Below are 141,621 nucleotides of genomic sequence, written 5' to 3' on the forward strand. Positions count from 1 at the left end.
CAACTTATATTCGAAATTCGCCAGCCAATAACTTTGGTGTGTTCAATACAGTCGATATATTGGACTCATCAGTATATCCGGAATCGACCCCTCTATTGTCTGGTCTCGTTTCAGGAACTAACGGATGAAGTGAAAAAAACTGTCTTCAATCAATAAATATATACAGTAGAACCCCGATTATTAGCGAGCGGTGAGGATTATTCACGACAGCGAGTTTCATTGTAAATCTATAGGCCTTCACGAGATTTATCAGTGAGTGGTAGGCTCATGTTTTTTTGTTTGGGTCATGGCTTTCGCATTATCTGATCACTAGTGTACCCGACCTTACAGATGAATAGACCCGGCGAATTTCGTCCCGCCAAAAATAGATTTTTTGATCTGAACACTTTTGAACATTCACGTTTTTTTACTACGCGAACGTCCGTAGGTTCATGCGCAGAACTCTTCATTGATTTATCTTCCACTATTTTCTTTTTACTATAAATTTCCTAGTACTTCTACCGAAACTCGTCATTATGATATAACATTATTTTCAGACCAATTCTCATTCAAGATTATTCAATGACTTGCCTCACAAACAACATGTTTCTCCGTATATGAAAAATATGTTTAATACAGAAAAGTAAATTTCCATCCATATGTTTTATATTCATGATAATCCATTGCTTTCGCTTTACACCAACGTAACACGAATCCTAATTCCGCAAACGTGAAAAATAACAAAGATGTCATTGTAGAACATATGAGAATTGATTTTTTCGAGCGTTTTCTCAAAGTTATTCCAAAATTTCAAAAAAAAATCTCTCCATAACATCGATCTATGGGCAGAGACGATACAACTTATGAAGCCGACTAAAATCTGACTATTCCTTCCTTAGGTTTTATGCTTACCAACACATTTGATGATTCATTTTTATTTATATAGATAGAAGATATGAGAGCGCATTATTCCACATGAAAATCTATTTCCACGTTCGAACAATGTTCAATTTCGTTAACGCAAACATCGAATGAACAACCAACGCTTATCATGATGTAATTGTAAAACATGTGGGAATTCAATTTTCCGAATTTTCAAATTTTAACTCTTCACTTCGTTAATCTATGGGCAGAGACGAATACAACAAAATAAAGCCGGCTCAAATCTGACAATTCCTTCCTAGGGTTTTGCGCTTACCAACACATTTGGCGATCCATTTTTATTTATATAGATTGACGCAATTGAGAAATGTTTTTAAAAACAATAGCCATGTTATAACAATGGGAAAAAATATGGATGGGTTATATCTATGATATAACCGCAAGGTTGACGTGGGACCACCTCAGCATAGCAATCATTTTTTTTGTGTTGATTAAATTTTTCATTGAATGAAGCAATTTCCGAATCCAATTATATATATCTGCTTTGTGAGTAAAAAGATTGTATAATGTCATGTAAGGTCAATTCATGCATTGTGATAGATTATGAGCTTCGTTGCAACTAAATTTAATGACAGACCTTTTACGTTTGGAATGGTGCCTAGGGCAAAATATGTGAACGGAAGAATTATCAAACGATTATTTTATTTTACATTTCCCTCTGAAGTTTGAATCTCTCAAGTGTACGTACTTCTCGAACCGCGAGTTTGGTACTCGGTTTCAATTTCGACATGTATGTCGAACGCATACTGTTTAATCACTAGGCATTATCGCAGCAAATGATTATCAACATTTTGCCTAATCACCAAATGGTGTGCGTAGAAATTCAGTGAGCAGAAGATATGAAGGCATATCCTTCAATGCAATCTTGAATAACCGAACCGAAGCGTTGTGTTCGTACTCGATTTTGTAATCCGTGTTAGAAAAACACTTTTCGGTGTGCAAAAAAAACCTGCGGGTGCAGAAGTACCCCCGGCTTGCATGAATCAACAACCCCACCTCTACTTTTTATACTATAGAGGATTTAAACTTGAAATTTCATTCGCCTCTAGTGTCTGCACGATTTTACCAGGTTCTAAGTTTAGGAGACCGTGTTAAGGAAACATATTCTAGTCTGCACAAAGACAAGAGACAAAAGTACTCGCAGTTTGCATGTATTTGCAAAGGAAGGAAGGTTTTGTATTATAGAGACTTTAAACTTTTTCAGTTCATTCGTCTCTAGCCTTGAGAAAGGCTCTTGGAAAACTTTATTCTACTCCTGCACTACACCTCTACCCTTATTGCCTTGAGGAAGGCACTCGATCTTTCGCCGTCCAGCTCTTCCAGCAACGATGTTGTCCAGTCGGTGTCCACACAAAGAATGTATATGCAAAGCCAATTTTCTCAGACATCTTGGTTTTGAAGTCTGTGTTAGGCAAACACATTTCAGTCGGAACAAAAATGCCCCCGGCTTGCATGTATTTGCAATGCCAATTTCCTCATGCTCCTTGGATTTAAAGTCTGTGATAGGGGAACACAGTTCAGTCGGAACAAAAATACCCCCGACCTGCATGAATTTTCAATGTCAATTTCTCCAACGCTGCTTGGTTTTGACGTCTGTGTTAGGGAACACATTTCGGTGAGAACAAAAGTCCCCATATATTCATGTATTTGCAATGCCGATTTCAACAAGGCTGCTTGGTTTTGATGGATGTGTTGAGGAAACCGTAAATCGGGCCAATCGAAACGAGCCAGTTAGGGCGTTTAGATAATGCTTAACATTTTACAGTTATTCAATTGTTGAAAAATAACATTTTATTAATGGCGATAGAAGCGTAGAAATATTTCCTATCAATTGATGCAAACAACTTTCCGATCCAGCAAGAAATGTTCGAGTTATAAGCATTCGAAATCTTTCATTTTTTCCTGCATGTTCAGTGTTTAGGTTTTCATTTTACCCCCCATATACTCCGGTTAGACGTAGTCCCACGTCAAAAAACTTACACAGCTGAAAATCAATAAAAATGATGTTCCAAAGCCAAGCATTCACACTGCCGCCACTTCCAACGAGCCTTGTGAGATTTTGAGTGTATTTATCACTCATAAAGACTGAACGTGTTAATGTTTAACCCATTTTAGGCCAAGCGTTCGAAAAATCGAACAGCAACTTTGATAATTTTCCATGGTTTTGGTAAACAAACATATGCATCCATTCCATGCCAAACCGATATAGTGCTTCTCGAAATTTCGTGAAAATTGAGTATTTCTTATCGTAAAATATTAGACCTGTATTTTATAATTTTTTCATTACGGCGCCCATCACAATTTTAAGGTGGTCCGAAAAATCAATTTTTTCTCCTTTTTTCCAAAAATGGCTTTTTTTCAAAAATTCATAACTTTTGAACTACTGACCCGATTAAAATTAAAGACAATTAATTGCTCTTTTTTGTAAAAATATTGCACCTTCATAATTATTGATTGTATTTGTGTTTTATAGTTTACATGGCTCCGGAATAGAGGGCGCCATATTTTATATATTTTTCTTGAAAGCTGAGGTTTTTTACAAAATATATCCAAATATCATGTGGTTTTTATCATTTTTCAGATTTTTCAAAGCTAACTCGTTTCCAGTCTTCGTTCAATATTCCTATGCGACTTAATTTGCAATTTTTTCGCATGTCTAATATTACCAATACCAGCTCTTTGTTGTCAATTTGATATTTTTGAGAACGATCATTTTTGGAAAAAAAGGAAAAATGATTTTTTTGGATCATCATTTAACTTTGAAAAAAACATAATAAACGATAAAAATCACATCTCTGATTTTTGGATGTTTCACGTAAAAAAACCCAGCCTTCAAGAAAAAGATTTTGAAAAAAACAGGACGCCCCAATTAGATTTCAAAATCAGGACATCTCCTGGTAATTCAGGACAGATGGTAACCCTATCGAAGTCGCTTGACGTGTATAGTCATTTTTTGTGAATCCCATTAATCCACTAAAAATGGACGGCTTTCCATCGAAAAAACTTCAATCAAAATTCTTGAAATATAATATTTTAATTCATAAATAAAAATAATTTGGAATTTTGTTTTGCCCTTCAATGGTTCAATTTTGTACATTATTAAGTAAAAATTTACCATTGGTTTTATAACCGCAAATTGTTATGCACTATTCCAATAGGTACTTCACAAACTTAACCTTATAAGAAATACGAACGACTCATTGATTCTGGTTGGATCTTATTAACAGACCCTTTTGAATCCTGTTCAGTAATCACTCCTTCCAACAATAACATATCCATACGAGACGCCTCATATAAATTTCTGATACTACGGTATACAAGTACAGTTTTAAGTTGTGTTCTGTCTCCTTTTTATCGCAGGAATAAAATCCCCCTTGAGGTTCGTTCTGTTAGTAATTGTACATGAAAATATCATAAAACCCATATGAGTAATGTGTGGAATCAGATATGTAATCAATCGCAGAATTGAGTGAACACTCCGTGCTGGTTTGTTATTTTTGAGTTTATCGGGATTCAAAAGTAAATAATGGAATGCGACTTATATTCATCATAAAATCGATCATTTTTACTCTCATGTAAAATGAATGTTAACGGATAACAAAAATCAATCCGCTAGTATTTGGCATAGCTAGTATGACGTCAAGTCCAGCACTATCTGCAAACTCCGAGGCGAGATTTTTGGTCACTGTAGACGGAATGCTCTCCCAGATCTCCTTAATCATCATTTTGAGGTCCGATTTTTATTCTTCAGACATTTCTTGATCCCCCACCATAGATGCTCAATAGTGTTTAAGTCCGGTGATTGCGGAGGTGTTCTGAGTTGATTGGGACATTATAGAGCAGGCAACCCGTGCGATGAGATCAGCTTGCTTCGGGTCATCATCCTGTTGAAAGTACTAATCATGAGGAAGACCCAATTTCTGTACGGGAGACTGCAGGTTACGCAATGTTTTTTCTTCTTGTTATCATTTCTTCTCTCACTTGTTATCATTGTACGTGTAACAATATCTATTTCTTTCCTCTTACTCGCCATTTTGATAAAAACTTTTTGAAACATCAATAAAAAAACTTAAACTAATACTGCCCAAGCAGTGGTTGGGTGTTGACATTACACATTGACGAAAAATGTACGCTGATCAATGATGATCTTCTTTACGAGGTTTGTTTGTTTGGAAAAATTTAAGGTGCACACTCTATTTTGCAATGCCTCGAATTAAGTTTTTTTTTCATCTTTTAGGGTTAAATAATTATCCAAAAAAAAATTAGCGGAATTTTATTGCGCGTATAGCTAGTTAAATGTGTGAACTATTAATATGCATAAAAAGAATAAATGTATTAAACATATTTTGTACCAAATAAATGGAAAGTATCGTCAAGTAGCATGTGTACACCCAATTTTGCGATTGACTGTATGTGCCATTTGCATAAATAAACGTTGCTAAAAATAAACAAATGGGACGTATTGAAAAAGATTTTTGCAAAAGTTTTCCTTCATTTTCTCTTCCAAAAGTTCACCAAAGCAGTGAACTTCAGTGGCGCAATCGAAAAGACGACATCCGGCAGTTGATATGTGTTTTGTATGACGGTGTGAACACGATGGTTCGGATAGTCTCGCTCCAAAGTGAGGCTTCTGTTATGAGATGAATAATGCTTGAATGTTTCATGTGATACGTTTGGTTGGCTGGTTTTGGTTTAGTTTGGTTTGGTTGGACTATGTTTGGCGGTCATTGTACGTACCAGGTTTCGAGTTGCCTGTTCTCTCTCTCGCACTCTCTCATGTAGAGGTCTCTTTTGTACATAGCTGTTATGCTTTTTCCCGCTCACTTGAGTTTTACGATATACAAAATACACCCGATACCTCTTAGATAGTGGAATCTACGGACAACGCTTTTCATTTGAGGTTGGATGTTATGATGCGGGTAAAACAGGCAGGAATGGAAGGAAATTATTGCTCGTAGCGAACTGTGGACCAACATAGAGAGTGGGTGGAAAACTATCAAAAGAGCTGAAATGAAATGACGCTGCATGAAAATGCCATTGTCAGCAAAATCATGAAATGAGTTCAAACATTTATTTTTTTTTCTCGCAGCTGCTGTTACATGTGTACATATGGTATCTTTGTTTTGAGTCATTTCAGGCTTTTCATAATACACACGAATCCCCTTCTTCGAGACTTGAGAAGAAAGCTAAGCGTGTTTGTTTCAGTCGTAATTCTTCGAAATGTACTCATATGACAAGTAATGATAAATCAAAACTTGACACCGATTTGGGTGGTATTTCTTTCTCTTTTCAATGCGACATACTATAAAAATTACAGTTTCTGCAGATTTTGATGCAGGAACAGGGTTGCCAACCATTTTTTTTTAAATCAGGAAGAATGAAAAAAATCAAGAAGAAATCAGGATAGCTCATATTGGGTTGTCCGGAAAGTCGATTTTTAGGAAAAGAAAAGGGAGACATACATTTATTCAATTTTATATGCACAGTATTGTTCTACAATTCTCCGCCATCTTTCACGAATCTTAAACTGTTCTATCCTCTCAGAACATGTTTGCTTTCTCGTCGAAAACTGTTTAACGTATTTTTATGTCCATAGAGTAGAAGTGTTTGTCCTTGAGAGAATTTCGCAGGGACCTGAACCTGTGATAATCTGAAAATGCAATATAAATAATTGTGATGGTCCCACCTAATTCCACTACGAAGGTTTGAGCCAGACGAGTTATCTTCAAAACAATTAAACATGAAGATTTTCTTCTGTAGCATCAAGCTGAACTAGTAAACAAGATAATATAAAATTGAAACAAAAAATAGATTTAAAATAAAAATAAAAGTTAATTTAAAAATTTTTTTAGTGTTGCACATTCAGTATTTTTTTCAAATTTTTATCTCGAAGCTTTTGAAGATGGTGTGAAATACACCCATACCTCGCTTTACGGCCTAGATTCGTTCCACGAGACATGGCCGAAGAGCGAAAAGCCGTATAAGGAATCAATTAATTATACAGGTCGGACTCGATTATATGTGATTCGATTATCTACAATTTTGGACTCGATTATATACAGTTTGAAAAAAAAATGAGTGGGTTATATCTATGATATAACCGCAAGGTTGACGTGGAACTACCTTAGCTTACCAATCATTCGTTTGTATTAATTAAATTCTTGATTGAATGAAACAGTTTCCAAATTCAATTGAGTTCAATATATTTGCTCTGTGAGTGAAAAAAAATGAACAAATGCCGTGTAAAGTCAATTCATTTATTGTGATTGATTGTTCTTCGTTACAAGTAAATTTAATGACGGACCTTTTACGTTTGGTATGATGACTAGAACAAAATATATGTACGGAAGAATTATCAAACGTTTGATGAACCAGCCTAAGGCTGAAAATCTATCCAATAAAGACAAAAAAAAATTATCAAACGATTATTTTATTTTACATTTCCCTCTGAAGTTTACATCCCAAAAGTGTACATACTTCTCGAATCTCGAATTTGCTTGAAACTGGGAAGTTCATTCGCTTCTAGTGTCTGCACGATTTTACCAGGTTCCTAAGTTTAGAAGATCATGTTAGGACAGATATATTCCACTCTGCACAAAGGCAAGCGAGGACAAAAGTACTCGCAGTTTGCATTTATTTTCAGAGCCGATTTCCCCAGAAACCTCGGTTTTGAAGTCTGTGTTAGGGAAACACATTTCAATCGGAACAAAAATACCCCCGATTTGTATGAATTCGCAATGCCGATTTCCCCACGCTCCATGGATTTGAAAACTGTGTTAGGGAAACACATTCCAGTCGGAACAAAAATACTTGCCGACTTGCATGAATTTGAAATACCGATTTCTCCAGGCACCTTGGTTTAGAAATCTCTATTAGGGAACACATTTCGGTGGGAACAAAAGCTCCCCCTACTTTCGTGTGTTCTTCTTCTTCTTTTTTAAGAGGGTTTAAACTTTTCAGTTCACTCGCCTCTAGGCTCTTTCGTGTGTTTGCAATGCCGATTTCGCTGCTTGGTTTTAAAGTCTGTGTTAGGGAACATTTTTCGATGAGAACAAAAGTCCCCCTACTTTCATGTATTTGCAATGCCGATTTCCCCAAGGCTGCTTGGTTTTGATGGCTGTGTTAGGGAAACCGTAAATCGGGCCAATCAAAACGATGCAGTTAGGGCGTTTAGATAACGCCTAATATTTTACAGTTATTCAATTGTTTATCTAATGAAAAACAACATTTGTTAGTTGCGATAGATGCGTAGAAATATTCCCTATCAAGTAATGCAAACATCTCTCCTATCCAGTACGAAATGTTCGAGCTATAAGCATTCGAAATCTTTCATTTTTTCCTGCATGTTCTGTTCATTTTACCCTCCATATATTCCGGTTAGACGTAGTCCCACGTCAAAACAGACAGGGCAAGACCCCAAAAATATGTCGTGTTGTCAAAAAGGCATGACTAATTCTTGAAGTTTGTTCTGGATCTTCCTCTTCCTGGATGGCACTAGCGTTCCAGTGGAACTTTTGCCTCTTTAACGTAGCATTACTTGCGTGATTTTTTATTAGCGTCGTCTATAGACGACATCCGCCCGACGAGCTGTGTACGAGTGTCGTCTTTAGACGACATGAAATTCATACTGCTCTTCGATCACACCAGCGCGATGTGCATACTTTTCGGCGCAGTACTCCGTACAGGGGTAGCACTCTGGCGAAGAACACTGCCGTGATGAAAGGGTTAAATTTGTCCAGTTGCGAGCAATACTTGTAGAATGCATTGTTGCTTGGTAGAAGCTCATAATGTAGCTTTCTTTTTACGGCAAAATTTGCGCTCGGAGCTTACCAAGATAATAGTGTTTCCTATTCTGTGGAATATTCCCGACCAGCTTTTTCTCGCTTCCTTACCGAAGGTTCGGTAAACTTATCCTAATGACTGGTGTAAAATATAACTGATAATGCTACCACAGCTCATAATTTACCTGATTTGAAGATCCTGGTAAGCAATCCGTAACATGCTTAGAATAAATTGCTTTTCTGGAATCAACTCCTCTTCCGGGAGTGATTGACATTTTCTACAAAAAAAAAAAAAAATCATCGATGATTACTAACTTTTTTTGAATACTTTAGCAAACTTTCGTTTGCAGCTGATGCTTGTTCTTTTTTTAGCATTTTCACAATTATACATTATTAGTATTGTGATTTGTGACACTATAGTTACGACAATAAAAGTCAAACAGCAATAAGAATCACTTCGATAGCTTTATCACAAATAATGGAATCTTAAACGCAGCGTCTCTACGGCCGAGGACATAGTAAACTGGGTGTGGTGCGATGCGATGCGAAGCGATTAATTGGAGCTCATCGCGTGCTATGACATAGTGACCGCTTTAAATCGCGCGTTTTTCGGTGTTTCATTCCACTCCATTCTATATGTAAACAACCGAGCACAAGGATGCCAGATATGATAATATGTCTTCATTTTATAAACAATTGGATTGTGAGATATTCAAAAAGTAAAAAAAAGTATGTATGCAACATTTTTCTTAAAAAAAACTTCAACCGAACATTTGAATTGAAAGTACAAAAATGAAAAATTTTCTCAGTGAGATTAAGTTATATGATTTATGAAACAAACTAAAATAATAATTTAACAACTCAATTTTTATTTTCGTTCAGTGAGTTCGATTGTTAAGATATTTATGAAAATCGTCTGGCAACCATCACTTGTGTTCACTAGCCGCAAAAAACTCCACAACAAGTTTCGCCGCATTGAAATCCGCATCGCATCGCGTTTATTATGTCAGGTCCGGGAGGTTTGCATTTGATTTCCGCATTCGTGAACAAGGTTATGCGAAGACACCAGACTTTTTCAAATGTCTGAAAATTTTGGATATGTGTATAAGAATAAAAAATATTACATAATTTTATATGGATTTTGAATACAGCCAGGTTTTTTCTTACGCGGAGGACACGTACCTCGTAAAAAACCGCGTTAATTGGAAAATCCGCATAAAAAAACCGCGTTGATTGGAAAATCCGCGTAAAAAATCACGTTATTTGGAAAATCCGCGTAAAAAAAACCATGCCACCTAATGATAGATATCAAATAGGACTATCCATACGTAAAACGGAAGTAAAAAGTTGAGTGTTGCTCGCTTCTGAAGCCCCGTAGTTTCTTCCTGCAATTTCGTTGGTTACTGGTAGCTATAGCTAGTACCACTGTTGGATCGTTCAGAGCTAAGTAGACAGGGAAATCCATTCACGTACCGTTGCCCGTACAAACCCCACCCCGTTGTACCGCCCGGTGAGCTACCCGTTACCCAACACTAAAAATCCACGTTAGAATCGTGATAAGGTGCGGCACTAATTTCCTTCATAAGCGCTAAGCTCCGTTACAAGCACTAATTACCGTAATATGCTCTGAGGGAACATAAAAGAAAAATGTGAGCTGAGGGGAAGATGTGATATTGTGTGGAATAAAATTTGGCATGTGGAAGTTTTAGGGCGATTACATAAAGGGTGTGTCACATCAAATTGCATCACGGAAAAAACGCTGTAGAAATTTAATTTTTAGGAATTATATCTTCAGCTTTCGCTTATAATCAGATAAGAGTGTATAGATCACGTTGGCCATGCTTCACTGTCAATTTATCGTAAATTTGGAAAAATGTCGTCGAACGAAAAAGAGCGTCGTGAATTAATCTTGTACACTCATTTCGAGAATCCGGAGTTGTCACATCGGGACATCGGTAAGATGCTGGAAATCGTCCAATCCACGGTCAGCAGAGTACTAAAACGATACTTCGAGAACCTAACCATCGACCGGAAGTTGAAGAACGGCAAAAATGGATGCTCCGTCAGTGAAAAAGATCACAAGCGCGTAGTTAAGCAGTTTAGACGTGATCTGAGAAGTTCGGTCCGGGATGTCGCCAATAAGCTGAAGTTGTCAAGTTCATTCGTCCAGCGGACCAAGCAGCGGGAGGGCCTGCGTACATACAAGGTTCAGAAGGCTCCTAACCGCGACGAAAGGCAAAACATGGTGGGGAAGACGCGAGCCCGGAAGCTGTACACCGAAATGCTGACGAAGCCGCATTGCCTGGTAATGGACGACGAAACGTCAAAGCGGACTTTCGTCAGCTGCCGGGCCTGTTGTTTTTCTCCGCAGAGGACAAATTCAGCGTTCCGGAGGAGATTCGCTAGCAGAAACTATCCAAGTTTGCCAAAAAGTACATGGTGTGGCAAGCGATCTACTCTTGCGGAAAGCGGAGCGCCCCCTTCGTGATAACCGGCACGGTAAACGGGCAGGTTTACCTTAAGGAGTGCCTACAGAAGCGCTTACTACCACTATTGAAGCAGCATGAGGGCCCGACCATCTTCCGGCCGGATCTCGCTTCGTGCCACTATTCAAAGGACGTGTTGGAGTGGTACGAAGCCAACGGGGTTACCTTCGTGCCAAAGGAAATGAACCCGCCCAACGCGCCGGAAGTTCGCCCAATAGAGAAATATTGGGCGATTATGAAGCAGGCCCTCCGGAAGAACCCAAAAGTTGTCAAATCGGAGGCGGACTTCAAGAGAAAACGGATTTCTGTTAAAAAAAAAACTACAACCTGACGTTGTACAGAACCTTATGGACGGGGTAAAGAGGAAGGTGCGAGCATACGGGCTTGGGCTCGAAGTATGAATAAAAAGAAAATGCCAAAAGTTGTTTAATAGTTTTTATTTTACTGTCTAAAATTTTCAAAAGGATCGATCTACTGGGCGAATTTCTACAGCGTTTTTTCCGTGATGCAATTTGATGTGACACACCCTTTATTATCCGGTTTCCGCCGGACCGGTTAGAATCCCAAATGGCAAATTTCGACCGTACCAACCTCTTCACGGCGTCGTGATGCAGCCGTCCACTGCGACTGCAATGTCCGGTGACTGGACAAGCATTATACGCGATAACAGTAGTATTGTGTCGACGTCTGGTACAGACACCGGTTTGGGAAAGTAAATCATTCTCTATGAGAATATCAGACCTTAAGACAGTTAAATTGATCAAACTTTTAATGAAAATTTTTACTTTATAGTATGTGATCACTTAAAACTCGTAATACTGATTCTTACTTAACCATTTTTGTATAATTTTCTTGATATTGTCACTAAAACTCATCATTGTAATATGAAATTATTATCAAACACAATTCTTGTTCAGGGGGTTTTCATCACTTGCAAAAGAACGTGTAACACTATTGCATTAAGAACATATTTTATAAGAAAATGTTAATTTTCATTCATAATTTTTATTTTTAAATATGTGTTAACTGCACCCGAAAATCAATTATCACTATCATTTCCCAAAAGCGGAGCACGAACCTCCACGCGAATTGACAGTTGTTTTCATGTCTGTTAGTATTAGTACAATTCAGGCAATTTTTCGCCCCATATATTAGTATGTGTGTGCCATTTGACGTTTGTTTGTTGATTTTGAAATCAAACAGAATTTGCAAGGGGTATGGACACTGAATTTTTTATTTCGCTTCTTTGTTTAGCTGCAGTGAAAAATTTCAGTGATGAAAGTTTCTGCTCAAAGCGAAGCAATGATCACAGGCACACGAGGTCGTCATGGAGTGTTTTGCCATGGATTGTGTTCAACGGTGTGTAGTGTCTTCAGACAAATTAATCGAGCTATTAAATTACCTTCTGTTTTTGTTTAGCTCACAGCAGCTATGAGTTCTTAAATTATCTTCCGTTTTTGTATTGTTCACAGATTCGCTACTGAACAAGTTCGATGATGTCAAACAAATCTCCAACTGGTTCTTCAAAGGGCATATTTTGAGCGACTTTATCGAGATTTTATGAGGAGGTCAGTCTTTGTTTATTTGAGCACATCAAAAAAAGCTCTCCTAATATTCTTATTGGGTATTTCAGACAGTTTGACCTGATTCGAGACGCGATCGACGAAGAGGTGGTCGAGGCTCGGCTTGAGGAACTCTAGCCCAAAATGTCCGATCTGTGATCGGTGATCGAGATGCCCGACACCGAAGCATCGGTTCTGTCATAACAAAATCACCCAAATCTCAAATTAAAAATCTCAAATTAAAATATCTGAGTCAGGCATTCTTTGCTCAAGATCCGCGTATAAATAGCTGTGCGTTGATTTGCTATGCGCTCGAGAAGCTACCGCTGCCCCAGAAGTAGGTGCTCGACGAATTGCGGCATATGCTGAGCCCGTTTCTGGACGAGGATCTGCGGATGCAGCAATGGGATAGCATTTGAAGGAATCATTATGTTATTTTTAGGAAGGAATTATGATGTTATTTTAATCGTACAGATTTCTACTGTAATGGTGAAATAAAAAACACTCTAGAATGAATGGAAGGGCATATATTATCTCAAAATTCCAAGATAATCACAAGAAATGAACACATTACACATATAAATAAATAGTGCCGCTAGCTTCTTACGGAATGTTATTATTTTGACGTAGGACTACGTCTAACCGTAAGATATAGGGGGTGAAATGGGAATCTAGGCACTGAACAAGGAGGAAAAAATGCAAGATTTGGAACGCTTATAACTCGAGCATTTCTCAATAGATCGCAAAAGTTTTTGCATCAATTGATAGGAAATATATCTACGCATCTATCATAACGAATAACATTTCATTTTTCTTGAGATAAATAATTTAATAATTGTGAAATATCAAGCATTGCCAAAATGCACTATGTGCCCATTTTTGATTGGTCCATTTTGTGCTCCTCAAATCGTACCGACCAAAACGGGCAACCAGAGCAGCAGCGAAACAGAATGAAGCACGATTGGAAAGGAAAAAGAAAAAAATGAACGAAACATTGGTCGCAGTCTCACACATGCGTAACTCTCGAGCCAGCCAGTCAGCTTAAAAATCCCCGCTCCGCTGCCGTAACGATCATTCTCATTCAAATCGTACTCCACATCGGTTCGCATCACAACACATCAACAAACCAACCCAAGCAGCCATGTCTGGACATGGTGAAGGAGGAAAAGTGAAGGGAAAGGCAAAATCCCGCTCGAACCGTGTTGATCTGGAGTTCCCCGCAAGGGTAGCTAGGCCGAGCGCGTTAGTACCAGGGCACCAGTCCACCTAGCCGGCGTTATATAGTTTCGGCCGCCGAAGTGATCGAGTTAGCTGGCAAAGCTGCTCGCGACGATAAACCCGCATTCGGAACAGAACACATTCGGTTCGGTGGACCTCAAGACAACAGGCAGCAAACGCAATCGCAAAACGGCATCAGGTAGCAGAAGAAAAAAGTTTGTTCTTTATACAAACTGCTTTGGTGGCAAATCCAGAACAAGGCGGCATCGAGAGCGTTCGAAATGGTTTTTTTCAAAACCACGAGTACAAAGTTTACTAAATTGGAACCTTTCCATAAAACAAGGCGCTTTTCAGGGCCATTAAACCTTCCAAAAAAGAGTTTAGGAAATACAGTTCAATTCTGTTCTAAAACATTATCCAAAATAATAATAAAACACAAATTGATTTTTTCATAATTTGTTTGCCAGGATCTGATGAGTTGTGAATTTGGCAGTTGTTCTGAGCTTATTGATAGTTGGGGACTTTCCTGATTATTCAATTTAGTTCGACATTTAGCTAATTGGACGGACATGTAATGCGACTTATTTAGTTGGACATTTTTGTAAACATAGAGATCCAAATTATGACCCCACATTGAAAGTCGACACTGTACCACTGTCATCGCAAATGTTCAATTACAGGTTAAAATTACCTCCAATCCGATACTGAGTGGTGGTAATGCGACGTGCCATTGAATGTAATTTACTGTAAAATATGTCACAAGCTGGATGGGAAGAAATTTTCCAACTGTGAAAGCTGTGGCGAGTGGCAAACGCAATCGCTAAACAGAAAGGTTTAGCCGAACAAAATGGGGATATCGAGTGATAACAAAACAATAAACTCTTTAGATTGAAGATAATTTTGTGATCCTGAAAAGGACCCTTTTTAGCCTGCATGTAAATCCAACGAGCGAACAAATCGTAATGAATGTATTTTTTTGCCATCGCTGCCTTTTAACGCTCATTCGATCGTCTCGTTGGACTCGCCCCTTTGACTGAGTCTGCCGATTTGTCTCTATCCTGTGAGCGTGTACCGCTAAAGTACAAAACGCGCGGATCCGCTGAAAAATATCTCATTCTATTTCAAACCGTAAATCAGTGTGGTTGTATGGCATCGTTTCACATCACATTGCATTAACGGATTGGTGCCGGAGCACCAGTATACCTAATAGCAGTTATAGAATTTCGGCCGCCGGAGTGCTCGAGTTGGCTTGCAAAGCTGCTCACGACAATAAGAAAACCCGCCTACAGAACAGAGCACATTCGGTTCGGAGGCAACAACTAGTTTCAGCGAGTGGCAAACGTAATCGCAAAACGGCAGCAGGTAGATGAAGGAAAAAGTTTGTTTATACAGACTGCTTTGGTGGCAAAACCAGCCACCGTAAAACACCGCGCTTTTCAGGGCCATTTTTTATTCACAATACCAATGCATTCTAAAGTGACATAATATGATATATAAAATGAACTGATTTATTTTGTTTATGCTTGTTTTTGAACTAATTGGTGGTTGAGGTCTTTTAAATTGATCATTCAGTTTTCACAAACCCATGCATGGTTCCCGAATTAAAAGTGGCTTCAAATTACAACACATTGTATGCATGATGGCATTCACGAATTTTCATGGTAGCAAGAACTGCTTTCTTTGGTTAATAACTGATGTTGAAAATTGACTGAGGTTACATCTGCATTGTATAGAAGTTATGTTTCTGCTGTCAAGAAGTTATGGAGCAACATGATGAGCTATGTATTTCCTGCTGCTCTGTTCTTATTTTAAAGGACTTTAATCCGAAGGTCATCCGTCCCTGTATTCACTGTTGGTTTTTCAGAACGCTTATAGCTCGTCTATTTCTCGATAGATCGTAGAGTTCGTCTCCAAAACTTCAGTTCTTTTTCATTTTTATTTATTTTGTATGCGGAGACTACAAATCTTACAATTCATTCGTCTCCGAAGCCACAGTTTAAGGTACGGTAATGTGCTCAATAGTGAAATATATGATAGTGAATAAGCTGAGGACCACTATGCATTCCCTATCATAGCCATCATTTTGATTGTACGATATGTGCATACGCCAAAAGATGACCGGCGTTGAACATTTAAAAAGTACAAAGCCTTCAGAAAAATATCAAGAAGCAACTATAAGATAGTGAGAAAAAATTGAGAAAGTTTGTAAAAAAAACGCAAAAACACAACATCAAAAGTTCTTTTCAGAACCTTCAACATGTTCATAAAGAACATTAAACTAATCCATTTTTCAGTTATATAGGTAGGTATTCACGTAGGAGAAGAAAATAAAGCAATATATTTAAAATATATATTTAGCAAAAGCTGTCTCCCCTTTGTATAGTCCTACGTCACTCCGGTTATGTCCCCGACATTACCCACTCGTCTTTTTTTCGGCCTTAAAATTGTACACTTGTTTCTGAGACTGTTGAACCAATATGTGGCAACAGAACGTGTGAAAAAATCATGCTATTTGTGTATGTTTAGAAACCAAATAACTGAGTGTATGAATGACTACACCGCAGCTGGACTAAATTTAGTTATTCTAAAGTGGGGGAAGTATTTACGATAGGTGCTGCAAGAACACCGTTATGATCCAGGATGCGCTAATGCCCGTGAGGGCTGCTCTTACTTTGACCATGCTCCTGACGTGCCACACAATATGAAAACGCTCGTGGTTGCCGCAGCAGCTGTAGTTTTAAAATTTTCGGTCTGCAATCAGCTGCATGTAGCCGGAATATTTGCAGCAATGTGTACCTGTCAATCCACTATATAAATAAATGCATGCATATCTATGTGAGAGATGTACAGTTTTGTGTAGTGTATTTGTATGTAAGAGATGTACGGTTTTGTGTAGCGCGAGGTCTCTTTCACATTGTTTTCCGGTTTTCCGTCCAAACCCAGCGGCGTTTTTTGAAACCGGTCCGGCAGAAACCGGATAATGTGTAATCGGCCTTAGGGTGTAATAAATGTTTCTATGGTGGTTAGTCACTCCACCCCCTTTTCAAAGGGGGGGCTGCCATACAAATGAAACACAAATTTCTACATTACTCGAGAATTAATCAAGTAAGTGAAACCAAATTAGGCATATTGAGGTTTCAGGGTGCAATAAATGTTTCTGAGGTGGTAAGACTCTCCACCCTCCTCTCTAAGGGGGGGCTGCCATACAAATGAAACACAAATTTCTGCATTACTCGAGAATCATTCAATCAAATGGAACCAAGTTAGGCATATTGGGGTTTTAGGATGCAGTAAATGTTTCTATGGTGGTAAGGCTCTCCACTCTCCTCTCTAAGGGGGGGGGGCTGCCATACAAATGAAACACACTTGGGATATGAGGATTTTTGGGTATGAGAAATGTTTCTATAATGGTATGACACCCCTCCCTCCTTTGGAATGGAAAGGGTGTCCCATAAAAATATTACACATATTTCAACCAAAAATATCCCAGCCAAGCATGACAATTGAAAATTTTTGGAAAACTGAACGAAAAAGGGAAAATTCGGAAAACTAAATTCCCATATGTTCTACAATTACATAGTGACAAGTGCTGTTATTCCATTTGATGTTTGCGCTAGCGAAATTGATCTTTATTCGAAACTGGAAATGGATTTTAATGTGATGAAACGCACTCCTATATCTTCTTCTATCTATACCAAGCAAACCATTTGTCATGACAATTGTCATGCGAAATTGCGAAAACAGAATAGAAACTGAGAGAGGTTGGCGTCGACATCATGCCACATACCGTATGTTTCTATTCTGTTTTCGCATTTACGCATGACAATTGTCATGACAAATGGTTTGCTTGATCTATACCAAAAAAAGCATCACCAGATGTGTTGATAAGAGCAGAACTCGAGGAAGGAATTGTCCGATTTAAGGCTATCTTTATTCTATCATATTTTCTGTATTAAACATTTATTCCATGTAACGGAGAAACATGTTATTTACAAGTGGTTGAAAAATCTTGAACGAGAATTGTGTCTGAAAATAATCTGATATTATAATGAAGAGTTTTGTTAGAAATACTAGGAATTTTACAGTAAAAAGTAAATTCAACGGAGAGGAATAGAAGATCAATCAATGAACAGTTCTACGATTGGACCCATGAACTTGCTCATAGTAAGAGAACGTGAATGTTTGAAGGTATTGATAACAAAAAACACATTTTTGGCGGGACGAAGTTTGCCGGGTTAGCTAGTATAGAATAAATTTTCATATCGTAATAGCGGAACATGTTCTATTCGCAAATTGAGAAAAGTATTGAACAAAAACTGTTTCTGATAATGATTTTCTATTACGACGTGTTTGTGGAAATATCGGAAAATGTATTAACAGAGTTTACCAAATTGATAAATTAATCTGATAAAGTACTAAGTTTCAAGCTTCGGTAAATGTCGACACTGCACCTTCGAAAACTCGAATCGCTTCGAGAAGAAAATGAAGGAAAGAAAGAGTAAATTTTCCGTGTGATGTTGAAATACCGTTTCATTTCAAGTTGTTCTTACAGATTGTCCGAAATATGATTCCGAACTCACAGCATGGTTAATTATAGATACCGGTTTTTTTTACTGCTACAATTCTTACAACTCGTTTAAAGTTTAGTTCAGCTCATGTAACAAACGGCATTCCAAGGGCCATTTTTTGACGTAGGACTACGTCTTTCATTTCTATACCGGGGTGTAAAATCAAAGTTTCGAAAACGAAAGCGTTACGCCGGAGACCGAGATTTTGAGCGTTAATAGCTCCTAAACAACTGAACGAAATGGTACGATAAACACTTCATTCGAAGGATAAAATGTCTACGCGTTATATACTTGTTACTTTTTGATCCAAAAACTTGTTTCAATAGTCTTAAAATTGCTTTCAAAATAGGCTATTGAAATCACCAATCGGTATTTAAGCGAGCGGCGCTCGGAAATCCACTCAGTTCTAATTGAACAGTGATTGGAGCATGTTGTCGCTGTTGCGGTGAAGCTCTTTATTTATCATGAAAGCGCGGATGAACGGTGTCACCAAGAGCCTGTTTGTGCACCCTAGGCCAGAAGGGAATCTATCAGGAGGAGAGTGATGCCACAAACGGTTCCCTGGGAAGACATCGTTACACACACATACACGCGCGGCTATTAACAGGTGGTTATCGAGTTGGAATTAACCACTGGTGGGCTTCCAGTATCGAGGAAAATGTGGAAATATCTACTCGTTACTGAAAATAATCTGCCAGTTCCTCTGGGAATTTTCAAAATATATTCATGTGAAAGAGTTTAATTGAATGTTTTCTATCCATGTAACACTGTGACCAAATATGTTTCAATCAAGTGCTATTAACAGGTGGTTATCGAGTTGGCATTAACCACTGGTGGGCTTCCAGTATCGAGGAAAATGTGGAAATATCTAATCGTTACTGAAAATAATCTGCCAGTTCCTTTGGGAATTTTCAAAATATATTCATGTTAAAGAGTTTATTTGAATGTTTTCTTTCCATGTAACACTGTGATCAAATACATTTGGTTTTGTGGTTTTTCAATCAATCGCAATTAACAGGATAGCTTCAGAAGATTATTCTTCCCCATCAGTAGGATATTTCCGTATCCAATATTGTATGCGCCCGCAATCGATTATTGCTCAGTCGCCGAAAGTTCCGAGCTCAGAGAGTTCATTCCCCTCTAGTTTGCCTTCCAAATTGCCATCGTAAACCACACCTTCTCTCGATTCAATCACACACAAAGCATACTTAAGCGATATTCTGGTGGTGAGACACATTCATTTTTCGTGAGAACATCGACAAGACAACATCGTTGCCTAACGTGCTGGAGGAGGTGGACGGCGAAGGATCGACACATACACGCGCAGAACTCTTTCCGTTAGGATGCCATTCAGCATCGAGAAAGTTCCGGAAAGATCTAATCATTGCTGGAAAATAATCTGCCAGTTCCTTTGGGAATTTTCAAAATATATTCATGTGAAAGAGTTTAATTGAATGTTTTCTATCCATGTAACACTGTGACCAAATATGTTTCAATCAAGTGCTATTAACAGGTGGTTATCGAGTTGGCATTAACCACTGGTGGGCTTCCAGTATCGAGGAAAATGTGGAAATATCTAATCGTTACTGAAAATAATCTGCCAGTTCCTTTGGGAATTTTCAAAATATATTCATGTTAAAGAGTTTATTTGAATGTTTTCTTTCCATGTAACACTGTGATCAAATACATTTGGGTTTGTGATTTGTCAATCAAGTACAGTTAGCATGTTAGCTTCTGAAGATTATTCTTCAGAACAAGGTTTTTCGTATCCTATATTGGATGCATAAAACCTTGTGCCTCCAACGTAACGCTTTCGTTTTCGAAGTCTCCCAAATATTCATTCATTCATTCATTCAGAATGGATTTAGATTCAACTTCAAACAAATGATCTCTAAATCAACGATAGTCCTACGTCACCCTTGCGATTATACCATAGATATAACCCACTTCCTGTTTTTGATGATTTTTAATTGAATGATTTAAATTTACGAATTTAAGTAAAAACAAATGTACACTTGTCGCTCCTCTAACTACTTCTCTCCCTTCATCCCATCCTCCAGTAGTCAAATACAAGCGATGGAATAAGGTTAACTTAAGTAAAAACAAATGTAGAGTAGGGCGGGGCTAGTTGGTCATAGGGGTAAGTTGGTTAGTGACGATCTCTTGAAATCTACCGATTTATGGATAAAAAAGAGCGAATTGCTGATGCAATAAAATAAGCAAGTTGGAAAAACTTTTTATTAAGTAGATTAAAAAATACGAACATGGTGCCGATTTACCAAAAATCATTCGCTTTGCGCATTATCAAATTTGTTCTAAAATCGATTCTAAGGTAAAACAAAGGTTCATTGTATGTATTAGTTTTAAATGTTAATGAAATCGTAAAAATGTCCCCAATAATCAAAGCCCTGCGTCAAGCTTCCGTCCATGTCTCTAGGCACAAACCATTCTATTTTTTTCTCATTCTGTTCTATCTTTGGAACGGCCAATCAGGAAACCTCCCTCAAATTTACCCCCGGCCTTGAGAAAGGCCACTTGTAAAGCTTCGGAGAAATTTGCCGTCTGGTCGCTAGCCGGTGAGTTATGAATCGTGAATCATGGAGGTGACATCTATGGAGCGAAACATGGTAAAATGTGCATGCGGTAGTTTCCGTAAGCGTCTATCAACAGTCTTGAGAATTGTAAAATAATTCATTCAAAAAAATCACCTCCCTTCTCGATATGTTACGAAAGAAAATAAACCACAAAACACAAACACAAACCACAAACGCATATATCGCTGACTTGTATAAATTTTCTAAAACATGTCGTTTACTGCACAAATTCGTCACGCAACCTGTAGACAATACGCGCCCAATTCCCCATACTGGCTGATCCAATTTGTGAACCTCAAGTTTTACCGTCTAAAGGAGCAGCTAAGTATTGTTTGAATATATCCATACCATTACGAAAACAATAATAATCAACCAACGTGTATCTTTCTAACCAAGGGAATTAATTTAGATGCAACTTCAAACAAATGATTACTGAGCCAAACGTAACTTTGCGGTTATATCACAGATATAGGGTCTGATCACGAACGTCACTTCACGGTGAAAACGAAATGAAGTGCATACAAATTGCATACGAATCATTTCGTTTTCACCGTGATGTGACGTTCATGATCAGGCCCATAACCCACCTCTTTAGGAGGCTAATCACCTGCAATTCTTTGACCAATTCGAACCTTTTTGAATTGTTTGAATATTTCTATATTGAAAGGAGTCTGAGAAATTATGCGTTGAATAAACCTAAAGTGCGAGCCACCCATAGGCTATTATCTACATAGGAGATTGTGGTCCTAAACTGATTCCAAGAATGATGCTATCTATCAGAAGTAGGAGGGATTGTGGTCCTAAACCGATTCCAAGAATGATGCTATCTATCAGAAGTGTCGAAGGAAAGGTGTCAGAACGCTGACAACTTGATCATTTCTTGCTTCCTTCACTTCAAAGTTTAGGCGTAATTTATGAATTTAGTGTTTCAAAAAATAATAAAATAAAGTAGAATGTGTGTACGAGAAATTATAAACCTACATTATTCAGTGTATTGTTATTTTTGTTATTTTGTAATGTAATGTAATGTTACTTTAACGGGTGAGCTAGGGTTGGATACTCTTGAGCGAAGACGGAAACATCAACAATGTACGCTCGTCGCCAAGATACTCAACGATGAAATTGACTCACCCGTGCTGCTTTCCCGCATCAATATGCTTGCGCCATCCAGAGTTCTTCGCTCAACAAGCCTTTTACAGCCCGCGACACACCGTTCTAGTTTTGGTCATAATGAACCCGTAACGGAAATGATTCGTGCTTTCTCGATAGTAGAAGATCTGTTCGAGTTTGGAGAGTCATCTACCAGATTTCGTAAAAAGATTGGACGCATTCATGTTTTTTAATGTTTTGTTTTGTTTTTAATGTTTGTATTTTAAAATTTGTTTTTTATGTTTATATTCATTAAGACATTTGTCAGATGAACAAAGAAATAAATAATAAATAATAAATAAACTACTTTCCAATATCAAGATTTGATAACTTCAATACTAAAGTAATAGTTGAGCAGTGTTGTTTTGGTATTGAATATGCTCATTTTAGTATTGCAATAGAATTGTTTTACCCAAATATAACCGATAATTCACAGATGTATATTGTATCAAGGCCCTATATTGTGCATTTGTTCGATTTATTCTTGAATATGCTTGTGAAATTTGCTCACCATATTACCAAAATAGTGCGTATTCAGTCGATACATCGAAAATCCGGGCTTCATTTTTCATTGGGATCTCGAAGGAATGTTGCCAAGGCCCTTTTTGTGTCTGATATAATTTAATCGAACATCGATTGCCCCGAATTTCTCTACTTAATAACATTCAACACTAGTTGTCGAAATTTGTGTACCCGAAACTATTTGACCCATTCCATGATGTTATGCACCAGAGAACCAAATTTCAAATCTAGTTTTAGGAGAAAATTGAAAACGTTATTTGAATAAGCACTAGTTATATCATAATTTTTTCGTAACAAATTCAATTTTTATGCACCAACCTTTAAGAGAGGCGAGTTTAAAAAACTAAATAATTATATTTAAAATATTACTGTTTTCACTATTTTTGTGTTTCTTGAGATATCTCTGCACATGCTTAATCAAACTTTAATGTCTATATACCATCGAATGGGTGATTAAATGCTTGCTTGAAGAGCCGTGGGTAGACCTACGTTTCATTTTAATTTTTAAGAAACAATCAAAGGCTTGTTTCAAACAAGTATTTTGAAGCGTTGTCACGTCACACAAATAGACAATTTTTTTAGTTTATTAGATGAACATAGGTTCAAACATTTTTATACTTGGGTCTGATCTTTCTCCTGTTGAACATTAATGATTAATTTAATTAATTACAGTTCCGTTTCAAAACATACAAATGATCTTTCTCCTTTGTTTTATCAACAATATATGAACTTAGATTCAATAATATAAGTTATAATCTTTTTTTTTTTGCGGTTTGCTGATGATAGTATTGAAGGCTAAAAAAATATGGAAAACCTATACAACATGGGCTTACCAGCGGAAGTCAAATATCGTATTCCGATGCCATTTTGGAATCGAGGATGGTGACTTCCGATTCTTTAAAAACGGATATGAAAGATCGGGAATGGCATGAAATTCCACAATACGATCGTGAATGGTAATGTTGGTATATATCCATGAGTGCGCGAAGAGGAATAAAAAAAGAATAATATTTGATAGTAAAAGATAGGATTCAAGTGAGAGGGAAATAATGAGTGAAAAGAACTTAGCCTTAGAGCGACGTGTGTGGAGTTATACAAAGAAAGTGCATATACCAATGCACACGCAAACATCAACGATCACAGATCAACTATCAAAGTCAAAGTCATCTTCAACACGCAAACATAAACGCCCTTGCACAAGTATGTGCGCGGATGCAGTTTATCAAAAGTTTCTGATAGCAAAATCAAATGCGTTCCCCCTGTAGTGAGCGCCCCTCGATGAACTAGGATTGTGCTAGCCATTAATGGAATGTACCAGAGTGAACGTGTTAAACAATCACGATTTGAAAACTAGAGGTCGGTTTATAACCACCCCCACTTTTGCCAAATAAAGACATACCGTGTATTACAGGTAACAGGTACATTCAATTTATATAGCCTATTTTGATGAACATACCATAAACAATTAAAATTGCCTTGTTTCGCAATGTTTCACAATCTAAAAAAACATAGAACTCATTTTGCACACAGGTCGAATATGTTTCATCTCTGTTTTTGAAGGAATGAAAACGTAAAATGCTGCTAAAACGCTAGAATGCAGAGAGCCAGAAAAAAGTCAACAGATTATCAAACTGTCAGCGTTATAACATCTTTCATTTGACACTATTGAAAATTCAGTAAGTTCAGAGATATCTCAGAGGAAAGTTAGAAGTATTCAGAGTAATAAAAAACATAAAAATAGTATGTCGCTTGCTAAAATACGGTGAAATTCTTATTAAATACAACTTATAGATTGTGTGATGTGACAACGCTTCTTGGAGACTGTTTATTCGCACAGAGCGCGTTGTCACATCACAAATTGCATGCCGTCAAAATGCATGTTCTCGCGAGTTTTTTGAAAAACTGAGTATATAGGAATCTACGTTCATCTTTCATTGGCAAATCATAGAACAAAGTTTATTTCTATGTTTTGGAACGGAACTAAAAATACAACATTAATGTTCAGAAGTCGGAACCCGCAAAAAGACAGGTGCTATCACGTCACAGAAGTATTGCACTGGCAATAAGCGAATTCAACTGCAAAATATTCTCCAACTGAAGATTCTTGTAGGAAATAATCTCAATTTCACTAAAAAATCATCATAAAATCATAAATATAAATATGTTCATGTTTGTAAAATAAAAAAATAAAAAATGAAATGGTTCATTAAACCATTTTATGAACTACATATAAATACTACACGACTACTACAATATTTTTGGAAAATCAAAGCCAATCTCCTTGAAACAAAACAGGATCCAGTTTTCTTTCAGTTTTTTAAGAGCATGCTTCCAGTTTTTTGTAAAATATTATTTGCAACCCTGAATGTGCGTTAGAGGTGTGAAACAATTAGAGCCCCGCACACTACAGACTTTTTTTCAGTCAAAAGTTTTGTCGGATCAGCCTACTGGTGCAAAAACCGACCCAACTGAATCGGTGTAATGTGCGCACATGCATACCTCCTCGTACTGATTAAGAAGCCGACCGAACTATCGGTCGACATTTCAGTCTGCAGTCTGCGGGAGCTCTTAGACAGACTTTTTTTGGCACATCCGATGATACAGGATATGAGTTGTGCATCAGTTTGTTGAACTTTTCTTGAGTCGAATTTTATGTCTTGAACTGACTCTAATTTAGAAAGTACGCTACTTAGAATAATTATGCTACTCATTTGGAAGATAAGAAAATGTTGCGTAGAATGCAGTTGTAAAATTTAAATTAATGGAACCAAGTAACTTTTAGAGGTAAAGATTAAACTTATTTTTTTGTGTTTTTATAAATGCATAATAAACATGATTGTTTTTATCAACCAAATTGAAGTTGTCCAACCATTCTACAATTCTATCCTTGACACTACACTGTTATCCTTCTTTTTATCTTGCAAAAATTTAAATGATTCACAATATAATTTATGCACAATTTTCACAATTATTGTCCAATAAAGTTATACAAAATCGAATGAAATTGATGGTAAGCGATAGCTAATAAATTGAGCTATCATTTGATGCCGAAACCTTACCATATGGTAGCTTTCCAAAGCCATGAAAAATTATCAAAGTTGCTGTTCGATTTTTCGAACGCTTGGCCTGAAATGGGTTAAACATTTCTTCATGTTTTTGAGGAATCAATAAAATTTCTATTAAATTAATTAATGAATTTATTAATTGATTAAACTGTTCGTATTTGCTAAGTGATGTTTTGATAAGAATTTTAGCGAAGGAAAACCAAAGAGCAATACAAATAATTTTTCGGGCAAGTTTAGTAAAAAAATCAGTGAGTCGTGAGTTTTCTGATGTATACATCGATTTTGCATTCCGCCGGATTTACATTCCGTTCGAAACCATTATTTCGTTCGAGATATAATTTTGCATTTCATATTTTTTGCCCATTTAATGTTCGAAGAGAAGCAGATTGAACGAAATGCAAAAAAAAAAACAACTTGAACGGAATACAGAAAGGAATTTTATCAAGTCGATCGAAATACAGAATAGGGGTGGTAATTTTTCCCCGCGCGCATTTTGAAAGCCATTTAGACATTCAATGAAAAATGGTCAATAAGTAGTTGGAAAATTTAAAAAAATATACATTGAAAATATTTCGAATACGCTATTGGTACCCTCTGAAAATTCCCTGAACTATTGCGAAAAAGGTTTCGCATTGCGCTGATGACTTAAAGTGAAGCGAATGTGTAAATGGATCGACAGTTCCTGTGTCCATTCGTACTCCGGAGTGGGCAAAAAACTACACTTGACAAAAAAAATAAAGGAGCAAAATGCGACATCGAGAATTTTGAATGATTTTTGAAACGCTATAACTATGTTATAAAAAATGCATTCGTCAAAGCAACAACTGGACCTTGCATAGAATAGTTTCAAGTTTGCAGTGGGCAGATTTGACCATCGATTTGCGGTGCGTTCATTATTTCATGAAATATTAATGATTCAGAATTGAAGGATAAACGGATCAATTGATAGAGAATAGAAAATAGTTCTACTGAAACATTCGATGAATCAAATGAAAGCGAAATAATCAGGTTGATTGGATTGTTATTGTTAATATATTTTTAAAATTTATAGAAACTTTGGAAGCAAACGTTTTATCTTGTAATGCCTTTTGTCTACAACGCATATACACAACTAACTAAAATATGTACGGACGATATACATAAACCAGAAATTTGTAGTTTGAAAGTGCTGATTTTTTTTCGTCATGTCATGATTTATATCGAAAGTACAGGCGTTTCGAAATCGCTTAGAAATTTCGACCCTTTACTCCTCAAATCTTTATCAAATGAAGATCTTTAGATATCAGTGCGTGGTCTCTATTCCATCTTTTCTTTTCTTGAAATTCTTTTCAATGATAAGTGTTGTTGCTACTGCCAACCCCTCAGGAAGCTTCAAGATTTTCAGATGGAATAAGGACAATTCTGAAGTAAAGCTGTGAGCCTAAATCAACTTTCTAGTATTGAATACGTATTCTATGTGGTAGCAACACATTTTTTTGCAAGTATTTAGAAAATCATGAACTAAAATTATATCCGATAATGATTTTAAATCCATCTAATTTTATTCGATTGTCGTTGCTCAAGATCAATCTTTGGAATTGTGTGATGTAGATTCGGGTGCGGATTGTTCAACTGTACATTGCGCGTTTCCGTGTTGGCATACTAGATAGCCAAAGCGTGGCAGGGTACAGCTAGTAAAATTTAAAAAAAAAATTTCAAAATTTAATTTAATCGCAATCCAGTTATTTCCTCAATTATTCTAATTAATTAAGCAAAAATGTCCACGTGGACAACAGGGGTATGGGGATGAAAATGTCCACGCTTGTCCACGGAGGGGGGGGGGGGGGTGTAAAATCGTGCTTTTTCTGTCCACGTGGTATGTTGACAGCCCCTTAGTACTTAGTTGAAATTTCTATGCCAAACAACACGCCTTGAATGCATTCTGAGTGGCAAGCTCTAGAATACGTGTGCAAGTCGTATTCTAGAGCTTGCCACTGCGGATTGTGCCATGAACAAAAAGGCGAAGAAGATGCCGGAAAGAAGCCCGAACCTATCGATTCGAACTGAGGCTCAGAAAAAAAGGAATATCGCCAGGATTCGTCCAGAAGTCAATGAAACGTTCGGGATTGAAGCCATATAAAGCCAATAGAGCTTCCAAACGCAACGATAAACAAAATCACGTGCTCGAAAACTGTGTGTCCGCGATTTTTTAACAAAGCTTTGATGTGTTGCAATGAACGATGGAACACACGTTCTGGAAGATTTTCAACAACTTCAAGTACTAGCTTTTCATATTTCAAGGAAAGACAGATTGGCCGAAATCCCTAAAAAATATACACCCCTATTCTATATTTCAATCGATTCTAAATAGTTCGAACGACTTGCTAAAATTAAAATTCTGTATTCCGTTCGAGTTGTTTTTGCATTTCGTTCGTTCTGCTTCTCTTTCAACATTAAATGGGCAAAACGTTCGGAATAGGGAGTGCAAAATTATAACTCGAACGAATTATCACTTTCGAACGAAATGGAAATCCGTCGGAATACAGAATAGGGCTGATATTGTTTGGTAAACAATATACACGTCTGGCAGGAAAAGTCAATCTTCCATCACCAAAGGCTAGAACACTGTTCACCAGGAAGAGTGCCTGCAAAAACGGTTGCGGCTTTCCATCAAAAGCCACGATAATAATCCTTTGTTTTGATCTGGTCAGGTAGAGATGGAGTGCAATAAAGCCATAAGGTCCATGTTGTACCAAAACTTGCCAATTTATCGAGTTACACCCAACTGAAAGCTATTGGGCCATGAAGAAGCGGGTTCTTTCTGAAAATATAGTTCGGCGTCTGCATTTTACTTTAATTACACTCAGAACTCACACCAATTGGAAGGACATTTTTAAAAATTCTCCATTCAATTCAATGTTGAAATTTCCAAAAACTAATATTTTAGATACTTTATGGCCTTTACATTGTACGGGATCGATTCAGGACCACTGTTCCCTATACTGTTTATCAGCATAGAATTCGTGACAGTTAACCCAGTTAAACCCATTTACTTGTACATCGTTACTCGGTTACGCAATTTACGATGGCCTTGTAGTTTTTAAGTCATGTAATGATTTTGAGCTATGTAATGGAATAAGCATTCTCTCGAATAAACACATAATGCACATAATCATGTTTCAGTTGTTTTAGAAAAAAAACAGCTGCAAACTCGGAATGCATGCAATGCTGCCTCGAACTTATTCGAAAATAAAACAATCATGACAGAACTGCTTCAAGACATTTGAAGCTGTCGAAAAGTTTGCACATCTCTGTTGCAGATGCAAGATTCGCTGCTCGTAAAAACTTATGCTCTTTCAGCTGGAACTGGGCTCGCAAGATTCTCAGTTCCTTTCTTTATTTTGTTGCCGCTGTGATTGAATCCCCATCTAACTGGTCGACCTTGCTATATTAACGCGTGAGACCAGATTTATGGAAAAAAATAGATATCTGTCCAAGAACACATTTTGTACTGTTTCCAAATATTCGATTAAGAATTTTTTAGCATTCTTTTTGTTAATACCACACCACAGAGAACATCGACAGTCCAACAAATTTTTCATTTTGGGCACTAATATTCGCTCTGTCACGGTTGTACATTTATTGCATCTATCATATTCAATGTATGTTGCTGTGGGAAAGGTAGATGATCTCCTCGTGACTCCATACATGGTAAATCCGTTACATCACAGTTGTGCGTTTTTTTTTTGTATCTGATCTTTGTCTACGCTCGGATCTACACAAATATGACGAGGTCGGATCGTTGATTAGTTTGCATTGAGTTTGTTCTCCCTATTGTGATTAACTCGTTGAATTGTGGTTTTGCGATTGTTTCACATAAGCATTGTATAAGTTTCTCATCACGCTTTGTAAATTGGTCCTTAGAAAAAAAAATCTATTAGTCATGTTTAAAATTGCAATGTCCAAATAATCTATTTTTCAATTAGATTTTATAATGCAATAGATAAGATCGGAACATCAAATCAGACCACCTAACAGCTTTCGCAAGTGGGATTGCATTGCAACTGTCCTATATGAGTAGAATCCGCTAATGAATAGCTTCGGAAAGTTGGCGAAGGACGATAGAGTATTTTCTTCATAATTCGTCTTCCAGTTTGTACTTTCGGATCAAACTAAATTTTGCCGATTTTCCTGTTTTTTTCATATCGGGTGACTTCTCAAGATAAACATTCGAAAACTTCTTAACCCACCAAAATAAAGGACGATATCGGAATAGAACTGCAAGTTCTATCAAAGTTCTTTCAATCTTGTAACGTTATTTGAAAATGTTTCATCTATAAGACTGATTTGAAATTGTACTACTTGATGGAAAAAAAATCCAAAATGAAATGTTGATCATTGGGTGTACAAACAACTTTTTAGGGCCTCAAAAATGGTTTAACCTTTTGCGGTCGTATTAACTTTGGGTGTCGTACTGGTCGAAATTATTTTTCCTTGAAAAAGCAGTGATACATGCAAGATTATGACAAATCAATTTTTTTTAATTTTTTTTGTGAACTTTATATATATATATATATATATATATATATATATATATATATATATATATATATATATATATATATATAAATATACATATATATATATATATATATATATATATATATATATATATATATATATATATATATATATATATATATATAAATATATATCAAAAAAAAAAGCTGTCAAAAAAGTCCTGCGGTATTTCCGCGAGGTGTCGTTGTAAGCGTGTAGTTCTAGTTGTATTCATTGTATCGAGTCATACTATAGCTTGTTGGAAAGGTATTTTTGCGCGTATATATAATATAGTCCTTGACAGTGTTTTGTTTGGTTAAGTCGTTCGTGAGTTATAGTGTCGCAAATATGGAGCAAAATAAAGAGAAAATCCGACATATTTTACAGTACTACTATGACAAAGGCAAAAATGCATCTCAAGCTGTCAATAAAATTTGTGCAGTTTATGGACCCGGTACAGTTTCCATTTCCACCGCACAACGATGGTTTCAACGTTTTCGTTCTGGTGTAGAGGTCGTCGAAGATGCGCCACGCTCCGGAAGGCCTGTCGTCGAAAATTGCGACAAAATCGCTGAATTAGCCGAGAAAGACCGGCATAGTAGCAACCGTAGCATCGGCCAAGAGCTGGGGATAAGTCATCAAACCGTTATTAACCATTCGAAGAAGCTTGGATTCACAAAGAAGCTCGATGTATGGGTGCCACACACGTTGACGCAAAAAAACATCTTCGACCGTATCGACCCATGTGAATCGCTGCTGAATCGCAACAAAATCGACCCGTTTCTGAAGCGGATGGTGACTGGCGATGAAAAGTGGGTCACTTACGACAACGTGAAGCGCAAACGACCGTGGTCGAAGCCCGCTGAAGCGGCTCAGACGGTGGCCAAGCCCTCATTAACGGCCAGGAAGGTTCTGCTGTGTGTTTGGTGGGATTGTCAAGGAATAATCTATTATGAGCTGCTTCCCTATGGCCAAACGCTCAATTCGGACCTGTACTGCCAACAACTGGACCGCTTGAAGGTAGCACTCATGAAGAAGAGGCCATCTTTGATAAACAGAGGCCGCATTGTCTTCCATCAGGACAACGCCAGGCCACACACTTCTTTGGTGACGCGCCAGAAGCTCTGGGAGCTCGGATGGGATGTTCTTTTGCATTCGCCGTATAGTCCGGACCTTGCACCAAGTGACTACCACCCGTTTTTGTCCATGGCGAACGAGCTAGGTAGTCAGAAGTTAGCCACAAAAGAGGCCTGTTGAAATTGGCTATCCGAGTTTTTTTGCCAATAAGGAAGCGAGCTTCTATAACAGGGGTATTATGAAGTTGGCATCTCGTTGGGAACAAGTCATCGAACAAAACGGCGCATATTTGACTTAAAACAGATGATTGTAACTAATTTTATGAACAAATGAAAATTTAAAAAAAATACCGCAGGACTTATATATATATATATATATATATATATATATATATATATATATATATATATATAAATATAGATATATATATATATATATATATATATATATATATATATATTCAGTGACTCAAATCCGTAATCGTAATCCACCATGCAGATCTCTTTTCCCTTTTGAAAGTCGAAAACAAGCTTTCTGAACATTCTATTTAGACAAAATTATAGTGTCATATGAGAGTTAATAGAGTTTGCTATCTGTTTTCAGAAAAATGGTTGTTATTAAAAATGGCGAATGTATGTGCTAATGTATGTGAGGCTGAGCGTTATCCTGGTGGAAAACAACACCATTCTTATTGATCATTTCTGGCCGCTTCTGGTCAATCGCCTGCTTCAAACGGTCAAGCTGCTCACAGTAGAGAACCGAGTTGAGGGTCTGGCCATAGTTGAGCAGCTCATAGTGGATGATTCCCTTCCAATCCCACCAAACATACAGCAAAACCTTCCTGGCCGTCAATCCGGGCTTTGCGATGGTTTGGGCCGGCTTACCGCGCTTCGACCACAACTTTTTTCGCTTTAGGTTGTCGTACGTGATCCACTTTTCATCATCAGTCACCATCTTCTTCAAAAATGGGTCGAGTTCGTTCCGTTTCAGCAGTGCATCGCAGACGTTGATTCGGTCTAAAAGATTTTTTTGCGTCAACTCGTGTGGCACCCATACATCCAGCTTTTTTTGGAATCCAATCTTCTGCAAATGGTTTTAATGGGTTTTATAGTCTATACCCAGTTTCTGGCCAATCGAGCGAGTGCTCACATGCTGGTCTACTTGGATGATTTCAACGATTTCATCGGTTTCCACGACGATTGGCCTACCAGTACGGGCTACAGCCACTACACCAGAACGAAATCGATCAAACCAACGCTGTGCTGAGCGAATCGTTACAGAATCCGGTCCATAAACTACACGAATTTTTTCGGCCGCCTTCGTTGCAGTTTTACCTCGCAGGTAGTAAAAACGTAAAATATGGCGAATTTCTTGCTTGGTGGACTCCATCTTTGACGCGCTATAACATGAGACTGAAAAGGACAATCACAACACTGTCAAAACGACACTTCTTTCTTCTTCTTTAATGGCACTAACGTTCCTAGAGGAACTTCGCCGTCTCAACGTAGTATTACTTACGTCATTTTTATTAGTACTTAGTTGAGATTTCTATGCCGAATGACACGCCTTGCAATGCATTCTGAGTGGCAAGCTCTAGAATACGCGTGATCACAGTGCAAGTCGGAGGAAAATTTCTTTGACGAAAAATTCCCCCAACCAGAACGGGAATCGAACCCGAACACCCGGCATGTTAGTTATGACGCTAACCACTCGGCCACGGGAGCACGACACTTGTAGCACAGATTGTCGTCTTTGAATAGCCTTATAGTATGATCCGATGCGATAAGTACAACTCAAGATATGTTTAAGTGTTGCCATATATTGACAATATACGACATTTCTTTTTCCCCAACCCAATATAAAATAAACAAAATGGGCTCTAAGACACTTACGAGTGTCTTATTCTTTTGAGTTCTGTCCTGTCGCACAAACCATTTGTACGACATTCCTACAATTCCATTGCGCTCCAATGTTTGTAACAATAAGGGCCTAGAAATTGTTTCGAAAGCGCGTTTAAGATCAAAAAATACCGCAAATATAGTCTCTTTCGCTTCGATATTCTCGTTCCATTTTACTAACACCAGATTCAGAGCGGTTTCACAAGAGTGTCCCTCTCGATATCCCGACTGTTCCGGTATTAGCAAATTGTTGTTATCTACAAAATTCATCAGCTGGACTTTCACAACAAGTTCTAACATTTTTTATGTGCAAGGCGGTACTGTTCGGCTTTATCTGTCCCATCAACTTTGGTGATCGGAATCACAATGGATTCCTTCCAAACCGTTGGCACGTGCCCAGTTCGTAGAGATTCATTCATTAGGTTAGGTAGATCGTGTCCAATGACATGAAAGCAATCTTGCATCACTTTTGCGTTGACATTATCGATACCAGCCGATTTTTGCAATGAAAAACAAATATCTCTTACCTCAGCAAAAGTGATGGGTGAAAAACAATCTAGTCTACAATTGATATTAATCGGCTGTATTATTTCGTCAGGTTCACTACCTGACGTCAATACTTTGGCTGATCAGCAGAACACTATTGACGAAATAACTGTTGAATTTATCGGCAATAGTTTGGTCCGATTGCTCTCCTGCCCCTTCGAAAACTATGGATCGCGGTACACTATTTTTAGAATTTAATATTTTTTCAATAATTTCCATAGTTCTTTGCTATTACTTTGATGTTCATCAATTTTCCTCTGTATATATTACCTTCTAGTCTTTTTCAAGGCCTGTGAATATATATTTCGCGCGAAGGTGTACCTACTCCAATCATTTTCTAAATAAACTTTCTGTACTTTTTATCTCTTTTGCGTTTGAGACGCAGCAGATCAAAAGAGTGCCAGCTGTTCGAATTTTTGAATTCAATGTATTTTTCAACCACTAATTTATTGGTGCACTCTTTCAGGAATATCAGTCAGAACAGCTGCTTTATCATTCAGATGTCCCGTCATTGCTGCAAAATCCAGTCTTGTCGAAACAAGCTGAGACATTGCTCCTTTCGAATATCTATTCCAGTTTTTAATTTTTATTCTATTTCCATCACGGTCATCCTGTCCATTCTCAATGTAAACAAAAATTGTCTCATGATCAGTTACTTTGAATTTGGCCTCAGTAAAAGAATGGACAGTAGCAAAATTTGAATACACGTGATCTATTAGAGTTCTACTATATTTAGATATTCTAGTAGCTTCGTTAACAGATTGTTTTAAATTAAAGTAATTTGATAATAGTTTCAATCGATTCGAATTTTGCACATTAAGCCAGTCAATGTTAAAGTCACCAGCAATTACATTTAACTTACCGCAATCAACAAAGCTTTCCCAACAGTTTTCTAAAATTTCTAGATAGCTCTGATCACTAGAACTGATGGAATTATATAAAATTCCATAATTTCCAATCTGCATGCCTCTTTCAACTGAAATAGTCAAGAATCAATTATTTTCAACAACTTCGTTTAACCGAATGTTCAATTCAATTGTTTTTTTTTTTTGCATAAATTGCAACACCTCCAGAGCTAGGTGCGGACTGAATCAAAACGGCTGTCAAAAAAGATCAAATTGAAATGTCAAAAGAGATCCAACGATCAGGAGTGTTATTTTTCTTATAATAATCATATAGTGTTGATTGAACAGGTATTGTTGTCAAGGGCAAAAATAATTAAAATTATAAAATAAACGAACTACATTTTTCCGTCAATTGTTTAATTAACCATTGCATCTCTGAAAGAGCATCTCAGCCTTTCACTGAGCAACGCATTTTTAATGTCCCCTTTCTTTGACATAACGTTTTCCCGAACGAATTAAAAACAAACGAAGTCAGAGTCACGTAAATGTTTACACCTGCGATTTGAAAATATTCGATAAAAAGTGGAAGGAAAAGATGCCACATGATTTAAAAAAAAGTCTGTAAAAACATGTGAATGTCTGTAAAAAATGTGGAGAAGTCTGTAAAAGTGTGCAAATCTATATAAATGTCTTTTAACGTTAATTTTCACATATTCATTAACACTTTGTACATCGCGATGTACATAAGATTGTATTTTGTATATATATACAGCCATTCCAAGCCAAACCAATATAGTGGTTCTCAGATCTTCGTCAAAAGTGGTCATTTTGTTCTTTATCGCAAAACATTAGACTAGTATTTTTTTATTTTTTCATTAGGGTGCCCATTTCTATTTTAGGGTGATCCAAAAAATCAATTTCTTTCCACTTTTTCCCAAAATGAATTTTTTCAAAAATTTATAACTTTCGAACCACTTAACCGATTTAGATGATCGACATATCAAATTGAAGCCAATGAGCTTAAATTGAAAAATATTGAACTTGCAGAGAAAATGGATCCTATTTTCGTAATTATTGATTGTAGTCGTTTTTTAATGTTTTAATGGCTTTGGACTAGGGGGCGCTATATTTTTTAATATTTTTTCGTGAAAGCTGAGAATTTTTTACATGAAATATCTCGATATCAGAGATGTAATTTTTTTCGTTTTTGAAATATGATTTTTCAAAACTAATCGATGGTTCGAAAAACATTTTTTCCTACTACAAAAAGTCATAACTTTTGAACTATTGGACCGATTCATATCATCGACATATAAAATTGAAGCTAACGAGTTATTTTTCTTTGAAAAAATATTATTTTTGCGAAAAAATCCAATTTTTGTTTTTGTAATTATTGAGTTAGTTTTTCATAGTTTTCTCGGTTAAAGATAGGAGCGCTATATTTTTTTATATTTTTTATGGAAAGCTGAGGATTATTTACCTAACATATCTCGTTTTTAAATTATAATTTTGTAAATTTAACATGTTTTAAGTCTTCGTTCAATATTCCTATGTGACTAAACTAGACCTATGCGACTAGAATCCAATCTTCTCGCAAGTGTGATATTTTTTCAAATTTTTCCTATTGGCTTCAATTTAATATATCGATCATCTAAATCGGTTCAGTAATTCCAATGTTATGATTTTTTGCAGAAAGTTATATTTGGACAAAGGGGGAAAAATTATTTTGACGTAGGACTACGTCTAACCGGAAGATATAGGGGGTGAAATGGAAATCTAGGCACTGAACAAGTAGGAAAAAATGCAAGATTTGGAACGCTTATAACTCGAGCATTTCTCAATAGATCGCAAAAGTTTTTGCATCAATTGATAGGAAATATATCTACGCATCTATCATAACGAATAACATTTCATTTTTCTTGAGATAAATAATTGAATAATTGTGAAATATCAAGCATTGTCAAAATGCACTATGTGCCCATTTTTGATTGGTCCATTTTGTGCTCCTCAAATCGTACCGACCAAAACGGGCAACCAGAGCAGCAGCGAAACAGAATGAAGCACGATTGGAAAGGAAAAAGAAAGAAATTAACGAAACATTGGTCGCAGTCTCACACATGCGTAATTCTCGAGCCAGCCAGTCAGCTTAAAAATCCCCGCTCCGCTGCCGTAACGATCATTCTCATTCAAACCGTACACCACATCGGTTCGCATCACAACACATCAACAAACCAACCCAAGCAGGCTTGCAAAGCTGCTCACGACAATCAGAAAACCCGAACAGAGCAACTTCGGTTCGGCGCTCATCAAGGCAACAATTAGTTTCAGTGAGTGGCAAAGTGTTTCTCCGGCACGTCGCATTAAATGTAATTTACTGAACAACATGTCACAAGCTGGATGGGAAGAAATTTTTCAACTGTGAAAGCTTTGGCGAGTGGCAAACGCAATAGCTAAACAGGAAGGTTTAACCGAACAAGATGGGAATATCGAGTGATAACAAAAACACAACACCAAAGGTTCTTTTCAGAACCATCAACATGTTCATAAAGAGTAAACAGTAAACTAATCCATTTTTCAGGTAGATAGGTAGGTATTCACGTAGGAGAAGAAAATAAAACAATATATTTAAAATATATATTTAACAAAAGCTGTCCCCTTTGTATAGTCCTACGTCACTCCGGTTATGTCCCCGACATTACCCACCCGTCTTTTGACGTAGGATTACGTCTTTCGGGAACATATTGGGGTACAAATTGAAAAACGAATATCGATCGCATCGTGAAAAATGTCCAATTTCAAACGCTTTTTTTTTTTATTTTTCACCTTGAATAAAATAATTGATATCATATAATTAACTATCGAACAATTGAAAAATCTCAACCCCTATCCAAACGGTACTGATTGGTTGAAATTGACGTCATTTCTTTTTCGCCTGCTTCGCTTCTTTCGTTCCCCGATAAGTCAAATGTTTGCATGGAGAGCGAGTGAGGGGCGCCTATTTCTCACATACCAACTGATATAAAAGGACGGTAGCATTTTTGGATTTCTCATTCTCGTTCAACGCTCAGATCGGCAAACATCTGGGATTCTAGTGTGCAGTGCTCTACAAATCAACCAACACCATACGGTGCGGCAAAGGAGAGGAAGCCATCGGCAACCAACGATGGATGCGATGCGGCAAAGGGAGCAAAGAAGAGGAAGCAGCGGAGAGCATCAAATTAAATCTAGTGTGCATTGCTGGTGCGCTCCTCTTCACATCAACAATTGGATGCGGCAAAGGAGGCAGAGGAGCGAAGTGCATGGTATCACACTCGCTATCCGTCGTTTAGCTCGTCGTGGTGATGCCAATCAAACCCTCGCAAATCGACGCACAGAAGCCGATGGCGCCAAAGTCAAGGAAAACATCAGCGAATCCGTAAAAGCTACCGCTCCCAAAACTGAACTGCTACATCCGACTGAAACGCAGCAGATTCCGTACAACCCATTAAACCATTCCAGTCCTTCTCAGGACTATTAATTTGTTTTGAAACAAAAGAGTTTATTTTACTGTTTTCCACTTACCACAAAAACTATATAAAACCGATCAAAAATACTGTTTATTTTTATTTTGATTTTTGATTGTTCAAAACAATTATATAAATTTGTATATACATTGCCTGATGTTTCTACCAAAACACATCATTCAAACACATTTTTTTTCATGCGCAATTTTCATATAAGATTTTTTTTATACTCAATTTCCATATATTCATATAATTTTTTTTCCCCACATGCAAAAATGATTTTTCATGTACATAAAAGCGTAGCGTAGCATAAAACAGTCACCGCTATGGATGTCGTATACGCCTTGAAACGCCAAGAACGCCCTCTGTAGCGTCTCTTAGTGTTTCGGCAACGTCGACTACTCCCCGGTTAGAAAATAAATTATCGAGTCGCAGCGCAGCGTTGCGTTAAATACTGAAGAAATTGCTGAAGAATCACACAGGGGCGTGGCTTGTGACAGAAAACTTCGCTTCTCTTTCTTATTTCCTTTGGATGGATCATACGAATAGGGGTATAAGCAGTTTGCATCGCGAACTGATAAAACTCCAGGAAGAGCATCCTGAACAGGACTACAACGGTTTGCTTAAAAAGGTCAGCATTAAAATGCTCAACACGGTGGAAATGTCTGCCCAGGAAGCTGCATGGTATTTGCTTCGCCAACCAATGTCGGAAGCTAGCCGTAAGGTAATGTGTTATCTTCATGTAAATTTCTCATAGTTACTAATTTTAACAATCAATATTTGTCATAATTTCACAATAGGTGGAATTTATTCCGACAATGTGGCCGCATCAGCGCATCAAATCCAGGAAACGGATAAAACAAATGGACGAAGAAGGGCTAGAGAATGATTCCACTGATGTTTGGACTCTCAATATTATTCAACGATATGAATCGCGTGAAGGGATGGACGAGGTATGCTTGGTGGACTTTGCTGCCCATTATACAGAGGAAAGGGGCAGAAAGAACTCATATAAGATGCGAAGAATTCCCCGTGTGCTGCGATGGTGCTCATACAGTATGGCGGAACTAGTTGAATATAAACGAGAAATGGTGTTACTTTTTCTGCCATTCAGGAATGAAGTCTGTGATATTCTGGATCGCAACAAATTCCTTGCTCTGTATGAAGACAACGAGACGACTATTCTCGCCAAGCGTAAACATTATGACTGCGAGATCAACCTGGATCAGGTCGTGGAGGAATACCTTCGCCTGTCTACTGCAAATGAAGAGCAGCAGGAGGTTGCTAGCAGTAAGCGCGATGAGTTCGCCAGTACGATCGTAATGGAGCCAAACAACGACGACATTCACAACTTGCCCACTGGACCCTTAGCGGCAGTTGTAAAGCAGCGCTCCCACCTCATGTCAAAGCAGGACTATTGTGCCATGGTGCGTGCTACTAATCCAGAGCAAAGGGATTTGATTTTACAACTAATCCACTCTCTATACAATTTTGATGGAGATGAGAAGCCCATGCAGATCTTCACTGGACCTGCTGGATGTGGAAAAACATTCACACTCCGCATCCTGATGGAGACTGTCAATCGCTTCAGCCAAACACAAAACAGCCAGAACAACGCATATGTTGCATGTGCGTCAACTGGTAAAGCGGCCGTCGCCATTGGTGGAACTACGGTCCATTCAGCTTTCCGTATCACGATGTCCAGGAGAAACTGCACGAAGCTGTGTCCCGAAACATTGCAGCTGTACCGTAGCGCTTTTTCCAAAATTCACGTTGTCACCGACGACGAAGTAAGCATGATTGGTGCTTATGTGCTGAACACTATCCACGTTCGCCTCCAGGAAATAACGGGAAATTTTGACGAACCGTTCGGCGGTATACAGATCGTGTTCTGCGGTGATCTTAGGCAGTTACCTCCAGTTAACGCGCGACCAGTGTATAAACCTCGTGCCAATTCGATGCACGGTGCAGTGTTGTGGCAATCACTTTCCTTCTTCCCGTTGATCAGAGTGATGCGACAAGCAAATGCACAGTTCTCCTCTATACTAACAAAGATTGGGAATGGGGAACCACTCACTCTAGAGGAAACTGAGCTTATCGAAAGCAGGTTCCGAACAGCTGAATGGTGTAAGCAAAACGTTCCTGGTGCAGTGCGTCTCTTCCATCGAAACGCTGATGTTGAACGGTACAACTCAGAAGCGTTGGTAGACCGAGACACAGTAGACTGTGTGGCTGACGATATTTATTCCGGATACAGGAACGCTACTCAACTTGCTAGTGCACGCTCCAAGGTAAACAAGATGAGTGTCGTGGAGACTGGCGGTCTGCCATATCTACTACGTCTTGCAGTTGGAGCACCGTTTATGATCACCACCAATGTCGACGTTGAAGATGGCATCGTGAACGGCGCAATCGGTGAGCTGAAGTATTTGGAGCACAATGAAGATGACCCACAACAGTCCATTGTCAAGCTTTGGATGGAATTCGAGAATGACTCCATTGGGAAGACCCTTCGAATAAAATCGAGACCAGCTGTTTACGCTAAACCTGGCATACTTCAACCTGAATGGACTCCGATCAGCAAGCAGACAGCAAATGTCACTCTAAGCTCTAACGTCAAATGCAAACGAATCCAATTTCCTGTGGTGAGTGCAAGTGCCCTTACCGTACACAAGTCTCAAGGTGGCACATTTTCGGAGATTGTGTACGAGTACGAAAAGGGACAAGAACAACAGTTAGTGTATGTTGGGCTATCCAGGGTAACAGCACTTGAGGGACTCTACCTAACCAATGCCAAAGGATTGTTCAAATTTCACCACGCGAAGGGAACCACGTCACCAAGGATCCAGGAACTACGGACGGAGCTTCAACGTTTGTCCAATCACCGGTTGCGTACCATCGGACAAGAGATCATCGAAATGATAGAGACCCGCAGCTCTGCGTGCAAGATGATGAGTATAAATGTGCAAAGTCTCCATGCGCACTCATCAGACGTCTCCTCCGATCATGTCATAACCCGGGTGGACTTGCTGGCGTTGAGTGAAACGTGGCTGAACGATGATGCATCAGTTGAAATATCAGGGTTCACGTGCATCAATAAATCGAAGCGAGCTAGTGCAAGAGCTGGTGGCGTTGCGATTTACAAAAATAATGTTGGGTTTGTTAACGCTATTCCGCATACCATCGATAAGCTTAACGAAAGTTATGATGCCCTACTTCAAGTAGCCGATGAACATGGCGACGTTTGTGCTGTTGAAATCACCATTAATAACACCAGTACGCTGCTTTTTTGTGTGTACATTTCACCAGGTATAATATTCGAGACATCATAACCTAAAAATAAAAATAACTATATTGCTCTTCTCAGGTACCACCGTTAAACAGAAAAAATACATCATGACGCGTCACCTGATGATGTATTCAAAATCAACCCCTCGTTGTCTCCGGGGATTTCAACATTGATGTATCGAAGCAGGAGAATGTCGAATTTATCGATTTCATGTTGAAATACCTGCATTTGACTTTAGCGTCTGATCCCTCCCTCGCAACTACCAACGGAGGTTCTTGCATCGATCTGACGTTCACCAGGAATGTGCGAGCGGAATGTAAGAGATATTGCTCATACTTCTCATACCACAGACCTATTCTAACAGTACTGGAAACATAAAGTTGTGGTATGTTTTACAACTTACACAAAGAAATTACTATTTATTCATTCATTCTCCGTATATATTTTCATCATCTCATACATACAGAACGCAGGAGCTCGTTCAGGTCAACAGAGGGCGGATTCCAACATATTACATTCCACTTCTATCGTGATACGCATCATCCAAGGACTAATCACTGGTGGAGTGAACAAACAATACCTAACAATCAAACAAAACGGCTCTTTTCAGAGCCACCAAATCATTATCAAAGAGTTTAACAATATAGTTTCTCAAACGTATCCAAAATCAGCATGTGGCAGATAGCCTAACGTAATCCTACGTCAACTATGCGGTCGTGTCTCAGACACAACCCTCCTGTGACTTTTTTTTAAATCATATCTAAAAAACGAAAAAATAGCATCTCTGATATCGGGATATGCTATGTAAAAAATCCCAGCTCTCAAGAAAAAATATAAAAATATATAGCGCCCTCTAGTCCAAAGTCATAAAATAAAAAACGACTACAATCAATAATTACTAAAATATAATTATTTTTTTCGCAAGTTAAATATTTTTTAATAAAAGGCTAGGTCTTTAGTTTCAATTTTATATGTCAATTATCTAAATCGGTTCAGTGATTCAAAAGTTATTAATTTTCATTTGTCATTTTTGGGAAAAAGTGGAAAAAAATGATTTTTCGGACCACCCTAAAATGGAAATGGGCACCCTACTGAAAAAATAAAAAATACGGGTCTAATGTTTTGCGATAAAAAACAAAATTACCACTTTCGACGAGAATCTGAGAACCACTATATCGGTTTTGCATGGAATGGCTGTATATATACCCGGCAAACGTTGTTCGGTCATAAACAAATTTTTTAGTGAATATGTTAATTGTAAAATAAAAAATAACTTATGTGTTGAAAGTGTGTTTAAATGTTTCAACGATCTACACATACATATGCGTTGTTAATTTTAATAAAAATCAGTATTTCTTCGTTGATATGTTGGACGTCCACCAAGGCTTGCGGTCTTGTCGTTGGTGAAAGTTATAAGAAAATGCAGTGTATATTTTCCATCCGCCATGAAAGGCTATACAAGCTTTAGATCACCACACGGCCATGAACCATGTCTGTGGTAACAATATCGAATAGTAACCTATATTTCGTCATAAACAGACCCGGAAGCAAATGTAAGTTGTTGAAAATAGAATAAAAATTGTTATTCGATGTTGTTTAAATACTTAGAAGACATAGTCCTGACCCTAACTTAACTATTTTTCTATAAATCTACTTGAATTTCAGCAAAACAATCTTATCCAGAACAGAAAATAATTATCAGAGACAATTTTCGTTCAAGATTTTTCCCTACATGCAGAGGAAGCAATTTTTCATTAATTGTGGATAATCGTATCCTCTCTTTCGTCTGCAATGATGTCAGGGCAAAAGTACTTATGTGTATGAGTTCCAAACTTCATACACACCAGATGGGCCAACCAGAAAGTCTGCCGGGCCGCAGGTTGAGTATCGCTGGTCTAACGTCATGTGTATTGATATAAACTAAATATAATAACTTTTCTGTATTTAGTTGAAATGTAAATACATAGTAGTTATAAGATAGGTTTAAGAATTGAGTGTGATGAGTGTGAGTGAGAGTGTGAGTGTGAACATTGTCAACGTATCCTTATATCCCATCCTATTCCTGATAAAAATAGGTCACCCTTCTAAACTCGAATCTACCGCGAGTAATCGGTTTTCTACCTTATTAACAATAGAATTAAGGAAAATTGTTCATAGATATATCGATATAGTTAATATGTTTAGTTAAGAATTCAGCTCCTTTAAACTTATGTAACTGAGTAACTAACTAAAACTTTCTGTATTAAAACTATGAAAAAATGTCATATGGTAAGTCAAATGTCTTTGATGTGATGAATAGAGCCTCTTATTTTTCAAAACTTGTGAGCATGCATGAATTTGCTTGAAAATGAAGTGATTTGAGTCCGCACCACTTAGCTCCAGAGTGTTTAGAGTGCGACAAGCCAGAAGCAACTTTATAACCAGGAATATTGTTGTTGAGAACAGCTCCAGATCCTGAAAATAAAAATATAAAATAATTAAATACGAAAAATAAATCAAACACAAATAACTCACGAATAGTACTTACCTTTATTTACTTACCTTTTATAAAACGCAACCATCACAGAAAACGCAAACGTCACATAAAAACATAGAACGGAAACGACTATTGTCATAAATAACATTGAACAATCACCACAAAAGTCAGACCAATAAAAACCGTCATCGAGTGAAGTGCACAGTTGAAATCGTCTTTCTTTTATAATCCGAAGTGGATAAAAATTCCGTGTAGCGATTGAGACGGTCGATGTATTCAAAGTGTCGGAAAGCGACCTTTTCTGTCCCGAGTCCACCAGACATCAAATATTCTCCCGTAACAACTGTATTGATCATATGATTCTTCATCAATTATGTGATTTTCAGAAAGAAAAACTGTCTGAGGACGCATGTTTTCTACAAGATATCGCTTTTCTTTAGTTTGTAGGAAGCCCAGCAATATTCAGATAAATTATTGCTAACTTCTTCTCACATAAATTTTTTCTAAATTGCTATTTGGCTATTTGGTTTGGAAAAAGTTACTTTTTTTCTTATCCAACAGTCTCCGATAACCAGACACTGTGTGCTATAAGCCGGATGATTTGTATCCAAATTCAACTTCCGTTCCTTGTTAAACTTGATACAATTTATGCATTTCAATTCATTTGATGAGTACTCAGATGTTTAATGTTTTTCATCTGATTAACAAGCTGACCAGTCCAGAATTTGAAGCCCTTATTCGTCAAACCATGGCATGACTTTCCATTGAATTAATGCCAAATTACCCAATTAACACATTGTTTTTGATGTAAAAACAGCAGTAAATGATTCTGAAGTACTTCTTTGCACTTATGGCTGTTCATTCGTTTTGATGATAAACTACCTAAACCTGGCCTTTTTGAGAAATTTCTCCCTAAACCATAAAAATCTCATTTCCAAAGCTGCGAATCCAAAAACTAATGTGGAAGCTAATGTCATGGGTTTCACTATTTCAGGAGAGCTTCTCTCATAAAAAGAAATCCAACTTCAATAGAATTTCTTCGTACTGGAAGGACTTAATGAACGTGTCATGTAATTTTTCTACTCGTAACTTTGCAGTAACTTGCATGGTTTATTGAATAGGGGCTCCAGATTCTGGACTGGTCAGATTGTTTGCCAAATCAAAACCCTGTCAAGAAGTCATGAGAAGTGATCGTACGAATAGTAGATGCAGCTTACAAGCAGTATGAGTGATTTGAAGAACTTAAACAAGCAGTATCCTCTGTGCAGAACGAGAAACACATTACAACATGGCGTAGCTTGGTCAAAACCACCCCGAATGGGTTATTTGAAATGATTGAGAATTAAAAATGACCTACGAATAAGAAACTTATTGTAATTCATGTGAAATTGACGTTAGTTTTGTAAGGAAGTGAGAATTTTTCCATCTGGTTCCATAGTTATGAAACACTGGAATTTCTGTTTTTTCAATGTTTCGCGCAACAATAAAATTCAAATGGCCAGACTTTCAAATGAAGATAGTTGTTATATCCTACACTATATACTTCAATTCAACCGACTTCTTACGTATCTCTGGAAACTCAGATAAAATGAGTGGTTCTATAGTTGTAAAACACAGTGTAGGTGCAGTAAACTCACGGACAAATTTAGATTTCGATAACTGTTTGAACATTTACGAATGGTTTCAAGCGGAGCGCAAGTCTCACTTAATTCGAGGCTACCGACAACTTCAGTAGAAAAGAAAAAATAGGGGAAGGCGACGAAGAAAATGTTAAATAAAAAGTCACAGGAGGGTTGTGTCCGAGACACGACCGCATAGTTGACGTAGGATTCCGTTAGGCTATCTATTGATTTTGGATATGTTTGAAGAATTTCATCGTTAAACTCTTCGATGATGATTTGGTGACCCTGAAAAGGTTGTTGGGTATTGTTTGTTCACTCCACCAGTATTTACCGAGTGATGATGACAGAAAGAAGGTAAACAGTCGTTGGATGGTGCGAATCAGATAAAAGATACCGAAGTGGAACAAGATATGATGAAAACCGCCCTCTGTGATCCTAGACGAGATGCCTCCTGCGTTATGTATGGATGAAATAAAGAAAAAAAGCTCACCAATGTAATATAAAATAATTACCAATACCGAACACAATTATCATTTTTTCTCATCAGTATGGTACTTTAATATTGAGAAAACATACTTGAAATGGAAAAGGAAATTTTCTTTTATAATTTATACTTTCTAAGTGTTTATTCAACTCCATGCGAATTTTAATTGGACTAACAACACCTTATACTTTATGTAGAACATATGGGAGATCACCGTTCTAATATTTCCAATTTTTCTCGCCGTATAAACTTTCCTTGGGTGAAAATGAACACAACAAAACAGACAGCTTAAACCAAACGACCCGTTCTCAAGCCGGAACACACCTTGGTTTTTATTTTGGAAATTTAAATAAATCGTTTCATATCTCAAGTCATTTTTAACAACTGCAACCATATACAATTTTACACTTACACTTGTGCTAAATTTTTCACAATGCATGATCGGTCATTGATATGAAATTTCACGAAGCAACCAACATTAAAGTTCCAAATTTAAATTTTATTAGGTAGAATTAGTCGTACCACTCACCTTACTTGCAACATAAAAATGCCCCCTACTTGCATATATTTGAAATGCCGAATTCCTCCAGGTAGCTTGGTTTTGATGTCTATGTTAGGGAATACAATTCGGTATGAACAAAAGCTCCCCTACTTTCATGTATTTGCAATGCTGATTTCCCACATGCAGCTTAGTTTTGATGTCTCTGTTACGGAACACATTTCGGTAGGAACAAAAGTTCCCCCTACTTTCATGTATTTGCAATGCCAAATTCCCCCAGGCAGGTTGGTTTAGATGTCTCTGTTAGGGAATACTTTTCGGTAGGAACCAAATCTTCCCCTACTTTCATATATTTGCAATGCCGACTTCCCTCAGGTAGCTTGGTTTTGATGTATCTGTTAGGGACCCGCCGCATGTGTCGTCAATTTCGACCAATCAGAAGTGGGTATTTCCGTTAGGATAGGGGCTGAGATTTTTCAATTTTTCGATAGTTAGTTTCATGACATATAATATTTTCTTCAATATACAAAATTGTTATAGAGTGCCGAAATCGATTGACGCAAAAGTTTCATCAATACATCTTGAAATGACTGAGCAATAGGCATTTGAAATTGGACAATTTTCACGATTTGCTCGATTTTCAATTTTCAATTTGTCAAAAAAAACACAACTGATACCATATACAATTGTACACTTACCCTTGTGCTAAATTTTTCACAATACCATACAATTTTTCACAAATTTAAATATTTGCTAGAATTAAGTGCGATTCACATACAACATCCACGTCACGTTCACGTTCCGTCCCGTCACGTTGCGTCAATTATTCTTCCAAGCAGTTCTTATGCAAACATTCACATACACCGGCAAATGCAACTTCGACTGGTGTATGTGAATGCTTCAATAGGAATTACATGGATGAATAATTGACGCAACGTGACGTGATGGAACGTGAACGTGACGTGGATGTTGTATGTGAATCACGCTTTAATCGTATAACTCACCTTACTTGCAATATAAAAATGGTCCCGATTTTCATATATTTGCAATGCCGATTTCCCCCAGGCAGCTTGATTTTGATGTCTCTGTTAGGCAATATATTTCGGTAGGAACAAAAGACCCCCCTAGTTTCATGTATTTGCAATGCCGACATCCCCCAGGGAACATGGTTTAGATGTCTCTGTTAGGGAATACATTTCGGTAGGAACAAAAGATCCCCCTACTTTCATGTATTTGCAATACCGATTTCCCCCAGGCAGCATGGTTTTGATGTCTCCGTTAGGGAACACATTTCTGTGGGAGCAAAGACTCCCCTACTTTCATGTATTTGCAATGACGATATCCCCCAGGCAGCTTGGTTTTGATGTCTCTGTTAGGGAATACATTTCGGTAGGAACAAAAGTTCCCCCTACTTTCATGTATTAGCCGTATGTGTCGTCAATTTCGACCAATCGGAAGTGAGTATTTCCGTTTGGATATGGGTTGAGATTTTTCAATTGTTCGATAGTTAGTTTCATGACATATATTATTTTCTTCAATATAAAACTTTCATCAATCCATCATTAAATGACTGAGCAATAAGCGTTTGAAATTGGACAATTTTCACGATGTGCTCGATTTTAGATTTTCAATTTGTACCCCAATATGTTCCCGAAAGACGTAATCCTACGTCAAAAAAATACATAAGCGAAGGCAAGGGCGCACTGAACGACCCAGATGTAAGCGTATGTGTGTGTGTGTGTATATCGTGTCGAATTCCGTAGAGATCGTGGGCGAAACGGGCTATTCGATTAGATAAGCTTTTCGCCAGGGTTATAACAATTGCATTCCAACACGAACGATACATACTCAAGTGTTTTCGTTTTGTTTTCCACCCGTTTTCATAGGTTGTATGTGAATGTTGTTTATTTATACGTTTCTTTGTGAGTGTATATAGATTGGCAATGTTCCATTAGGAAAATAAATGGAAATATAGAAATAACATGACGGTAAAACTCTGTGATAGTCTCGCACGCGGGCCCCCAATAATATGTAAGAGTTAGTATTAAATGGCTTCCCTCAATCACTCTCGTCGTGTTGGCTTTCGCGTTGTGACTAGCTGATGCGGACGAGTGAAAATGAGTGTGAGTATGTATGGCCGGAAAGTCTGGAGACGGTTTTCGAGGGTCGCGGGTGAGACATTCGCACAGCGGGCGAGGGAATGAGAAGTGGGAGATTATTTTGTTGTAAAATAATTATTTATGACGACTGGTCGGCGCTCCAGCCATATTGTTTATGGACAGCTTTTACCGAATTTAATAAATGTTCAGTTATGGTCAAAATGAATAATTGCACATAATTTACACTCAAAATAATTCATGTTATTAATGTTTGTCTTGAAAACTTTTACGTTTCAATTAAACTTTCTTTCTCAACTCAACTCACTTTTCCAGAGAAACGTCTAGAAGTTTTTTGGTCGTTTTGCATTTTGGACATTTTAGATGTATTTTGAGTAACAAGGTCAAAGATAAAGTTTATTGATTTATCAAATAGAAATGATACCAAAACTATTACACCGCAGAAGTAAGCAATTATAAAAATAGGAAGGTTGAAACTGAATATCTTTTGTAAACCTATTGTATGATCTTTGAATTACATTAGTATTTTTTAAATTAGAACGTACGCTTGGTCGATATGAAAATTCGCGGTCGATATAGAATTTTACCCAAAAAAAACCTCAATGTGAGGTGATTATTCGTTTCTAAAAGACATTGCTTTGTAAACATTTATTTTACATCATAATTGACACTAATACGACCAAAAGAAATTCTCATCTCCATCTTTGGGGTTTCCATATCAGGTAAATACAGTAGAACCCCGATTATCCGCGGAATAGTCGGGCTAGGTCACCGCGGATTACGAAAATCGCGGATAACGCAATAAAGGGCTAAAAATTAGGTGCAGACACAAAAAAGATATTTAAGCATGAAAACTATGTTCCATCAATACAGAAATCATAAAAATATCCATCTGCAAGGTCTTTTACACCAGTGATAAGATAATGTGGAAGACATGACCAAAACAGAAGAACAAGACCCTACCGCTCACTGGCAAATTCCAGGCAGTTCTATAGAATTACAAGTGAACTCGCTTTCGCTTTCGAAGAGGCCGCGGTGCGGATTATCCGCTCCCGGATAATCGAGGTTCTACTGTACTGTGTCTTGAGTTTTAGTTGATATATCTAAAAACACATGTACATGAGCAAGTAGGAAGATTATTTTAACGAAAGAAATCCTCCGAGCCGAACCGGAATATTTGCGCTACGGTATTTGTTTTCTCGGTCAATGAAGTTTACATTTTTATGACAACATCATGATTTATTTTTTTAAATAAAACCTTTTTGGCTTTTTGTTTACGGTTTACTTACAACAGGGTTTGAATGGGAATAATTATTTGAAATTCGACAATATTCCAAATGTAGTTAGAAGAATATTTTGTCTATCATAATCTTCTTAACATTAGCGTCTTATTTCTTGCTTGCATTCTACAGTACTATATCTTACAATCAAGCATATGAATTATCAGGTCGAATACTCAAACTGTATACATTTTTTAAAGCCTAATGAACATGACGTCTGGATTGCTCACGTGAAATTGATAAAATAAGAGAAACGTGTGATTATCAAATATTCATATTCGAAATGCACAACATCACTGCAAATTACGTCTCCTTCCATCCACTCCTGCGGACACAGCCTGCGCCAAGAGCGGAAAGGCCCCATTTCGGTATCCTCACTCCTCCGGTATCCTCCTCACAAAATCGATCGGCTTCTCTTACAGACCAGCAGAATCGAACAGGAATGGTTCCATGTTCTTCATTCGTTGGTTCCATGCTCTCCTCCGTGGAACCATTGATCTGGAGCTCTCATCTACCTCCAAGATCCACTGGCACGGAAACAAGGACTAGAACCTAAAAAAATTAAAAATACAAACAACAAAGTCGGTTCGAACTCCACAGCCATGAGGAAAACCGTCGAGGAGCTAATGAGGACCAAGAAACGCAAACCACACCTTCAGATACTCTGACGAGACACTTGCGTTAGAGAGAGTCGGGCTTCGGTCTCAAAATTTATTACCGTCTCTCGAACACGTGTAATACATTCTCAGCAGAGGCGGCTGCCGCGTATATCGCTGCGACACACCAATCAAACCACCTATTGCCGTTTTAACAGCCAACGTTGTCGCCGGCACTGGTATCGAAGAGGCCGAACCACCATCAGACACTTTGGTATCCCCGGTAATAAATAGGCTACCAAAATGCTGAAAATTAAGTGAGATAAAGAATGGCACACAACCGGACGAGGCAACTCACGTGAGCGTTTCCAAATCTGAAGATCCTAAGAATCACCAAGCCAAACAAGTGGTCTCTAGATTGTGTTCGCATATAACATGGGCAGAGGTGAATTTAAGAAGCAGTGTTTTTTAATATATATAGAAGTGAGGAACGCTTTACCAGCCTTATCTGGGAAGGGTTAACCCAGACGTCGAGTGGGGCTCTCACCCACTAAAACCAAGCCCTCTACTCGTTGCTTATTTCCCCCTTGGACCACATCTAGGCCGACTACTTCTGTGGGCGGCTGTGCTCATGCACTTCGTGAGCCTTCCTTTTCCTTTTTCATTTTTTTCTATACTCTTGGTCACAATTCGTTGTTCTTCACTGCGCTTATGTCCATTGCGCAGGCATCCAGTTACCCGTCGAGACGTGAGCCGATTAGGTAGTGCCCTCCATCATGACGCGAATTTCGTCACAGCTACTCTCATGAGGTATGCACCGGTTTGATGTCATCGTCCTAGACGCTCGCTCCGTCGAAACGACCCTCACAGTGATCAGCCCTCCAGTCCACGATCAGACGTTGCCAGCACGCATTTTATTGTTAAGAGGCAGTGTGACATATTCCGTCACTATCAAAGTGTTAAATACGTACTTATTGACTGCCTACGATAATCCGAGAGTTCCATGCAGAGCAGAGCAGTTGTATGGATGGATCGATCTTCGCCGTGGATCGATCTCCTTCGCTGATGATTGTTGCGTGGACGTAGTTATTCTACAACAACACAAAGATGGTGGATTGAGGGCCCGGAGTTTTGAACGGCGTTTGGGGTTCATCGCCCACTAAATCCAATCCCCTACTCCCGTGTAGTCTAAAACCCCTGGAAACAATCGATGGGACTACTTCAGAGGGCAGCGGTACTCATGCATTTCATCAGTTTCCAATTCTGAATATTTAGCACTGTTTATACCCTTTTTATTTACTCTACGTATCTATGTTTATTCAACACACCGCTTACATGGATGGAGACAAGTGTTCGTTCACTCATCGAGGCGTCTACCGATTAGGAATTACCCTCCAACTTGACGCGCAACCCGCCACAGCCACCATCGCGGGATTTCTCATCTGTCGAGACATTCACCGACTAGGAAGCGTCCTCCAACTTGACGCGCCCCTCGTCACAGTCACACTCCCAACGAGGCGCCGATTGGGCAGTGCCCTCCTAAATGAGACGCACTCCGTCATAGCTGCTCTCGTGGAGTTCCAGTGTGAAGGTATGTTCCGATTAGATTAGAAAATTCCCTCCTTGACGATTGATTTAACTTGACGCTCGCTCCGTCACAACGACGCTCGCAGTGATCCACATTCCACAGCCGTCGTTGTCAGTATGCTGGTCGGTCCTCAACTTCCGCTGTAGTTCAGACATGTTTTGTATGATTACACTGTTCTCAGCATTCCACAGGTCATCGTCACGACCCATTTCCTCCGCAATGTTCCCAGCGTGAAGGGCAGGCAGCCGCTCGAGTATTGCGGTGAACCTGGGAGAGACAAAAATTACTCCGCTGTTTCTTACACTTTTTCGCATTCCGGACAAATAGACATCCTTGGGTGTACAACTTGGTTTAGATTTAGTCTGAAGCAACCGTGGCCAAACAGAAATTCATCTCTCCATGCATCCTATTCACCCAGTCCGATGGTGTCGGTATGAGCCTGTGAGTCCACCTATCGTTCTGTGCCGTATGCACTCACGACTCACATCGTCATGAACCGGTTACGCTATCGATTACTCTCCAATTGTGATTTCCGCCTGTTACACTGTATTGCCGTTAATGACCATCAGCATATCTCTTTACATCCAGCATCTGATCATGTATATCGAATCAGTCATGAGCATTTCAACCCGCCAAAATGACTCCTGTCGCCAGGATCATTCGTGAATTCGATGATCCCCATACCTCTAGGCAGATCCAGCATTAGTACACCATCGTACATGCCGTTCCAAAGTGTTGGACCAAGGATAAGGAGCCTTGTGGAACTCCTGCCGTAATTGTAAACTGCGTACGACCCGTGTTTCTCACCTAGATCAGTACGCTATTCTTAAAGTAGACTGGGAAACTCATCATGTGAAGCGCAAAAAGGTCACCCAGTCTACAATATTGAACGAGTTCTTAAAGTTAATCGTTATCACTGCACTGCGCTGTTTTCTCGGCTCTTTTGACCATAGTGCGAATGGCATCTACCGTAGATCTCCTTTTTCGAGATTCAAATTGTTTTTCAGAACCTGCCCATGAGCTCCTTCCGTGCATTTCGTCAGTCTGTTGAGGATGAAGTTTCCCAAGCGTGTTCAGCAGGCATATTGATACATACGATGCTGAATCATCCGGCGTCTCCCCTGGTTTGGGTAACAGTACTAATTTTTGTACCTTTCTTCGACCTGAATAGTACTCTAGAAACTTCTACATTGCTGTCCTGAATATATCAGGGAATGCCAGAACCGCCGCTTTTAGAGCTACATTAGGGGTTCCATTTGGGTCAGGTACAATCTTCTTTTGACGTGGGACTACGTCTAACCGGAATATATGGAGGGTAAAATGGAAACCTAAACACAGAACATGCAGGAAAAAATGAAAGATTTCGAATGCTTATAGCTCGAACATTTCGTACTGGATAGGAGATATGTTTGCATCACTTGATAGGGAATATTTCTACGCATCTATCGCAACTAACAAAATGTTGTTTTTCATTAGATAAACAATTGAATAACTGTAAAATATTAGGCGTTATCTAAACGCCCTAACTGCATCGTTTTGATTGGCCCGATTTACGGTTTCCCTAACACAGCCATCAAAACCAAGCAGCCTTGGGGAAATCGGCATTGCAAATACATGAAAGTAGGGGGACTTTTGACGTGGGACTACGTCTAACCGGAGTATATGGGGGGTAAAATGAAAACCTAAACACAGAACATGCAGGAAATAATGAAAGATTCCAAATGCTTATAACTCGAACATTTCTTACTGTTTCGGAAAGATGTAAAATGTTGAGCGTTATCTAAACGCCCAAACTACCTCGTTTTGATTGGCCCGATGTACGGTTTCCCCAACACAGCCATCGTAACCAAGCAGCCTTGGGGAAATCGGCATTGCAAATACATGAAAGTGTGGGGTATTTTTGTTCCGACTAAAATGTGTTTCCCTAACACAGACTTTAATTCGAAGGAGCGTGGGGAAATTGTCATTGTAAATACATGTAAGTCGGGGGTATTTTTGTTCCGACTGAAATGCGTTTCCCCAACACAGACTTCAAATCCATGGAGCGTGGGGAAATTGGCAATGCAAATTAAAACAAGTCGGGGGCATTTTTGTTTCGACTTTCCCCAACACAGACACAGAACCAAGGTGTCTGGGGAAATCGGTTTTGCAAATAAATGCAAACTGCGAGTACTTTTGTACTCGGCTTGCATTTGTGCATGCTAGAATGTTTCCTGAACACGGTATAAGTTGAAGTTGTGGATTCATGCAAGCCGGGGATACTTCTGCACCCGCATGTTTTTTTTGCACTCCGAAAAGTGTTTTCCTAACACGGATTACAAAAACGGGTACGAACACAACGCTTTGGCTCGGTTATTCAAGATTGCATTGAAGGATATGCCTTCATATCTTCTACTCACTGAGTTTCTGGCACTGAGTACCTGAATTTCATCAAATCAAACAAATTCGCGGTTCGAGAAGTACGTACACTTGAGAGATGCAAACTTCAGAGGGAGATGTAAAATAAAATATTCGTTCGATAATTCTTCCGTTCGCATATTTTGTCCTAGGCATCATACCAAACGTAAAAGGACTTGTAACGAAGAACATAATCTATCACAATGCATGAATTGACCTTACATGGAATTTATCTCTTTACTCACAAAGCAAACATACTGAATTTGATTGAATTCGGAAGTTGTTTTATTCAATCAAAAATTCAATCAATACAAACAAATGATTGCTAAGCCAAGCTAGTCCCACGTCAACTTTGCGGTTATATCATAGATATAACCCACCCATTTTTTGTTCTCATCGAAAAATGTTCCCTAACACAGACTTTAAAACCAAGCAGCGAAATCGGCATTGCAAACACACGAAAGAGCCTAGAGGCGAGTGAACTGAAAAGTTTAAACCCTCTTAAAGCCAAAAAGAAGAAGAAGAACACACGAAAGTAGGGGGAGCTTTTGTTCCCACCGAAATGTGTTCCCTAATAGAGATTTCTAAACCAAGGTGCCTGGAGAAATCGGTATTTCAAATTCCTGCAAGTCGGGGGTATTTTTGTTCCGACTGGAATGTGTTTCCCTAACACAGACTTCAAATCCATGAAGCGTGGGGAAATCGGCATTGCGAATTCATACAAATCGGGGGTATTTTTGTTCCGATTGAAATGTGTTTCCCTAACACAGAGTTCAAAACCGAGGTTTCTGGGGAAATCGGCTCTGCAAATAAATGCAAACTGCGAGTACTTTTGTCCTCGCTTGCCTTTGTGCAGAGTGGAATATGTCTGTCCTAACATGATCTTCTAAACTCAGGAACCTGGGAAAATCGTGCAGACACTAGAAGCGAATGAACTTCCCAGTTTCAAGCAAATTCGAGATTCGAGAAGTATGTACACTTTTGGGATGTAAACTTCAGAGGGAAATGTAAAATAAAATAATCGTTTGATATTTTTTTTTTGTCTTTATTGGATAGTTTTTCAGCCTTAGGCTGGTTCATCAAACGTTTGATAATTTCGCCGTGCATATATGTTGTTCTAGTCATCATACCAAACGTAAAAGGTCCGTCATTAAATTTACTTGTAACGAAGAACAATCAATCACAATAAATGAATTGACTTTACACGGCATTTGTTCATTTTTTTCACTCACAGAGCAAATATATTGAACTCAATTGAATTTGGAAACTGTTTCATTCAATCAAGAATTTAATCAATACAAACGAATGATTGCTAAGCTAAGGTAGTTCCACGTCAACCTTGCGGTTATATCATAGATATAACCCACTCATTTTTTTTACGACAGCACCTGGCACAAATAGAGTCCCTAAGCACAACTACACTTATTTTCCACAATTACACCCATGCTTAGGGCCACTAAGCATTATTCTTGAAAGAGACTATATTGTAAAAACAAATAAGGAAAAATTGTTCTTCATAAGGCCAGAAATTTTCTATTTCTGTTGAATGAAAAAAACTATGGGTTATACCTATGATGTAACCGAAAGGTTGACGTAGGACTGCCGTTGGCATAGTAATCGTTTGTGTTTTTTTCAATTAGCAATAATCGCACCTCAGATGTTCCTCATTGGGTACGATATCGCTGCTGCGCAGAGCTATCTTTTGTATGTATTGATTAAATTATTTATTAAACTAGTGAATGAATGAAACAATTTACAAATTCAATTGCAAACAAATTCCTGTTTAGATCAATTCATGTATTATGGTAGTGGTTATCGTAGCAAATAGGTATCAACATTTTGCCTTGTATCAACACGGTATGCGTAGAACTTGTTCCCGCTTTTGTAGACCGTGTTAGCAAAACGAATTCCGGAGTGTAAAAATCCATGGGAGTACAAAAGTACTGCCAAGATCTGCAATGCCGATTTTCCCAACGTATTGGTTTTGGAATCTGCGTTGGGAAAACACCTTCCGGTTTGCAAAAATGCAAGCGAGTACAAAAGTACTCGCAGCTTGCATCTCGTTTGCAATGCCAATTTCACACGCTCTATGGTTTTGAAATCCGTGTTAGGGATATATTCCGATTAGCAGAAACGCAAACGAATAAAAAGTACCCACAACTTGCATCAATTTTGCAATGCCAGTTCCCCCAGGTTCCATGGTTTTGAAGTCTGTGTTATGGAAACATTCCGATTTGCAAAAACGCAAACGAGTACGCTGATTGCATCTAATTTGCAATGCCAGTTTCCCCAGGCTCCATGGTCGTTACGCAATCATAACTGAGTGGATTTCCGAGCGACACTCGCTTCTATACCGATTGGTGTGATTTCAATAGCCTATTTTGAAAGCAATTTTAAGGCTATTGAAACAAGTTTTTGAATCAAAAAGTAACAAACATAGAACGCGTAGACATTTTATCTTTCGAATGAAGTGTATATCATACCATTTCGTTCAGTTGTTTTGGAGCTATTAACGCTCGTAATCTCGTTCTCCGGCGTAACGCTTTCGTTTCCGAAACTTTGAACTTACACCCCAGTATAGAAATGAAAGACGTAGTCCTACATCAAAAGCTTTCGACCTGAATTGGAATGGAAGTCGAAACTTTCACCACGATATGGGTCTGGCAATATATACATATTAATAGTATGAATTAAAAATTAATCGCAACTTTTATTAATGTATTGGTGAAATGTTATGTAAAAGTGATTTTGTTTAGTCATCAAATACATACAGGCAGTTTCACTAGATTTAATACCTGTGATATTCGTTTTCCTAATTACCGGTAACATCAAGTTACACTCGTCAATAAACTTAGAAGAATTGCTGCCAAAAAGAGAGTATTGAATGTTTTCTCGTCTCCATTTTGTTCATAGGTGGTGTAATATGTGAGTCATAGAAAATGTCATAAACTGTAAAAAATATTACACTCTTCCTTGAGATAATTCTCAAGAAAGCTCAAGTAATTTTTGAATATTTTGAGTAAGAATAAATGCAATAGTAATAAAAATCATTGAAACTTATATTTTAATATCGAAATGTTTATTGAAAACTGAATAAAATGAAACCCTTCAACATAAAAGCTAGCCACAACTAGGGACCAGATGTCGAATTTCCTGTTGGAACCCTATGTTTAAGTGACACGCTTTTTTCTTTGGAAGGCCTCGAAAAATAATCTCAACTCAAGCGGTGAAACCCGAAATCCCACAGCGAGCGCGAGACAACGACAACGACAACCAAAAACACCTATAAGAAAAAGCAAAAGATTGTATGAATAATTTATGAGATATGTAGCTTAATCAAAGTGTAGTCTCCCAACCAGCTCGGGGAGCCTGTCTCTCAATCACTTTTTTCGGATGGCATGACGACGACGACGACGACGAAGACGGCGGCGCGCTCTCTTGGTCTTTGTCTCGCCAACGGTTGCTTTGATGATTGCGTAGCATTTTTTTTTCTTCCATTGCTCAACGGAGCGAGCTTGCTGATTGGTTCGGGTGCATGTACATTCACAGCAATATGCACACATACATATGTAAGTAAGCAAGCAAGTGCAAGCGAACGGGAGAAGTCTCGCTCTCTTGCATGGCAACAGCAGGCTGTGGCTGTGGCGAAGCGAAAGCAAAAACCAAAGAAAAATGAGGGCGCTTTAGAGTAGTAACTAGGTTTATGTGTGTGCATAAATTTCAGGACCCTCGGAATTGTGGGAGACTATTCCGTACAAACGTCGGCTGCTCTGGGGGTTTCGGTGCGCCAGGCTCGTGTTGGTCGTTCATACAAAATATTGGAGTGTAAGAGTATAGAGCCAAGCAAGACGTGCTGTGTTCCACGCGATTATTTTTCTCAGTTCCAGGAAGGAAAAAAAAGCACCGAGAATCCGTCGCATATCCGCTTCCTTCGAATTGTCTGGGGATCCGAGTGTGACGCGCGCGCCATAATTGCGTTTATTTTCGACGAGAACTGGAATAACAGTCTTGAGTCTCATACTACAATATATACAAATGAATTTTGCGTATTTAATTATCGTAAAGTACGCGTGAGTGTAAATAAGGTATCTCATTAGAAGAGGGAGACTATCGTCGAGGTGCTTATTCAGTGTAGTGCAAAAGAAGCAATCGAAATTTACCCAAATTGTTGGATACAGAAAAAAAGATGTGCGATTAAATGTGGATGGTTCATGCAATGGTGAAAATTTCTTGACAAATGGAGAAGTTTTTACTGATGAAAATTTTTGAAAGCTGGAAAAAGAAATCAACATGTATTGGTTGATATGAAGATTATACGGTGCGTGTGTGCGTGTATGTGAGATCAGGGATTACGAAGGAAGAAATGAAGCAAAGAAATATATGTGGATAATTTTTTTTTCTCCGAACATCACTATAATCCAGAGTGAAGAGTTACAAAGAAAGTCTTCCTAGTTTGTATTTTAGTGGAAAGGGAAAGGTGTAGAAGTCAAAATGTCATTGCAATTGGCAACGGTGAAGCAGGAGCGGCACGATGAGGCCGAAATCAACGAATTGGCCGCAAAGATGATGGAAGTGCACAAGCAGCAGACGGCTAAGGCTGCCCTACAACAGCAGCAAGTGGCCAGGCCGGGAGCTGCTCAGGTTCCTGGCATTAATGGCAATGGAGCGGCCGGTCAAACAAATATTTTGAATTATCTGACACGTAAACCCGGCCAAGCCGTTCCACAGTCAATTGGTGCTACAACAATTGCCCCGGTCGGAAGTGGCGTCGGCGCTGGAAGTACACAAACTAATGGAAATGCTGGGAAGACGGACGATGCGAATGGGGAGAAAAAAGCTTGCGATGAAGAAAGTCAAAAAGGACATTTCGGCTGGGAAACATTTCCCGGCAAAATTCACATTCCTTATATATTCCGCCAATCGGAACGATATTGCGCTGTGCGTATGGTGGAGATGAAGTTGCTCAATAAATACCTTAACTATCTGCATCAGGACATCTACAGTTGTACGTGTGTTCGGTCCTACTATATTACCGAAGCGGAGAGCAAACTGTTCAACGAAATCAATACCAAACATTGCGATTTCCAATTTGGGAGGGAAATGTTTACCTTGAAAGATCTGGTGGTGCGGCTTTCGGATGCTTACAAATTCTACCAGTTCCTGGACGTTTGTTACAAAAAGCTACTGATGGGATGTAGCACTCCCAACGATAAGTGCGGTTTCATCCGCATCAACAAAGAATCTGTAGTTCCTTACACCGTCAGGGACAACCAAAAAATGGTGCCGCTGTTTTATTTTGAGGGTGAGACTGATAATCTTAAGTTGAAGGCTGATTACTTGTCGGGATGGGATTTGTCCTATCTTAAGTTTTGCTGTAAAGTGCAAGGTATTCGGAACGAGCTGTTTGCCAGTGACTCCGTAGCGGTAATAAGTTTAACAGACATCAAAGGCTATTTTCCACCGGGGACGGAATTTGAGGATTACTGGCCCAGCAAGGTAGTCGATTCACAGTTGCTGTCTGGTCCAAAATCGAACAACACGGTCCATTGGACGCGACAGCCGGCTCAGCCTCCACCCAAGCAACCCGCCAACATGATAAACACAATGGTTAAGCAACAGCCCCAGGTGCGGAAACCCGCCAATAACATGTACCAAGCGCTTCAGCAGCAGCAGCAAAATTTACAGAAAAATAATGCCCAAATGCCCAATATCTCGGCAGCAGTACAGGTAATTTTGTGCTCTGTAATCTTTTGCCCTGGATTGCTTTTAATAACGTTTGCATTTTTATGATCTTCAGGCTCTCACGAACAACTGGAACCTATCGAATCATGCCAATTTGTTGTCGGCTGCACAACAGGAACAGTTACTAAGGCTAACGCAGGCTCAACAGGTACGTTCCCCAGAAAGGATTATCCACGACCAAACTGCAAAACATTAATAGTCTAAAAAAATGTCATTTGGAAAACTATGACATTGATTTTTATATCTAATTGTAATAAATTCTGAGTAAAAATTTCATTTAATTGTTTACGCTACATCAATTAGATCTCCTTTGATGGCATGCAAATACATCTTACGGTCCTTCCGTTGACCGAAACATCTCAGGAAATCTTCGTTGGTGACGTTTTTTTTTGAACAACAGCTTGAATGTCTCCTGTATTTCCAAAATGGTGTTGTTTTAGTACCCTAGTAGGATTTGGAGAAGGAAAAGCTACATTAATAAGAAAACTCGAGAAACCACGACTAGACTGGACTGCTTCTATAGAAGCCCCATCATAGGCAGCCATGTTTTTGATCCCAGCATCTCGAAACAGATTAGCTGAAGGCATTTTGATTGGATCCGAACCCGTGTTGAATCCTACTGACAACTGTGTCAGTTGAGATGTAGGCATTTTTATAGTTTTTGAACCCTGTGTCATCATTCGAGCACATAGAGAGAGATAGGCCACAGCACGGCTCTATTCTATAGATGTTAGACTGTTAGACAATTGATCGGTGTTAAGCGAGACCGGACCATGTGACATTTTTATGATTTCGAGAAAAACGAACACGAAGTTCAGTGTTCTGCAATTTACGAAGCATTCAATTTCTTGATAATTGTAAAAAAAAATCATGCCCAACACATGTTATTTGGCTTTCTATACGTACATGGTCCACTTTGACTGAGCCAATGAAGCACTTTTTAAGACTTGGTTCACTATGACTGAACAATTTCGAAATATTTTTCAATCAATCAACGGTTGTGAGCAGAGATGCCAACCTTCTTGATTTTTCAGGATTTCCCAGACTTTTTGGCACGCTCCCTGATATCCTGACAAACACTCAATTTTCTCTGATTTTTATAAAATGATCCTGATTTTTCCTAATTTTTTTACTTTTTGCTAAATCAGAAAAAAATCTCAATAAACATACTGGAAGTTTTGCCGGTTGTTTATGAGAACTGTCATAATAGTCTACATTAAAAAGCCTAATAAAAAGCTTTCCGGTCCGCGCTTATATAATGCTTACTCTTTCTTTCGATTATAGTCTATCTGTTCGAATTTTCGAAGGTACAGTGTCGACATTTTTTAAATTTTGAAGTTAACGTGAAAGAAATATAATCTATAATTCTCATATACTTTTGAAGTATTTCGTTTTTGTGAGGAAGTGTATTCAACAGAACCCAATCCTGAACCATGCCATTGTGACCACAGTCTGTTAATGTTATATACACTAACGTAAATCTAGAATTATCAGCCTGAATCAAACTTGGATAATGAAACCTTTATAGTTCTTAAAGCGATTTTACTGTGTGCTATAGACGGTACTTTAAAAAATAAATTATTGTAGTAAAATAAGGACTCTTAGTAACCGAATGGTTACGCATCCGCTTACTGAGCGAACGATCGTTCATTCATTTCGTCATTCATTGATTTTGAAGATTGGGAATTAAACTGGGAACTGGGATTGACTAGAAGCGAATGAACATTCAACCTTAAAGCCTCTCTAATTGACATACAATAATAGTGGTTCAATTTAGTTGCAATTTACTCAAAATTACCAAAAATAAATATTGTTTGAGTAAAACACATCACGGGTACACAAAAAAAACCTTGGGACAAATAGGAATAAATCGATCGCTAACTGACATTATAATGAACATAAGCTAAAAACAGCAATTGAACCGATTATAGTAAACCTTGCAAAAGCAACGGAGATGTGAGACGAGGGGGCAAGAAAAACGAAGTAACAAAGGATAAGAAGAATACAAATGAGTTAGTTTCTTATGCTTGAAAGGCATAGAATTTTAGTCATCTATATATAGAAAAATGGATTTCTGTCTGTGTGTCAGTCTGTCTGCTCCTTATGAACTTGGAAATTACTGAATCGATCGGTGTGAATATTTGTATGTAGGGGTTTTTAGTCAAACGTTCAATTTCACAGGTTTTGCTCTTTGTTAGCACATTGAGTCCCGATTTTTTATTGCTACGCTTTTCATTCAGCTCACATGCAGAGTATTTGCACAATATTACTATCGGTTCGCTGCCCCGAGCATTATTTATTGTATAAAAAGAAAATAGTCAGAAATTAAACAAGAATGTAGTCACATATCGTAAGAAAAAATCAAAAGGAGAACAAATTTTTGTATATTTGGCAGTCCCTAAGGATCGACACGGGGCTCAACGTGTTAATATGTGGCTACACCAAGTGATGTAGGTGATGTAGTTGGAGGAATCGTGTTTGGTTATTAGGAAACTATGGGTGAGGTTTGTGTCAATCATAATTGACGGGTCAACATCATTTTTTAATCAAGAAAACAACGCGGTTGCGCGTCGCAGTTATACGATATCTGACCCGGAGTCCGGAGTAAACTATATGTCCAGTGAAACTAAAATAAAAAATTTTTTTTTCAAAGTGGATTTTCAAGTGGGAGCAGCACTTCAAAAATTAATGCTTTATTTTGCAAAAATGGTTACAAATTTAACATTCAAAGTATTGCCCATCGCTAGTCACAACTTTTTACCATCTTTCTGGCAATTTACAGATCCCTTTGTGGAAATAATCGGCTGGTTTGTCGGCTAACCACGAATCGATCCAATTTTTGACTTCATCAAAATTGGAAAAGTGCTGGTCAACCAGGCCATGTTGCATCGATCGAAAAAGGTAGTACTTGGAAGGTGCAATATCTGGAAAATACGGCGGGAGGGTTAGGACCTCCCATTTCAGCGTTTCCAAGTATGTTTTGACCGGTTTCGCGACATGCGGCCGAGCATTGTCGTGCTGCAAAATAACTTCATCGTGTGTTTGCTTGTATTGTAGCCGTTTTTCCTTCAATGCACGACTCAAACGCATCAATTGTCGTCGGTAGAGGTCCCCCATAATGGTTTCATTCGGTTTTAGCAGCTCATAGTACACCACACCCAGCTGGTCCCACCAAATAGACAACACAACCGTGAATATTCCACGCGGCCGTCGATGTCGGGGTATCCATACGTTGCCCGACGTTTAGGATTGTCGTAATGGACCTACTTTTCATCGCCAGTAACGATTCGATGCAAAAAACCCTTTCTTTTATGCCGTTGGAGCAGTTGTCCAGTTGTCGGATATGGTTTGCTGAGCTACTCCAAGTGTATCTGCAAGTTCTTGTTGCATTTGTGACGGATCTTGATCGAGTAAAGCCTCCAATTCTCCATCTTTAAATTTTTTGGCGGTCCGGCGGTCCGACTTCCACCAAAATGCGATGACTTTCCGCAGCTTTTTTTCTTGATATTGAAGTAATGAAGTAACACTCCCCGCAAAAACACTCTCGACGGCGCCAGTGGTTGTGTGGTTAGCGTAACAGCCTCACAATCCGATCGGCCTGGGTTCAATCCCAGCTGGCGTCGTTGGGATTTTCTGAGGCGAAAAATCTCTGGTTACGTCTTCCTTCGGAGGGGAAGTAAAAGAAGTTGGCCCGGCTTATGAGTTGTTGAGTCTGATAGGTAGGAACAGGTGGAGTCGCCTCCCTGATGTCGGTGATTGGCACTGAAGTGGCGGAAATAGGCCGACGAAAAATAAGCGAAGATAAAAAAAATAAAAAATAAAAACACTCTCGTTGGTACGAAATTCGACATATTCGAAGTGACAAAAAACTATGTTGTTTACGCTTCAACTTTTTCACATATACTGAAAAAACGCGCAATGACAGTAGCTTTCCAACGAATGCCTGGATATTTGATTCACTGGAATAATAATCAAGTTACGCCAACTATTGTAAAACCGAAGAAACTTACCGGTACACCTAATACAATAAATATGTTTGGCAGCAGGCACTGACACTGATATTGTGTAAATGATATTGATTCGGGTTGAATGGAAAGCGTTGCAACGAAAGCTCGGGGCTCAACGTGTTAAGGTAAACAGTATTTTTTTTTATATGAGACAGATATTTTCTAACATTAGGAAGATGAATAAAAAATTTGATTCTTTTTTATACTAAAAAAACAATAAATATATGTATATAAAACAATCAAATTTATTTATTCCATTATATACAAAAAAACTGGAAACTGTATAAATCGAGTACGCTCCATGCCAGTGCATATTAATTCATTTTCAATGTATAGATGGTTGCTATGTTGCGGTAAAGTTGGTACCAGAAAACTTTTATTTCAAACGTCAAAGACGTGATTTCTAAAGTAGAGACCAGAGCGTATTGTGACCCACGCAAAAAAAAACTAGGTTTATGAGTACGACACGCAATCCAGACATCGAGAGAAGGCGTTTCTCGCTATATTCTTGAATTACAAAATGGTGGGCCGTATATACCGGGACCTTTACAAAAAGGGTCGATTTATGGTCAAAAAACATTTTCTATAACTGTATTTTTATTTAATTACATTTTGCTTACAAAATACTATATTCTTACATTCTGAGTGCTTAGCATTTGCATTTGCTTCTCATCTTTATTACTACTGAATTGGAAATTATTAGGCTATATGAACTTTTACAAAAAAGAACTTCTAATGTGAAACAGTTCATTGCAAAGTTGCAATATTGATTGGATTTTAATTTTTAACACTATTCTACCTACTTAAAACTCATAACTAATACTTAAGCCAATGATATATTCAAAAAATGTACGAATTATGCTGTTCGGTATGCCACCGAAGCGCAACAGAAAAAAGGAAGAAAACATGAACATGTATGTTCGCCCAATGACGGGTATAAAAAGCCGCATCGACAGCTAAGAGAGTTTCAGTTTCATTCCAACCATTGTATAAGTAACATCGAAGAAATAAAGAAAACCTATCCGAACAGTGTGTATCTATTTAGACCAAGTGTGTAGATCCACATAAGAACCCCACCCGTGGTAATTCTGTGTGGACACCTACATGCAACCTAAGGTCTATTGAAACCAAATTCCAAAGTTACAGTCCACTGGTCCAACTATCCTGCGTCCGATTCAGGATAGAACATATGGTCCAAACGAACCGGATTTGGAGAACCAGTATACCAGAAACCTGATACGAGATTTCCGAGATACCTGTGTTTCGAAGAAGAAGTGCCGAAATTTTTTGTTTTGCTGTGGTTACTACGCGTTGTTGCGTGTTTAGACGCGATCATTCGAATTGTCGCGTGGGTTGTTTTTATAAAATGCGTGTCGTTGTGTGCGCAAACGCGTTGTAACAAGTTTGTTCGAGTACATTCGAAAACGCTTTTGCGCGAGTTGATTCCGTTTGTTGTGTAAATCGGACAAAACGTAAAAACCATTCGCGAGGTGATAGTGCGCGGAAACACATAAAGAAAAATGCCGCTTGATAGATCGCCGCCTCCGGGAAAACAAACCCCTCCAGATGAACAGCAACCAGTCCCAACAGATCCTCAGCGTGGCTCTTCTGAAAATAGCGAATCATTTCACGGGTTCCAGGACTGGGAAGTCGAATTGGATACAACAACCGTCAAAGAATTGACAGGAATTTTTCGTCAACGAGCCCAGGTGCAAAATAAAGTAATGCGAATCCGCAATACACTCCAGTCCCAGCAGCAACTCAGTTTGGCACAATTGAATGTGATGTAGAAAAATTTATCCGCGACCTATGCTGAGTTTAGTACGTTCCATAGCAAAGCGATGCCACTCATTCCGAATGAAGCGATTGATCAGCAAGAGGAAGTGTATGCTGAATTTGAAGAACTTCACAATTACGTTTCCACAACTGTAGAAGAGTTAATTCTGACAATGAACAACACCGTCCCCCAAACCAAATCAGCACCGCAAGTTATTGTGCAACAGAAGCCTTTGAAGGCGCCGATCCCGACATTTGATGGCAGTTACTCCAACTGGCCAAAATTTAAAGCGGTGTTCCAAGACCTAATGACGAACTCTGGCGATTCAGAAGCTTTGAAGCTGTATCATCTCGATAAAGCCCTTGTCGGTGACGCAGCAGGAGTTTTGGATGCCAGAATATTGAGCGAGGGAAACTATCAGCAAGCTTGGAATGTATTATCTGAGCGATTCGAAAACAAACGGGTGATAGTCGAGTCTCACCTCCACGGATTACTGTCACTCAAGCCTGTGCGTCTTGAATCCCACAAAGAATTACGTGCACTTCTGAATGAGGTCAGCCATCATGTAGAAAGTTTACGCTTCTTGGATCAGGATATTACCGGTGTTTCTGAACACTTCATTGTATATTTGATTAACATCGCCCTCGATAAGTCCACACGATAGGCTTGGGAATCGACGCAGCGGAAAGGAGAGCTCCCAAAGTATGAGCATACCATAAATTTTCTGAAATCGAGATGTCAAATACTAGAAAGCTGCGAGAGTGCATTCCAGCGTCAAGTGCCAGTTGTACCTAAGGCGAAGCAGTTTTCATCACCTCCAAAGTACCCATTGCAGAAATGTCATGCGGCTTCCACCAGCCCATCTGAAAACGTGTGCGAAATTTGCAGCGGTGCACATCGTAACTTCCAGTGTACAGCTCTGAACAACCTCACTGCAGTCCAGAAGAATAATATGATTTGAACGGCTGGATTGTGCTTCAATTGCCTGCGGAAGGGACATCGTTCCAAGGACTGTCCTTCTGATAAAACTTGTTGTAAATGTCAGCGACGACATCATACTTTGCTACATGAAGTAGAAGTATCTTATGCGCGGCCGAATGTAACACCTAATGTCTCTGTTCCCATCAAAGCAGAAATTGAGCAGCCATTGCGAATTCCTCAGATGTACAATCCAATGACTGCAAAACAAAATAGCTCAGTCTTACAAGATTTTTCGATTTCCACACCATGTTCCTGTTACGTTGGGGAACCAACCAAAACCGTACTACTACTTACTGCGGTGGTGCATGCTCTTGACCAGAACAACCGACCTCATCCATGCCGAGTACTATTGGATAGCGGCTCTCAGGTGAATTTTGTGACAGAGGAAATGGCCAATCGACTTGGAGTACCGAAGAAACGTGCGAATGTTCCAATCACCGGCATCAATGCTCTGCGATCCTTAGCTCGTGAGAAGATCAACATTAGTTTTCGATCCCGTGTATCTAGCTTTCATGCGAACCTCGATTGTTTAGTCACAACACAAGTCACTGGAACTATCCCTACATCGAAACTGGATATTGGCTCGTGGAATATCCCAACTGGTCTGATACTAGCAGATCCCCAGTTCCACACGCCTGCAAAGATCGATATGCTAATAGGAGCAGAAATATTCTTTGACATCTTCAAACCAAGTCAGCTTCTTCTAGAGGATGGCCTTCCTCATTTGCGCGACACCTACCTTGGATGGATCGTATCTGGAGTTATTCACGAACCGTACTCTCCAACAGTAAACCTCCAACACTCCAATATAGCTTCAATTGAAGAAGTTGAAACCATGATGCAACAATTCTGGAAAATTGAAGAAGTGTCAGATGTTCCCAAATTTTCTGCCGACGAATTGGCTTGCGAGGCGCATTTCCTGTCCACGTATAAGCGAGACCCAAACGGACGATTCATTGTAAAACTACCTCTAAAGAAGAATGTTGACAAGATGAATGATTGTCGAGCCCTGGCACTGAAGCGATTCCTGATGTTGGAAAAGAAGTTGGTGCGCAACCCTGAGTTACAGATGCAGTATATTCAGTTCATCCGAGAGTATGAGACTCTTGGTCACTGTCACGAAATTAACGAAGCCAATGACCTGCCTAATCAACGCAATTTTTACATGCCGCATCATGCTGTTCTGCGGCCCTCGAGTTCCAGCACAAAATGTCGTGTAGTCTTCGATGCCAGTGCGAAGCCCACTCCTGATAGTTTATCATTAAACGATGTTCTCCACGTCGGGCCTGTAGTACAAAGCGAATTATTCTCCATTGTACTAAGATTCCGGAAACACCAAATTGCAATATCGGCGGACATAGCAAAAATGTACCGCCAGGTATCAATGGCAGCTGAAGATCAGAACTACCAACGAATATTCTGGAGAGAACATCCGGCACATCCGCTGCGAATACTGGAATTGAAAACCGTAACGTATGGAACAGCTTCCGCCCCTTACCAGGCCACACGATGTTTAGTGCAGCTGGCAGAAGAAGAAGGACGTGATTTCCCCGTTGCCGCGTGCATAGTAAAGGAGGATATATATGTGGATGACATACTCACTGGAGCTGAAAGTGTGACTGATGCTATCAAAGTTTATCGTCAATTAAGGCAGCTTCTTGGTCGAGGCGGTTTTCCCATACATAAGTGGTGTTCGAATTCGAAAGAGCTACTGGAACACATACCGCCGCAAGAGTGTGAGAAACAAATACCAATGGATTATTGTGAAGCAAACCAGGTAATCAAAATTTTGGAATTGCTGTGGGATTACCACGAAGATGCCCTTTATATCGCCAATCAACCTAAGCAACCAACGATACAACAACAAATAATTACAAAGAGGATTATCTATGCTGAAGTGGCTAAGTTTTACGATCCACTTGGTTTGTTCTCGCCGGTAATAGTTCTGGCAAAATTACTTGTGCAACAAATTTGGAGAACTAAGGCAGGATGGGACGAGTCAGTTGACACCGAACTGACCCAGAAGTGGAATCTATTACTGTGTTCGTTGTCACAACTCAACCGAATAAAGGTTCCGAGATGTGTGACTTTTAACAATGCAATTGCCTTCGAGTTACATGGATTTGCCGACGCCTCAACTGTAGCCTACGGAGCATGTATTTATCTACGAAGCATATTCAACGACGGAACAGCCAAATTTCGAATGTTATGCAGCAAGTCCAAACTTGCTCCCTTACACGACCTTTCCATACCCAGAAAAGAGCTTTGTGCAGCTCTATTACTTACGCGACTTCTCCAGAAGGTGATACCAGCCCTTGGAATAACGTTCCAGGACATAGTTTTATGGAGTGATAGCACGATTGTTTTAGCATGGATAAAGAAACCTCTAAACCTACTTCAATTGTTCGTACGGAATCGTATCGCCGTCATCCAAGAACATACGAGTGAGTACCGATGGCATTATATTCGTTCTCAGCAGAATCCTGACGACCTTACATCACGTGGTCTGCTACCAGAACTTCTGGAAGAAAACATGCTTTGGTGGGACGGCCCCGAATTCCTCACAAAGTCACAATACAAAACAGAAAATGTTGAAGATGTTCCCAATGATATGTTACCAGAAATGAAATCCGCTATAGCTACAGCAGCCGTGAGTAGTCCTCATTTCGCATTTTTGTATAAATTCAGCAGCTTCCGTAAAATACAAAGAATAATGGGATACATCCTGCGGTTTGTTGCGAACTGCAAAAAGATTGCGTCTGAACGAGAACGATCCCACTTGACGATTCGTGAGCTGTATCAATCATCAGAAGCTGTCATCCGCATAATACAACTAACTCACTTAGGAGACGAAATTGAACGAGTTATTGCTAATGAGCCCTGCAGAAGAATCGGTAATCTCCGGCCGATGTACAGTAACGGTTTACTGCGAGTTGGTGGTCGCCTTAGTCATTCCAAATTGCCGTTCAACAATCGACACCAAATAATTTTACCTGACAAAGACCCTATAGTTCGACTGATGATTCAAGAAATGCACATCGAATTGCTTCATATCGGACAGACTGGCCTGATGAACGCAATGCGTCAGCGATATTGGTTGTTAAATGCCCGATCTACTATTCGACAAGTCACTCGATGTTGTGTTAAATGTTTCCGTACGAATCCATCTAAGACGACGCAGCTAATGGGAAGTTTGCCGCCAGCAAGAGTTGTACCATCGCCTCCATTCGCAGTGACTGGAGTAGACTATGCTGGTCCATGTTGGATCAAGCATGGAACTACTAAAGCCATTCATTTGGAAGCTGTCTCCGACCTAAGCACCGATGCCTTTTTGGCATCCCTTAAATGTTTTGTGAGCCGAAGAGGATTGGTTCAACAACTACATTCGGACAACGGGACCAATTTTCGCGGTGCCCAGCATGAATTACATGAGTTCCGGAATCAACAAGCAGTTCAACGTATTCAGCAGTACTGCCAGACTAAAGAAATCGAATGGCACTTCATTCCACCAGATGCCCCAGAGTTTGGAGGGTTATGGGAAGCAGCAGTAAATCCGCTAAAACCCACTTGCAGCGTATTGTTGGACCTGTGAAGCTAACCTACGAAGAATTTGTAACAGTCCTGACTGAGATTGAAGCAGTGTTGAACTCTCGCCCACTTTATAGTATTTCGAACGATCCTGCCGATCCGCTAGTTATTACACCTGCTCATTATTTGATTGGACGTCCTCTCATCGCTCCAGCCGAACCATCGCTTGAAGATATCAAGGCAAACCGCTTGGATCGTTGGCAACATCTTAGGCTAATGCGCGAGCACTTCTGGCGTGCTTGGAACCAGGACTATCTCAACACGCTGCAACCGCGGAAGAAAAATTTACAGGTGATGCCCAACGTTCGTGAAGGTATGATTGTTCTTCTACACAACCGGACCCAGCCCCCTCTCCACTGGAAATTGGGTCGAATCTCCGCAGTGTATCCAGGAAGTGACGGTCTGATCCGAGCAGTTGATGTATCCGTGGATGGTTCGATTTTCCGGAGACCTATCAACAAAATTTCAATTCTGCCTATCGAAGACAACCATTCTATTCGAAGTACATCTCATCCAAGCAGATCGTAAGTCGGTACGATCGGGGGGAGTATGTTCGGTATGCCACCGAAGCGCAACAGAAAAAAGGAAGAAAACATGAACATGTATGTTCGCCCAATGACGGGTATAAAAAGCCGCATCGACAGCTAAGAGAGTTTCAGTTTCATTCCAGCCATTGTATAAGTAACATCGAAGAAATAAAGAAAACCTATCCGAACAGTGTGTATCTATTTAGACCAAGTGTGTAGATCCACATAAGAACCCCACCCGTGGTAATTCTGTGTGGACACCTACATGCAACCTAAGGTCTATTGAAACCAAATTCCAAAGTTACAGTCCACTGGTCCAACTATCCTGCGTCCGATTCAGGATAGAACAAATGCCATGTTCCGAGAATGAGAATCTCTCTTCATACCTTTGACAAACCTTGTCTGTATGGTATCCAGGCATCTCTCTCCAGGGGTACGACTAAAACGTCAAATCCCTCATATTGCCAGTGTACCCAATATTGCTGCGGTTTACTGACATTTTGGTTCAATCAATTACTGTTGTTTACAACTCGGTCCGGTTATATAGTTGAATAGTGGCTAACTTTAAACTCCATGTTAAATGTGACACCTCCATGTGAAACCGAAATATGAAAATCGCTCATGCAGTTAGAATAAAGCAGCGCATTTTTCGATTTCAATCCTCGTAAATGATATGTTGATAAACAAATGACGCCATATTGATTTTGATTTTGGGTAGCCTATATTCAATTGATGTCTAACCCCTGTCTCTCTCGTGCATCTCCGTTGCTCTTCTCTAGGGTGGCAGATTTAGAATAATCTTCAGGTTTTCTTTTGGATTTTGCGCTGGAGCCTCAGCTTGTGTATCCGGGCACAGCCTTCCGAACAGGAACCGAGTATACGACCAATGAACTCATAGATTATGCCAATTGTATTTTGAATTTTCTAAAAAGATTTTCGGAAACGCGTTTCTGTAAAAAAGGTACAGCATATTGTGAAATTGTTTTACTTGCGCTTCCAACCGTGATATGTCTAAGGCAATAGAAGCCTGCTATACAAATTCGAAGTGGGACATAATAACACACTTTTCTTGTTCACGTATTAATTTTGTTTTTTCCCTTTTTTCTCTATTTCAGGCGGCCCAAGCGCAGGCACAAATCCGAAGCATGCAAAACATGCACCCAATGCAATACAACTCTTACATGAACCCGTCGATGTCGATGTCGTCGCGGTCATCTCAGAATCAGGCAGTTCCTCCACCGCTCGTTCGTTCCAACCAGTCGCAGGCCGCCCATATGTAAGTAGCTCCAAACTATCTACAATTTCGCTTTCCCCCCTTTTCCCTCTCTCTACATTTTTTTGTTCACGAAACTGCTCTAGCTAGCTGCTCTCTTCTGTGTTTTGGTGGTGTTGTCTTGCTCTGTTTTTTTTTTCTTTTTCTGGTTTGGTGTTTCATATTTTGTTTGTTGGTTAGATTAGTTCATATATTCGTAACGTACATAGAGGAACCATTCGGTGCTGCACTCGCTCTCGCTGTTGCCATTACTCGGAATATAGGAGACTACCAAAGCGATCCACTGTTTCGCGCTTTTCGCGCTGACACGCGAGGTGTTTGCCTGTCTGGGCAGATGGTAAAACAACGCGAATTTTTGGGTTAAGATTAGACCATTGTTTTTTTTATGAATTAGCGGGGATCGATGGATATACAAAAAATAAGATTGTTAACACAAGATAAATCACTTTTTTTCAAAATTTAATTAATGTTGACCCATAATCAGTGGCGTCGAGTAAAGCTTCCGCAGCCGGGCGGAAGAGTTGGTTTTCACCACCTTAATTCCTAGTATGTTGTGTCCATTTTGCGTGTATTAAACTACTCCCCCACATCTCAAGTCTATCAAAACCCTTTTTTTCAAATGATTACATGTAATTCCTTCAATTTAGCGTTTCTTCAAAACAGTTTTTTTTATTGTGACCCAAACGCAACTTAGAAGAAAGGCGCTATATCGGTTATTTCAAGAGATAGAAAAAAACTTAGTTCTACAAAGATGTTTTAAATAACTGGGACTACAATATTGTCGAACTATGTTTAACTCTATCTATAAAGATAAAAAAGTTAGATTTATTATTTCATCGACAATTATGGTCACCCTATTTTTGATAACATGAAAATGAGCGCGCTATTATGTGTATTAACTTTGTCGAAGACAGTTTTTGTCTAGAGAATAACTGTCGAGCTCTAAATGATAATTTCCACTTAAATGCATCTTCTGGACCATTGTGCAGTGTTGCCACACGTACATTTTGGATTTATCTGGAATGATAGACATTTTTTTGTTATTTTTGGTACAGATTCTATACGGTACAGGGTACAGATTTTCGTCAAAAAGTACAGATCGGTACAGATTTTTTCCACGCGTGAAATGTATTACATTTGAACAAAGCAACATTAAGGTACAAGACGACTTTTACGCCGCAGTATCGGTTGGTGCTGCTGATATAAAATCCTTTACAATTATTGATCAGTTTCATAAGAACGGAATACCTTACAAGGATCGTCTGAATGGATTCGCGTTGTCGCACATCATCAAACACTTGAATGACTTGCAAATGTGAATGTAATATTTGTAGTAAATTCATTGCTAATAAAATAGTTTTTTTTCTACAACGAATATTTTCGATGGTACAGATTTTTGGAAAGAAAAGTACAGGTGAGAAAGATTTTGTACCTCTCTGGTACAGATTAAAATGTGGCAACACTGTCTCTGACATCAAATTCCCGATAACTTCTTGTGCTTGAAAAACAATACGAATAGAAATGCAATCTCATACTAGGGAAAAATTAAGAGTGTTACGATCAAAATTTGGCCACAGCAGTATGCGTGTAAATTATTTTTCTTTTCGAAGTTCAATTAATATAAAATACATAAAAAAATGTTCAGCTAAAATACTATTCTTGCCTAGTTTAAGTTTTTTGGATCTTGTTCATCTTTCATTATTAGAAAAAAGGTTGAAAATCGAACATTTTTTTAGTGAGGAGGTAAAGTAGTCACCTGTGGGGGCAAAGTGGTCACTCGCAAATATCACGATAGAAGAGATATATTTAAGCGTGTTTTCTTTGCCAAATTTGTTTAAATCATTATTGAAATAGTAGGTACATGTTAGAAATGAACTGGGTCTATTCACCTAGAATCGTAATTGAAACTTTCTTACACGTACAAAAACGTAGTAGGAAACACATAAGATTTTTTTTTTAAATGAGGCTTGGTTTTGGTTGAGGAGGCATATTTTTCCTGGGTCAAAACCACAAAAGGGACCCCTTTAGGAGCAGAAGGTGATAAGGTATATCAGTTTTTGAAAATAGAACATCGTCAGCAGTAATGCTCCACTGACCACTTTGCCCCCCAAACAACGAAATGCGAAATATGCGAGATAATCGCTGAAATTGAACAAAATATCTGTTCACCTCTCCTAGAATATGTGAAGAGTCGTCCAAACTGTTGATTTGTCGCAAATATCAAAACGGTGTCAATAGTCAATAGTTATACTACCAAACAAGCCGGTGACCACTTTACCCCTACTACCCCTACTTTTATAATTTGCTGCAGGTAGAATTTTTAACGACCAAGTAATTTTGGCTCTCTTATGCCCATCATGTCATGTGTACAACCCAGATTGATGTTAGTTGAAATACAAGGATATAAAAGAATACAAAAGATAGATTCGTACCATGATCCAGCTGTCATTGTGACCAAGGGGTTGCTAAGATGGCTGCCTTCTTGTAGACAGCATAGAAAATCATGAGCATAGAAATCATAACCTAAAATGAAACATAAAGTGCTTCGTGCGACCCTGCTGCAGTATTTTATTCGCAAATCGCAAAATAAAGCTTCCGGAGTGATATCCAAACATCCAAAAACTATACAACGCAATCATTGGCTACAGACTATCGCAAATGCTGAACATATTTGCGTCAATATTGATTCTAAACAATAAACAATGAGTGAGCCCCACGCGAGCCCTAGCTTTATGCTGCCTACACTCAATAGGGTGCTTGCAGCGTGCATGTGTATTAGTCATATGATGGGCAGGCAAAAGTGATCACTGCATAAGATTTATATGGATCGACAAGACTGAGCTTTGTTTGATTATTCAAAAAGTTGCACAGGTACAGTGCAAACTGTACATTGCGATTGTATAGTCGGATTAGGTGAATATGTTCCCATGTAGGCTTTGTGCTTTTTGCCTTGGGATGCAGGTCTCGTGAAGAAGTAGACTATAATGACATTCGTGTGCAGATATCTTTAATCGGTGGTTAGTTCCGCCACAAAAGCGGTTGATTATGTTGAAATTAAGGACACATTCTGCCAGAAAGATCAACCAATCTCCAGTTATGATTTCCGGGTACCTGAATGCTCTGCGGAGAAGTGAAATATGTTTATAAGAAAATTGATCGGAAACGAAGAAAATCCATCAAATAGATAATTCATGGAAAACACAAGGGAGTATTCGAACATGAGCTCAAACCTTTGTGACTTTAATAGTGCTCCCGAGACCGAGTGGTTAGCGTCACGCATTATCATGCCGGGGGTTCGGGTTCGATTCCCGTTCTGATCGAGGGAATTTTTCGTCAAAGAAATTTTCTCCGACTTGCACTGTGGCCATGCGTATTCTTGCCACGTAGCTTGCCACTAAGAATGCATTCAAGGCGTGTTATTTGACATAGAAATCTCAACTCAGTACTAATAAAAATGACGCAAGTAATACTACGTTGAGACGGCGAAGTTCCTCTAGGAACGTTAGAGCCATTTAAGGAGAAGACGACTTTAATGTAGGTCCGAACATGTTGATAATCCTTTCCTGCTTGGAACATTTAGATATCGGAATCGCAAAACCAATTGTATTTCGGGATTGGTTGAAGGTACAAAAAATGTTTTCATATCAGAATGCAAATAAACTGCGTTTTTTTTTTCTTCGGAAACCCTCATCAAAGTTTGGACTCTTTGTTGGTCAACCTCAGCTGCTGCATTCCCCGATCTCAACATGTCTGTAGCATCCCGAGTCCCTTTGGCATCCTCGTCAATTTCCGATTGACAATTGCCCAATAATTTTCGATCAGGCGGAATTGGGAGGATTGCCGTCTTTTTCGGTTTAATGGACCCCATTGTTACGGTACCACTGAAGTACCTCTCGACAGTAGTGGCAGCTAATCTGGCCAAAACTTCACGGGAATTTTGTGAGCCTTGATAAACGGAAGGAGACGTTTCTGCAGACACTCTTCCCTATATATTTTCGACAATGCAAATTCCTTGCCAAATCAAGAACTTCCTGGCAGTTTTAACAGCGAAATCAAACTTAAATTTGCCGGGGACATCTTCTCTGGCAATGGCCTTATAGAATTGCAGACCCGGGAGCTGTCCAAAACCACTTTCTCCAACCTTCGTACTTCATCTAAACCTTGTCGTACAACTTTCAAGGGTGTCTTTTGGCCACCAGATATTGCTTCAACGTCCTGTTTGCTTGCTTGTGGGCATGGACATTACGATAATCTTCTCGCATACAGAATTTTTGCGATGTCGTAACCAGAGAGTCTCGAATTTTCCTTAATTGTTCTTAATATCTTCACCTCAGCTTCCGATCGTGACTTCCACTACAATAGTTGTATATACACGGTCGATTTAGCCACATTCATCGATTTCACGTTTTTGGTACCTGACCACGTCGGATTTCAAATGTGGGTGTCCAAAATCATCTTTCTTCACTCGGCTTCCTTCCTGCACAACTTTTTCAAAACAAAATGGATCAACGTGAATTTGTTACCGTCGAAAGATACAAGTTTTTCGAACAATTTGCTGTCAGGCGTTTTCAAATATGCCTACTTCGATAAAATACACAGTGATTCCGGTTTTTAAATGTTTCAAGCTTTATTTAGTGGATGTATATTATTGTACCATGAAAATATTGTTTTGCTTCTGTGTCCTATCGTTCTTCTATTTACTTTGCTAGTAGGATGAATTAATTGAAATTAACATAAAATTTTTTTCGCTGATTGCTCACTGATCGAACGAATCGTGACAGATTTGGAAAACTGGAATTGGAAGACTGCGAGGAGTGTTAAACATTGATTAACTCTTTTCGCAACCTTTCGTGTACTTTCCTTTTATATTCCCAGCAAATCATCGATATCCACAAGGATGATGCTGCGCACGGAGCTATTTGTTGTAGTTCGAGCAGAACTACTGCAAACTGGGAAATCTCCCAGAGTGTTGCCATAGTAACCAACCTGATATCGATTTTCTTTTCGAGATCTCGAGGGTTGATATTATTTCCCATTTTCCCGGCTATCATCTGCTGCTATCTGTGTACCGACCGATGCGAGCGTGTATACTTACCTTCTCGGAATGTATAACATCAGACGGTTGGGTCCGAGCGTGACTCACCCAAATGTGTGTTTGCTAATCGTGGAACGCGCTTCTGTTGTTGGTTCGTGCAAATTACATGCACCATCGTTACACGTTTTGGTGGTTGGGAAAGGTTTAGCCTCCATCCAGTTTGTTATCTATATTTGAATTGTGTGTAAAGGATACATTTTATAATTAGAACAATGATACGTAACATCGAATCGTTTTAACAAAAGATAATTTTTGTTAATCATATGGGCATTTTTTCCTTGAGTACGCGTAATGATTATTCGATGCGGTTGAATGTGCACTTTCAATAACAGGATAGTGTGGGAGACGTCGAATACCATTTATCTTAGCTCAGATTCCGGTGACGTCAGATATCTGAGTGTGCTGAAAATAACACTATAATTCAAAAGTAAATTTTCTTCTAGTCTCTTCGATTCGCATTAGGGAATAAACCTTGTCTTCTTTTTTCCATTAAATTTTTGTGCTAAAATATTGAGGTGTTATCATCATTAACACACAAATATTCACTTGCGAACAAGCTGAGCATATATAATGTTTGTGTTAATCATCAGTAATCGGCCTCCAGAGGGGAGTTTCTATGAATCATCGCAAGCGTTAGGTAGTAAATACTTCTGAGAAGAGTAATGAGTAAACGAGGACTATGTACTGTCGATTGTATGATATTTCATTTGTCTGAATTTCCTTTCAAGTAAATTCGATTTTGTTTTGTTTTGTAGTGTAGCATTTGATTATTTCATGTTGTTTGTGATATAATTATAGTTGTTCCTGGTGTTGGCTGTAGAATCGCTTTTATTCATAAAACACTAACCACACATACAAATGTACTAACAAAGGAATTAATCATGTTGACTTCTGTTGTAAAAAAATAGAGAAACTGGCACAAGCAACCACTCATCGACAAACTGTAAAAAATACTTTCACTTGGATTTACGTCGCGTTTCCCTAAACAAAATAAAAAAAAATAAAATCATAAATATGTTTGCAATTTACATGCTGTAGTCAACAGAAACCGGTTCCTCCCTGAGCTTATCATCTTCCCTCATCCAGCGGTTCTCGGCGAACGAACGAAATCAACCAATAATCATACTTCGGTCTTAACAACTCGTGTCTGCGTCTAATGTCTAATCTTAAGGAATAGCGCGCAACAATTTTAAGAGAGCTAAGTTGATCATCCCCTAGCGTTAACGATTTTCTCTTCTAAATAAGAACTACTCTGATCACTTGCTAAAACCGATAAACGCATTATAATGTTTCTAGGTCAAGTGGTTCATCGTCAGTACGCTCCAACAACAGTAGTATCAACCCGATTCCTTACCTCAATCCTGAATTGTCCATATTCGCTACCTCCCGCAGCCCCAATGGTACCGTTAATATGTCGCACCTGAATCAGTTACAAATTAACCAACTCACGGCTAAAAACAGCAACATCACAATTACTCCAGCTAATAATACCTCAACTAGCACTAGTAGCGGGGCAAAGACACCTTCCTCCTACCCTAAAAGCAGCCCGGTTTCTATAACCGCTGTGCCAGTATCATCACCATCACGAGCATCCCCGAAAGGTGCGCAAGCAAGACAGCCGCCACCGGCACTGATTCCGGTCAGTCCGAACAGTCAGTATCATATGCCAGCTTCCGCCAACAGTCAGTTGCTGAGCCAAGTTGAGCTATTACGAGACAAGTTGCTGCTGAGTAACGCCACTAGTTTGGCAGCGGTTGCGGCAGCCTACGGTGCCATTGTTCCTAATCCTGCATCCTTCCCCATGTCCTCTTCTTCTGTTCCTCTTTCTGACCCTGTAGCGAATAAAACTAGTGTAGACAATACCAGATATAAGAGCGTAATTACCTCACGAGCAGCAATGGATGTAATCGATCTATCTTCCCCTCCAAGGTCAAACATGGCAGGAGCGGCGGCCGCAGCAGCACTTTCTCAACAGCAGCAGCAGCAGCAGCAACAGCAACAGCAGAAACGTTCGAACGCCGCTGCCGCTATGACCAACGGTCGTTCGAATACCACAATCACATCCACTAGCAATTATCGCTCGACGACAGCTGCCGCGGCGGCTGCCCTTCAGCAACAGCTGCAGCAGCAACAAGCCGCTGTGGTGGCCGCCCAACAGCAGGCCGCAGCCATGGGTGACGGAGGAACCCGGCATGGTAACGTGATCATGCTGCCGGAAATGACCATGGGCGGCACACCGTACAAACCGTACGAAGTTGTTAAAAAACCTATCGAGAACAAAACCATTTACTGCATCAACAAGACACCGTACAGGAACACCGACTATCTGATGACGATACAGGACTTGAAGGATGTCTTCTTTCCGTACATTAGTCTAGAAGTGTGTCGGAGGGTGCTGAACGCGTTGGACATCAATGTGTTTATTGGCAATAGGTGAGTGTTTGTCTTTTTTATATTTTGAGCACCTAATCCGCGAGATACGACTGAGTATCACGTAACATATCGTTATAGAAACCATATCCAAAATTCGTGTTAAACCTTACACGAAACCATTCAGTTCAATTTGCAATGGAATTGTGCATTTGATAATATTCTGTTAGTAGCGGACCCGGTTAATTTCGTACAGTCACACATAATTTCATAATTGAATGTTATGGAACTCACTCCGTTGTTTCGATCCCATCGTAGTACTTCTCTTCTTCTAGTACTGTAGTGGTAGCTTGTCAAATCAGACCAAAACTTTACAGGTCTATTAGGAACTTTAATGTACGGAGGAATACGTTTTTTCAGGCACTATTGCTCGTACATTTTGGAATCCACAGTCTTTTTTGTTACGAAAACCTAGGTGTTGTCCGCAGCTGCAAATATCTGGCCAGATCATTAGCTTCATCAAAATTGTAACGGAATAATTTCAATACTTAAAAAAATAGTCTACATTTTAATATAAAAACATTTTTTGTACCCTGAACCAATCCCGAGATGCAACTATGTGGTTCAAGCTTTATGTTGCTTTTTCTGATACTGTCGTCATATTTCAGTTTGCTTTAAATTGATCTTTGTTGTCGATAGTGTTCAGTATTAACGGTTTCGCAAGATTTGAGTAGCTCATAGTAGTTCAAATTTATCAGATCCCACCAAGTAAAAGAACTCTCTTCTGTCCATAACGATTTGGTCGTGCGACCGATGTTGACCCAGGACTTATCCAAGACCTCGATGCTTAGAATTCTCAAAATAAATCCACTAATCATCGCCATTCACAGTACGATGGAGAAATGATTTCTTTTTGTACCTGACTAGCAGTATGTGATTTTTCTATTTTCCTTCTGTCTCTCGTTCAGCTCAATTTTCGGTCTTCTGGATCATTCCCATGTCTTTCAAACACGTGGAAATGGCTTCTTGAGTCATATTCGGTTGATCCGCGATTTGTTGTTACGTTTGATTGCCATCATCGTCCATAAATTCTTACAGTCGATAGTCCACAGTCCATAAACTAATTCAGAGGTTTTCCACACTCTTCGTTTCTCACGTTAAATTTTTTGAATCATTCAAACGGCTGCGATTTTTCAGAAGCCATATGTTTCGACAAGCATTCATTGCGATTCTGCCGCAGTTTTCTTTAAATCATAGCCTTTTGACTTCTGACAAAACTGTAGAATTGACCAATCAGTAGCTGGTCCGAGTTTGACAGTTATTTGGTCGGAAATCGATCTCTGTCTGTCTGGTCTAGTCTCGACTCAGGTTCCTCCTAGACAAACGGTTACTGGAAAGTATCTCAGAGTTTTGAAACAGTTGATGGCCAGAATCTGTCGAATTCGGCCCAAATATCACAATACAGAAAGTTGGACTCTTCTACACGATAACACGGCGAATCACAGGTCACGTATTATGCGTATTTTTTTGGCTCGAAATTGCGACTGTCTTAAATTATTCACTGTATTCATATACACATTTATTCACATTTGGCACCCTATGACTTACAAGGGCGGTCCGATAAGTACTTAGTCTCATGCCCGATGGTGTCAGTATCGCAAGAGAGATTTTCATGTATTCTCGTCAACGGCTACTGTCAAAATTTTAGCCGAATCGAATTTACTTTTGTTTTGTTTTGACCGTTTGTGGAAGCGGGCGTGTCCGCGGGTTTTAGAAGAATGGGAAAAATTGGAAACTCCGCCGTCGCCACGGCCAAATTGGTCGAATTGCACTACGAAGTGCTGCCCCATCCACCGTATTCTCCAGATTTGGCCCCGGACGACTTTTTTGTTTTCAAACTTGAAACAGTCACTCGCCGGGCTGAAATTTGAGTTGAATGAGGAGGTCATCGCCGCCACGGAGGTCTACTTTGCAGACCTCGAAAAAAGCTCCCGCTTTTGAATCGCTAATCAATCGGATATAAATAGTGTATCGAAGCTCTGAATTATGCAATCAACAAGAATTAAAATAACTTGTTCAGAAGGTAATCCCCACTACTAGAGTTGCCACATATACAGAATTTTCTGTATTTTACAGATTTTTCGCCAAATTTAAGATACAGAATCTGTATATACAGAATTAAAGATTTTCAGCAAAGATATAGAATTTACAGATTTTTTTTTAAATTCAATTTTAAATATTGAATTTATTACAGGGCATACATACCTTGATTTATAGAAATATTGAACGTAACGCAACGAGATGGCTTTCGTTGGAGGCCGTTGTTAAGCGAAATCTTGAACGATTTGAAGAGCTTGAAGTATTCTTTTCGTTCCAAGTTAAGTATAATCATAATCAATCCGCCAATAGTATATTGACTCATTGAAACGATCCTATGACTAAACCGATTATGCTTTTCCTAAACTTTGTTCTACTGCTTCTCAATTACGTCAATTGCACTTTTCAATCAGAATATAAATATAACTTGGATTACTTATGTTTGGAGATGATTACCTTGATGTGAAAGATTTCGAAGACTTTCTGAAGAAGCCTGAAAAAGGATTGCAGATAGGGAGCTGACCTTCAAATCGTTTTGTCGTTACTTCTATATTGAACTCGTGAAACAAATTTTGAAGCAATTTGATTTCAGCGATCCGGTCATCGGAACTGCGGCCTTGATAAACCCTCAAAATTCCTTCATTCTAAGTAAGGATTTTTTTATCAGTGTAATTATTTTTTAAATTGAATTTGAAGTCAATCGATTTTGAAGTTCTAACATGTTTGTCAAACATTACATTCCAATCAGAGTTATGATTAAAAAAAACAGGAAGTGGGTTATATCTATGGTATAACCGCAAGGGTGACGTAGGACTATCGTTGATTTAGAGATCATTTGTTTGAAGTTGAATCTAAATCCATCCTGAATGAATGAATAAATAAATATTTGGGTGACTTCAAAAACGAGAGTGTTACGTTGGAGACTCAAGGTTTTATGCTTCCAATATTGGATACAAAAAACCTTGTTCTGAAGAATAATCTTCAGAAGCTTTCCTGCTAACTGCACTTGATTGACAAATCACAAAACCAAATGTATGTGGTCGCAGTATTATATGGATAGAAAACCTTAAACTAAACTCGCTTGAATGTAATTTTCAATTCCAAGGGGAACTGGCAGATTATTTTTCAGCAATGATCATTTCTTTCAAGGTTTCCTCTCGATAACCAGCAAACGAAAAGAGTTGCGCGCGTGTATGTGTGTGTGTGGCGGCTGCTTCTATGTCTTCCCGAGGAACCGTATTTCGATGCTGATACTCTCTTGGTCACGAGAGTATCAGCATCGGCTTTTCTGCGCTCCCTCACAGTTAAAACAAACTGATTGCATTTCAGGTCAGGTCAGGCCAGGTAATGAATCCCTCGATCCCTCGCCGTTCAGCTCGTTCAGTAACGATGTTGTCTTGTCGATGTCCTCAGGCGTCGTGCACAAATTACGTAACGCTAAAAATCCGAATTTTGAACCACCTCTCCCCCCCCCCTTCGTAACGCAATTTCCTATCTCTAATAAACAGAAAGTAACGCAACATCTAACCCCTCCCCCCTTATCACGTTACGTAATTTGTGCACGACGCCTCACGAAAAATGAATGGGTTTCACCACCAGAATATCATTTCAGTATGCTTTTCGTGCGTGATTGAATCGAGAGAAGGTGTGGTTTACGATGGCAATTTGGAAGGCAAACTAGAGGAGAATGAACTCTCTGAGTATGAAAATTTCGGCGACTGAGCAATAATCGATTGAAAATTATATAATTTTCGCGATACGAAACATTTTCCGTTTTTCATGTTATGCATCCAATATTGGATACGAAAATATCCTACTGATGGGAAAGAATAATCTTCAGAAGCTTTCCAGCTAATTACACTTGATTGAAAAATTACGAAATCAAATGTAGCTGGTCGCTGTTTTCGCCATATAATTAGAAAACATTAAAATAAACTCTTTCGCATGGATGTATTCTTCAATTCCCAGGGAACTGGCAGATTATTTTTCAGCAACGATTAGATCTTTCCGGAATTTTCTCGATGCTGTATGGCATCCAAACGAAAATTCTCGTTTCAGTTTGGCCTGCAAAAAACTTTTCTAAACTCTAATCCATCAAATTTGGAGCCCTGAAAAGGGCCGATGATTATATGCTAAGCTAATATAGCACCCTCTCCTTGGATTCGATGAGCCAGCTGAATGTCCTTAGGCATGATGTGACGCGTTTTGCGTGGATAGCACACAAATTTGTATCTTCGAATAAGCCCCCTGCAGCGTCATAACCGCGGAACTTTGGAAGCGCAAGTCGGTTTTGAAGTCCTGAGCAATTCCACGATCCAAAAGCTGCAAAGGTAGCTTGCGGATCAGTAATTCGGTCGACTTCCGATAGCGATGAATTTCACGCAAAGTTCCCGATCGATAGCGATGTGGCTTCTTCACCTATCCTGCGGCTGGTGCGCTTATCCGAGCTGCTTTCGTGTGCCTTACCACTGAAAGACTAACTAGCTATCTGCTTGGTCCCAAACAAACGAGTCGTCACGGTGCGAGAGTAGAGTAAGAAATGAACGAAAGCAAAGGAAGCGTCATTTTATAAACCATAAAAGTATAGAATCTAAACCCTACCCTTATTATATTCGTTGCTTACCCTGAGAGAGAAACGAATAACATCGAAGTAAGTATACAGTAATGTATTTGAATCCGGACACTTTGCGTTACATTTAATACCATACCGCAGCCACAACATTTTCTGCATGTTGAATTAATGCGATTGATAAGTAACTATCAAGAAACTATCAGTAACTATATTAGCAACTATTAATCGCATAAATTCAACATGAAAAAAATGTTATGGCTGTGGTATGATATTGAATGTAATGCAAAGTGTCCGGATTCAAAAGCATTACTGTAAAAAACAGTTTTTTTTTTTTTATTTAAATCGTTTATTTTTACAGGCTCAGTTACATAGGTTTAGAGGAGCCGAACTCCTTACTGTATTGTTACTAGTATATATATACATTTTTCCTTAATTCTAATGTTAATAATATAGGAAACCGATTACTCGCGGTCAACTCGAGTTTAGAAGGGTGACATATTTTCTTCAGGAAAAGGAGGGGATATGAGGATATGTTGACATTGATCACACTCACACTCTCAATCACACTCATCACACTCAATTCTTAAACCTATCTTATATCTAATATGTATTTACATTTCATCTTATTCTTAAGAAGGGATCCGATCTCTCACAAAGGAAAAGGAAAAGGAAAAACTAAGGGTATAAGGACAATCACACACGAAGATCGATAGCTTTAAGGAATACATATATTTGGGACATGTAATCAAGGTCTAACCGAGCCAACACGTCTCTCACCGGCACATTGGGCTGCCTTCCTCGGGCCCGAAGGGTGACTACTAAATTCGATCTGGCGACAAGATACAGCTCGCACGACCAAACAACGTGCTCGATGTCGTGGTAACCTTGGCCACAAACACAAAGATTGTTGTCGGCAAGATTAATACGAAAGAGTAGCGCATCTAACGAACAGTGATTGGACATGAGTCGGGAGAAGGTGCGAATAAAGTCCCGGCTCAAGTCCAGACTTTTGAACCATGGTTTGAGGCTAACCTTAGGGATAATCGAGTGGAGCCACCGGCCCAATTCATCTTCGTTCCATTTGCGTTGCCAGTTAACTATGGTATTTTTGCGGACTAAAGAATAAAATTCATTGAAGGCGATTTGACGCTGATAAATATCGCCTTCAATTGCACCTACCTTTGCTAATGAGTCAGCCCTCTCATTACCCAGAATTGAGCAATGTGAAGGGACCCAGACAAAGGTAATGACATAACAGCGTCTGGATAAAGCACTCAAAATTTCTCGTATTCTCTCAAGGAAGTACGGCGAGTGCTTTTCCGGCCTCACTGAACGGATAGCTTCGACAGAGCTAAGACTATCCGTTACAATGTAATAGTGTTCAACAGGTCGTGAGGCGACGCTGTCCAGCGCCCAGTGTATCGCTGCCAATTCAGCAATATACACTGAGCAAGGATTCTGAAGACTGTGTGAGGTGCTAAAAAATTCGTTGAACACTCCAAATCCTGTGGACTCATTCATAGAGGACCCATCAGTAAAGTACATATTATCACAATTGATATCCCCATACTTTGCATCGAAGATCGTTGGAACGATCCTCGATCGAAGATAATCTGATGTTCCATGGATATCCTGCTTCATGAACAGATCAAAATGCACAGAGGAATTGATGTAGTCAGGAAAACAAACACGGTTGGGAATATACGAAGAAGGATCAACCTGCATGGAGACGAATTCATGATATGAGCTCATGAATCCAGAATGAAAATTTAGCTCGATCAGCTGCTCAAAATTTCCGATCACCAATGGGTTCATAACCTTACACCGGATGAGGAACCGAAGAGATAATAAATTGAAGCGATCTTTTAGTGGGAGTAGGCCTGCCAAAACCTCGAGACTCATGGTATGCGTTGAGGGCATACATCCCAACGCGATACGGAGACAAAGATACTGAATTCGCTCGAGTTTAATGAGGTGTGTTTTGGCAGCTGATTGAAAACAGAAACTGCCATACTCCATCACTGAGAGAATAGTTGTTCGATACAACATTATAAGATCTTCGGGATGGGCTCCCCACCAGGTGCCGGTAATTGTACGGAGAAAGTTTATTCTTTGTTGACATTTTTTACTCAGATACCTAATATGGGCCCCCCAAGTACATTTAGAGTCGAACCAGACACCAAGATACTTGAATGACATAGCATGAGTGATCGGTTTACCCAAAAGTTGAAGCTTTGGTTTTGCTGGTTTATGCTTCCTAGAAAAAACCACCATCTCTGTTTTCTCCGTGGAGAATTCGATCCCTAGCCCAATGGCCCAGGTTGAAAAATTGTTCAAAGTATCTTGTAAGGATTCTTGCAGGTCGGATTCGTTTGATCCTACGACAGACACCACTCCATCATCTGCAAGTTGTCTTAGGCTGCAATTTTGTGTAAGGCAATTGTCAATGTCGCTTACGTAGAAGTTGTACAAAAGGGGGCTTAAACATGAGCCCTGGGGGAGTCCCATGTAAGAGACCCGACTTACTGCCGAATCTCCGTGAGAAAAGTTCAAATGTTTCTCACAAAGCAAGTTATATAACATATTATTCAATAGAGGCGGCAGACCCCGAGATTGTAATTTGTCTGACAAAACCTCTATTGAAACAGAATCAAAGGCCCCCTTTATGTCCAAGAATACTGAAGCCATTTGTTTTTTTTCGGCGTAAGCCAGTTGAATTTCTGAAGAAAGCAACGCAAGACAATCATTCGTCCCCTTGCCCCTGCGGAACCCATATTGTGTATCTGAGAGTAGGCCATTCGTTTCAACCCATCGATCAAGGCGAAACAAGATAATTTTCTCCAACAATTTCCGTATACAAGACAGCATTGCTATTGGGCGGTACGAATTGAAGTCGGACGCGGGTTTTCCGGGTTTTTGAATAGCTATAACTCGTACTTGTCTCCAATCATCTGGAACAATATTATGCTCCAGAAACCGATTGAATAAGTTCAACAAGCGATGTTTCGCCACATCAGGGAGATTTTTCAGCAAGTTGAACTTAATTCTATCCGATCCCGGAGCAGAATTGTTACATGAAAGGAGAGCAAGAGAGAATTCTACCATCGAAAACTCGGAATCAAGATCGCACCTATCTTGTGGTATATCTCGAATAATTCTTTGCACTGGAGCGGAATCGGGACAAACCTTTCGTGCAAAATTAAAAATCCATCGATGTGAATATTCCTCGCTTTCATTGGATGAAGAGCGATTTCTCATGTTTCGAGCCACTTTCCATAATTTTTTCATTGACGTTTCTCGTGACAAACCTCCTACGAAATTTCGCCAATAAGCACGTTTTTTCCCTTTGATCAAGTTTTTAAATTGATTTTCAAGGTCCAAATACTTCTGAAAATTTTCAGGGGTTCCACGTTTCCGAAAAGCTTTAAATGCATTCGATTTATCTCCATAAAGCTTGGAACACTGGCCATCCCACCATGGATTGGGAGGCCTTCGATGAATAGTGGAACCTGGGATGGGTTTCGTTTGAGCGCGAACCGCGCTGTCATATATCAAACGAGAAATGAAGTTATACTCCTCCAATGGAGGCAAACCATCTCTGGAATTGATGGCTAGAGCAATCGCGTCCGCATATTTTTTCCAGTCAATGTGTCTTGTGAGGTCGTATGCCATGTTTATTGATTCAGAAGAATTCAACCCATTGGTGATAGAAATTTTGATTGGCAAGTGGTCACTACCGTTGGGATCCTGGATTACATTCCACTTGCAATCTAACGATAGTGAATTCGAGCAAAGCGAGAGGTCAAGAGCACTTGGTTTAGCAGGAGGTTTAGGTACACGTGTTGTTTCCCCAATGTTCAAAACGGTCATATTGAAGCTGTTACAAAGGTCATATATCAACGATGAACGATTGTCGTCGTACTGTTCCCCCCAGGCAGTTCCGTGAGAGTTGAAGTCTCCCAAGATTAATCGTGGCTCAGGAAGGAGTGAGCACATGTCAACAAGTTGCTTGCGGCTAACCGCAGCTCTCGGAGGCCAATACAAGCTGACTATACAGAGGTCTTTGCCTCTGATGTTTGCATGACAAGCAACAGCTTCGATCCCTCCAATAGGTGGAAGGTCAATTCTAAAAAATGAGTGACACTTATTGATCCCCAATAGTACCCCTCCGTATCTGTCATCACGGTCCAAGCGTATTATATTAAAATCGTGGAAAGAAAGATCATTTTGAGAAGAGAGCCAGGTTTCGGATAGAGCAAAAACATCACAATTGAGTTTATGAATTAGAAATTTGAATGTATCCAATTTAGGGATAAGACTACGACAATTCCACTGTAAAACAGTGATATCTCCGACCTCTCTATTTAAATTAGACATCAAGAGAGATAATCATTGCAAGGAGGGGCCATGTTTGCATCAATTGCTGCAAAATTGTCTTTAGTACTGGAAGCATTGCGGTGACAATGGTTCTGATGGAGTCGGAAACATTAAAACACGTGAAGATTTGATCCACAAGGTCAGACAACTTTATAAATCCCGATTGGGAAGTTGAACTTGACGGAAAAACAGGGACAGTTGGGGTTTTTGATGTCCCCTCGAGTGCTGGGTCGTTCGAAGGTGAACTATTACCACGGAGGCCAGGAGGGACCTGATTTTGCTTATCCGCTGCACTCGATTTTTTGGGCAAGCTAACAGGGGGTATCACCGGAGGGACTTGTCCTTGAACTTTGGGAGTGGTCACATTTTTGCGCCGGGGATTCCCTTGAGAAATAAACGGCGTGCCCCCGTTAGCTGTATCCGCTTCCATTTCGTCAACTGGCAACGTAGCGAAGACATTGTGTGTATTGATTGGTTGTTGTTCTTGAGCCAGTGGAGAAGCGCCCTTCAAAATTTCTGCGAAAGTGCGTTTAGAGCGTTCCCTCAAAGAGCGCTTCTGTTTCTCCCAGCGAGCCTTGTATGTTTCACAAGCTGAGAGCACGTGTGGGGATCCCCCGCAATATGGACACTTATGCTCAGTCGCACTGCAGGATTTCCCCTCATGTTGTTCTCCGCAAGTGGCACATCGTTCTTTATTGGCACAATAAGCAGCCGTGTGACCAACTGACTGGCACTTTAGACAAGTCATTGGCTTTGGAATAAAAAGTCGCACGGCTAACCTCAATTTATCTACCATCACGTAGTCAGGGAGAGCTGAACCAGCGAAGGTGACTCGAAACGAGTTGGACGGCGTAAATTTCTTTTCTTCTCCTTCATGGGAGACTGTTCCGAGCTGGCGGCAACCCAAGATTTTAACAGTCGTCGAGGGCAGTTTTTTAAAACGGCCGGTACCTTCACTCGTAATGTATTCGCACGTCAAGCCCGTTTCGGTTATCACACCCTCAATTTCGACTATGTGAGAGGGTATGTAGACCCGATACTCAATTGAAAAATGCTGATCGACAACAATCTTGTTTGCGTCTTTTCGATCATTCACGACAACTCGCAATTTGTTTGGTCTAACCTTCGAAATTTCCGAAACGGAGGTATACCTTGCCAGATCTTTCGCGATCTGCATGACTCTCAACGCCTTTCCATTTGGCTTAGGCCTGAAGAAAACAACCCAGGGACCAGTTCCGGGCGCATCTTCTGGATAGACCTTTACACGGGGAGTGGGAATAACAGGGGGGGAAGGCGAGGACGGGGATTGAGAGTGGGAAGGCGAAGGTTGAGAAGGAGCGGGAAGAACAGAGGGAGAAGACGAGGTTGAAGGTAGAGTGGGATCGTTAAGGGCAGATGGGAGATTTGCTAGTTTTTTGGAGGGAGGCTTGGTAGGGTTAGCTGACTCGTCCCCAGAAGAAGTATCTTCCGTATTTGGAACACGTTTGAGTGACTTTTTTTTATCCGTTAGGAGAGAACTAGAGTCAGAGACCTCCATATCCGAAGGTCCCCCACTCTCTGCCATTTTAAATTTTCACTTATATTCTAAGTATTTTTTTAAACAATATTTCACAATAAAATAATTCACAAAAACAAACAAAAAAAAACTTAAAATTATTAAATATTTTCTCTCAGTATATTCAATCTTATTCACCTATGAACGCACTCCAGTGCAGATGAACGGGAGCGTGCTGAAAGCTCGTTGGTGGTGGGAATGTGCCTACGACACCACTACACACAGTCGTCGGTGAAAGCTTACCCGCACTGTCACTGTTGGCACGATGACTCGGCGAAATCTCCAATGTCGGCGAAGCAGCGACAAAACAAAAACCAATGCTTGGCTTTCCGAGGATGAAAGCCTTTATCCACTTGCAGGCAGGGCACTTCACTCACTATCCAGATAGTGAAATGAACTCTTCAGCGGCAAAAAAACAACAATCACGCGGTAACCGATAACGGAACTTGGACGCGACTTTCCTTCGTCTGGTTACTTCGGGCAATCGGCGAAGAATGTAAAAAACAGTTAACTCGACTGAAATTTTTTCGGTTCGGCCTGCAAAAACGAAATTAAGAGCCCCCGCCGACTGCAGACTGACTTGTCGACCGATAGTTCGGTCGGCTTCTTAATCAGTACGGAGAAAAAAAAGTCTGTAGTGTACAGCATAATGCATAGACGTAATTATGAGCTTCCCCATCTCACATTCCAATAAGATTAATGGGTTTCCAAGTGGGCGCGCTACATACGGATACGAATGATTTCAATAACCTGTTTTCGAAGCTATCATTAAGCTATTGAAACAATTTTTCGACTCAAAAAATAGCAATCATATAACTCTTGGACATTTTATCTTTTGTATGGAATGATTATCATACTGTTCCGTTGATCCGAAGCAGAATGAATCACGCTTAAAGATAGAATGGATTTTTTCTTGGAATTTAGTCAGCAGAAATAATGCCCTTTCCCAACAATTAAAAACGACAAACGGTAAACAGTTTCATCAAAGTGATTTCTTCGATATGGGGATATATTCACTACATCATGTCATATATTTCATATTTTTCATTATGAAATCCATATCCATGGCACCTATCGGTATCGAATTACCATCGACACCACGATTTTCGCTAAATGCTCCTTTCAGTTCGGCCTGTAAAAAACTTTTCTGAACTCTAATCCATCAAATTTGGAGCCCTGAAAAGGGCTGTTGATTATATGCTAAGCTAATATAGCACGCTCTCCTCGGATACGATGGGCCAGCTGGATGTCCTTGGGCATGATGTGACGCGTTTTGCATGGATAGCTCACAAATTGGTATCTTCTAATAAGCCTCCTGCAGCGTCATAACCGCGGAACTTTGGAAGCGCAAGTCGGTTTTGAAGTCCTGAGCAATTCCACGAACCAAATGCTGCAAAGGTAGCTTGCGGATCAGCAATTCGGTCGACTTCTGATAGCGACGAATTTCATGCGAAGTTCCCGGTCGATAGCGATGTGGCTTCTTCACGCTTCCTGCGGCCGATGCGCTTATCCGAGCTGCTTTCGTGGTGCCTTACCACCGAAAGACTAACGAGCTGTCTGCGAAAGACTAACGAGCTCGAGTCCTCACGGTGCGAGAGTAGAGTAAGAAATGAACGAAAGCAAAGGAAGCGTCATTTTATAAACCATAAAAGTATAGAATCTAAATCTAAGTCGTTGATCGCACTTGATTGAAAAAATCCAAAACGAAATGTATTTGGTCGAAGCATTATATGAGTAGAAAACAAATAATCGCTCGAAAATGACTTGATTTTAAGACTATTGAAACAAGTTTTTGGATGAAAAAGTAACAAGTATATGACGCGTAGACATTTTATCTTTCAAATGAAGTGTTTATCATACCATTTAGTTCAGTTGTTTAAGAGCTATTAACGCTCAAAATCTCGGTCTCCAGCGTAACGCTTTCGTTCTCGAAACTTTGGTTTTACACCCCGGTATAAAAAAGAAAGACGTAGTCCTACGTCAAAAATATTCTGGATTAGAGATGCATAAAACGGTTCATTTTCGTGATCCACTCTGAGCCATGATTTCAATCAAACTAATCGGCTCATTTGGGCTCTTCTTAAGAGATATTTTTCATGGATATGTAGATGGGTTCTTTGCAGTCTAATTGGTTACGTGTCCGCTACTAAGCGAACGATCAATAGTTCATAACTCATGGCCCACAATTGACCATCTTGTGTGTTACTCTAGCTATCACGTCCACACAATAATCATCATGTGACGGTAATCCCAGTCCCTTACCGCTCACATTGCGGTCTGCTGCATCGGTAATTGGTACTATGGATAACACAACGATGGAAGCCTCATATCAACAGTCCCGCTGTGTATGGTCCAACTGTGAACATTCGAACAATATGCATATTCTTATGCCGAAAAAAGGCGACATTGTGTAATTTACAACATATGTATCGTTAAGAGAGAAATATTATTACGCCTAAACGGCCACTGTGTAATGTGCAACAAAATTATCGTAAGATAAAAATGTACACAAATAAATTCGACTCTGTTACAGCTAAACTGCTAAATGAGCCTAAAAAAATAAAACAGATGGGATAAAAAAAACGATATGTAAAAAATTGGCAGATGTAGGAAATATAGCTCAAAACAATAAGAACGATAAATATGTGACTTTATACTATGTTTTTCGATATAGTTTTATCACAATATGCGCTGCCAATTTTGGTTTATATGCATAAGTTTTTATCTGTTGAAAGTCGGATCCATCTTCCGCAGCTGACCGGTCCTTTTGACGAAAAAGTCCGTTCACATGACATCAAAGATATTCCGGTGTCGTAGCATTTTTACGACCATTCCGTTGACAGTTTTTCTTTCCTCAAGCCAAAGCAAGAGTGTAGCTTGATCATCGCTTCTGGACTATCGAACATGTCAAGTTTTCAATCTGAATCCAATCAAACTGAAGCCCAATACATATGTGTGAAGATTTTGAGCGCATACTCAGTAGCAAACCAGTCTATTAGGCTTCACAAGAGCCAAAGCATCCTCAACAGTCTCTTTATTGAGCAGCAATCGATCCAACATATAAAACGTAGATTTCCACCGAGTTTGTACGCTGGTAGCGATGAAAATTACAAACATCCCTTATCGTGAGACCCATTTCACTTGAGATTATTTTTATGCATTAAATGTTGCAGACATTTCAAAAGCCTAAACCGAAGTTGAATAAACACAAGCCAAATGAAAAATCGGAGAGCAACGTGTCGGAATCGGTTATTTTTGGAAAACCAGTGCGTAATTGTTCTATGTTCTTATGACTTGATGTGGCTGCCGTTTGACTCAAACGAATAAGGTTGGTTCCTTTTCATAGGAATGAATTGAGCGAATAATGCGACCATTATAAATCACTACGTTTCTCGATCTGTACATCTATTTTAAGACTTTCCCCACAATTGATTACCGTTGTGATATTTAACATTACATTTATTGTAATATAATCGTTCGAAAAGTTTTTGCGTTTTATGCTGCGAAGTTAGGAGACTGTGGAAACAAACTAGCAGTTGGACACCCCATTCTCGTCATTATACGATTCAATCTTATCCTTCTGTATATCTGTATTTGTTGGTGTAAGCACGTCTCTTAGGAGATGAAACCCCACAGAATTTTGCTAATACTTTTGAAACTATTTGGACTATTCATTCTTGAGTTCGGATTCAGGTTATTGTAAAGTCCAATTGAATTTTCTGATAGAAATAAGTCGTTTTCTAATATACACTTTTCGCATTCTTTTCTCATTTTAGCCTCCAATATCAAGCGTTGCTAGAAGCCGGCCGCGCCAACGTAGACAAAATGCCCCTGGTGCAGGTAGTGGACGTAATGCAGTTTATGCCCCAGCTGCAGTACATGATGCGAGGGCAGGTTGGCCAGGAAGCACCGGCGAACAAGCGCGCACGCATCAGCTAGGAATTGGGGTGGGGGGTACAGCAACAGTGCCCTCAGAGCACAATTGTTTCAGACCTGATAACGAGCAGTAACAACAACATCACCAGCAGCAACATCCATTCGGGCGGAAGCAGCGTAAGTGCATCTTGGAGCCTGACACCAACGTCACCTTCTTCCGTTGGTAAAAAATCATCGTCATCCACTCCTGGCGCCATCAGTAGTTCAATTGCGACAACCGCTATCGTCAGTAGTAGCAGTAGTAGTGGATTTTCTTCCCCTACCAATCCTTTGAATTCCGATAAAAAGACCCTTTCGTCTTGTCGCTATCAGCAGGAAAAGATGGATTATTATCAAGACGCTTCTAGTCGAATGCTGGCTCAGGCCTCATCTTCGGCCTACTCATTTCAAGAATCTGCGCTTGCTGCAGCCGCAGCTGCCGCCGCAGCTCAACAGCAACAACAACAGCAGGTGCAGCAGGCAGCTGTGGTCGCGCAACAAGCAGCGGCGGCCGCTGCAGCTGCTCAACAGTTGACAGCGGCTAGCAATGCGGCGATTTTCTCATCACACTTTGCTCCAGGCTCGTATGCAACCGGTCCGATGCAGGTCGGATCGTACGATAGTTCCGCTGCTACTGCTGCTCGATCATGTGCTCTGCCGTCACCAACCATCTACCCGCCAACCCCCCCACCCTCGGCGCCCTGGATACATCCCTGGTACAGTGGCGATACCTTTTAGTCAGTAGTCACTAGCAGTATTGAAAACATCGTTTTTAATCTTTACCAAATTCCCCTCAGAAACTGTTGAAATAAACTCAGAGTTCCAAGAATAATAATTATACTTCATGATGTCAAATGTCAAAAAAGTGAGAAATCTTGAAAACGATTCTCATGAAAATTTGTATTATTCGATAATTTCCGCACAAACTCCGTAGAAAAAACAAATCAATCAAAGACTTGAAAAGATCATAACTGTATTAACCCCATGGTAACATGCTTAGCGTTATCCGGAACCGTACGAAACATAAAATTCATACAATTAGAGCGCTTTCGAATATCATTTCCAAACTATTTGACATCATCCCCCATAATATGTAATCGTAGAAATGTCGGACGAATTTCCCCTTGCTGAATGTAAATGTCTCCTTATTCGTCTTCATCTTCTACCGTTTTTAGCAAGAACTTATTCACACACACACACTCACTCACACATCATTAATTGAGATATGGAAAACTAAAGTTACTACTATTTGTATTTTAAACGTATAATTCTAAACAGAAAAAACTACTCAATCGTATAAGCATAAATGGTAAGCATAGGGAAAATAAGGACAGCGAATCCTTAGAAAATAATTCTCGCAGGAAGCGGAAGAGGAATATCTGAATATAGGAGCGCAAATTCGGCGGAACTGAATAGACTTGAGAATAAAAATCTCTTTGGTTATAAAGAAGAAAGCTTAATATGTTTAGGCGAAATCAATTGGTAGAGAAAACAAAACGAAGACAGTTTGAAAGCAATTTTTAGCCTTTTCGTTGTAACTGGAGAGTGAACAAAATTCAATTCAATGCTAGCGATTTCCTAACACGGGAACCTAATTTGTAGTCACAAATATTCCATTCGGGAGAATATGTTCTTAAGTAAATAAAACTATGAATTATGTTAACACTGATGAACTATTTGAAAAGCCGAGCGTAAAGAACCAACAAACAATTATAAAACATCGCACAGATGGACAGTCCCAGATAGGTTGTAAGAGTGATAGACAAGGAGTTAATTTACGTTGTTATATTGAAAGAAAAAATAGCATTCTAACAGTGTTTTAGTTTTTTTGAGCAGAGATGAGAAATAAATTATATGTTTTATTTATTTTTACCATTAATGATGCGACGCAAGTGTATACCCGTTGAAAAAAGCAAACTTGTTTATATTAAATATGTCAGACTATCAACCAAACGGAAAAATAAAGAATGATACGCTATCAGTGCACCGTCACTCTTCTGGCAGAAGCATTTCGTGAATCAAATAGAAAAATGTGTTTTATTGTTCGGTATAGCTTCCTCCGGAGTAATTACCCGTTCTGGTCAGTAATTCATATCAAACAGCGAACTTGTGTTTTGTTAGTGCGGTGTATCTATTTTCCGAAAAAAGGCAAATGATCAAATGATTTTCATAAGTGGTACTTTTGTTTGTTCTCTTCCAACTTACAATTTATCGAACAATCATCGTAAAAATATTTTTCATCCGAACATTAAACAACTTCACTTTCAACATGAAAATGAAGTTGTTTAATGCTCTGATGAAAAATATTTTTACGATGATTGTTTGATAAATTCTAAGTTGAAAGAGAACAAACAAAAGCACGTGTTATCATAGATAGCTTCATTGATCTTCAAAACATTCTCCTTGGAGATTCATACGCTGAACGTGAACGTGAAGAAAACATATAGGAAGTTGTGTCCAAGGCGCGATCGCATTGTTGACGTAGAACTACGCTGTAGTTTAATTCAAGTCGCTTGTTTATAACTGCGAATATTATTTTATAATGCTACGAAATTTTAGAAAAATAGCCATTCTACCAGTTTGGTCGCCCTTAAATATTTTTTTTCTTGTAGAATCATTTGACGATTATTGATGATTCATGCTTGTCCTCTCAGAACAATACATGCTCGAGATAAGCGCAGTTATCATCCTTTGTGGAGAAAGTTTTGCTACTGGCAAGCGGAACCAAATCACATACAACATTCCAGAACAAAATTTACTTTCCTGGTGACTAAATAAACGAAATAAACTCTTCCTGTTAATCTCAACAACCTCCAAAAAAAGTAGCACTGCTTCGTTATGATCAAGGTTAGTGCAAATGCAATCCTAGTTGAAGGGAGTTTTGCAACTGGCACGCGAACCCAAATAAATTTATAACTTATTGAATAACTTGGTATTCCCAAATAATTTTTGGTGCACAACCTCAACACCCGCTTTACCATAGCGTCAGTTCAATGCAAGGCTGAATATTTGCCTCAGCAGAGATTCATTACTAATACCCTAGCGCAAATATTTCCCTCCCGCTATCTCCCCTTCTTGTCACCAGGTTCGGATCGAAATGTTCACCCGCAACAGCGCAATACGTTAAAACGCACGCACAAACACACACAAAATTATCCATATATCGATGGCTTGAAGCAATTAAATATGCACACACTTATCTCCGTTTTGCGCTCTTCTCAACAGAAGCCCTTTTTGTTAATATTGCCGGTCTAGATCAGCTTAGCTGTCATCCTTTATGGAGAGAGCTTTGCTACCGTCATGCGAAACCAAATCACAGACAAAATTCCAGAACACTTATTTTCTTGGTGAGCCGACGATAGCCTAGTTTGATGATTCCCCACACAATTGTGTAGCTCAGAACCTTAATCGATGGCGTCAGTTTGATGCAATTATTGCAATGCTAGAGGCATCAGGGAGTCAGTAATTTGATCGCGTCCACAGCTCAATCCGAAACTAAGGGTGGGTTTAGACTAGTGATATATTCATGTGAAGAAATATGATGAGATTTTAGAAATCACATCAACCGTTTACACTAGCGTGAACTTCTATAATGAATATATTCATATTTTCAGTGAATTTATTCACCTGAAGTAGAACTGCATCCAACTTTAGTGATTTCTCACCAGTGAGAAATTTACAAGCGTTTACATATGCTGAATTTATTCAAGTTATATATACCTCGAATAAGTGTATCATATTTATTCTCACCCGTTTACACCTATTTTCACGTGAATAAATCCATCTATAGCTATAGATCTCCCTAATGTAAACCCGCCATAAGACACGTGAGACTTTAAACTTCTTCAGTTCAATCCTCTCTAACCTTCAAAAAGGCCCTTGGAAAACTTCACTTTTTCCTCGTATTACTCCTCCACTCCTCACCGTCCAGCTCGCCCAGCAACGATGTTGTTCCGTCGGTGTCCTCACGAAGACTGAAAATTTGCCTCAGCGAAATCCACTGTTTGTACTCTAGGCAAATATTCCCCTTCGTTCTTCTTCTTTTCCTTTGTTCACGGAGACTTTAAATCTAACGATTCATTCGTCTCCGATTTTCTTTCGAAGACGGGTGAGAAGCCGTGTTTCCTTACTGTTGTTTCTGTCATTCCATGGAAGAGTGTTGTTTTTAATTTTTTGAAGAAAAGTTGATCTGCTGTTTCTCCAGACTATGTCCCAACTTTGGCGGATCTGTTGCTTTATCCAAAGTTTCGCATCAGAGCGAGGAATGGGTATATTGGGGGGTTCTTGGGTTCTGCCCCTACCGGCTAATTTGTCGGCGGCAGTGTTTCCAGGAATTCCGGTATGACCGGGAACCCAGCAGAAGGTCATATTTTTGTCAGAAGCAGCTTCTTCTATTGCAATGATCCATGGGTGAAGGTTTTTACCTTTTTGAAGAGCCTGGAGACAGCTCGCGGAATCAGAAAATACAACAGTAGGAAGAGAATCATGTGTGCACTCTTGGGTAGCGATTAGAAGCGAAAAAGCTTCTGCGCTAAAAATTGTGCATTGAGGAGGAAGCGAGAAGCTACCAGTGTATTGGTTATAAAAAAATCCACAACCGACACTGTCAGTGCTTAAAGCACCATCAGTGTAAACTTGATGTTCAAACTGGAATTTTGTTTATACGAGGTGATTGAAACATGCCTTTACTTTTGATTGGAGATCTCCTGCACGAACTTCCTCGAGTAAATCAAGGTTGACGTTCGGCGGTTTTACATTCCAATTCCTTTCCATAACCGTCGAATGTACACATACATCGGGAAGATCCTGATTGGTGTGTTCTTTGAATCGGTCCTTCGCCCGAGATATTAATGGGACATCATGGTCGCGGTCGGGAATTGAAAGGTAACGGATAGCTCTATCGGTTACAATCTTCGAAACGAGCCGATCGAATGGTAGCTGCCCACTTTCCGCCATAACAGCGAGAGTGGGACTTGTAACAAAGGCACCGATGGCTATCTTTATTGCCCTATCATATACCGGTTCGATCGTTTTAAGCGGGTTTTCACCACCTCTGCTGAAGATGCTTACTCCATAGATAATTTTTGGAATTAAACAAGCGTTTACTATCCTTAAAAGAGATTTCCTATGTCCGGAAGCTAGGTTTCCAGAAATTGCCTTCAATAAATTTAATCTGTTTCGTGCTTCTTTTTTGATCGCCTGAGCATGTGGCATGAAACTAAGTTTCTTGTCAAAGGTTACTCCGAGTATTTTAAGAGTTTTGACTGAGGGGATTTGGGCTTCGAAAATTCTGGGGTTGGAAATTTTGAAGTGAGCTTTTGGACTACATATATGAAGAACTTTAGATTTTTTTGGAGATATTTCGAAACCAAGATTTTGGGCCCAGTCTAGAACGGAATCAATTGCTCTCTGAAGTCTTTTCCTTGTTGCTGATGCAGCGACGCTAACTGAAACTAACACAATGTCATCTGCATAAACAAGGATTTTTACATTATCAGGAATTTTTGCAAAAAGGGATTGCATAATGACCAAGAAGAGGGTTGGTGATATAACTGAGCCCTGGGGAATTCCGTTTTCTTGGATTTTTAGTGAAGATTTTGTGTTGTTGACTATGGTTCTAAAGGTTCTATTTTCTAGGAAACTTTTAATATAAAAACCTAGTCTTCCACGGATCCCCCAGTCAAAGAGACACTTCAATAATGGGTACCTCCATGCTCTATCAAATGCCTTGCTAAGATCAAGTGAGGCCACATCTGCGTGGTGATCTTTCGATAACGTCATGTACAATAGCCTCTAATTCTTCGAGGTGATCTACTGTGCATTTTCCCGCACGAAAAGCAAACTGTCTTGGATCTAGTAGCTTATTAGACTCGAAGAAGGTCTTTAAGCGTCGATTAACTATCCTTTCTAGAACTTTTCTGACACAACTCAAAAGAGTTATAGGTCGGAAATTGTCTAGAAGATGTTGGTTTTTGTCTGGTTTCGGAAGTGAAACTATCAGACCTTCTTTCCAGCGATTGGGAATATTCCCGCTGGACCATACCTTATCGTAAAGTTTCAATAAGACTTTTTTTCCAAGGTAGGTCAGATTTCTCAACAAAGGATAGCTAATCTCGTCTGGTCCTGCAGAGCTTTCTTTCGCTCTACCAAGTGCCCATTCAAAATCGATGATGGAAAAATCCCTGTTGTAATCAAACTCGGAATCGGAGTTGAAGTCAACGAGTTCATTTTCACATTCGGCTTTTCTGGTTTGGAAAAGACTTTTGTAGTTATGGTTGGACGAGGCTTTGGCAAAATGTTCTCCAAAAGCTTCTGCTATTGTTTCACGGTCAATAGTATATTGAGAGATTGTATTGATTTCTTCTCTTTTTGCCGTTTAGCCTTACAATTTTGCTCCATAACTCTTTTGATGACGTTTGAGGGTTGATGTCTTCGACAAACTTGGGCCAATTGTCCTGTTTGGCTCTGAAAATGGCAGACCTAGCTTCGCTTCGCGCCTTCTGGAATTCCTTCAACAGAATAGGCTTGAGCACACTGTTTGAGTTGGTGTTCCTCAATTTTCTTAACGCCTTTCTTCTGCATTTAATAGCAGTTCCGACCTCGGGGGTCCACCAAGAGACGCACTTTTTTCCAGGATTTCCACTGGTTCTTGGTATGTGCAATAAAGCGATTTCAAGGATGGTCTGAGAAAAGCTTTCTGCAGACCAATCCTGTCTGGCTAAGAGGCGGTTTTCAGTATCTAACTGGTAACTAGTCCAATCTGCGAATTCAAATTTCCACCTTGGCCTAGTGGGTACTTCCGAAGAAGACTTACCAAGGGAAATCATAATGGGGAATGTAGAGTCCTCCTCGGGAAATAGCCAGCTAGTATTTCAAACACGTTAACTGAAACACACCGTTTATTTGCGACCGCTCACACCAACAGTTTATTAACTTCTGCCCTCTGACAACTTCTTCTATCTTCTCGTTCCCTACTCGTCATCGTTTCCCTAATTCCATGCATCTCACTGATTCTCTTCCTTGATCTTCTCGCCGGTCATGTACGGTTGCCAAACTAACATTCATGAACTCTACATCCCTTCTCTGCTCTATCAAATAAACAACAAACAATAGTTTCGAACTATGATCTATACCGTGCCGGCAATTTGTTATCACGCTTGGGACGTTTCGGGAGACTAGGTTTCTGGATGCCATCCTGCGATCTCTTGCTGGCTGTCATGCCCTTTTTTGATGATACCTCAGACGAATTATTCAGGTGTTTGGCTGCAGAAATAGAATCGCTGTTTGCATTTGATGTTCCCTTCTATAGTGGATTAAAATGGTCACCTGTCTCTGTGGAACTAAGAAGAAAATGTTTTGAAGTCGATTGCTGACATAACCTTGAGAGAATGTCTGAGATGTTGGTAGATCCCGGGAAGTATTTCACTCCAAAGTCGTACGGCTGGAGACACAATGCCCATCCTTCGGCCATTGAACAAACGCGCTTGCCTTGTTGATGTTTCCCTCCAAAAATGTATTCCAAAAATTCCTGAAGTTTCGAATAGCTGATATCTTCATCCGATGGACTTATTCCTGTTGCACTCACTTCAAATCCTAAGATCTCAAGCTCAGGTACTCCAATCAGATAGTTGCCTTTGTTTAGTGTCGCATTATTCTTTTTCAAAACTGCTTTAGTGCGTCCTGCTACCACCACATCATCGATATATACTATGACACCTTCAATTCCAGCTAACATCTCTGACATCACTGGCTGGAACATCTCTGGCGCACAATTGATGCCAAACATCAATCGTTTGAATCTCATAAGCCCTCTGCTTGTCATGAAAGTGGTGATTCCACGAGACTCATGGTGCAGCTCAATGTGGTGGAATGCAGACGTAATGTCAAGCTTCGAAAAGATTGTTGAACCTCGCAACTTATTCAGGAAGGAATCGATCATCGGAAGCGGATAGTGTTCACGCTCTATTGCTTCATTCGGATACTTCATGTTGATGCACAATCTAATATCATCCTTTCCTTTTGGTATCCATTCTGGAGGCACCACAACTGGCTCGATCACATCGTTGTGCAACATTTCCAATGTTTTTCTGTCCACCTTTTCTTCCATCGCTACAGGAATCATCAAGTACGCAATTTTCCTCGGAGGTATACGTTTTTTTTATAAATCCGATTATTTTTACAGGCTCAGTTACATAAGTTTAATGGAGCCAAACTCTTACATATATTTCAACTAGCATATATCAACATGTTGTTTCCTTAATTCTATGGTTAATGAAATAGGAAACCGATTACTCGCGGTCGACTCGAGTTTAGAAGGATGACACATTTTCATTAGGAAAAGGATGGGATGTAAGGAGATGTGTGTTTACACTCGCACTCACATTCACATTCACATTCTCATTTACACTGACACTTCACACTCAATTCTTAAAACTATCCTTACATCTAATATGTATTTACAATTTAACTTATTCTAATGTTAGTAGGAAGGGAAGCGATAGCTCGCGAAGGACGAAAAGGAGGGGAAAAGGATGTATGAACAATCACACTCGAAGATCGATAGCTTTAAGGAAAACATATATTTGGGACATGGACTGCTTTCCTCCAGCCCGAAGGGAGTTTTCTAAATTCGATCTGGCGATAAGATACAACTCGCACGACCAAACAACGTGTTCGATGTCGTGGTAACCATGGCCACAACCGCAGAGATTGCTGTCGGCAAGACTAAAACGAAAAAGCAGCGCGTCTAACGAACAGTGATTGGACATGAGTCGGGAGAAGGTGCGAATAAAGTCCCGACTCAAGTCCAGACTTTTGAACCACGGATTGAGGCTAACCTTAGGGATAATTGAGTGGAGCCACCGGCCCAATTCATCTTCGTTCCATTTGCGTTGCCAGTTAACAATGGTATTTTTACGAACTAAAGAATAAAATTCATTGAAGGCGATTTGACGCTGATAAATTTCGCCTTCAATTGCACCTACCTTTGCTAATGAGTCAGCCCTCTCATTACCCGGAATTGAGCAATGTGAAGGGACCCAGACAAAGGTAATGACATAACAGCGTCTGGATAAAGCACTCAAAATTTGTCGTATTCTCTCAAGGAAGTACGGCGAGTGCTTTTCCGGCCTCACTGAACGGATAGCTTCGACAGAGCTCAGACTATCCGTTACAATGTAATAGTGTTCAACAGGTCGTGAGGCGACGCTGTCCAGCTGCCAATTCAGCAATGTACACTGAGCAAGGATACTGAAGACTGTGTGAGGTGCTAAAAAATTTGTTGAACACTCCAAATCCTGTGGACTCATTCATAGAGGACCCATCAGTAAAGTACATATTATCACAATTGACACGCCCATACTTTGCTTCGAAAATCGTAGGAACGATCTCCGATCGATGATAATCTGGAATTCCATGGATATCCTGCTTCATGGACAGATCAAAATGCACAGAGGAATTGATGTAGTCAGGAAAACAAACACGGTTGGGAATATACGAAGAAGGATCAACCTGCATGGAGACGAATTCATGATATGAGCTCATGAATCCAGAATGAAAATTTAGCTCGATCAGCTGCTCAAAATTTCCGATCACCAATGGGTTCATAACCTTACACCGGATGAGGAACCGAAGAGATAATAAATTGAAGCGATCTTTTAGTGGGAGTACGCCTGCCAAAACCTCGAGACTCATGGTATGCGTTGAGGGCATACATCCCAACGCAATACGGAGACAAAGATACTGAATTCACTCGAGTTTAATGAGGTGTGTTTTGGCAGCTTATTGAAAACAGAAACTGCCATACTCAATCACTGAGAGAATAGTTGTTCGATACAACATTACAAGATCTTCGGGATGGGCTCCCCACCAGGTGCCGGTAATTGTACGGAGAAAGTTTATTCTTTGTTGACATTTTTTACTCAGATACCTAATATGGGCCCCCCAAGTACATTTGGAGTCGAACCAGACCCTAAGATACTTGAATGACATAGCATGAGTGATCGGTTTACCCAAAAGTTGAAGCTTTGGTTTTGCTGGTCTATGCTTCCTAGAAAAAACCACCATCTCTGTTTTCTCCGTGGAGAATTCGATCCCTAGACCAGTGGCCCAGGCTGAAAAATTGTTCAAAGTATCTTGTAAGGGTCCTTGCAGGTCGGATTCGTTTGATCCAACAACAGACACCACTCCATCATCTGCAAGTTGTCTTAGGCTGCAATTTTGTGTAAGGCAATTGTCGATGTCGCTTACATAGAAGTTGTACAAAAGGGGGCTTAAACATGAGCCCTGGGGGAGTCCCATGTAGGAGACCCGACTTACTATCGAATCCCCGTGAGAAAAATTCAAATGTTTCTCACAAAGCAAGTTATATAACATATTATTCAATAGAGGCGGCAGACCCCGAGAGTGTAATTTGTCTGACAGGACCTCTATTGAAACTGAATCAAAGGCCTCCTTTATGTCCAAGAATACTGAAGCCATTTGTTTTTTTTCGGCGTAAGCCATTTGAATTTCTGAAGAAAGCAACGCAAGACAATCATTCGTCCCCTTGCCCCTGCGGAACCCATATTGTGTATCTGAGAGTAGGCCATTCGTTTCAACCCATCGATCAAGGCGAAACAAGATCATTTTCTCCAACAATTTCCGTATACAAGACAGCATTGCTATAGGGCGGTACGAATTGAAGTCGGACGCGGGTTTTCCGGGTTTTTGAATAGCTATAACTCGTACTTGTCTCCAATCATCTGGAACAATATTATGTTACAGAAACCGATTGAATAAATTCAACAAGCGATGTTTCGCCACATCAGGGAGGTTTTTCAACAAGTTGAACTTAATTCGATCCGATCCCGGAGCAGAATTGTTACATGAAAGGGGAGCAAGAGAGAATTCTACCATCGAAAAATCAGAATCAAGATCGCACCTATCTTGTGGTATATCTCGAACAATTTTTTGCACGGGAGCGGAATCGGGACAAACCATTCGTGCAAAATTAAAAATCCATCGATGTGAATATTCTTCGCTTTCATTCGTTGAAGAGCGATTTCTCATGTTTCGAGCCACTTTCCATAATTTTTTCATTGACGTTTCTCGTGACAAACCTCCCACGAAATTTCGCCAATAAGCACGTTTTTTCCCTTTGATCAAATTTTTGAACTGATTCTCAAGGGCTAAATACGTTTGAAAATTTTCAGGAGTTCCACGTTTCCGAAAAGCTTTAAATGCATTCGATTTTTCTATATAAAGCTTGGAACATTGGCTATCCCACCATAGATTGGGAGGTCTTCGGGAAATGGTGGAACCTGGAATGGGTTTCGTTTGAGCGCGAACCGCGCTGTCATAGATCAAACGAGAAAGGAAGTTATACTCCTCCAATGGAGGTAAACCATCTATGGAATTGATGGCTAGAGCAATCGCGTCCGCATACTTTTTCCAGTCAATGTGTCTTGTGAGGTCATATGCTATGTTTATAGATTCAGAAGAATTCAACCCATTGGTGATAGAAATTTTGATTGGCAAGTGGTCACTACCGTTGGGATCCTGGATTACATTCCACTTGCAATCTAACGATAGTGAATTCGAGCAAAGCGAGAGGTCAAGAGCACTTGGGTTAGCAGGAGGTTTAGGTACACGTGTTGTTCAAAACGGTCATATTGAAGCTGTTACAAAGGTCATATATCATCGATGAACGATTGTCGTCGTACTGTTCCCCCCAGGCAGTTCCGTGAGAGTTGAAGTCTTCCAAGATCAATCGTGGCTCAGGAAGGAGTGAGCACATGTCAACAAGTTGCTTGCGGCTAACCGCAGCTCTCGGAGGCCAATACAAGCTGACAATACAGAGGTCTTTGCCTCTGATGTTTGCATGACAAGCAACAGCTTCAATCCCTCCAATAGGTGGAAGGTCAATTCGAAAAAATGAGTGGCACTTATTGATCCCCGATAGCACCCCTCCGTATCTGTCATCACGGTCCAAGCGTATAATATTGAAATCATGGAAAGAGAGATCATCTCGCGAAGAAAGCCAAGTTTCGGACAGAGCAAAAACATCACAATTGAACTTATGAATTAAAAATTTGAATGTATCCAATTTAGGGATAAGACTACGACAATTCCACTGTAAAACAGTGATATCTCTGACCTCTCTATTTAAATTAGACATCAAGAGAGATAATCATTGCAAGGAGGGGCCATGTTCGCATCAATTTTTGCAAAATTGTCTTTAATACTGGAAGCATTGAAATGACAATGGTTCTTATGGAGTCGGAAACGTTAAAACACTTGAAGATTTGATCCAAAAGGTCAGACAACTTTATAAATCCCGATTGGGAAGTTGAGCTGGACGGAAAAATAGGGACATTTGGGGTTTTTGATGTCCCCTCGAGTGCTGGGTCGTTCGAAGGTGAACTATTCCCACGGAAGCCAGGAGGAACCTGATTTTGCTTGTCCGCTGCACTCGCTTTTATAGGCAAGCTAACAGGGGATATCACCGGAGGGACTTGTGATTGAATTTTGGGAGTGGTCACATTTTTGCGCCGGGGATTCCCTTGGGAAATAAACGGTGTGCCCCCGTGAGCTGTGTCCGCTTCCATTTCGTCAACTGGCAACGTGGAAAAGATATTGTGTGAGGAGATTGGATGTTGTTGTTGTTGGGCCTGTGGAGAAGCGCCCTTTAAAATTTCCGCAAAAGTGCGTTTCGAGTGTTCCTTCAAAGAGCGCTTCTGTTTCTCCCAGCGACTCTTGTAAGTTTCACAAGCTGAGAGCTCATGTGGGGTCCCCCCGCAATATGGACACTTATGCTCAGTCGCACTGCAGGATTTGCCCACATGTTGCTCTCCGCAAGTGGCACAGCGCTCCTTGTTGGCGCAGTAGTCTGCTGTGTGACCAACTGACTTGCATTTGTTGCAAGTCATGGGCTTTGGCACGAAGAGACGCAGCGGAAGCCTCAATTTGTCCACCATAACGTAGTCAGGGAGGGCGGAACCAGCAAAAGTTACTCGAAACGAGTCGGACGGCGTGAATTTTGTTTTTCCCTTTTCCTGGGACACTTTTCCTAATTGATGGCAGTCCAAAATTTTAACTTTCGTCAAAGGGAGCTTTTTAAATCTGCCATCTCCCTCTTTTATTAATGCGCTCGTCAGACCCGTTTCTGTAATCACCCCCGAAATTTCTACGTTATGGCAGGGCACATAGACGCGATATTCTAGTACGAACCTATTGTCGACAACAATCTCTTTAGCTTGCTTCCGATCAGCCACGACAACACGCAGTTTGTTCGGTCGAACCTTTCTAATTTCGACCACGGAGGAATAATTTTTTGTCAGATCTTTCATGATCTGAATGACGTTGAGCGATTTCCCGTTGGGTTTTGGCCGGAGGAAAACAACCCATGGTCAAGATCCAGATGCATCTTCTGGATAGACCTTGACACACGGAGAGGGGACAACTGAGGGGGAGGACGAGGTCGATTGTTGAGCGGGAGCGGGAACAGTTGGGCTGGGAGGCAAGTTCGGGAGATAATCGGAAGCGGGAGCGGGAGATTGAGGGGGCGAAGTGGAAAAGTTTGCCAATTTTCTTGAAGGGGGCTTGTTGAGGTTGATTAACTCTTCCTCTGAAAAGACATCGTCTGCGGGGGGAACGCGTTTAAGCGACTTCGCAGTAGTTAGTTAGGAGGAAACATCTGATTCAATGTCCATATCAAGAGGATCGCACTCTGCCATTATGGCAGATATACTTTTATACTTTTTTTTGATAAATCCTTAACCTAATATATATCTATATATATATATATATGGTGACCGGAATAAATCGCCACAGTAAACAACTGCAACAGAAACAACCGCTTAGAAAAAGTGTAGTAGGCTAGAAATATTTGGCGCGGGAAAAACATCATGTGCCTCACATTTCTATTATAAATTTATTCTCTTGTTCTCGTTTTTCGAAATTTATTCTGAGGACAATGTAATGGGGACGAAGTCCCCATTTGGCGAGGATAAGGAATCGAGGCGGCCCATGCCGCCAAGATGACGCAATCCGAGTCCACCGCCGACCCGCCGTCGGAAGCGGCGGTGTCTCGCACGCAAACCTGGGATCCACTGATTGCCCGGTTAGTTTGAAACATAGGATACGATCCTTTAGCAATGTCCGACCGAGCTCTAGCGAGCGTCGGACGGTATACGTCTGCCCGGGGCGTTACGTTTGCCTGGGGCGATACGTTTGCCCGGTTAATTCTTGTTTTGAAATACAATACCGCGCCACAATATTTATAGCCTACTACACATTTTATAAGCGGTGGTTTCTGTTGCAGTCGTTTTCTGTGGCGATTTATTCCGGGAACCATATATATATATATAAATGGAGTGATGTCTGTCTGTCTGTCTGATTCTTATAGACTCGGAAACTACTGAACCGATCGACATGAAAATTGGTATGTAGGGGTTTTTGGGGCCGGGGAAGGTTTTCGTGGTATTTTGAGACCCCTCCTCTCTAAGGGGGGGGGGCTGCCATACAAATGAAACACAAATTTCTGCATTACTCGAGAATTAATCAAGCAAATGAAACCAAATTTGGCATGTGGAGGTTTGAGGATGCAATAAATGTTTCTATGGTGATAAGATACTCCTTCCCCCTCTCTTAGAGGGGGCTGCCATACAAATGAAACACAATTTTTTGCATTACTCGGAAATTAATCAATCAAACGAAACCAAAGTTGGCATGTGAAAGTTTTAGGGTGCAATAAATGTTTCTATGATGGTTAGACAGTCCTTCCCCCACTCAAAGGGGGGGCTGCCATACAAATGAAACACAAATTTCTGCATTACTCGAGAATTAATCAAGCAAATGAAACCAAATTTGGCATGTGGAGGTTTTAGGATGCAATAAATGTTTCTATGGTGATAAGATACTCCTTCCCCCTCTCTTAGAGGGGGCTGCCATACAAATGAAACACAATTTTTTGCATTACTCGGAAATTAATCAATCAAACGAAACCAAAGTTGGCATGTGAAAGTTTTAGGGTGCAATAAATGTTTCTATGATGGTTAGACAGTCCTTCCCCCACTCAAAGGGGGGGGGGGGGGGGGGGGCTGCCATACAAATGAAACACAAATTTCTGCAATACTCGAGAATTAATCAAGCAAATGAAACCAAATTTGGCATGTGGAGGTTTTAGGATGCAATAAATGTTTCTATGGTGATAAGATACTCCTTCCCCCTCTCTTAGAGGGGGCTGCCATACAAATGAAACACAATTTTTTGCATTACTCGGAAATTAATCAATCAAACGAAACCAAAGTTGGCATGTGAAAGTTTTAGGGTGCAATAAATGTTTCTATGATGGTTAGACAGTCCTTCCCCCACTCAAAGGGGGGGGGGGCTGCCATACAAATGAAACACAAATTTCTGCATTACTCGAGAATTAATCAAGCAAATGAAACCAAATTTGGCATGTGGATGTTTTAGGATGCAATAAATGTTTCTATGGTGATAAGATACTCCTTCCCCCTCTCTTAGAGGGGGCTGCCGTACAAATGAAACACAAATTTTTGCATTACCCGAGAATTAATCAAGCAAATTAATCCAAATTAGGCATATGGAAACTTTAGGGTGCAATGAATGTTTCTATGGTGGTTAGATACCCCTCCCCCCTCTCTTAGGGGTGGCTGCCATACAAATGAAACACAAATTTCTGCATTACTCGAGAATTAATCAAGTAAATGAAACCAAATTAGACATATGGAGGTTTCAGGGTGCAACAAATAATTCTATGGTGGTTAGACACTCCACCCCCCTCTCTAAGGGGGGGCTGCCATACAAATGAAACACAAATTTCTGCATTACTCGATAATTAATCAAGCAAATAAAACCAAATTTAGCATGTAACGTAACGAAGAAACATGTTATTTGCAAGTGGTTGAAATATCTTGAACGAGAATTGTGTCTGAAAATAATCTGATATTATAATGTCGAGTTTTGCTAGAAGTACTAGGAATGTTACAGTAAAAGGTAATTTTAAAGGGTAGATTAGAGGTTCTGCGATTGGGCGGGACGAAGTTTGCCGAGTTAGCTAGTATATATATATATATATATATATAAATATATATATATATATATATATATTTATATATATATATATATATATATATATATATATATATATATATATATATATATATATATATATATATATATATATATATATATATATATATATATATATATATATATATATATATATATATATATATATATATATATATATATATATATACTAAAATACTTGAAGCGCACGGTGCGGATAATTTGTAATGGTGCTCCAATCGTACCACGTGATGATCGCTTGGCACAACAGCAATGATGTATCGCACCACAATACGATGACGATGAAACGGCACACGCTCACAGCGCCCGCAGTGGAGGACTTCTCCCTCCCGCTGGTTGTGATTACTTACCACTTCACTCTTGCAATAAAGGAAACCCCGTTAGGGCGAAACAATCACTTCAGCGAAACCGATAACGGTATTGTTCCAACATAATAACGGACACGAACAACTTTGCGTCCGGCGACTTCGAACTGCGCGAGCTGACTGAGGTATACGTTTAGCAATAGACAATTCAGCTTCAACGTTCGGAAACTTCGGAAAAATTTCCTTCTTAACTTCGATGTTCTGTACTTCAAGGCCTACCTTCAAGACCTTAAGATCCTCCGTTGTTCTTTTGCTTAAGAGTGATTTTTGAGAACCTTCGAAGAAAATAATTCTGCATATTTTTTTTAGGCTTTGATTCATTGAGCGAAATCCACGTCTCGAAAATCGCAAGAACACGTAATGAGTCTTGACTTGCATATGCAAGAAATTTGCGATCACATTTAAACCTTTTCTTGAAAAGTGTTGCATTGGTATCCAGAAATTCATTCCAGACCTGCTCGGTGACAGTATTGATCGCTGCGCCAGAATCTATAAGAAATCTTATTGGATGTTGATCAATTTTGCATATGATCGTTCCGTCGTTTCCACCATTTATCTAGAGACATAAAAATAAAAATTGCAAAAGAACCTCAATACATAGATGATCTAAATTTTAATTTTATTTTTTTCTATTTATTTATTTTTATTCTATTAGCTCTCCGTAGAAAGGCTATAATCTTTCAAGAAAGTTCAACATGTTAAGGTGGCCGTACACTGTTTGCCCGGAGGTCAAATATTTGATATTTTTTGACAGATAAGGTTGATTTGATATTTGTACAAACACTATTTTGTTTGCCACTCTTCAATTATCAACAGTAGTAAACAATATCAAACACCGAACATGGAAAAAATCAACTGAAATATTCAAGGTAACCTAACCATGTACCGACAGGTTCGAAGAACAGACTGAAAAAATATTTTAGGCATCCAATAATTGAATATTTGCTTGCCGTGTTTTGTGTAGAATATATTTGATCAGTACACGTTGACCAAATTTTATCTGTCAAAAAGAGTCAAATATTCGGCTTCGGTCAAACAGTGTATGAGCACCCTTATAACAATATAATCCAAAATAAAAAATAAAATAAAAAAGCAAATTAATTTAGGTTCTCAAATGGGGATCAACACTAGGGTAGGAGCCTGCCCGTTGGTCTCAAATGTTCCTATCTCACGCCTCCACGAAGATCATATGACGACATTTTTAGATCGGGCGTGAACTGGAAACACACACCTGGTCTTGGCTCCGAGAACGGGTGTCGAAAGTGGCTAAGTGAGGGGGTGCGAGCGAGTCAGAGCGCTATATCTCTCCCGGGGAAGGCCTCCCGGGTCATGGAGGCCTTGCCAACCCGCTGTCTCCCGGGCAAAGGAGATACACCCAGAAAATGGAGCTACGTTCACGAAGAATACTTAGAATGCGATCGCCCGAGGAGGGTCCCCGAACTGGAGCTGGTCCTGGAACGGGAGTAAGAGCGAGCGGCCAGCGGCTGGAGGGCGAGGTGCAAGAGCGGGCCACCAGCCGGGTTCAACCCGAAGAGCTACCGCCACACGGAAACAGCAGCCATCGACATCACCAACGAAACGCTGCGCCTACGAGGCGTGTTGCGACTGTCAGACGACAGTCGTCCACACTTGTGGGTACTACTAGGCGACGGATCATGTGGACACACGAAATGAACGAATTCGTGATCCGCGCCTATTACATCTGCACTGCTTTGGAGACGGACATGAGCGGTCGCCCTCGAATACTAACAATGTTCGAGGAAGCGTATCCAGAGTTCGTCGGGAGGCTTGACCAAAACGCGATGAACGCGAGGCGTAGAGCGATTGTACGCAACAATATGCTCTCCCAAACGCAAGTCGACGAGATCAAGCAGCAGGTGCAGAGAGAACTAAGCTCCAGAACAAGCAGAGCAAGCGATGTGTCGAGACGAAGTTCAGTACGGCTGAGCAATTCATTCGCGAGTGGGGCACGCGAATCAGCACCAGTGGAGGCCACAGTACAACAACCCCCTGAGCCGGAAGACCCACAGCCAGATCAACAACTACTACGCGATCTGGTCTTCCATTACGACGAGGCGATCTCACAGTTCCGCGACACGGACCCTTTGTCGCGCCCCAGGATCCCGAAGTTACAGCATTCCCGCAGGCTGACAAGTGCAGTAAAGCTCATGAACGAGCACGTTCTTCCGCTGCACTTGGTTGATGCTGAGAACATGGAGGAGTTGCAACTGAATGTTTACTGTGCTGCTGTGGCGACCGCCAAAAGTTTAGGATACCGTATTAGGCCAAGAGGCAGACTGCTCCAACATCTCCGTGAAAGGCGTGAGCCTCCATGGCGAAGGAGATTGGAGCAACGGATCCTAAACAAGCGCGCCGCAATTGGAAGACTGATGGCGTACAAAAGAGGCAGCAGATCGGCGAAATTATGTCGCCAAGTTGCTGTGATCGTGCGGCCTACTGAACTTCGCCAGCTGGGAGCTCACCAGCTGACGGAAAAACTCGACACACTGGTACAGCAATTGAGCGTCCTTACAAAACGGCTGAAACGTTACTCTGACTCCGCAAAGCGCCAGGAACAAAATCGGATGTTCAGAGATAACGAGAAAGCGTTCTACGACCACATTAGCGACGAGAAGCCCGACTACCGCGAAGGTTTGCCAGATATTAGCGATGTGACGAACTTCTGGGCTGGTATCTGGGAGACCCCAGTAGAACATCGCGACGGGCAAATGTGGTTAAGACGGGAGGAGGAGAGTTGTGGTGAAATTGGAGAGATGCCAGCTATCATCGTCGGAGAGAACGATGTCCGCGAAGCCTCGCGGTACCTGAGGAACTGGGCAGCACCGGGCCCCGATGGTGTCCAGAACTTTTGGCACAAGAAGCTGACCGTCGCACATCCAAAGATAGCTGAGTGCTTCAACAAGGTGCTACGTGACCCACACAACCTTCCTGAATTCGCCACCCGTGGCGTCACCTTCCTCCTCCCGAAAGACAGCAACACATTGAACCCATCAAAGTACAGACCGATAACGTGCCTATCGAGTCTGTACAAAATACTGAGCAGCATAATTACCGCCAAAGTTTCTGCTCACTGCGAACAGCATCACATCATCGCAGAAGAGCAGAAAGGATGCAGGAAAAATACGCATGGCTGCAAAGACCAGGCCATCATCGACGCAGCCATAGTCGGCCAGGCGGTATATAACCAGCGGAACCTAAGTATGGCCTACATCGATTACAGGAAGGCTTATGACTCCATACCTCACTCGTTTCTCGTCCGGGTATTGGAGCTATACAAGATTGATCCCGTCGTCGTTAGGTTCCTGCAGCATGCGATGAGGCAGTGGAGCACGTCTCTGCACCTCAGTGATGGGGAAAATGTGTTGCAGTCTAGAACGCTGCAGATAAAGAAGGGGATTTTCCAAGGCGACTCTTTCAGCCCGCTTTGGTTTTGTCTGGCACTGAACCCCCTCAGTAGGACGCTCAATAGAAACGGTCATGGCTATAAAATAAGGTATGGCGACGGCGCCCACGAAGAAGTGACCCATACCTTTTACATGGACGATCTCAAGGTCTACGCTGATTCACGTCAGCGTCTAGGTGTAGCTATCCGGGTTGTCGAAGACATAAGCAGGGACATCTGCATGGAGTTCGGCCTCGACAAGTGCCGCTGTGTCCATCTGCTGAAAGGGCAGCTTACCGAATCCGGAGGTTACGAGGTCTATGACGGCGAGTTCATAAGAGACATGGTTCGTGGCGAATCCTATAAATATCTTGGATTCCGACAGCTCACCGGGATTCGCCACTCCGACATCAAGACGGAGCTGCGAGACAAGTTCTTGAGTCGAGTGAACTGTGTCCTGAGGACTTTCCTCAACGCGGGGAACAAGGTACGCGCGATCAACACATTCGCGGTTCCCCTACTGACCTTCAGTTTTGGTGTAGTCAAATGGAGCAAAACTGACCTAGAGGACCTTGAGAGGAGGATGAGGAAAGCATTCAAAGAGGCCGGAATGCACCATCCTCAATCGGCACTGGAGAGAGTTTCACTGCCACGCAAAGAAGGGGGACTTGGAATAGTCGACATATCTGCACTGTGTGTTGCCCAGGTACGACAACTGCGCGAGTACTTCGCAGAACGCGCCAACCAAAACGCGCTATACCGGGCTGTCTGCGCCGCCGACAGAGGATACAGCGCTCTGCACTTGGCGCAAGCGGAGTACCAACTCAACTGCAATCTGCAGACAGTGGAGGAGAAGATTGCAGCTTGGAAGCAGAAGGCAGTGCATGGTGCCCACCCCCATCAACTGGACCGGCCACACGTCGACAAGGCCGCATCTAATCTGTGGCTAACGCGTGGTGAACTCTCTTCAGTAGTAGAAGCCGACATGATAGCCATCCAGGACAGGATAATGCCGACGAGAAACTGCAGGCGGTACGTCTGGCATCAAGACGTTGATGACATTTGCCGGATGTGCCATCAACCAGGTGAAAACATAGAGCACATTATGGGAGGCTGTCCCGTTTTGGCCAACGCAGCCTACACCGAGCGCCACAACAACGTGGCCCGTATTGTTCATCAACAACTGGCGCTCCAATGTGCTCTACTGGAAGACAACGTACCAAACTACCGGTACCTGCCTGCACCTGTCCTGGAAAATGACCGTTTCAAGCTGTACTGGGATCGCACTGTTCTGACCGACCTCTCGATCCACCACAACCGGCCAGATATAATGGTTTACGACAAGAGCGACCGCAAAGTCACCATCATCGATGTCGCTATTCCACTGAACCAGAATCTGGAGGAGACCCACGGTCGCAAAATCTGCAAGTACCGACCATTGGCCGTGGAGCTCAAGGAACTGTGGGGGCTAAGGGAGGTCCCAAGAATTGTTCCAGTCGTTCTCTCTGGAACTGGAATTGTCCCGAAGACACTTCTGGAAGCGCTAAAGGTGTTGAATATGGAGAAGGAATTGGCCGGCATCCAAAAGTCGGTCATCCTTAGCACCTGCGCGATTGTCCGACAATTTCTCGGTCAGGACTGAAACAGCACGAGCATGCAGATACATGCATTCCGCAGAGCCTAGTCCCCCTTTGGCATTCAGAAGCCCGGGGGCAGGTGAAAATTCTGGCTAGGTTCGCCTAGTTAAGAAGTGAGATAAGTCTGCAAAGAAAATTATGGTGTTATTCTACCTTCATCGATTCATCCACCGTCCTGCGACGACATGATCACTCAGACCTCCTTCGCGCAAAGCATTCGCATCCACACTGGTACGTTTCTACGGGCTTTAACCTGCGTCTTTCGTAACTTTTTGCACATCCTGGCGAAATGTCCCTTAATTCCATAGTTGTTGTAATGTGAACCTCGAGAAGAACAACCTGGTGAATTGTTATCATTCTTCCATGAGCCGCAACGATTACATTCCATTTTGGAACGGCTACTTGTGTTCCAAGACTCACGCTTATCCCCAGACAATCTGAACGATTCCTGTTTTGGTTGAGGCTTTCGTTGTCATTCCTGCTTCACCATAGAAACTGTTGACGACTCTGATTAAAGCGTCAATGGATGCGTCTTCTCTTTTTGCTTCACCATGATTTCTCTATTGATGGCATAGTTTATCAGCTCGTCCAATCCCATAGAGTCCTCAAGACCTTCGTCTCTAACCCGCTCGTCCCGAGCGCCCATTGTCACTTGATGTACAATCTCTTTCTCCTCGCGATCCCGAAAGTCACATCGGACAGCCTGCGTACGGAGCTTGAGGATGAAGTGGTTGAATGACTCGTCGGAAGACTGCTTCAATGATCTAAATACATCGAACTCAACCCTCTCATTCCGTTTACCAACGAAAAAGTTATTCAAACGTTTGACTGCATTATCGTATTCGGGAGTTTCTTGCGGAGCCAAAGGAACTTTCGCTGGCACCGGGTGAATTTCACCTGCAACTGGCCTCAGGTCATAATAAATCTCCTGAAGGCCACGACCACTGCGAGCAAGTATTAGTACCAATCTTTTGTGTTGGCACTCAATTTGTTTCAGTTCCAAAAGAAGCTCGATTGAACGCAACCATTCTTCCCAATCACGACGAAGATCCGAAGTGTCAATGGTATCATTGAAAGGTTCCAATGGACAATGCTTATCGATATCCATCGAAACATTTATAAACATTTCTTCATTAATTGCGTTATTTCGCCTGCAACACCTTCATCAAATGTAAATATGAATATCGTCAAAGAGCGTTAAATACCATTTTCACCTAATGCAATAAATCTAATGTAAACAATAAAATCAGTTGATCTTATTTCCAATTTCTGCAAAATGTAGAAAATGGTAATTCATTTAATTGTTTGTCACTTCCCCCAATCAAAAGAAGCATAGTGAAAAGCAACATCTAGCATCGTCATCTGATTTAGCCTGATATTCACCACCACAACACACAAATTGGCCTTCGAATATTTACACTTCACCATGTATCATTTTTGTTTTCATATTTCTTCGCCTCAGTGTGTGTTCATTACACGGAAACACGCATGTGCGCTTTAGTTTTCAGATTGCATCTTCCGTTTCAATCAGGCGGATTTTCGCTTGTATGAGTTTCGTTCTCCAGTCGAGCTCACGTCTTTTATGCTGTTAGAATGCGCTTCGGTCTTCAGCCGGACTCGCATCTTTTTTTGGTTTTGTGTGCGCTTCGGTTTTCAGCCGGACTCGCATCTTTTATGGTATTAGTGTGCGTTTCGGTCTTTAGCCGGACTCGCATCTTTTATGGTGTTAGTGTGCGCTTCGGTCTTCAGCCGGGCTCGCATCTTGTGTTGGTATTAGTATGCGCTTCGTTCTTTAGCCGGACTCGCATCTTATATGGTGTTAGTGTGCGCTTCGGTCTTCAGCCGGGCTCGCATCTTGTGTTGGTATTAGTATGCGCTTCGTTCTTTAGCCGGACTCGCATCTTATATGGTGTTAGTGTGCGCTTCGGTCTTCAGCCGGGCTCGCATCTTGTGTTGGTGTTGGCGTGCGCTTCGGGCTTTGGCCGGCCTCGCATCTTTTCACATTTACGGTTTACCTCCGGGCTGGCATCGTTGCATCTATGTGGTATTGAACTCGCCATTTTTTTCTTTTCCAACTCAAATTTCTTCCTGTTTTAGCACGCCTATTCCGGACAGCAGACAGAAAATGACTCTAACACTCACCTCACCTCATCACTAAGATAACAAAAGCTGCCGTTCCTCCAATATTCGATCATGCATTAATTTAACTATTCAGGAGCGTGAGAAAAAGGGTGACCGGAATAAATCGCCACAGTAAACAACTGCAACAGAAACAACCGCTTAGAAAAAGTGTAGTAGGCTAGAAATATTTGGCGCGGGAAAAACATCATGTGCCTCACATTTCTATTATAAATTTATTCTCTTGTTCTCGTTTTTCGAAATTTATTCTGAGGACAATGTAATGGGGACGAAGTCCCCATTTGGCGAGGATAAGGAATCGAGGCGGCCCATGCCGCCAAGATGACGCAATCCGAGTCCACCGCCGACCCGCCGTCGGAAGCGGCGGTGTCTCGCACGCAAACCTGGGATCCACTGATTGCCCGGTTAGTTTGAAACATAGGATACGATCCTTTAGCAATGTCCGACCGAGCTCTAGCGAGCGTCGGACGGTATACGTCTGCCCGGGGCGTTACGTTTGCCTGGGGCGATACGTTTGCCCGGTTAATTCTTGTTTTGAAATACAATACCGCGCCACAATATTTATAGCCTACTACACATTTTATAAGCGGTGGTTTCTGTTGCAGTCGTTTTCTGTGGCGATTTATTCCGGGAACCGAGAAAAAGATATAATCCCGCTTTTCTAATCAAATTACCTTTACTAATCCGTTCAGCTGCGCCAAATTGTAGAGTCCTCCTCGGGAAGTAGCCAGCTAGTATTTCAAACACGTTAACTGAAACACACCGTTTATTTGCGACCGCTCACACCAACAGTTTATTAACTTCTGCCAAGGGATTGCTAAGATGGCCGCCTTTTGTAGCCAGCATAGAAAATTATGAGCATAGAAAGCATAACCTAAGATTAAAAATGAAGTGCTCCGCGCGATTCTCCAGCAGTGATTTTAATTTCAAATCGCCAAGAAAGCTTCCGGATAGGTATCCAAATATCGCTTTTCAAGGGAAACTATCCAACTTAATCAAATATTAACACATATGACTGCAAACATTAAACAATACGTGAGCCCCCTAAGCGCGAGCCCGTTTTATGCTGCCTACGCTCAATTTGCATTGGTTGGGATAGGGTTGCCAGAGCCCCGACTTCTGCCCTCTGACAACTTCTTCTATCTTCTCGTTCCCTACTCGTCATCGTTTCCCTAATTCCATGCATCTCATTGATTCTCTTCCTTGATCTTCTCGCCAGTCAGGTATGGTTGCCAAACTAACATTCATGAACTCTACAGGAGAAGTGATCACTATTACAGTTGTCTTCATAGACGTTCCATAATAGCTTCGAAACAAGTTGACTAGAAGCGATAGTGAGATCAATGGCGGTTGTGAGATTAGAATAATGTAATCTGGTATGTTGACCGTTATTCAAAATGTGAAGGGAGTGATCAGAAGTGAAATCCTCAATTATCTCTCCTCTTCGATCGAGGTGTGTACTACCCCAAGTATGAGAGTGAGCGTTAAGATCACCCGTAATTATAAATGGGGGGCGAAGCTGGTTCACTAGTTGATCCAGTTGACCACCAAGTGTAGCCAAGTCAGCATGATGTGGGATGTAACTGCAATTGGGAATTCAGCTAAAATTCCTATTGCTTGCATTGAAGTGTTGAGTTTAAGGAGTTTATGGGGGGACCCGGTTTTAATTGCAATTGCAACCCCGTTTGAAGATGGGGTGGGGCCTTCCTTAAAATATGCTACATAATTTTTCATGTAATCTGATGAAAAATTACCAGGAGTCATTGTTTCCAGTAAGTCTACTACTGAGACCTCTAAAGTTCCATTGGACGGCTAAATTGTTAAAAGTTTTCCAATTATTTTTGGTGGGATTGTTAGCCATTTATGAAGAGTTGTTTCTAGCTGGGGCCGATGTACTGTTACCAGAAGTGGATGATTTTTTTGAATTCGTCATCTGTTTTGTGTTGAGTTAGCCTTAGTTGCGCTACTCCTGCATAGGTGGTTTTACCGCCGTTTGCCATTTTCAAACGAGATCCCCTTGACAAAATGAAGCCGTTGGACTTCATTTTCGTCCTGGTAAAATTGTCATTTTCTGTTGAAAGATCCATGCTCATTGTTTTTGCATCTAAGGCAAAAAACTGGTTTGTCGCATTTGGTATCTTTGACAATTTTGTGCTCTTCGCCACAAGTTCCACAAAGTGGTTCGTTTCTTGGGCAACGCAATTTTGTGTGTCCGATATTCCAGCACTTATAACAGAGCATTGGCTCTGGTATAAAAGGTCTAGTTGCCACTCTTAGTGGACCAAATTTAATAAATTGTGGAGGAACAGTAACCAAAACCGTCAATATTAAAGTAGGAAGAGGAATTACTTCAACATCCTTACCCTTTTTAGTCATACGATTAATTTTCGTTACATTTTGATCGCTTAGTGAAGCCATAAGGTCTTTTTCAGACAATTCTATGACTTCCCAGCAAGTAACGACGTATTTAGAATAATTGCGCGTTGGATGGTAAATGACATTAATTTTTGTACCGTCATTTTATTCCTTCAGAGAGAGAAGGATTTCAACATGTTCGGGATATCTCACCTTCAACACGTATCGGGATCAGTTTTCTTCGGTGTGGGCGTTTTCAATATCACCCTTCACCGCATCTTGGATGGTTTTCCCAATTATAAACGGGTTCTTTGGAAGTTTACAACCTTCCTCTGCCTGGAGCAAAAGGAAATGTGCTTGCCCGAACTCGCCGTTTGGGTCCATAAAAAGTGGAACTGTATAATTATAATTTTTGCGCCTTTTATTTATATCAGGTGATACCGCGCCACCACTGTTTTTATGACGGCTGGGCTAATCGACTCACTGAGTTTTTAATATGGTATTTATTGATGAGGTAAGATGAGAAAAATGGTTTCGCTTACCGCGTACCTGAAGATAACAACCAGTGATTAACCGAGATCTCTGGTTATCGCCGTAAAAAAACATCAATACCACGAAATGAAAAAACAGCCTTCGAAGAGGCCCTCTGGCACTCACTAAACTGGATCACCAATATATTCTCTTCTTTTGGTTTTTTTATAACTTCGCTTATAATTTTATTTTTCTATTCTTTCTTTTTATTTCAAATTCACTGAGTCTTAATACAGACTTTTGCAGCACTTTTTCTCACTCAAACACAGCACCACACAACGCAGCGCAAATTTGGCGGGAAAACGGCTTCTGAAAATAAAAAGGTAAGAAGAAAACGTTAGTGGGTAGAACTTGAATCAAGCAATACCCGTGTCCCCTTCATTGCTCGTCCATAAGTTGCTCGTTATTGATAGCTCTGTTCGGTAAAGCACACAAATGGACAGAACAAATGTATGGGAAAATGGAAACGCCTATAATTTTCATGAATTTTAACCACACCATGGGATTGTAATGTATAGCATATCAAACAAATCTTATAGAATTTCCGATTCATTTGGTATGTAAATCGCCGAAATCCGTTCGCGGCAAAAATAGTTATTAACGTTAACTTTATTTCATTAAAACGTGACCTGTTTTCTGATTTGGCACCCTTAATGAAAGACGTAGTTCTACGTCAAAAACAGGAAGTGGGTTATATCTATGGTATAACCGCAAGGGTGACGTAGGACTATCGTTGATTTAGAGATTATTTGTTTGAAGTTGAATCTGAATTCATTCTGAATGAATGAATATTTGGAGAACTTCGAAAACGAGAGCGTTACGTTGGAGGCACAAGGTTTTATGCATCCAATATTGGATACGATCCTACTGATGGGGAAGAATAATCTTCAGAAGCTATCCTGTTAATTGCGATTGATTGAAAAATCGCAAAACCAAATGTATTTGGTCACAGTGTTACATGGATAGAAAACATTTAAATAAACTCTTTCACATGAATGTAATTTTAAATTCCCAGAGGAACTGGCAGATTATTTTCAGTAACGATTAGATATTTCCACATTATCCTCGATACTGGAAGCCCACCAGTGGTTAATGCTAACTCGATAACCATCTGTTAATAGCACTTGATTGAAACATATTTGGTCACAGTGTTACATGGATAGAAAACATCAAAATAAACTCCTTCACATGAATGTATTTTAAATTCCCAGAGGAACTGGCAGATTATTTTCCGGATCTTTCTCGATGCTGAATGGCATCCAAACGGAAAGAATTCCGCGCGTGTATGTGTGTGTAGCGGCTGCTTCGAGATCTTCTCGGGGAACCGTTTGTGGCATCACTCTCCTCCTGATTGATACCCTTCTGGCCTAAGGTGCACAAACAGGCTCTTGGTGACACCGTTCATCCGCGCTTTCATGATAAATGAAGAACTTCACCACAACAGCGACAACATGCTCCAATCGCTGTTCGATTAGAACTGAGTGGATTTCCGAGCGGCGCTCGTTTATATACCGATTGGTGATTTCAATAGCCTGTTTTGAAAGCAAATTTAAGACTATTGAAACAAGTTTTTGGATCAGAAAGTAACAAGTATAGAACGCGTAGACATTTTATCTTTCGAATGAAGTGTTTATCATACCATTTCGTTCAGTTGTTTAGGAGCTATTAACACTCAAAATCTCGGTCTCCGGCGTAACGCTTTCGTTTTCGAAACTTTGATTTTACACCCCGGTATAGAAATGAAAGACGTAGTCCTACGTCAAAAGAGTTGACATCCAGTGCTGGAACGAGTATTCAAAGGAAGCACTATCTCATCTTGTTGCTAGAAACCTGGATTTTACAGCAATAACAGACAATCTGGATTGGAAAGCAGCTGTTCTCACTAATATCTTGAAAGTGTGTACCAATAGCTTAGTTACACTTTATTACTCTTGCGTCTCAAACGTAGATGAGATAAAATGTACTCAAAATTTTGTAGAAGTAATATAGAGAACGATTGCAAAAGGCACACCTGCGCGCGGAAAATATATTCACAAGCCTTGAAAAAGACAAGATGTGAATATATACAGAGGAAAATCGATCAACATCAGAATAACAGTTATGGAAAATACTAAAAAGTTTTCTTAACACTAAAAATAGTTTATCGCGGTCCATAACTTTTGAAGGTTCAGAAGAACATTCGGAACAAATCATTGTGGAAAAATTAAACAGTTATTTCGTGAATAGTGTTCAATTGATCAATCAAAGTATTGAATTGGTCAGTGAGCCATACGAAATAATACAGCCGATAAGCAGCAATTGGAGATTAGAATGTTTTCTACCCATCACATTTGCAGAGTTTCGAGATATTTGTTTTTCCTTGCATAATTCGGCTGGTATCGACAATGTCAACGCAATAGTGATACAAGATTGCTTTCATGTTACTGGACACGAATTGCTGGGCCTGATAAATGAATCATTGCAAACTGGACACTTGCCTGAAGTTTGGAAGGAATCTCTTGTGGTTCCCATCCATAAAGTTAATGGGACGAATAAAGCCTAAGAGTTCCGCCCTATTAACTTGTTGCACACATTAGAAAAAAATTTAGAACTTGTTGTGAAAGGCCAGCTGATGAAATTTATTGACAATAACAGTTTGCTGATACCGAAACAGTCGGGATATCGAGAGGGACACTCTTGTGAGACCACACTTAATCTGGTGTTAGTAAAATGGAAAGAGAATATCGAGGCTAAAGAAACTATTTTTGCGGTGTTCTTGGATTTGAAACGCGCCTTTGAAACAATTTCTAGGGCCTTATTGTTGCAAACATTGAAGCGCTTTGGAATTGTAGGGACATCATATAAATGGTTTGAAAGCTACTTGTGTGATAGAACTCAAAAGACTCGTTTCAACGATTTTATTTCTGCTCCCATCAATACCACACTTGGTGAACCACAGGGAAGTGTGTTAGGGCCCATTTTATTCATTTTATATATTAATGATATGCGGCGGGTTTTACGTTATCAAATTACGATATCAACTTGTTCACGGATGACACTGTTCTGTTCATCGCCGCTAAGGAGTTAAATGTAATCGCGGAGCACTTGAACGAAGATCATCATTCTCTCGCTCACTGGTTGAAATTCAAACAATTAAAGTTGAATGTTAATAAGACAAAAAAAACATGATCATTTCTTCAGCAAACTCCAGATATAACGGTAATTTTGAAATCGATGGTGAGACTATTGAACGGGTTAAATAAATCAAATATCTGGGAGTAGTTATTGATGACAGACTAACTTTTAAGTCTCTTTCTCTGAAATGTTATAGGGTCTTCAGTGGAAACCGGATTCCAACCAGGGATAGCCCAGACGGAATACTCGTAAACTATCGTATTAGCAGATGGTTATATCGAGTTTTTTCTGTACCGCGGCAGATCTCAGTGTGAGTCTAGTGGAAACTTGAGGATATCGGGTTCCATTCCCGATCAGTCAAGGATCTTCCCGGGTTGGAAATTTGCTTGACATGCCCTCGGATTATATCTTTATTTTTCGGTTTCCGTCTTTTGTTTAATGTTCTTATGATAGCAATTTATGTCTGTTAGAGTAGGGCAAAGTAGTATCAATCTATAACTCGTTGAACGATCGATTTTATCAGCTCTATTTGAATTCTCTGTTATGAACCTTGATTCGTTTAGAATCCGGAATCACAAAACTAGTTGTAACTCGGGATTGGTTAACACTGGAACTACCGACGTTTGATATATACCTAGTTCTACCGCACCCGTCAAATTGACGGATCTCTGATTAGCGTATTTGTTGTAATTTTGACTTTGTTGATGTTAATCAAAGAATGTGATTTGACAAAAACAACATTTAATGTAACACTTATTATGTTTTTAATAAAGAAATAAACGAAAACGGGTTATATTTACATTCATATGTCTATGCCTATGAGGCACATATCTTACAAGAACATGTTATTCTGGATGAACACTTACCACAAACGTATTTGTTGTATGTCTTTCAAATATACATCGCTCTGTTTTTGTTGCACAATTGTATTTGGCAAGATTTTCGTTCTTGAGGTCTTTTACTTGAGTTTTCTGTAGTACAATCCATTGCTTTGTTTGGTTGTTTTTTGAAGAAAGATTGTTTTCTGCAGCACTTATTCATTGGAAAGTTCTTCTGCCAATTGAAACAAGAATTGTTTCCTGGTTATGTTCTCATCACAAGTCTCTTTGTATAAAATCCACGAATTGAATGCTGTCAAGTCCAAAATATTGTAGAACACTTTCAATGGCCATCTACGAGACCCTGCTTTTACGCTATATTTGCATGCCATCTGGTCCATCTACTCCAAACTTGGTTTTATTGTAAAACGATACAATTTTAGGATTATTTTTTTTCCTATTGGAATCTATTTTTACCGATCTATGCTTAGAGCTAAGAAGCAGTATTTTTTTGCGAGGTTTACTCTTATAAATTGTCAGAATAATATTATCTGATTTGTAGAGTTTTGTAGAGTAAAGAGCCATGTTATTTTTCACCACTTTAGCTGTTCCTGGCAATACTCTTCTATTTGATCGCACAATTCCAACAAGACTTATTTTTTTTTGTAACGTAGTTTTTTTGCGAGTTCCATATTTGTAAAAAAATATCTGTAGTGATATTTCTTCCACAGTTCACATAATTGCTTGCTAGATTCAATACTACGAATTCGCTCAATAATACCCCTGTTGGTTGAAGTTTATCTTTACCTAAGTAGGGGAAGCCATTTATAAAGTAATTACTCTTCACGTCTACAGCTAACCAAAATTTGATTTCGAACTTGTCCGGTTTATTTGGCATATACTGCAGAAATCTGCATTTTGCCTTTGTAGGAAACAGATGCTCGTCTATTGTTATATATTGATCAGGTTTGTAACAAGAATGAAGTTTGTAACATCAATGAAGAACAACATCATTGCAAGAAATAGATCTGCAGAGATACGGCCGGTACACTAATGGAAGAATTTGTGGTTCGTTTCAATGTTCAGAAATCCTTGAGAGTTCTCGAAAAAAAACCAAACAGTTTTGTCGTCAAGAACAAAAGCCTAATTCTACCCACACTTAATTCGTGATTTATAATACTACAAAAAATACAACATTCTTTGTGTTTTTGGGTGTATTTATCCTGACAGATTTAATGGCCCTCTATTACCGATTGGAATAAATTGATGGATCCTAGCTCATGTGCGTTACCTTCAGAATTTCAGGAAAGAGGTTCAGTCATATGAAAAAATATGGATGTTTAACCGAGCAGCACTCTCAGGCAGTTCAGTCTTTTTATTGATGAATACTGAGTACTCAGGGCGGGCGTGAAGCTAAACAAACCGTGCAAAAACAGATCTCATTAAATTTTGACTATGAATGTTTTACTTTAAAAAATACTTAACGTGCCCACGTGGACATTATCAAAACCCCCTCCCCCCTCACCGTGGACAAGCGTGGACATTTTCGAAACACCTACCCCCGTAAGTTGTCCACGTGGTATGTGGACAGCCCCTTATCAAAGTGCAAAAGAATATTTTTTTCTGAAGTGTATTGTTAACACAGTATTTTTATCACTGTCAGTTTTTCGAAAATTGGAAAAAATTGTGTCACCCGAAAAGCAACGTCGTGAATTTATTTTGCGCAAGCACGTGGAATATCCTCAACTCTCTCATCGGGACATCGGAAAATAATTCGGAATCGTGCAGTCAATTGATTAAGCGTTACTACGAAACTCTGAGCATCGAACGGATGTTCTATTAATGATCAGGAGCGTGTCGTGAAAGCGTTTATGCGGAATCCCAATGCTTCAATCAGGGATGTGGTCTAAAAGTTGAATCTGTTCAAGTCTTTCGTTCAGAGAGCCAAGAACTAGGAGGGACTGCATACGTACAAAGTGCAGAAGGCTCCAAATCGCGACGAACGGCAAAATCCGCTGGGAAAGTCACGGGCCCACACCCAAACTAACGTTGTCAGAAAGCATTTCATTTTCGACAGAAAACATGCCGTTTCTTGCCTTGAAGCGTGAAATAGGCAAATAATGTCATGTGTCCTCCAACGCTTTAAAATGTTTATATGTATGGAAGCAGACATCTCTTTCTTTTTTATTTTTTCATCTTTTTTGGAATTGCACCCAAAAAAAAGTCCAAACAACGACAACGGGGATCGAACCAAGGCCGGCTAGAACGCAAGGCTGTATTACACGACCACGTTATCCACATGACTAATGATGCTGTTCAGCAAATGCGTGATAATGGGCTTGATCACGAACATCACTTCACGGTGAAAACGAAGTGAATTGTATACAACCTTATTACGGCTGCCACCGTGTTTGTAGAATCCAGAAGAGTTCATCCGCCGTGACAACTTTGATGAACTCGATGTTATTATGATTACCACGATACTGTCATGTCACGGAGAAAAACAAGTATATGGGCCTGATCACGAACATCACTGTCACAAACGCTTTCACGTCACTTACACTTTACTTAATCTTTTTGTATCTATCATCATTGTCACGGACAGTTGCGTGTAAAAATGAACTCCGTGAAGTGATAGTGTTCATTCTCGTTTCTAAGAGACATGTCGGTTGCATAATTTCGGGCGTTTGAACATTATGTCGGTTGCATAATTTCGGACGTATGAACGTTATGTTGGCCTGATCACGAACATCAATGCCACATACGCTTTCACTTCACTCACGCTTCACTTAATATTTTTGTGTCTATCATCATTGTCACGGACAGTTGCGTGTACAAAAAAACTCCGTGAAGTAAAAGTGTTCATTCCCGTTTATAAGAGACATGTTGGTGGAAGAATATTGGGCATTTGAACGTTATGTCGGTTGCATAATTTCGGACGTTTGAACGTTATGTAGGTAAAATTAATACAGTTTATGAGATCATATTCCATTTAATTAAGCGTATGTTTTAAAATGACAAGTTTGCGATTCTACCTCGATTATTCGGTATTTCAATGTCAACTATTCGGGCACATCCCATGATTTATTTGTTTGGTGCGTTAATATGCTGAATAAAACGCAGGTTAAAAGATGAGGAAGAATACTTGGTTGCTCGTGAATAATGTAGCTGTTGAACATATGGGAATGTAATTTTATTTTCTCTTTCTTGTTTGATAATAGACATCTCGTATATATGTAATGTAATGTATACTCTGATTCTTAGCTCTGTCTTACTCGTTTGAATAGTGAGAAGGATTTAGTATAGGTCAAGATTAGAATCACTTTTTTTAAAAACGTTTCTACAATTTTGTTGAATAATAATAATAACTCATAGAAAACCCGAATTTATCCACCCCACGATCAATATAACCTAAGCTACTCTCATTTGGAATTCTGAATTTCAATCCTTTCATCCTTCCTATCCTCGTGTAATTTGATATACGGGACACGAGGTTTGATTTATTTATTTAAACATAAAATGGTTAACAGCGTCGGTCAGAAGCATAATCTTCATATAAAACATCTGAAACAGGAATTTGCCAAAAGCAGAAAGTGATTCAGACTTTCTTTAGACGGATATCAAAATTTTGGGAAAACAACTAGAGAATAAATTAAAAACAGTATCATAAGAATGACTTTTTTAGTCCTCAATTACATCCCATAGCGCATTTACCGAATCCAAATAAACAAATTTACGTCCTCTGGATATGTTAGGATTTCGTTCTAAAAATGCCACCAGACGGGTAAATTGCTGTTTGTTTACGTTTTCTTTTCTAAAAAGCAAGACAAGATTCAAAATGTTATCAAAAAAGCTAAATGAATACGAAATTAAACTTATTCCATTCCGCGTGACTAGCTTTCACCATCTAAAACACAAGTGACAAATATACTTGTTTTTTCCCCGTGACGTGACAGTATCATGATATTCATAATAACACCGAGTTCATCAAAGTTGTCACAACGGATGAACTCTTCCGGATTGTACACACACGGTGGCAGTCGTAATAACGTTGTATACAATTCACTTCGTTTTCACCGTGAAGTGACGTTCGTGATCAGGCCCAATATCTATTTCAGTCTGTGCCGTGCATGTGGCAAAGTATGCGGAAAGCTTATTTGTCTTTTGTTTCGCTCGCTCGTATTAATATTATATTGCCGTACCATATATATTATACAAATGTCATCGACATTCTCTTTCGTTAATGACTCGGCGATAAAAGTATTTTCTGATGTGTTCGAAGATCAACAGTGCAGAAGGAAGCCTCATTTATCAAACTATGTGGCAAATCTGTCTGCCAGGCCGTGGCTATCGAAAGAGAAAGTAAATGAAAAGAATCGATAAATGTAGACAGGTCGTTTTCAAAAGTTACGCGATAATTGATCTTTACAATCTCAAACAGCAGCATATTTGCACACAGACATTTTCTTCAAAAATTGCGTGTTTTGTTTGTGTGTGTTTGTGTCATATATGCGGATTCGATCCAAGCAATGTTTTCGTCAAATTGTATGGAACTAAAACCTTGTAGCGATTTACGTAACCGAGCTTCACCAGATGCTTATGAACGGTGGTTTTAGACATTTGTAGTGAATCTGCTAATTCACGTGCCGTGTACTGGGTAAAACTCTTGATCAGCGTCTTGAATCAATTATATGGTATCAGAGGCTGGACGAATACGAGCAATTCAATATTGTTTTTTATTTCTCTTTTGGTGGAATCTTTGATCCTTTTTTCTTCAAAAACGCCCAGAACGTAACAGTTAATGATGACTGCCATAGAATCGACTTTGTGGTGTCTTGATGCAGTGTCTTATTAATACTTACCACCAAAATAAAAACGACCGGTAGAATATAGTATTGTATGAATTTTCTTCCATACTTGCCTTTTATCTGATTCACCTTTTTCCAAGCAGACGGTCCTAAACCAACATTGCCCTCCCTTAACGGGCAGCCCTTAACTAATATCCATATTAGTTGCTTATCAAGCGTAGAGTGGGTGATAACTATTATTTGTTATTTCTTCGTCCCTTCGAAGGATTACGCGCGTTGTCTTATCTATTGCTTTATTTCTTACGTTGTTTCAGGGAATCTTTGCTTATCTCAGCTACGCTACGTTATCTCGTAAATCCTGTCTATGAAAATTTGTCCGCAACAAAAGTACTGCTTCGCAATATTGTAAGTTGCAAGAATTTTTTTTAATGCTAAATGCACTGGAAAAATAAGTTTGATTGACTCTGCATGACTTAGGCCATAGCTAGCCGTCAAATCTCGATCGTTTGAATGGTGTCTTCGAACAACACATGCCAACACGTGTCATTTTGTAGGATAAGGAAGAGATTTGGTTTCCTGAATGTGAATGATTTTATATCCATGTGTTTCTAATTCGTTTTTATCCACAGGTGGTCCTGAAACAACATATTCTCTTTTTCTCTATCTTTCCATTCCTCAAACAGAATAGTCCTTTGCTAACTCTTCGCCAACGGAGTGAACATATTTACTTCTTTTATTACCCTCTTGTCTAGCGGTTCTGCAAATCGAGCACCGAGCGTTAGATGAAACAACTGATAGCCATAAAGGATTTCGGTTACGGAATGATGAATAGTTGATTTAAGGGAATCGATTCCTGCACCGGAGATTTTGTTGGACCGCTGATTTGCACAGAAAAGGATCATGCTGGTTGGTACACTTACGTTACCGAACACTTCGAGTGGATCCGTGTGGAAACTTCTATGGATTCGGGAATTTTAGAAACATTGTCTTCATGGCTTATTCTCTTAATATCAGTCAATTATTCATATTTGTAAAACCAACACAATGCGGTGAGATTTTATCAAGAGACTAATTTTAACGTAAAAATCCTCTGCCGGGTGAGGGAAGTGGTGTGACAAACATTTTATTCAAAAAATGAAAGGTCAATAATAATGATAGCATCGCGAATCGAAAGACAGTTTTGAAAACACCAATCAATTCGGTACAACGATAATTTGTTATAGTGACTGACAAAAAAAGGTTTTCAAAACTGCCTTTCGATTTGCGATGTCGTCATTATTTATTGAACAATCAATCATCAAAGACGAAGAGGTTTTTTTCAATCCAACCAAAAATAAACTCTGTATTGAAAGGTCCTACAGGAACGTTATAGGAATCAGATGAAAGCTTATTGATAAGGATAATTGGATTTGGTATTGTGCAATTCCAAGTGAAATCGAACTTAAAATGCAGATTCTCAAAACTTGTATTGTTGATACGAACGAAAGTTTGTATTCCGTTTGGGTTGGAGGAAATATGAGTTTTCTACAGCATATGGGAGTTTGACTCAACTGTAACTTTTGAAAAGGGTGTATTGATTTTAGTAAGAGAAATCTTTGATGATTTATATCTCAAACACTATGAGTCGCACCGAAATAGTGTCTTAGAAAGAGTTATAAAATATTGATGTTAAAATGTGAAAAAATGTACACTGAGGAAAAAAATCAGTACTTTTTTTATTTACAAAAAAACTTTTATTTGCAATATCTAAAATAGATATTTTTAATTTTTCATATGAAATTTCATATAATTTCATAATAACAGAAGTCGTGTAAAAAAAATTAAAAAATGAATCCAAGACTATTTTTGACAAATTTTGTGGAACATTGAATTTTTATGAATTTCCGAATTTTTGTATGTTAACAGTCATTTTTAGCAACCTTCAGAATGCAACTCGGTGCTGATGCGCAACAAGATTTTTGTGCCCAGTTGAGCTCCCACTCCTTGTGCACACATGCGCTCTGGCGAATGAGCACGCTCCGAAACACAAATGAAATGTTTGGTTGTCAGCGCATTCTTACGCAGAGATTTGCGCCCAGTGTTCAGCTGAGTTTTACGCTGAAATTTGCACCGTGTTTGCGCCGTATTTCTATACTGCGCGCTTGAAACTTGCTCTCTCTGTTGAGATATTTTTCTTCACACAAGCGTATACGGTTCAAATGGGGGCACGCTATTTTTTTTATGCTTTGCTTAGAACGAACGAAGACAAAGCGGGCGCTAGAATTTGATGTGTATGTGTGTGTGTGTGTATACAATGAGACGCGCATCACACAAGTGAGAATAAATGGGTCTGATTCACGAATACACTACGAATACACTTCACGGTGGAAACGGTATGAAACGCATTCGCGATGACAACAGTACGGTGTCGACATCTGGATGCGAGATTAGTTTCCCACTAAATTTATCATTATAAAATCAAATTATCTTCAGATTAAATTTTTGTATGAAATTATTATATCACACGAAGAAAACAAAGTTTTCCACTCACATTGAATACCAGTTTGATACGAAGAGGTTAATTTTCATTAATGATTTTTTATTTGAAAAGTTCTCATTCTGCCTGAAAACTCATCATTATCTTCAACACTTCACTAACTCGTAAAACGTAGTTAAATGGCGTGCCGTTTATTTCGTTTTCACCGTGAAGTGTATTCGAGAATCAGGCCCAATGTCTAGTATCTGAGTTCTGCGCCGGTTACATTTTGCGCTGTCGTGCTTATGAATTTTGTGCTTTTCGCACCAAGATAGAATACGAGTTTTCTTTGAGCGCGCGCTGATGAAAATTAAACTCGAGCGCAGCGCTGAGTTTGTTTTCTGAAGATTGATTTTTAGCCACAAATTATTAATCCTGATGTGATATAACATAAAAAAGCTCTTCACCAATTTCCTTCTAAGCCATTCGCGAGGTATTTGAAAAAAACATTTCTAATTTATTGTCTTTTTTGTAGTAAGTAGGCTCTTTTAATATGTTTGTCGTGTTATGCCGCCATGTTCACGAAATTTTATGAATTTACTTATAATTTTCAACCACTTTTCCGAAAACATCATTATGGTAAAATTATATGTTTAGGAGTTACGTTGAAAAACATTATCGCTACGTTTTGTATTAACCAACATGTCTTCAAATGCGATGAATGTTTTGTGGTTTATATTTTTCGTAACATTCATAACATTCATCTTCTTCTTCTTATATGGCACTAACGTTCCTAGAGGAACTCCGCCGTCTCAACGTAATATTACTTGCGTCATTTTCATTAGTACTTAGTTGAGATTTCTATGCCAAATAACACGCCTTGAATGCATTCTGAGTGGCAAGCTCTAGAATACGCGTGACCACAGTGCAAGTCAGAGGAAATTTCTTCGAAGAAAAATTTCCCCGACCAGAACGGGAATCGAACCCGAACCCCCGGCATGCTAGGTTTGACGCTAACCACTCGGCCACGGGAGCACATAACATTCATATGAATTGTAAATTATTTCATTTAACTAAATCGCCTCCATTTTTCGATCCATAGATGTCATCATTTCATGATCTTAGCTTTCAACGACTTAAGTTTGCTGTGAGGTGTTCTATCCCACTCGACGACGCCCCACGCAAAATAATCCAAAGGATTGATATCGGGACTGCTAGGGGGCAAGTTTCCTTCTCCCGAAACTCCGGAACATTTTCACCAAGCCACTTCTGTGTTTTCTTGGCAGCATGAGCAGGTGCTCCGTCTTGTTGAAAGATGAAATGACGTCCAGCAGCAACCTTCAAGTATGCATCGGCTGTCCTTGACCAAAGAAATACGGGGGCATACCATCCCCCTCGCTGGAGACTACGCCTAGAACCATCACATAGGTCGGAAACCTCGTTGACATGACGATATGAACCTGACTACGATCTGGTGCAAGCCACCTCTCATTTTTTCGATTCATCTTTTGATCCTGATTGAAGTTTTTTTCATCAGAGAAAAAGATTACAGGTTTAATATGATGAGAACCTTTAACCGATTCAGGAGTTTTTTAGCTATCTCCAATCGTCGTGATTTGGTCGCAGCGTTGATGAACCGACCTCGACATACGACTTATCGCCAAGGTTTTTAGCCATTACTCGCCGGATTGAGAAGTTCGAATACCCGATTTCCCGATCCATGAACCTCGTTGATCTCGCTGGATTCTTTTTAATAATTTTTTCTACTTTTTTCCCGTTGCTTCGTTTAGCGGTATTGGAACGGCACTTGTACCAAGCCTTCTTTATATTATAAACTGTTCTTTCCGACACTTTTACTGACCGAACTATCCCCTTCACGGATAATTGGGGTTCTACTGATAATGGTAATCCGCCGATGTACTTTCGTTATGTATTAAACTCCATTTTTTTTATATCCGTCAAATCAAGCTGAGGTGCTTACGATCATACAAGATCTTAGCAGTGAAAAGGTTGCGGATCCGATAATATTCCAGTGAATATCATAAAAACGAACGCAGTTGCCTTTTCTAGAATTTGCTCGGAAATGTTCAAGATATTGAAATTGTCTACAGGAAGATACCCAAACTGCCTAAAAATGGCAAGAGTTTTTAGACAGACTATCGACCGATTTCAAGTGTTTAACAAAATATTTGAGAAGCTCATTTTGTGAGATTTCCGGATTTGTTTGAACGAAAATAATCTTTTCTACAAGCTCCAGTATGGACAAGAAGATAGTTGGTGCTCTTTTTCTTGACCTTAATAAGGTCTTCGATACAATTGATCATAATATATTAGTAAAAAACAGAATATGTATGGATGTTGCATAGTTGCATTGAATAATTGCAGAAGTATCCTGCGTCCAATAAGTATTGGGATACTGTACATCAATGATATAAGTAACTTGCCATTAATAGGGACTGCTATACTATTCGGTCGGTGTTACGTCAGACCGAACGAACTATCAGAAACCGTCGTCTAAGATATTGGAAATGATCTAACTATTCTTTGTAATTATTTTCAAGACAATCTTTTGTCAAAACGATCATGGTTTGTCCTGTTTGACCCGACTCAAAAATCGGGGATATTTCGATTGACAAGATGAACCACTTTTACCCTATATAAGTTCGTGGCAACTATATTGCCACCCACGAAAAATATTTTTTCCCTGCATTTGGTATATTATACTTTACCACAAACTTCTTAAGGTATCTGGCAAAACTCCATTTTTTCAGGCTGCTAAACGTGTACGATAATAATTTGAGAGTTAACCCTTTCAGGAGCATAAGGTGTCGAAAACTAAATATGTAAAGTAAGAGAATATCACCAGAAAAACATAGCAGGGTATATGTGTTTTCTATAATTTCATGAGAAATATTTTTTCCTATGGATCATAAAAGTAAATAAACGAAGTGTTAGGTTTATTATATCGGTATTTAATTTATTGCTTTGTAATACAAAAAACATAATAAGAATTATTATAAAAATAAAGTAGATAGTAAGTTATGGTATTCTACGAAAAATTTCGTTTACTTGTGAAGCACAAGTGGACATTGCACATAACACATTTATTATGTGGTCTTTGTTAAGTCAGACCGGATCATGTTTGATAGTTCTTTTTTTATTCGTTCAGAGACACATTTGCTGTCTTAGACATACGTTTTATTTTGACATTCAGAGAACAAAATATCGATTCAACAATAATTGAAGAATCTATAACGATTTTTGTAGAAGGAAAAGATATTTTCCTTTGGCGTGAAAGGGTTAATATTGTACATTTTTAGCAGCCCAACTGAAATTGGAGTATTGCCAGATACTTTTAGAAGGTTTTGGTTAAGTAAAATATTAAAATAATATTCAAAGTGCAGCGAAAAAAAAATTTTTTTTCGTTGGTTACAATATAGTTGTCACGGCCTTACAGTGTGGGACATTAAGACCACTGCTCAAGCCAAAAAAGAAAGTGACAAAACTTTGAGAAAAAATTATCCTGGATTAGTGCTTCAATGCATTTATAATAATGTATTTGCATTGTTCGAAGAAATTTATAACATCTGTACAGTCATTTATTAGAAAAGCGTTTCAGGCATACTTAACAACTAAAACGACGCGACAAAATTTAGGACCAGTTCCTCGTTTCAGCTGTTTCGAGTGTTGTTTCGATCGATTTTTATCACATAAACAAGAAGTATGTAAAGTTTTAATTCTCGAATTCTAGTTGCAGTCAACGAAGAATGGGTCGCGCGCATAATTGCACGGAAACATTTTTTCATTCATTAATATCATTAGGGCGAAATTCCGCCTGTTGATAACGATTAAATAAATAAATAAATAAATAAATAAACACAGCGGATGGTCATCCGCAGGCAGCAGCCAACGCGAAATCACAGAGAACTTGGGACGATCCAAAACCTTCGTGTTCAACGCCCTCCACGACCGCAAAAAAAAATCCGAAACGGCTGGACGCCCAAGGGAAACGACCGCGAAGGATGACTCTGTCATAAAGTGAGCCTCCGAGAAAGATCGCTGCAAGGCCTCGAAAAAGATCCGTGATGAAGTGAGCTTGTCCGTGAGTTCCCGGATAGTTCAACGGCGGCTGGTGGAGCAGGGGCTAGACGGTAAAAACCCCCGGAAGGTAATGCTGACGCCAAAACATCTGAAGGCGCGGCTATAATTCGCGAAAGATCACTTCGATTGGATCGGTCCGGAGAAGGAAAAGCAGTAGCGAAATATACCGCAACAGACGGAGGTAAACCTCATCGTCTCGGACGGAAAAAACCATCATCCAATAGGCTGCGCTTACATGCCACAGTATACAACGTAGACATTCTAACATGGAGGATGGAACATTATGGGGTGCTTATGGGGGTGCTTCTTCTGGTATGGGGTTGACCCCCTGTACTGGGTGGATAAGATCATGGATCAGTACTGCTACGCCAAAATCCTAAGGGATGTTATGCTGCCACACGCCGAGTGGGAGATGCCTTTGAAAAGGCAGTTCTTGCAGGATAACAATCCGAAGCACATCGTTAAGAGTGTCAAAAAGTGGTTCAAGGATAACAAAGTCGATGTCATAGAATGGCCAGCGCAGTCACCGGATCTGAACCCTCTAGAGCAGGGGTTCTCAAACTGTTTCGGGCGAGTGACCCCTTTTCCAGAATGAAGTGTTACCAAAGACCCCCATAGCAAAATTTCTTTAAAAATCTCTAGTTTTTTTTCTTATTCATACATAATACTTACCAATTTAAAAACATTGCGGTTGATGAAATGAGAAAACATAACCTTATTTTCTTATTTAAATTCAATAAAATAAATATATACATGAAATTCAGTAATTATCGAGTGTAACTAATAGTTTTTAAATACACATTACTTACAAATCCTTAAGTAGGTAATTAATTTTTGAAACTAACTTTAAAATCGCAAAGCAAAGATAAAAGTATGTTCCGCAAAAACGTAATCCTGCATCAAAAACTATGGGTGGGTTATACCGAATATACAACCGCAAGGTTGACGTAGGACTACCGTTGGCTTAGTAGACATTTGACTGTATTGATTAAATTATTGATTAAACGAGTGATTAAATGAAACAACTTCCGAATTCAGATGCGAACAAATCCCAATTTAGGTCAATTCATGTGTTGTGAAAAGATTATTTTCTTTGTTGCAAGTCGTATGACATGATGCCTTGTTCATTTCATTCATTTCTCGTGGACTTCCGAAATATGTGAACAAAAAAATGGTTGAACGATCAATGTATTTTACATTTCCCTCTGAATTTATTGCATCTCCCACGTGTACGTACTTCTCGATTTTTTGATTTTTTGAACTTCAAGCACTCAGTTTTGATTTTGACATGTAAGTTGAAAATATGCATTCAACTGACATGTCAAAATAAAAACTGAGTTCAATCGACGTTATTGACGTTATCGCAGCAAATTGTTATCAGAATTTTGCCAAACGGAATACGTAGAAGTTCAATTAGCTGAAGACATCAAGTAATGTCTTCCAATGCAGTCTTGAATAACCGAGCCAAAGCATTGTGTTCATACCGCTTTTGAAGTCTGCACGTATTCCAGAGTGTAAAAATGCATGCGGGTACAAAAAGACCCGCACATTGCATATATTTGAAATGCCGATTTCTCCAGATTTCTTGGTTTTGAAGTCTATGTTGGGGAACTGATTCCGGTCTGCAGAAACGCATGCGAGTACAAAAGTACCTGCATCTTGCATCTATTTCGCAATACCGATTTCCCCAAGCTAATTGAAATCTGTGTTGGGTAAACTCATCAAGTAGTCGCACCTTGCATCAAATTAATGTGGCGAATGAACAGTATTGTATAGAAAATTTGCATTAGGCACCAATCAACGTAAAAACGAAAACCAAGAAAACCGAACATTCATAATTTTCGGTGACAAGTATCCTGAAAGCTGCGCTCTTTCAAATTATTTTTAATCACTTCATTTAAGTTCACTTTCACTGTGTAATCGCGTTGTAATCTCTCAAATTAAATTAGTTGATGAGTGTATTATGATTCAGGGTGGAAACTCAACCAGGAAAACCGGTAAAACCTGAAATTTTAATTCAAAACCAGGAAAAATCGGATGGACTAATGTTTTTAATTGTTATTACAATGTGGTGCTCTTGTATGTTTTATATACATTGATCTTCAATCCGAGAGTCAACGGAGTATTCGTCGACACTTGAAACTCTAGTGCTCTAGTGCTAAGCTCTGTCCACATATGTTTCCGGACAGTGGGATGGTACATCATCATAATCAGCTGCATCAGCTCAGCAGAACTAAAATAAGCTCACATACGGTATTGAGCAATACTTTTTGAACTCTTTTACTCGGAAATTGCAAGGATATCGTTATCGGATTCGACGAAACGTTAAATAAGATTTCACAAAAGCAACAGATGGATGTACCGAAGGGAAAGGTGGAATCCAGGTACATTGGCTCAGCTTTTCTAAGCTCAACGCGTGCACTGGACTCGTTCGACAGATTGAAGAAATATTTTGAAGCTAAACCTAATTTGAAGTGGGTGCACTCAGCATTGACGGTCCCCATGTTAATTGGAAAGTAGTGAAGCATTTGCATGAAGAAATCCGTAGCAGCCAAAACTACGAGCTCACGAATATAGGTAGCTGCAGTTTGCAAGACTGTTTGGGAAATTGATGAATTCCTCCAGTGTTTATACAGACTGTTTGAGAACGTTCCGTTAAGATGTGCGGAGTATTCATGAACTATTGGATCGGCTGAAGTTTTGCGGAGTAAAACCTACGTAGACGCAGTCTAAGCACAAATAGAGCGTAAGTACAAAGATACACATCCAGATTTACATAGGAGCTTTGCTGCTGTTTTCACAGCCAGTACCTTTAGAGAAGTTGAAAAGGTTTTTGAGGATACATTGTTGGGGGCTTTTCTTAACATCAGCTGCTGTAGTTAAACCATTTATGACGAGCTTTCAGAGTGACCAGCATAGATCACCTTTTCTACTCGAACTGACGAACCTTTTTAAACCAGTAATGAATGAATTGATCAAGCCAGCACTTTTGAGAAGGAATCTGAAGTCCCTTATAAACGTAGATCTTTCCGACGGTTCGTTTCTGCTAAGCAGCGGCTAAAATTGAATTAGGATTCGCTGTAAAAGTTGCAATCAACAGTGTTGTGGAAACAATCAAGTTTTTGAGATAATTATCTTGATTTTCGAGAGAACTGTAAAGAGTACTACATTTAATTTGATGAATTCAATGAATTCATCTTATTTTGCAAACAACTTGCACCTAAATGCAAGCTTGTTATGTTTGTTTGGACTTGAATTAGATCATGGCTTCATTCGTTCTATTAAAATATTAGTCATTATTGTAACAAATTTCTTCACGTAATGAGGCTTATACAGTGTCATGAAAGTTTCAAATAAGAACAAGTGGTAATTGATAGGAGTCGATTTTTAGACCTCGTCGACCCTCAAAATCAATTTTCGTTTTTGCCGACCCCTTGGAAACCGAGATAGACCCCAAGGGGTCGATATCGACCACTTTGAGAAACCCTGCTCTAGAGAATCCATGGGTGATCGTGAAAAGGTCAGTGTTCACGGAGAAGTCGAAGAAGGATCCAAGCTTGTTGGTACGCCACCTGGTCACCACGTGCCAGAAGCTGGTGGAATCCATACCGAACCGGGTTCATAAAGTGATGCGTAACAAAAGTTTAACCACCAAGTACTAACCCTAGAAGCTGTTCACGGTATGAATTTTCTTGTTTTTTATTTTTTTGACCATGAATTCAAAACCGGTCCTAATTTTTGTCGCGTCATTTTAGTTGTTAAGTATGCTAAAAACGCATTTTTCAAAGAATACCTATTGTTTGAACTGCAAATGTTATAAATTTCTTCGAACAATGTGAACAAATTATTATAAATGGATTGAAGCACTGGATTGAATTACAGTAGAACCCCATTATCCGTGAGCGGATGATATGCCGGTATGGATTATTCGCGACAGCGAGTTCCATAGGCCTTCCCTGAATTTGTCAATAAGTGGTAGGCTCATGCTCTTTTTTGGTCATCACTTTTACATTATTTGGTCACTGGTGTACACGACCTTATATAGGGTTGGGGAAAAAGAAATGTTGTATTTATGATCGAAATTTTACGCTTTATTTAACCTACTTGAAATTATCCAATTTAAGATAAATATGAGCCGTTTTGTTCGCAAACATGTTGCCATTTAGAAGGCAACTTCATTATCCGCTCCTTATAAACTTCCCCCCCCCCCACCTTATTTGCAAAAAAACTCAGTTTTCGCAAGCCTCTTTTGAGGCCAGCTTAGTATCACCAAGAGCGTTTTGCATGGACCGGACTATACGGTGGGTGCTATAGGACATCCCATCCGAGCTCCCGTAGCTTCTGGCGGGTCATCAAAGATGTGTGAGGCCGAGCGTTGTCCTGGTGGAAAACAACACCATTCCTATTGATCATTTCTGGCCGCTTCTGGTTAATCGCCTGCTTCAAACGGTCAAGCTGCTCACATTAGAGAACCGAGTTGAGGGTCTGGCCATAGTTGAGCAGCTCATAGTGGATGACTCCCTTTCAATCCCACCAAACATACAGCAAAACCTTCCTGGTCGTCAATCCGGGCTTGGCGATGGTTTGGGCCGGCTCACCGCGCTTCGACCACCAATTTTTCGCTTTAGGTTGTCGTACGTGATCCACTTTTTATCACTAGTCACCATCTTCTTCAAAAATGGGTCGAGTTCGTTCCGTTTCAGCAGTGCAGGCGTTGATTCGGTCTAAAAGATCTTTTTGCGTCAACTCGTGTGGCACCCATTATTCAGCTTTTTTTGGAATCCAATCTTCTGCAAATAGTTCCAAACGGTTTTATGGTCTATACCCAGTTCCTGGCCAATCGAGTGAGTGCTCACTTGCCGGTCTACTTGGATGATTTCAACGATTTGATCGGTTTCCACTACGATTGGCCTACCAGTACGGGGTGTACCGTTCTAAATCATATTTCGGACGCTTAAGGGATTTGATGCAGAAAACAGATTTAAACTTTATGCACAAGTACTATTTGTTGGATATTTTTACTAAATTAGTTCAATAAGCTTTTAAGCTTCCTACTTTGGTGCCTATTTGATTAAAAACATCAACAATTATTGAATATAAATGTTTTTCAATTAAAGCGGATAAGAATCAAATTTCGGACAGAGTATCGGTTTTGAAGCAATGGCGTGTCGCAGAACGAATTCCTAAGAATATTTTGAAACTTCAGGATAACACCTAAAGCGTTACATAGGGGTTTTAGAAAATTCGAAAAAAATACAAAATGGCTAAATCGGTCGATTAATTCCTGAGATATCGATACCAC

General features: G+C 39.7%; 1 protein-coding gene, 1 long non-coding RNA gene and 1 pseudogene across 2 annotated transcripts; 2 read left to right on the forward strand and 1 right to left on the reverse strand.

Annotated features, from left to right (window-relative positions):
- Positions 1-12,407: 12,407 nt before the first annotated feature.
- On the forward strand, positions 12,408-13,190 carry LOC129764474 (uncharacterized). Its single transcript, XR_008741158.1, has 3 exons — positions 12,408-12,547; positions 12,661-12,756; positions 12,822-13,190. It is a non-coding gene; the product is annotated as an uncharacterized LOC129764474 (long non-coding RNA).
- Positions 13,191-56,154: 42,964 nt separating this feature from the next.
- LOC129772286 (U4 spliceosomal RNA) lies at positions 56,155-56,319 on the reverse strand (annotated as a pseudogene).
- Positions 56,320-58,344: 2,025 nt separating this feature from the next.
- LOC129764850 (uncharacterized) lies at positions 58,345-96,479 on the forward strand. Its single transcript, XM_055764379.1, has 5 exons — positions 58,345-60,349; positions 60,420-60,512; positions 72,360-72,520; positions 79,542-80,045; positions 94,360-96,479. The coding sequence occupies exons 1-5, from the start codon at positions 59,114-59,116 to the stop codon at positions 94,520-94,522; spliced, it is 2,157 nt and encodes a 718-aa protein (XP_055620354.1). The 5' UTR covers positions 58,345-59,113; the 3' UTR covers positions 94,523-96,479.
- Positions 96,480-141,621: the final 45,142 nt, after the last annotated feature.

Source organism: Toxorhynchites rutilus, chromosome 2 (genome assembly GCF_029784135.1).
Source record: "Toxorhynchites rutilus septentrionalis strain SRP chromosome 2, ASM2978413v1, whole genome shotgun sequence".
NCBI lineage: Eukaryota > Metazoa > Arthropoda > Insecta > Diptera > Culicidae > Toxorhynchites > Toxorhynchites rutilus.

Coding starts and splice junctions, on each gene's coding strand:
- LOC129764850 (XM_055764379.1), top strand. CDS start 59,114: ATGTCATTGCAATTGGCAACGGTGAAGCAGGAGCGGCACGATGAGGCC. Junction 60,513..72,359: donor GGCTAACGCAGGCTCAACAG/GTACGTTCCCCA, acceptor TCTCTATTTCAG/GCGGCCCAAGCGCAGGCACA. Junction 72,521..79,541: donor CAGTCGCAGGCCGCCCATAT/GTAAGTAGCTCC, acceptor TTCCCCTCCAAG/GTCAAACATGGCAGGAGCGG.